This window comes from Thamnophis elegans, chromosome 1, assembly GCF_009769535.1.
Source record: "Thamnophis elegans isolate rThaEle1 chromosome 1, rThaEle1.pri, whole genome shotgun sequence".
In the NCBI taxonomy this organism is placed as follows: domain Eukaryota; kingdom Metazoa; phylum Chordata; class Lepidosauria; order Squamata; family Colubridae; genus Thamnophis; species Thamnophis elegans.
In genome coordinates, this window is record NC_045541.1 from 62,697,474 (window position 1) to 62,819,369 (window position 121,896).

The 121,896-nt window shown below is 41.7% G+C and overlaps 2 protein-coding genes across 2 annotated transcripts; one reads left to right on the plus strand and one right to left on the minus strand.

Moving 5' to 3' along the window:
* Window positions 1-69,883: 69,883 nt before the first annotated feature.
* RUFY4 (RUN and FYVE domain containing 4) lies at window positions 69,884-98,762 on the plus strand. The gene is made up of 13 exons (XM_032227929.1): window positions 69,884-70,032; window positions 70,870-70,982; window positions 73,068-73,131; window positions 75,256-75,362; window positions 76,242-76,370; window positions 80,337-80,443; window positions 81,956-82,099; window positions 82,771-82,834; window positions 84,980-86,962; window positions 88,185-88,291; window positions 89,501-89,644; window positions 95,199-95,330; window positions 98,264-98,762. The coding sequence occupies exons 3-13, from the start codon at window positions 73,086-73,088 to the stop codon at window positions 98,364-98,366; spliced, it is 3,066 nt and encodes a 1,021-aa protein (XP_032083820.1). The 5' UTR covers window positions 69,884-70,032; window positions 70,870-70,982; window positions 73,068-73,085; the 3' UTR covers window positions 98,367-98,762.
* A 19,492-nt stretch (window positions 98,763-118,254) lies between these two features.
* On the minus strand, window positions 118,255-119,343 carry LOC116504664 (C-X-C chemokine receptor type 1-like). Its single transcript, XM_032211833.1, has one exon. It carries the CDS (start codon window positions 119,341-119,343, stop codon window positions 118,255-118,257), a length of 1,089 nt encoding a protein of 362 aa, XP_032067724.1.
* Between the last annotated feature and the right edge of the window lie 2,553 nt (window positions 119,344-121,896).

Here is a 121,896-nt window from a genome sequence, read left to right on the forward strand (position 1 = left end):
GATGCCTACACTAATCCACTTAACACAATGCATGAAGTCATTTGATTTCTGCATGCGTGAAGGGACTACTTTTTAAGTAGTTTACCTCTTCAACGCACAGGCATTATCTTACAAAATTTTAAAGGATTCTTTTTGGTGTTTTTAAGTGTAAGGCCCCAGAGGGGATTATTCAGATGCAATTTGTCAAGTTCAGAATGAGAAAAGTGTGTTGTGTTCTCTCTCCCCTTTCTCTCTCTCTTTCTCTCCTCAGTTTTTACCCATAAAGTTTCAAGATGCTGTTCTGTATCTGATACCCCTCCAACAACTATAGCCGTGATGGCAAACCTATGGCACGTGTGCCACAGGTGGCACGTGGAGCCATATTTGCCGGCATGGCAGCCCTTGGCAGCCCTCAGCTCCTGCGTGCATGCGTGGGCCAGGGTGGTTTTTGGCCTCCCGGAGGGCAGAGGAAGACCATTTTCGCCCTCCCCAGGCTTCAGGAAAGCCTCCAGAGCCTGGGGAAGGCAAAATCCCCCCCTCTGATGTTGTGGCCCAACAGCAGCCGGTTGAGTTGTTGGTGGAATCTGACAGCGATTAACACTATGGGACTGCCCTGGAGGCTGAGGAAGACTCTGGAGGGTGTTCGGAGTCAGAGCAGGGACTAGAGAGGCCTGTTGGCCACCAGGTGGTGTCTGAGTCAGGGAGCAGTGAGGAACAACAGAGGGAGGCTGTCCCTGACGTACATATGCATAGGACTGCGAGGAGGAGGGAGCAGCTTTGGAAAAAGGGTCACAGAAGGAAATAGGAACAGGTGGCTACTGAGTGGCCTGAGCTTATAGATGGGGCGACGGGAAGGAAATTTTGCAGGAAATAACAATTTACTGATCCAGCCGTAGAGAAAGATTGGGAGACTTTCGTGAGCTCAAGCCTTGTTTCATAGAGATAGCTTTCTGGGCTCCCAGCCAAGGGTTGCTTATCTCTCTCCCTCCGTGTAGCCGTTTGGTATGAGCACGCCGCTGACGTGGAGCTGGATTTAGCCAGGCTTCAATGCATGAAAGAAGATGTGGAGAAATCCCCCCCAGCAGTCCCAAAATCCCCCTGCCCCAGGAGTGAGGGCAGAGGAGGTCTCGCAGGCAAAGCCAAGCCTTTCACTTGTTTCCGCTGTGGGAAGAAAGGCCATCGCGCTGTGAATTGCTGCGTAAAATTGGCTCAGAACGCCCCAGCTGCCCAGAGAGAGAGGAAGGCAGTGAAAACTCCAGGCAAGAGAAAGGAGGCTGCATTCGCTGCTGAGAATGTTCCCCAGCATTTCCAGCCAGAGGAAGAGGGAGGCATGAGCCCCAGCTTGTCTGACGAATCGGATGAGGAGGACTCTCATCACTGGGTAAGTTCCAGAACGGGCCCTATGCTTATCCCAATTGAGATGAGAGTGCCATCTTCTGGTGCAACTGAGAAACTTTTAGCTCTCCTCGATTCAGGCTGTTCCCGCTGCATGATAAGCCCTGAAATGGTGGAGAAACTAGGCTTAAAATTGAGGACTTTGAAAACCCCTATTGTTTTTTGCCAAATTGATGGTTCTATTGCGGGAGGCGGCCCTGCTCATTTTTCTACTGAGCCCCTAGAGATGAAAATGGGGACCCATTGGGAGTTAATAACTTTTGTTGTGGCACCTGGAATGGACCGGCCCCTTATTTTGGGACTCCCCTGGCTTCGTAGATGGAACCCTCGCATTAACTGGAGAAAGGGTTGGCTATGAATTCGCACAAACATATCCCCTGAACGGAAGGTTGAGACTCCAGATTCTGCCGCTATTAGCCCCACATTGGCAGCCAGGGGGCAGGAGAGAATCGAAGGGGAAGAAAAAATTCCAAAGCAGTATTGGGATCTCAGGGGGGGGGGGGTTTAGTGAAAAATCTTCTGATAAATTACTCCCCCACAGACCCACTGATTGCACCATTGATATTTTGCCTGGGGTGAAGCTTCCAAAGCCCCGAATATATTCAATATCCCCTAGGGAAATGGAGGAAATGATAAAATTCATCGATAAGAACTTGGAGAGGGGGTTCATTGAACTGGCGAGACCCAAGGTACCGGCTCCTGTACTATTCAGAGAGAAGAAAGATGGCTCCCTGAGATTATGTGTGGATTTTAAAAACCTGAACGCGATATCCTCTCAGAACCTCTACCCGTTGCCACTGATGAAGGACATGCTGGCCCAATTGGGGAAGGGCCGCATCTTCACTAAATTGGACTTAAGGGAGGCATATTATAGAGTCAGGATTAAAGAGGGGGACGAATGGAAAACTGCTTTCAACTGTCCCCTTGGCTGTTTCCACTTTCGAGTAATGCCATTTGGCCTACAGGGGGCGCCAGCGGTCTTCATGCAGCTAATTAATGAGGTTTTACATGACCATCTTTACAAGGGCGTTATCGTATATTTAGATGATATCCTTATTTACACAGAAACACGTGAAGAACACGTGAAGCTGGTTTGTACTGTGTTGAAGAAACTTCGGGCAGCTGAACTTTACGCCAAATTGTCCAAGTGTGAGTTTCATCAGGAGAAAGTTGACTACCTGGGCTATCGCATCTCCCACGAGGGTGTTGAGATGGACCTCGCTAAAGTGAAAGCAGTCACCGAGGCGCCTCGTACACGCAGGCAATTGCAAAAAGTTTTGGGTTTTGCTAATTTCTATCGCCAGTTCATCCCCTCTTTTGCTAAGATAGCTCTTCCCATAACTAACCTTTTGAAGTCTAAAGGTGGGACGAAACCCAAACCTAGCAAGCCGCTGGATTGGAACATGGAATGCCAAGCTGCTTTCGAGAAGTTGAAGCGGCTTTTTGCGGAGGAACCAGTCCTCAAACACCCGGACATAGACGCGCCTTTTGTGGTTCAAGCTGATGCCAGTGACGTGGCTGTGGGGGCTGTGTTGCTCCAAGCTAATAGTCAAAGTAATTTACAACCCTGCGCATACACCTCTCGCAAACTAACTGACACGGAAAGACGTTGGGCCATTTGAGAGAAAGAAGCATTTGCTGTTCGCTGGGCTTTGGCCACATGGCGCCATTTTCTAGAAGGCGCCAAGCACCCTTTTGAGGTGTGGACTGACCATAAGAATTTGGAAGCTTTGAGAATGCCCAGAAAACTTTCTCCTAAACAGATGCGCTGGGCTCAACATTTCAATAGATTTAATTTTACCCTGAAATACATTCCAGGGGGTAAAATTTTTATGGCTGATGCTTTATCCAGACTTCCTCAATACAACTACTCTAAACTCAGTGTGGTCCAGCCTGTCATTCCCGCGACAAGCCTCACTGCTCCTGTTGTTACTAGGAGTCAAGCGCGTTCTAAGGTAGGGGTGTCTCAGGACTTTCTTTCCAACCTGAAAAAAGCCGTCGCTGAAGATGATTGGTTCCGGCAGCATGTGAATGAATGCACTATGTGAGATGAATTGCCTTGGATTGGGACGAAATTATAAATTCCTGTGTCTCTTAGACTCATTGTTCTTCAACGGGCTCATGATTCCCGGATGGCGGGGCACTTTGGTTTCGTCAAGACGCTCCACCTCATCAAGAGACAGTTTTGGTGTCCCTCTTTGAAAAAGGACATTGAGAAATATGTTGCCAGTTGTCCTGTTTGTGCTGCTGCTAAACGTCCGCCGGGAAGCCGCAAGGGTTGCTCCAGGCAGTAGCTCGCCCAGTGGCCCCTTGGAAGGAGATCTCTATGGATTTCATTGTCGAATTTCCTGAGAGTCAGGGACACACTGTTATCTGGGTTGTTACTGACTTGTTCTCCAAACAGTTCCATTTCATCCCTTGCTCCAAGATTCCTTCTGCTAAGTCTCTTGCTAAGATGTTCATCTCCCATATTTACTACTTACATGGGGTGCCTGACCGCATTATATCGGACAGAGGTGTGCAGTTCACCTCCGTTACCTGGAAGGAGTTTCTGAAACGGATTGGCTCCGCCCAGGGATTAAGCTCCGCCCACCACCCTCAGACTAATGGGGCTTGTGAGAGGACTAATTCTGTTCTAGAACAATATTTGCGTTGTTTCATCAACTACCAGCAAGATGATTGGGTGGATTTGTTGCCGCGTGCGGAGGTGGCTTACAACAATTCCGTGCATAGCAGCACTGGTTCCACCCCTTTCAATGTGGTGTTTGGCCAGGACTTTGTGCCCATTCCTGAGGTCCCCCGTGAACAGCCCCAGGTATCGTCGCTGTCCGAGTGGAGTGACCGCCTTCGGCACATTTGGCCTTTGGCTCTGCGGAGTCTAGATGCTGCGCACCAGGCTCATAAGAAACAGGCTGACAAGAAACGGACTAAGCCTTATGACTACAAGGTTGGTGATCAGGTATATTTGTCCACTAAATTTTTTCAAACACCCCAACAGTCGAAGAAATTAGGACTTAAGTATGTTGGCCCATTTCCCGTTGTAAAAATCATCAACCCTGTTTCTGTCCGGCTCCAGCTGCCCAAGCACCTCAACCGGGTTTACCCTGTTTTCCATGTTAACCTCCTGAAGCCTGTCTGCACTTCGTCGTTGAGGCCGCCTCTCCCTCCTCCGCCCGCTCCGCTTTTGGTTGAGGGTGAGCAACATTTCGAAGTCTGTGAGATTTTAGACTCTCGTAAGTGCCGAAACTGTGTCCAGTACCTGATGGCTTGGAAGCATTTCCCACCTTCTCACACTGAATGGGTTGATGGATCCCATGTTTGGGCGCCTCGTCTGCTCCGCAAGTTCTACTCTGCTTATCCTGACAAGCCCTGAATTTGGACATTCTCCTAATTTTCCTTTTTCTTTTTCTTGTTTTTCTTCCCTCTCCCTTTCCCTTTTCGGTGTCTTGTTGTCTGTCTGTTTGTTTGTGTTCTTTTCGTTTCTGCAGGTCTGACCACCCTTTTCTGGAGGAGGGCCGGATGTCAGCCTCTGCTTTGCTGCTGCTTCGGCCGTCATTGAAACGGGGAGGGAGGGCATGGTATCTGGGAGGGGAATCATTATGTGCTGGAGGAAGTTTCTAGTCGCTGATTTGACCACCTTACTGCGCATGTGGAAGAAGGGAGTTTCCCGCCAAGGCTAACTGTCCGGCATTCCATCCTGATGACACCTTTTGAAGTTATCTCCCACCTGACAGTTGGGTGCATTATAATTGGACTATATTCAGGGGTGCCAAGGGAAGGGGATTGAATTGTACTTGATATTATCCGCTTTCGCGCCTAATTAACCAGACTCAGCTTTGCTTTGCAACTGTTCATTTATAATTAGTAAAAGTACACTTGATTTCAATTCAAATGGAGTCCAGTGGTTTCTTTCCTGATTACTAAGTGAAGTCAATGCTGACACCTCCTTAGTTGTGGCAGACAGCCAAGTCTACATCCGTACATATTGTAGAGGCTTGGGAAAGAACACACGCGGGGGTCACTTGCGCATGCGTGGTCGGGAGGTTCACTCGCCCATGTGCATGTGGGGAGTCATTCGCTATTGCGTGCATGCGTTCCCACCCACCTGCACATGTGCAAGTGACCCCTATGCGCAGGTGGGTGGGTGGGCACGCACATGCGCGATAGCACACGCACACACAGTCTTGGCACACCTTTTGAAAAAGGTTAGCCCTCACTGATCTATAGTATATGCAGTCTTTTCCTCTTCACCATCTGTTACATGATGTCAAGAAATGACATAATCATGATGGAAAAAAGAGAGTCCTGTTGAAAGACTGCCCAAAGGCTGAGTGTTTTCAATGGGACTCTTAGTGCAAGAATGGTTATATTCACTATCTAAGCAACCGCTAGAGGGCAGCAATAATCTCTCTATTTTTCCATGTGCAGCTTCATGTTCCTGCAGTTGTTCTCTCTTTCATCTTAAGTCCTCTCAAATTATTTTGCTTTTAGACAAAAAGAAACTCATTTAAAATAGTATGGATTAAAAAAAATAAAAACATTTTCCCAATTCACCCAGCTACCTTTGATAAAGCCCCTTTATAAGTGTAACATCACTTTCAAAGAAATTGCAGAAGAAAACTCTTACTAAAAGGACAAACAGCCAACATTCCATCTAGATAAGAGTTCTTTCTCAAACAGCAATAGAAGATCAAGCAATCCCAGCAGGAATAAAGCTGCAGGAATACTAATGGGGTGGGGGAGATGATCCCCAGAACCATACTAAGAGGCCCTCCACCTTGGAGTACAACTCCAAGAGCCTGTTAAAAGGTTGTTTTTCTGTCCTAGACTAAAACATCTGGGGGACTTGCCTTGGTTGTTAAGGAACAGTCTGGATATTGGGAACTCTTTACTTTAATTATCATGGCATGCAACCTCTTTCCCCAAATCTCTCCAGACAGGATAGGGCAACAATTCACCAAATTCTCAGCCAACAGGATCACTGACTGGCATTCAAGACACTAGATTAATGAGGAGATCACTAGATTGAGGAAGGTTGGCATAAAAAGCAACATCTGGAATGGGTTTAGCAGGAGCAACAAAAAAAGTCCCAGAAAAGCATTGTTGGCTGTTTTTTTTATCATTATCCTTCCCATCACGAGATTTCATACACAATGCTTCAACAGGTCCATTAAAAAAGATCTCATTATAAATTATATTAATTTTTATTCATTCAGCAAACTGAAGTTCTAGGATTAGGAGAAAAGATGGGACATTGTAAGCCCGTATATATGTTCAATCAGTTTAATAATATCCTATAATCTTTAGTAAACAGAATGACCATCTCATCAGTTGGATTCATACAATGTGCCTTGTGTCAAAATCAGGCCACAATTATTTCTTAGTGCAGTGTGGGAACTGAGCCATTAGTTTCACAACCATGTTTTGAAACTGGGGAACTTTTGGGCTGCACAGAATTTTAAGATACTGCAGTATATACACTGTAGTTATCTGAGGGACCATCTCTTGCCAGTCACATCTACCCGACCTACCAGAGTGGGGAGGCAAGGAATGTTGCGGGTCCCATCCCCGAGAGAGATGCACCTGGGGGGACCCAGAAGAAGAGCTTTCTCTGTGGTGGCTCCCTCTGTCTGGAACATCATCCCCACAGAGATTAGAATAGCCCCGACTCTAACACTCTTTAGGAAAGCGCTGAAGATCTGGTTCTGCCAGCGGGTCTGGGGAACCCAAAGCGGGATGGAGCCCATTAAATGGCTTGTGTAATATGTTGTGGCTGGGGTGGGGGGCTTTTATGATTTTATATATATATTTATTTTTATTTATTTTATTTTATTTTATTTATTTATCAGCACAAATGCAACACAAATGTAACAAAGGCAACAGTAAAAATAATGGCTTTCTGTCGTTGTGGTCTCTTGTGATGAACCGATAGACAGAGAAAGGAAGCAGTATACTTCCTCCCATATTTGGGCATACCAGGGGTTGTGACACAATACATATCTATTTCCCTGGCCTAGCTGATAAAGGAAGAGAGCCTATGGTTTAGTGGCTAATATAACTGCCTGATATGTAATACAGCCCAGATTTGATTCCCAGTAAGGGTATGGCTAGCTGATGAGAGCTAAATAGCTTGAAATAGATCTATATTAGTCTCCCTTTATTTATTTATCAGCACAAATGCAACGTATGTATGTATGTATGTATGTATGTATGTATGTATGTATGTATGTATGTATGTATTTGCTGGTCTTGTTGTATTAGGGGCTTTTCCCGTGTAAATTTGAGATTGTCTTGGCAATGTTTCGGTGAGGTCTCACTCGCCATCTTCAGGCTGGTGTTTTTGACTTAAAGCATGGTCGGAGCTGCTGTCTTTCTATAAATCTTGGTGTGGGGTGTGGAGTTCTGGCTTTGTTTCAGTAAGTGGATTGATTGGTTGTGTGGTTGTATCATGATTGGTAGATTGGTGCTGATTGGTGCTGGCTGTGTGTCCATTGTTGTTTTGTGTTGTAATGGCCTGGGTGGTGGGTGGGGCTCGTTTGTTGACTATGGCTGGTTTCCAGATGTTTGGTAGGCAGTTTTCTAGCTGGAGTCTACGAAATACCATGCAAAATCTGCCCTGCAACATACATAGGACAAACGAATAAGATAATAAATGCACGCATCGCAGAACACAAGAACGCAGTAAGGAAAAAAGAAAAAACTTCCTCCCTTTTCCAGCACCTTAAAGCTACAGGACATGAGATTAATTTTGAAGGAACCAGGTTAATGTCCAAAACAGAACACTTCAACAAGAGAATAATTATGGAAGCTATCGAAATAGAGAAACAGCCCCACAACATGAATAAACGTGATGATACTTCCTGCCTACCAAACATCTGGAAACCAGCCGTAGTCAACAAACGAGCCCCACCCACCACCCAGGCCATTACAACACAAAACAACAATGTACACACAGTCAGCACCAATCTACCAATCATGATACAACCACACAACCAATCACTCTACTTACTGAAACAAAGCCAGCACTCCATATCCCCCCTCTAAGATTTAAAGAAATATGGCAGCTCCGATCACACTTTAAGCCCAAAACCCGGCCTGAAGATGGCAAGTGAGACCTCGCTGAAACGTTGCCAAGACAATCTCAATCTTACATGGGAAAAGATCCAAATACAGCAAGACCAGCACACCTACACCCGTGAAAATCTACAAACACACACACACAAACATATATATGTGTTTTTATACTCATGTAAGCCACCTTGAATCGCCATGTGTGAATAAGCAGTAATATAAATTTTCTAAATAAATAAATAGTATCTTCTGGAGTCATCCAACCCTCGCTGCACTAATAGAAACAGCTACAAACTTCACTTCAACAATAGCTGGGTGATGCTGTGAAGAAGCTGTAAGTTAATAGGGTAGAAAAGACTTCAGTGTGTACCCTATTTTCCGGCGTATAAGATTACTTTTTAACCCCAAAAAATTATTTCAAAAATCGCGGGTTATCTTATATGCCAGGTATACCAAAAAACGAAACAAAAGAAAAAGCAATGCCGCTAAGCAAGAAGCCGCACCGCCACCAGCGCAGTTGCCGGCCTTTTGATCGATAACCTCGGCGCTCCTCGCCTGGGCACGTGGATGGATGAGCACTGGGATGGCTTAGTAAGGTCTGGCTGGAGGTCTGGAGGAGGAAGGCGCTGAGCTCAAACTACAAAAGCCCAGCAGCGCTGAGTCCTTCAGCCAGCTCGCGGGCGCCTGAAAGTAGGGGGTTGTCTTATATGCCCAGTCACCTTATACGGCAGAATATACGGTACCATTGGCCTCTATGCCATGGACATTATCAGGAGTGTTTTTCCCATCTTTACTGAAAGATATCAAAACACCTTCAGTGCTGTATAAGGCCATAGCATGTAAGCAGCGGTGGAATTCTACTGGTTTAACAACCGGTTCATGTCTGCAGTTTACTGAAAACTCACCTTCAGCATTACTTCTGGTGAGGAAAACAGCTGAGGGGCGGCAATCCACTCTGCCGCACTGATCAGCTGGGCTTTGAAAAAGAAAATATAGGTTAGTATAGCGCAGGGGCAGGTGGGCAGGTGGACCCGCTTCAAAGTCAGAGCGAACCAGTTAGCTCCCAGCTGATAGTCAGAGCTATCAGTTTGACCGAATCACTCCGAACTGGTAGAATCCCACCCCTGTATTTAAGCACTATTTGTATATTGTTGATTGCTGACCTTCGAATTCATTTTAAAGCTGGATTTTGAAGTCTATAGTGATGTAGGAAAGAGGAGATGCTTCCAGATAAAATTAAATATTGTATTCTCTCATTTGTAAGAGCATTTTACAGAAGAGGTTTGAGACTATCATATTCTACTTGCAGCCCTCTCTTGTTTTCCCATCTTCTCAGGGAAAACCCACTGAGGAAGAACACATTGCTTTTGATAAGTCATACCTGGCACCTTCTGTCCAGAAACAATTTGGTGACCTCTCTTCTCTCATCTTCATGATGACAGCAAAAACACATCAGCCAGGAGTACACAAAAGTGTTAGAACAATCAGGCTGATGGGAACATCTTAAAAGAGGATAGCAAGCTTCAATCAATGATAGGGATACAGGATCACCATTATATGTTCCTTTTGTTTTTTGTCACTGTTTAAGCATATGTTCGCTAATCATCTATATTGGTCATTTCTGAAAATTGAGCAATGTGGCATCATTTAGTCTGGCAACAGAAAAATTCTTATCCTCACTGATTCCCTTAGAAGGAGGGGGGCTTTTTTTTTACTCCCCTCTTCAGTTTTCTTTTTTCCACACATAGAATAGATGTGAGAATGAAACAGAAAAGAATTTCAGCTGAAACAGTTCCAGATGAAAAATATACACATAAAACCTCTTTAAAGACTGTGACACGAAGTGTGAAAAGGCGAGATGTGTTGGCTGAGTAGATTGAGCTGTTTTTCCAAAAGGTTTGTGAGACTTTGTGAGAGATGACCTCTCTCCCTCTCTCTCTCTCTCTCTCTCTCTCTCTCTCTCTCTCTCTCTCTCTCTCTCTCTCCCTCCCTCCCTCCCTCCCTCCCTCCCTCCCTCCCTCCCTGTGTGTGTGTGTGTGTGTGTGTGTGAGATTCTGGCTGTATCAGAGTCAAGGTGCTGTTGACAGGGAACAGGAGGCCTTTTCCTACAAAACGATTGAAGTTTCCACTGCAAGAACCCCATTTTCATGAGCTTCCTGGCCTGGCCTCCCCTGGAATACAGCTTCCATCACCCAACATCAGCCAAGTGGCCTGGGGTCATGGAATTGTAGGTCCAGCCTGGGGGAAGACTGCCTACAAACCCAACTATTCACACTCCTACACTAGGTGTTCAAATCGCACCACGAAAGGCAAATGGGTCTGAGATCAGGGCCACTTTTTCTGGGCAGAGGTGGGGAAATTGCAACCTCAAAGGTTCCTGGGATTATGGCAGTAATCCCAGTAACAGTTTTTTTCTAACAGCCACAGGTTTTTCGACCCTGCAAAGAGGAGCCAAGAAGGAAAAAAGATTCCCTAGGAAGAAAAATAAAGTATTGTTGCCTTAAGCAGAATAGGTGCCCTTTGCAAATGAAATAAAGCAAAATGTATTGCTATTATCAAAGATCAGTAATATGGGAGCCCAGGGGTTCATTTAGTCCCCTCCCGGATGATGCCCTCTACAGGTCATAAAAACCTGGCTGTTCTCCCAGGCCTTAAGAGATGACATTTGTGGGACGGGATTGACTGCTATTTAGTCTGCTTGGTCACTTCTTTCTTCTTTTCCTATTTTAAGTATAAGCCACCCGGAGTCATTCTGCAGTCAAGTGGCTTCTAAACCTACTACATAAACAACATTTCCTATATACAAATGTCCCTGCTTATGTATGGATTTATTTATTACACTTGTATTCCTTGTAATCTGGGGCAGATAACAGTAAATCAGGTAGTCCTCGACTTACGACTATAATTGAGCCCAAAATTTACATTGCTAAATGAGCAATTTGTTAACTGAGTTTTGCCCCATTTTATGACTTCCCTTGCCACATTTGTTAAGTGAATCACTGCAGTTGTTAAGTTAGCAACCTGGCTGTTAAGTGAATCTGGCTTCCCCATTGACTTTGCTTGACAGAAGGTCGCAAAGGGGGATTGCATGAACCTGGCAGACTGCAACCGTCATAAAGATGAGCCAGTTGCCAAGCAACATGTAAATCACATGACCCTGGGGCTGGTCATAAGCGTAAGAAATGGCCATAAGTAACTTTTTTCAGTGCTGTTGCAACTTCCAACAGTCACTAAACATGGTACAACAATTAGAACATTCCCTCTGGAATGTACATTGATCAAACAAGGAATTAATATCATAAACATGTCTATCCCAAAAAGCACAGTGTGCAAGACAGAAGTTCTGAGATTTTAACAGCTGCCACACAGACTTTCAAAGCGCCGCTTTCTCTGGTGCGCAGATGTAAGCGTTGGGAAAGGCCGCCGTTTGCATTCCTTTCTCTCCTGCAGCTGCTAAGGCTCAGAGCCTTTGTTGGGAAGGAAGTGGCAACATACAGCTATTACACAACCCAAAGTTTTTATTCCCTCTCTGCCACCAACAAATCTCGCAGAGGCCGTCAGGTTAATCTGACAAATCCTAGCGGAATTGCCTTGTCACGATCCATCTGAAAGCGGAGTGGGTTGAGGAGTAAATCACCTGTAAATATTAGGAGAAAGAGATAGACAGAGGTGAACAATGGAAGTAGGTCATTTCTAGGGCCTGGGAAAAGGGGAAAGAAAAAGTGCCTGCCTTGCCAAACAGGCCTTCGATTCAGGCTGCCGATCTCCTTTACCCCCGGGCTTGTCACTGCTTCTCTCCACAGAGCACAAGGGAAGCGGGCATCAGACCTGTTTGCCTCATTCTTGGATGGTGTCCAGCGGCAACAGCCCCATTCAAAAGGAACTGGGAACAAAACTGCAAGAAGGCTCACCCTGGGAATGGGCGGAACAAAAGCTCTTGGCCAGGACATAAAAAACTCCATCCGTGACAGGAGATAAGGCAATAAGGAGAGAAAGGAGAACAACTGGATATCTAACTGGGAGATCAGAATGGCCCTTTTAAGAATATGATGACTCTGACTCACTTAGAACTAAAGAACGGATCAGGAACATTATGGAAGGGCTTTGCCAAGGCAAAGGTGGCTGGGAAAGAGGGCAGAATGCAAGGATTAAAAATGGAAAAAACAGCTCCTGCACCCAGGGGTTTGTGTGTGACAGATTGATTCTTTTTCTTGGTCAAGACCCTTAGGTTTTAATACCTGGCCTGGCAGACTAGAATTTTAATATGTGTCTTTCTGGGTTTAAAATTAAGATGAACGTAGCAAGTATTTAACTTGCTACATTTCTGTCTATCACAAGGGGGTGGAGTGAATCCAGTGCTGCTGTGACTTGCATTGTTGTACGCCACTTTGGCGAAGGGTAGCAAGTCTGACCAGTAGTCTTGCTGATAGTCCACAAAACACCGGATGTATTGTTCCACTACCGCATTGGCTCTCTCTGCTGCACAGTTCATGCTGGGATGAACCTCTGAACTCAGTTCTTGTGTGGACCCCATGGATCTCAGGACCTGGCTCCAGAACATGGCTGTGAACTGGACTCCGCGGTCTGAAATGATCCTCTTGGCAATCCATGCAGGCGATAAATGTGTTTCACAAACATTTTCGCTAATTTCTTTGCGGACGGCAACTCTGAACAAGCAATGAAGTGCGCCTGCTTAGAAACCAAGTCCATAACTGTCCAGATTACTCTGTTTCCACTGCTGTCTGGGAGTTGCACGATGAAATCTATTGTGACCTCTTCCCATAGTCTGTTAGGGCTGGTCACTCGTTGTAGCAGTCCAGACTGGTCTGTTGGGAGCACCAATCTCATAGCTGTCATCAGCTTATCCTGGTTTCCATTATGCTGCAGTTTTCTTGACAAAACATCCCCCAACAAGTTTTTGGGTTCTTGTTGGACAGCTGGGTTTTTTGTCTCTGCTGCAGATTCTGGGCTCTTGGATTCAATCATCCCTGGCTGGCCCTTTTCCTCCATCGGTGGTATTGGCTCATCCACAATCATCAATTTCCTACCACCGTCTTCCCATTTTATCATAGGTTTCCACTTGTCAAGCCATGCAAGCCCCAATATTATTTTCTCCGGCATTTCTGGAGCAACAATGAATCTGAGAAGCTCACAGTGGTGGCCCACTTGTAACTTCACCAGTTCAGTTACTAGTGTGAGTTGGGCCCCTTCAATTAGCGTTCCATCTACCTGTTCACCCTGAATGGGACAGGCTAGAGGTCTTGTGCTTATGCCTAGTTGCTTGACAATCCACATGCTGATTAAGCATCGAGCGCAACTGGTGCTCACAACTGCTTCAACTTCCCCCTCCAACCCCGTCTTAGGCACTTGGAGGTTGACTTGGAAGGCGAAGGGGCGGATGGGTGCATTCACCATTGGGTCATCTTCAGCATTCTCCTCCTCCGAGGCCTCCCCCTTGGTAGGACTCTTTGTCACCTTAAGTTGGGGATCCTCTTCCAGAGGTTGTTGACCCTTTCCCTCCTCTGAGGCCTCCCCCTTGGTAGGACTCTTTGTCACCTTAAGTTGGGGATCCTCTTCTAGAGGTTGTTGGGCTAGATGACTCTTTTGTGGTGGCATCTGGGGCCTTCTCTTTTCCGCCGTGGCGGTTGGTGTGCACATTTGTGGCAATGGGGCTGGAGCCAAGCACTCTGACGCTTTGTGGCCAAGTTGACAGCAAAGGTGGCATTTTAATTGCCCCCATGAGGAAAGGGACCTAGTTACATTTCTAAACTTAGGAACCGCCTCATCACATTTTCCCACCATCCATTCTGTAGCTTGCCCCTTGGTAATCCCTTCTTCCATTGTTGAGAACCTTTCTCTGTAGGAAGGTTGGGCAAGAACCTTTTGGGGTGTTGCAGAGGAGACTGGAACCGGTGGGGAGGTCAATCGCTTGGTTGGCCACTGCCCAGTTGTCTGCCATGCTGCCATCTGCTGAGGAAGGGCAGGTACCAATTGGAATCCCTTCCATCCATGACCTGGGATTAAGACCCATCCAGAGGGTGCCTGATTCACAGGTTGCAGTTCACCCAATGATGGCGGGTTAGGGGTTTTATTTGCCAAGGGCCTCTCTGCTGGCTTGGAGGATTTCTGGCCCAAGGGCCCTTCTGCTGGCTTGGGGGACTTTCCCATGTTGATGGCCCTGGAGGTGCCCACTGGCATCTTAACCATCCACACTCTGGGAAGAAAATCCAATTTAGTGGTGGCTCATCCACTAGCTGCAGCCCAATTTCTGGTGACCGGTAAGTGGAGGCTGTTTGCCAAATTCCTTCTCGCTGGCTGGGTTGAAAATCCCATCTTGCTAGGGATTCTGTCTTCAACTCAGTTGCAGGGCATTGGCTCATTTGGAAGGAGTCAAAATCTCCACTCCAGGGTTTTTCCCAAGCCTTGGCTATGGGGAAGGAGGGGTAGAATGCACTCACTTTTAGTTGTCCAGAATGGTCCGGGATCTCCATTGGAGCTGACCGCGTTCATTTCTCTTCTTTTCATCCCCCATAGGCTGGGCTTCTTGCCAGCGGCAATGATTTTTAAAAGTGAAACTGCTTTTGCCTTTGCAGATATTTGCAGAGGAGTGTCTCATCTCAGCTTCTTATCTCAAAAGGCTTTCTCCTAATTGTTCACTGATGTTTTACGCTGGCCGGTGTGGTTCAGCGTTGGAGAAACAGCAAACCTCACCAGCCCCCCCCCCACGAGGGAGGGGTGTGGTGATTTATTTTGAAGGGAGTATTGGGATAATATCAGTGTTCCAAGTATCATGCAGAATTAAATCAGAGTCCAAGGCAAAACGATCCTTTTTGTTCCAATTTAATAAGACAGACATCTTAGGCACATCTGTGTTAATACTCAAAATGACATCAGAATTCCACCCTGTTAAAAGTTCATGATCTTGTCTCAATCCATCACATGGTCCAATCTCCTTCTTCCACGCTGGCGTCCATGCCCAGCTTCTTCCGGTCCGGTGTGAAAGTGCGGAGACAAAGGATGATCTTGACTTCTAGCAAAGAATGAAAACAATACATTCCAAAATTCTACTCCTTCTAATCCCCCCTCCCATTGACTATACTTAAAGAAAGAGCAGAATGAAATAAGAGAAAGTGTGGCAGACCAAAATTCTAAAAGGAATATAATTGCAGGCCTGACAATAATTTTTCCCTCCTAGGCATATTTATCATAAATCTGAAAATGAATGCACTCAGGTCATTTCTTTACATCTCATAACTATAGCCACTTGGGTGACCTTGAACTAGCCCTTATTCTTTTGGAGCACAGGGATTTGGGATCTAAGTAGTTTGTGCAACCATCCCAGAAATTTCTATTATTAGCGATATAAACCAAAATGTAGGACAAGCAAGTTGATGAGACATTAAAACATATTGGTAAGGAATAAGTGCTGGAGATTTAAAGAAAAGTCTGCCTCTATCTGTATTGCACTTATCAGAGTGTACAAAGCTTTATATAAATGTTTGGCCATAAGACTAACCTTCAATATTACTCTGCTTCGCCCTCAAGATTCAGGAGATAATCATTAAGTTATGACTGTCCTCAAGTGAAGAAGCTTAAAAAACCTTTCCTGGTCTGGTAGTAATTCTTGAACAAATCAAAAGTGTCCTTAACGCATCCCTCTAAAATAGGCCTGTCAGTATAACTTTCACATTTTGGATTGGAGAAAGATGAAACTAAGGAATGACTTGTCCAAACCCACCTTGGTGACTCTAAATAGTTAAGGTGCATCATTCTTGTCAAACGCAGGCATCCTACCACCCTATCAAGATCTTCCTTTTGGACACCAAGAGATTTGCCTGAAATGCAGGTGAAAATCAATGTCTTGACCTGCAATATCTTCAGCCTGGAAATGCTCACTAAATATGGCTGGAAGTCTCAGTAAATAAGATGTGAGATTTTCTAGGAAATCAGTTGTGAATGGACCAGATGCACAGGATCCCGGAAAGCCTGAGGAAACTAGTGTGCAAACAATATGTCCAATAGCACGGTGACAGATGCTGTAGCTGGAAATATTCCAGTGCAGGTGTGCAGAAGAAAAATTATTTCTGCTACTAAAAACATGATTTGTCCTTGTAATCCCCCAGATCACTTCTTGAGGCAGGATTTCTGTCACAAAAATTCTGGGTGGGCATCCTTGTGATGTCAGGGCTATAAATCATCTGCTCTATTGAAGAAATGGCACATAGGAGTTTTTGATGGAACATAAAGGCTTCTGTTATTTATTATGAGAGCACTGCGTAATCCTGCATAATTAAACTGATAAAGCAAGGGTTCATAACTCATATTTGCTCTTTTCCTAATTTTTCTTTGTCACTGAATTCATTCTCATTAAACAAGTATTTCCACTTAAGAGGGTCTTCCCTGCATGTCCAAAAAGAACTGAACAGCCCTATGGAAATAAATACGGGTGATGTTTGGTGTGTGCAATAGTTGCACTTTGTAAAGTGTTGCTGGACTGTGCAAGCTTTTCACATCCCCTCTTTTGAGAAGGCCTAATTGAGGAAAGTATACGGAAGGAGGCCTCATGACAAGGGAATGTTCCTGTATGGGATGTGCTTATTTCAACACATTTCCTGAGCCCAGGTTCTGAAATATATCTGCTGAAGAAGAACCGTCAGTAGTTTGCAAAGGGCCACTTGCAAGAAGATGTGAGACTCCATTATACTTCCATATGGTCTTCCCCAAAATGTCCAACACACTTTTGGACTCCATTAGAACATCAGTCTTTCTCTTTGGAATTTAAAGAGTACATTTGACATCCACTGTGTCACAGATACATAGAAATATGTGCAAAATGGATGGATCATGGAGTAGGATATAAATGAAGTAAATGGAGATTTATAAGGCTGTAAACAGTAGCTATGGTTTTTCCAGTTGCAATGTGTAGCTGTCAAGGTTGGACCATAAGGAAGGCTGAGCGCCAAAGAATTGAGGCCTGTGAACTATGATGCTGGAGAAGCTCCTGTGAGTCCCTTGGACTGCAAGGCGATCAAATTGGTCAGTCCTAGAAGAGATGGTTTATGGTTTATGGTTTTATTATTTATAGGCCGCCCTTTTCCCTGAGGGGACTCAGGGCGGCTTACAATATATAGGGAGGGGAGTACAAGACAGTAAGACATAAAACAATACATAAGTAAAAATAGTACACAACATTCATCATTCGGGTGGGGACGGATTACGATCTTTATCCCCAGGCCTGACGGGATAGCCAGGTCTTGAGGGCTGTGCGGAAGGTCTGGACGGTGGTGAGGGTACGAATCTCCACGGGGAGATCGTTCCAAAGGGTCGGAGCTACTACTGAAAAGGCTCTCCTCTGTGTAGTTGCCAGTCGACACTGACTGGTGGATGGAACTCGGAGGAGGCCTAATCTGTGCGATCTAATAGGTCGCAAGGAGGTAATTGGCAGGAGGCGGTCTCTCAAGTACGCAGATCCACTACCATGAAGGGCTTTATGGGTGGTAAGTAGCACCTTGAAGCGCACCCGGAGATCAACAGGTAGCCAGCGCAGCTCGCGGAGGATAGGTGTTATGTGGGCGAACCGAGGTGCACCCACGATCACTCACGCGGCCGCATTCTGGACTAGCTGAAGTCGCCGGGTGCTCTTCAAGGGCAGCCCCATGTAGAGCACGTTGCAGTATTCCAGCCTAGAGGTCACAAGGGCCCGAGTGACTGTTGTGAGAGCCTCCCGGTTCAGGTAAGGTCGCAACTGGCGCACCAGGCGAACCTGGGCAAATGCCCCCCTGGTCACAGCCGTCAGATGGTGGTTGAAGGTCAGCTGTGGGTCCAGGAGGACTCCCAAGTTGCGAACCCTGTCTGAGGGGTATAAAGTTTGGCCCCCCAGCCTGAGTGATGGAGCACTAGCCAAATTATTGGGAGGGAAACACAACAGCCACTCGGTCTTCTCCGGGTTGAGTACAAGCTTGTTAGTCCTCATCCAGTCCCTAACGGCTTCAAGACCCCAGTTCATCACGTCCACCGCTTCATTGAGTTGGCATGGGGCGGACAGATACAACTGGGTATCGTCCGCGTATTGGTGGTATCTTATCCCGTGCCTCCGAATGATCTCGCCCAGCGGTTTCATGTAGATGTTAAATAGTAGGGGGGATAAGACCGAACCCTGCGGCACCCCATATGTTAGGGGCCTAGGGGTCGATCTCTGCCCCCCAACTAACACCGACTGCGACCTGTCCGAGAGGTAGGAGGAGAACCACTGCAAAACAGTGCCTCCCACCCCCACCTCCCGCAGTCTTCGCAGAAGGATACCATGGTCGATGGTATCGAAAGCTGCCAAGAGGTCAAGGAGAACCAGGATGGAGGCATGGCCTCCATCCCTGGCTCTCCAGAGATCATCGGTCAATGCGACCAAAGCGGTTTCAGTGCTGTAACCAGGTCTGAAGCCGGACTGGAAGGGGTCTAGGTAACTGGCTTCCTCCAAGGTCCGTTGAAGCTGGAAGGCCACCACCTTCTCAACAACCTTCCCTACAAAGGGGAGGTTGGAGACTGGACGATAATTGTTGAGAACAGCTGGATCCAGAGATGGTTTCTTCAGGAGGGGTCTCACCACCGCCGCTTTAAGTGCGGAGGGGAAGTGCCCCTCCCGAAGGGAGGCGGTAATAACCGCCTGGATCCAGCCTCGTGTCACCTCACTGCTGTTGGCGACCAACCAGGAGGGACACGGGTCCAGTACACAGGTGGAGGCACTCACAGCTCTCATGGCCTGGCTGCTCTCATGGCCAACCCTGGCTGCTCTTTAGAAGGCCAAATCCTGAAAGTGAAACTCAAATACTTTGACCACCTAATGAGAAGGAAGGACTCACTGGAGAAGAGCCTAATGCTGGGAAAGATTAAGGGCAAAAGAAGAAGGGGACGAGAGAGTATGAGGTCGCTGGATGGAGTCACCGAAGCAGTAGGCGTAATCTTAAATGGACTCCAGAAGATGGTAGAGGACAGGAAGGCCTGGAGGAACATTGTCTCTGGGGTCACGATGGATTGGACATGACTTCGCAACTAACAACAAAACAGTAGCTGAAGTCCCCACACACTTCTTTTACTTTTTTCATCCCTATTTTTTTCCCTTCAAATCTAGTATTCTAACTCATAGTCAAGCCATTCCAAAGTATTTTGCTGTCTGAGGCAAAGGACAGGATAACATTAAAATTCCTACTTCTGCTTCCATGCACCAGTCGCAGCCGAATGACTGCTGAATTGAATATCCAGCTTGGGTTTCAGAGTTATATATTGACACAGAAGAGAATCTTCATTCCAAACAGTTTCTAGTCTACCATTTGGAAATGGAGGAAATATGGGAGGTATCATTATGAATAAAAAGAAAATCTGCAGAGTGAAGGATTGCAGTCTCTGAAGATCAGTTGGAAAAGATGCTACAGATTGACACCGCTCTGTGGAAAATTCCTGACAGGGCCATGGCTATCTTCCAACATAGTTCAAAAATATATCTGCCTTAGATACTGTACATATATTTGGACATAACAATGCACTACTTTTGCAAGACAAACTTAGTCGCTCCACCATCTTCTCAGGTACACAGCATTTTTATTTTCTAATAGTTTCTTCATTAAAGGATGCTTCAAGGATTTCTAAATGTTTATTTTATTTATTTATTTGTATCCTGCTTTTATTATTTTTACAGATGACTCAAGGTGATGAAGATATTCAACACACCTTCCTCCTCCTATTTTTCCCACAACAACAACCTTGTGAGGTGAACTGGACTGAGAGAAAGAGACTGGCTCAAAGTCACCCAGCTGGCTTTTATGACTAAGGCAGGACTTGAACCCATGGTTTCCTGCTTTCTAGCCTGGCACCTTAACCACTAAACCAAAACAGTCTAATGCTATCCTAATCCTTTCATGACCCTTTCTAGTGAACTTTGGTCCAAAATAACTTCTGTTGTGCAGTTACTGGGGCGGCCCAGATCAGTTTTGGGTGCTTTACTTTACTTGCTACTTTGGGCATCCATCCGTCCGTCCGTCCACCCATCCGTCCATCCATTCATCCACTTGATGGCTGCCCATCTCATCTGCAGCAATTCTGGGCACCTGGGTATTATGATAGTAATACTAAGTTTAATGATGGTGATGCCAGCAGCAGCTAAAATCCTGGATTTCCCCAGATTATTCATTATGGCAACAATTCTCAAAAATGTTAGTCTCAGGAAGGAGGAGCTAACATCTCAACGACACAATGTGCAATCTTGCCCCGCCAAGATCGCAGTCGATACTTTTGCCGCTGGATGGTCCTTTTGGATCTAAACCGTCCTGAAGAAATGGTGACAGGGAAGAGTACGTCCTGCTGATCTCAGGGACAACGCAAAGTCCCTGATTGATCCAGGAGAATCTCTTTTTGCTAATGACAGAAGTGCAGTCATTGAAGCTTCTGAAGTTGGGACAGCTCCAGAACGGGAGGAAAATGGAAAGAGAAAGTGTGTCTATCTGGTGAGGAAATATTATTATAAAAGAGACTACCCCCAAAAAATTAAAGCTAAATTAAATTTGAAAACAGAAGAGAACAAGCGGTGAAATTAAGCTACATTAGACAGTGTGTTATCCTTTTTTAAATTTTCTTTTACGGATGGAACTTTTGCAAATGTTTCCTATTCTTTAAATTGAACGGATTAGTTTTTCTTCTTCTATTTTTTTATATTCTTTTATTTATACCTATGTATTAAAATCTTTTTCCTTATTTTTATAATGCTGGATTGGATGGGGTTTTTTTTTCTCCATTTAAGAATTTTGTTTTCTTTAAGCCTGGAATATAAAGAAGATATAAAAGGAATACAAAGAGGGCTGTAATAACAGAGGAAAAGGAAGTAACACTGCCACTTGGAGGCTGGAGACTTGGAAGGCTTGGAAATATTATCTTTTCTTTTTTCTCTTTGATCATTTGACTTTGCATTTCAAGGTTCCTCAGCTTGTTTACAGAGAGTGATAGTGAGAAGAGCATGGGTTGTTTATACAGGTGCTCTTTGGGAGCTTTATTGGCAGCTGGAATTGAGTGAAAACAAGGCCTTGTCTTGAAAGATTATAAATGAACTTGCTTTAAATTTAATAAAAAGTTTTGAATGCCAGAGTGACAGTGTTTACAAGTTGGAAGAATGGCGCAACATGAAAAAGAAACCTTAACATTGCAAAAGATTATGTTTGAAATTCAAAAATTATTAGAAGTAACAGAGAAAATTGAGAAGAGATTGAAGAACATAGATCGTAGAACAGTAAAATTTGATGGAAAAATTGAAGATGTTCATCAAATGAAGAAAGTGGAGGTCAGAGTTCTAAAAATTGAAGGAAAAAATAAACAGAGACAAGAAAATTGCTGATATTGACAGTGAACTGAGCGTGTTTGGAAATGGAAAGAGTGGAATATGGAAAGGAGAGATAAATGGACTGGAGCTCTACTCCAGATTTCAAAGTATAGAAGAAGAAAAGAGAGAAGAATTGATGGAACTAAGGAGATAAATTTTGTCAGAAGAATAATGATAACCAAATAGTGATAACCAAAGATAAGTGATTGAAGAAGCAGATGGAGGGTTTCAAGCTTATACAAGATATGCAATAAGCAATAAGTTGCGAAGAGAAGTCCATACAAAACTTACTAAGGAAATAACCAGAATACTAATGCCACAAATGGCAAGAGTCATAAGACTGCACTATTACTGGAAAGACATAGGATGATATAATGAAAGCTTATAATAAAAAATTAAGTCAAATTTAGTTAAATTTAGAGCAGCATGTATAATATGAAGTGATAATGGATACAGTTAAAAATTGATTGATAATGATAATAATGCATATATATATGTATTGGTTTGATAAGAGAAAATTTGATATATGATTGCAAATGGTGACTACAAAAGGAGGTTTAGAAACTCTGTTATTAAATATAACCAATTTTTATTTAGAACATGTTATAAAGATGTAATGTTACGGAATGATATTGGGAAGAGCTAATGGAATGTCATTATGTGTTTTTGCTTTAAATTTGGAATATTTTATATAAAAGAATGTAAAAACAATTATAGTCAAATGAAGGTTGAGGTATGATGATAGTAATATATATATATATATATATATATATATATATATATATATATATATATATATATATATATATATATATTTTATTTAAAATATATGATGTGATATGAATTGTAGGTGATGATTGTGGAAGGGATGCACGGAGGTTTTTGTAACCAATTGACACACTTTCTACAATTTGTAATGGAAGATGTTTTTGTGGTTTTTTTGTGTGTGTTTTGTCTCTTTGTGTTTATTCAAAAATAAAAAAAATCTTTATAAAAAAATGTTAGTCTCAGAACCTTTTTGCATTCTTAAAATACAATTGAGGACTCCAAAGAGCCTTGGTTTATGTGGATTATATCTAATGATATGTACTGTATTAGAAACTAAAATTAAGAAATTTTAGAAGATACAGTTATTTGACTTTGTGGATCCCCTGAAAGGGTTTCAGGGACCCTCAGGGGTGCTACACTCTGAGAATCACTGCATTATAGCAATAGCAACAGCACTTAGATTTATATACAGCTTCACAGTACTTTACAGCTGTCTCTAAGCGGTTTACAGAGTCAGCCTATTGCCCCCAACAATCTGGGTCCTCATTTTACCCACCTCGGGAAGATGGAAGGCTGAGTCAACCTTGAGCCTGGTGAGATTTGAATTGCCAAATTGCAGTCAGCTGGCAGTCACCAGAAGTAGCCTACAGTACTGCACTCTAACCACTGCACTATCACAGCTCATTATGAAGTATCTTAGAATGCTTACTAAAATTGAGTTTTCTGGAATTACAGAGGAAGGGGAGTGTTGGCCTTTTTAAAATGTATAGTTGAAAATAAATGACGAATCCAGATTGTGCAAGTTATAAATTGGAATAAATAGTCAGTCTAGTTTGGGAGGCAGATGACTTACGTTTAACCATTTGCATTGGGTCAGTCTAAGATGAAAAATCCCACAATCTTTCCTGGAAAATGGGAAAAGGAAGGGAATTCCCTTTATTTCTGAAGTCAGAGAGAAGAATGTCATAGAAGCTGTAAAATGTAGCAGACTTGGGTACAAGCCAACTCTCTTGTCAATAGCAACTTATTTAATGCAAAAAAGGAGGAAGAAATTATCTTGATTTACATCATGTCTCATCATGGCTAACATGTTTGGTACATGGAGAAAATGCTGATTCATTGAAACAGTAGTTTCAGCCATGAAGCACTAGAATGGGACATGCTTACACTAAAAATACAAGGTTTTATAGAATTCCTTTCCATTTTGGGTGGATCTGGGAGTAGCCATTATCAGAATGTTTGTATATTATTCCAGTAAGTTGTTTTTTCCTAAAGGGATGTAGTTAGCTAAATGGCTGGGGATGATGGGAATTAAAGTGCAAACATATAAAGAAAACCTTGCAAAACATTGAGTCATACATTCAGGATTGATTTTGTTAATGACTTTTTCCTTAGATATGTAATTTTGGCAATTATTTTGTTAAGCTATGTTGTACATTTTACAATGCTAAGATCTGTATATTATCAGACAAGGAGAATCCAAACAAAGTCACCAAATCTACAATGGAATAACTATGCTTGAATCTCTATTATTCTTCAAGGTTGTGGTATAACCCAGTTTATACTAAACCATTTACAAGATTTACTTGTCTGTTCATTGATATTACACAGGGTAGGGAATTCCTCTAAATCCATCACTTACTTAAGCTCTTATGTATTCACATATATCAGGTCATGCCCGATGTGATGTGGTGGGAGGACAGAAACATGCAGAAAATATCAAGAAGGCCCATTACTAAAGAATCCACCCCTGTTGCCCCATCTGTAATGCCACCTTTTTCTAATCTGGCTAGCGTTGACTATCTTTATGGTCACTAGGAGTCAAAAATGGCTTGATGGCACTTAATGAATGAATGAAAGAATCAATCAATCAATCAATCACACTTAGCACCTCATAGTTAGCTACATGAGGCTCTAAATCCCATTACTGTAGCCCCCAAAGTCTCTCAGAATTATGTTGTTAATATTCAGTGACAAATTGCAATTTTCTGAAAATATACTCGCAGAGGAGGAAGCTGCAAGACTGAATAAATAGTTTCTTCCTATAGAATTCCTAAAATAGCCCCACATGTTTAGCCCTGCACTCTCCAGAAAATATTATCACATCAATTATGCCCTTTGTTCCTCAGAGGTCAATTTGAAAACAATTGAAGTACAGCAGCAATTGTAAGAGTTGCCTGTCTCTGCCTTAAAGGAACTTGTTGAAATGGAAGTGAGTCAGCTATGCATTTCATAGTCATGTTTACTGGTCCCCCTAGGCTATATTACCAAGTGCATCATTCTTTTGATTAAAGAGAACTGCTCACCTAGTAGTAGTGTAAGAACTGTGTGTACATAGAGATAAACCACATTTACCCACCATTAAAAAAAGACAATAAAAATCCTAAGAAAGAAACAAAAATGACTAGAACATATCCCCTCCAGCAACTCATATCCAGATAAGCAGGAATCAACACCAGACAAACAATCAGGCAGAAAGTAATACCCTAATCAAGGAGTCACCAAGGAAGAAACTATACCCCTATCAAAACTGGCAAGGCAAACTACTATATTTAAGCAGGCAGCAAACCTCACACTCACTTTTTAAAGAAGAGATTGGACAACCGTTTGTCTGAACTGGTATAGGGGTTCCTGCCTGAGCAAGGGGTTGGAGTAGAAGATCTTCAAGATCCCTTGAATAAAAACAACAGGTTAAAACATATGAGGGAGAATGAAGTCAAGTTATGATGGATAAAGTCTTGCCACCTTTTCTGTGGAGTCCTTGGTGCTCTCTAAGCTTGGTTGTTTTCTTGTAGATGTTTCATTATCCAACTAGATAACATCCTCAGTGTTCAAACCTGAGGTACAAATATTCTTTTCTATTAATGCCTTATTCTTTCTGCAGCAGAAGTATTGGTAGATGTTGTACTTGCCGGCTAGTGACCTGCCAAAGAGGAATGGAATGGAATAGAATAGAATAGGAATAGGAAGGGACCTTGAAGGTCTTCTAGTCCAGCCCCCTGCTCAAGCAGGAGAACTTATACCATTTCAGACATTGGACAAACTACCGGTATACTGGTTGTTACTTAGAATAGAGGCAGACTAGGATCAGCAGCATGGTAGCAAATACATTGGTATGGTTATCTACTCAAGGATGGGTGGATAGCATTTTAAATCAGATGTGGGATGCATGATAAGGCCTATGTACAAACCTCAATGAGGTAAACTTGACTGAATGAACAAAATTTATGTGAGTGCGCTGCATAGCAAAGCAGATCCCCAAATGTTGTTTAGACATTAGTGGTCTAATACAGCATAAGGATCAGAAGAGTAGCAGTGTCTCCAGTCTAATAGCAAAATAATCCCTTCATTTTTCTTTTTGTTGAAGCTTTAAAAAGGAAACAAAACTCACATGGGAAATCTGTGGCAAACTCAAGAATCAAATTCAAGGCGCCATGGCAATGAGTTTTTGACCTGAATGTTTTATTAATTTGACAGTGCAACTGTGCCGTCATTCAGAGTTCTGTTCCTTTGTTTTTCCACTGGGTTTAACACCTGGGTCATCTCATGCTGGCACAGCTTTATTTTTTCCACTACTAGATTTAAGAAAGATAAATGCTATCATGAAGGCCAATGGAAACATCAACATCCCACTGGCTGATGCTCAAAGGCCTCCTTTTTTTAATACAGGCAATGAAGTGGATGTGTCTCCACTGCCAGTGCATCACATTACCGAAGTGCAGTGAAAACAGCTGAGCAGAGGAGAAGAGCCTTCATGCTGCAAAACAAGCACTGCACAGAATGAGTGCAAGTAGGTTCTCTGGCTGTGCAATAGCGGTCCATGAATCTGTTTGATGGAAATATTCAGAAGCTACCAAAGCAAGGAATTAATCTATGGATGGGTAGAGATTATACCGGTAGGTAGTCCTCAATTTACAACAGTTCGCTTAATGACCGTTCAAAGTTACAACAGCACTGAAAAAAGTCACTGTGTAACCATTTTTCATACTTATGACCATTGCAGCATTCCTATGGTCATGTGATTTACATTTGGATGCTTGATAAATGACTTACATTTAAAAGCGGTTGCAGTGTCCCAGGGTCATATGATCACCTTTTGCGACCTTCTGACAAGCGAAGTCAATCTGGGGTAAACCAGATTCACTTAACAACAGGGTTACTACTTGAACAACCATAGCGATTCACTTAAGAAATGTGGCAGGAAAAGTTGTAAAAGGGAGAAAAGACAAATTTCTCACTTAACAACATAAATTTGGGCTCAATTATGGTTGTACATTATGGACTACCATACCTGTATGGCCACTCAATGCTGCTAATCATGGATTAAAACTCTGGTGCTTCATAACCAGTGAACATTTATGACCTTCATTATCACCATTTGTGCACTTCACAGACCGGCTTCCAACAATCAGAGTTAATGGAGAAGCCAGCAGTAAAATCATAAGTCACAGTCAAGTGATGATTCTGTTCAAGACGGCTTTCTATTGCAATCTTTGCCATCATTTATTCTCCCAAACGAGATTTTAATTATTCTCTCTAAGATTGTTTAAAAAGCAAAGCAATTCTGGACTTCCTGGGGGCGTGGCCTGTTGCCGAGGAGGGCTCCACCGAGCTCCTCAGAGATCTGGTCTGTATATCTAAATAAGATCATAGATAGCACCCCTTTTTGGCAAAAAAAGGGGCAGGGAGTAGCTCTGTAGGCGAGGGTCTATTCGTAAGCCACAGCCTTTTTCTTTTTTTTTGGCTGTGGACAGAGATTAGATCCAGCCGGAGCAGAGCTTTTATCTCCAGCCAGTTCTTCTCAGCTGCCTTTTTTTTTTTGGCAGCCCCAGACAGGCTAGCCCCCCCCAGGACAAAACAAAGTTTTTTCAAGCTAGAATTGATACGGGCGGGTCCCACCCCTGTGAGATTTATGCTTTTATTACTATCTTAAATACCAGCACCATTTGTCTTAGAGACTTCTTTGTCTAAATGGACTTCAAAATGGCGATTTCTCTCCGTGGATGATTGATAGTGGATGTACTTAGCCGGTTTTACCTTCCTGCAGACCGCTCCTTAACAAAATAAACTCTTCTTCTTTGGAAATAGAGGGGAGCAAAGCGCTGCTTACTTGTTTATTTATTATGGCACCCAGGTCAAAGAAGCGTCTTGCTACAAATGTGTCTAAAGAATTTAAAGAATTTTTACTGGAACCACAGCCTTTGTCTCCTATGCCCTCTACTGGAGAATTTCTAACACAGGAATATTTCTTTAAAATGTTTAATGCCTTTAAACAAGAAATTAAGGAATTTGTATTGGAACTATATGATGATTTAAAGTCTAAAGTTAATCAAATGAAGGCGAATACGTTTGTAGCCGTGTCTGCCCTGTCAGATTACTCTGCTGAAATAGAGAACAAATTGGAAAGTTTGGAGAAGGCTAATTTTAATTTGACTACCAATATTCAAATTTTACAACAAAAAATTAGAGACAATGAAGAACAGCTCATGATGATAAATTTTAATAGGAAGGCATTTGCAATAAGAGTCAGAGGATTCCGTGAAAAGGAGCAAGAGAATTTGAAACAGACCTTTGCTGAAGCCTTCAGCTATGCGGTGGGAAGCCCGGGACTTAACTTTGATTGGCAGATTCGGAAAATCTATCGCCAGAACTCATTGATAGCGGAACAGCGACAGCTCCCGAGGGACATAATTATACATTTCTCTACAAAAGAATCTAGAAATGCGATTGTGCAAAAGTTTTATAATAACAGTCTCCGAGTTGATGGCCAGAACTTGATTGTCTTCAAAGATATACCTTTCCAGATGTTGAAAGCAAGAAGGGACTACACCTTTTTAACTAAGGAGCTTAGGAGTCAACAGATTCGATACAGATGGGAGGCCCCTGCCGGCATCACGGTTACATTTGAGAATCAAAGATTTCGTCTTAACTCTGTTTCGGAGGCTCAAGATTTCTATTGCAGGATTCTGAAGGCGGGACTTCCTGACTCGCTTGGAAGAGAGGAGAGACAAGCGGAAGGAGAAGGCAAACGGCAGGCCATGTGGTTGCAAGATGGAGGGGGTAGCCCTTCCTCCCTCGGAGAAGCAGAAAAACGGAGATCGAGAATTTAGACATTTTAAAATACTCGCCAAAGTTGAGGACTGAATGGGGGTTTGAGACCTCTCTCCGGTAGAAAAAGCGGACTAATTCTTATTAGAAGGGAAAGCTGGGTGAAACTACTTTGAGCTAGACTTTAAATTAACGTTAGCATAAATTTGATAGTGGTAAACATCAGACAAGCAAGGGATGAGGGTAAAATATATGTGGAATGATTTACGTTGTTTAAGGCTTATTAGAACAGAAAGCCGGTTGGGATTATCTTAAGATAAGTGTAAAAAGAATGCGGAATGATTTATGTTGTTTAAACTTTGTTAGAAGGGACTATTTTAAAACAGAAGGTTAACTGACTCTTGCTGAAAGTATTGTTTGAATATGTGGAATGATCCATGCTATTTAACTTTTATTAGAAGGGAAAGTTGGTTGAAATTGCTTTGAGTTAGATTTTAAACAAATGCTAGTATAAATTTGATAGTGGTAAATATTAGACAAGTAAGGGATGAGGGTAAAATGCATGTGGAATGAACTACGTTATTTAAATCCTATCAGAAGAGAAAGTCGGTTGGAATTATCTTAAGATAGAAATTGATTTCTGTGTAAAGTAATATTTGATCTACGCTGCTTAATTTTACTAAGAAGGGGAAGCTTGGCTAGATTATTTTGAATTACTGTTTGAAAAGGAGGTTAAGAAAGATCACTTACGCTGTTTAAATTTTACTAGAAGGGAAAGTTTGATTACTCTTCTGTAAAGTCATATTTGAATATGTGGCATGAACCACGTTGCTTAAATCTTATCGGAAGGGATCATGAGGTTTAGGAAGAGGAACGGGAGAGTCTACAGAAGGTTGGGGTAAATAGCAAAGAAGTAAGAGACGAGAATAAAATATAGATAGAATGATTTATACTATTTAAGCATAGATAAAGATGGGGGGCTGAGATCAACACAAAGAGTGGTTTCTTTTTCTTTTTTTCTTCTTTTTTCTTTTCTCTTTTTTTTTCTCTCTTCTTTTTTTTTCTGTTTTTCTTTCTTTTGACATATTACTTTTATTTTTTAATCCATATGTATACAAGATATTTTAGACAGAAGGTAGTGCCAGGTGTGGGCCCTGGGAAGTCGGGAGGATTGGGGATGGGGATTTGTGGGGGGGGGGTGTTAATATAGTCTTAATAAGAATAAGAATGTATTTATATACGGTGGTTTTTTCTTTCTTTTTTTTTTTTTTTTCCTTGGTTCATTTTACTTTCATCAGATCAAACAACACTCGAATAAAGGCATACACCAAGGAGGGAGGTAGAGGGAAAGAAGAGGGAGGAGTAAGGAAGGAGTAAGGGGAATGTAAGGAGGGTGTCTGGGGAGTAAGGGGAGAAAGGTTTGTGGGGAAAGGGAAGTAGGAGGGGAGTGTTAGAGGGAGAAAGGAAAGTTGGAGGGGGTAGATGGGGTGTATGGAGGATGGAAGGGTTAGGTGGGGTTGTGAATGATGAGTTGTGTTTCCTTTTTATTTGTTCGTTTTATTCCCTTTTTCTTTTTTTCTTTTCTTATAGTAAATACCCTGTATATAAGTGATTGCAAATGGAATGTGAAAAATGAATAAAATATATTTAAAAAAAAACAACAACAAGAAAAACGAAACAAAAACAAAAAAAAGCAAAGCAATTCAGTAAACACAAAAAGTTCTGCATTATCAAAAGGAAATGATTTAATCTGGAAGGAGGGAGGGAATGAGGGAGGGAATGAGGGAGGGAGTGAATGAATGGCAGTGTTATGGCAGGCAGGTGATAAGAAAGCAATATGGAAGATAAAGATTTTTTCTTCAGAATAAAGAAAAAAAAGTGCAAAGAAATCTTGATGAAAATTGTAGTTGTTTAATTTTCCCACATCAAATGAAAGAAATTTACTTGAAAAGGAACAAAGCAATAAGAAAAACATAAAGGTAGAATAGTTTTCTCTGACATAATAGCTTTGCTGTGTAGCTTTGCAAAACAGAACGATAGGTTTTAGTCAAAACAGAAAAGATAAGCTTCCTCAAGAATAATATTTAGCAAAATCGTTATTTACGTATGTACTTACTTACTTACTTCATTAATATGCCATCCAATTACAGGGGTTGTAGACAGTTAACAATCTCATCATAAAATATCCATAAAAAAAAGAAAAATGTTTAAAAACAAAACAAAATAATAAGGTAAAACCAGAAAGTATACTGTAGAAGCTGTGTGTGCTTGTGAATCCTATTCCCAATTTGAACATCCATTCCTCTTCACCTTGATTATTACGATGATATTATATACACAATAATGTAAAATCAAAGCTGCCAATTCTTTATAATGGTTTTGGCCTTCATACACTTCAAGTTCTTCCCAAGAATCTAAGAGATTGTAATGTATCAATATAGTAGATATAATTCTCAAATTCTTTGCCTCCTAGTCTTCTCTCCCCTGATATTCACCACATCAATTATCTATAGTTTCTTTTTTTTCCAATCACAGTTAAATATAATGTGTGATGAACCAAGGCTTTATCAGTTTGTGTTGGGAAGTCCTACAATATTTCAATCTGCCCATTTTCAATTCTGTTTTCACCATTTTTTTTATTAATGGCACATGACACTTTTTACAGATGTCCCAGTGAATCATTTTGGCAACTACTGGTATGTTATGTCATTTATAATCAGTTTATATGATCTTGAATGAACTGAGTATATGATTTACTGTTTCTTCTGCTTCTTTGAACAATCAGCACTTTGAATCACTAGGTGATTTTTCAATTCTGGGCTTGATTGCATTAATTTGAATAACTAGTGCTTGAGCAACCAAAATCAAGCCTTCATTTTGTTAATTCTTAATGTACCAGTTTTAAGCCATTAATGGAATAACTGAGGTGGAAGGGACCTTGGAGGTCTTCTAGTCTAACACCCTGGTTAAGGCAGAAACCTTACCATCCCAGTCAAATTGTTGTCAGTCTATTTTTGCAAACCCCCAGTGATGTAGCACCCATATCAGGACCTTACTTTTCTCACCATTGAACTGCATGTTATTTAAGGCCCAGTGTTCAAGTCTGTCAAGATCCTTCTGGATCTTGAGCCTATCTTTCGAAGTTTAGCAATGCCCCCCCCCTTCCCACATCTTGGTGCCATCTGCAAATTTGATGAGTTCTCCTCCTATCCCCTCCTATCGATCATTTATGAAGATGTTAAAGAGCATTGGGCCCAAACCCAAATCTTGAATTACCCCACTGCATGCTTTCTTCCATATAGATGTAACTCCATTGAGGACTACCCACTGAGTGTGGTTGGTCAACTGCAAATCCATTAGTATAGGACTATTAAACAGAATTCAAAAGAAAGAACATCTATCTGAAATTGGATAATCTGATCAACTGGACAGAAATTTTTAAAAAAATTGAAAAAGGGGGCAGGGATTGGTTTTAAGACTGACATCTTCTGAAAAGAAATGGTTTTCCTATGTTTTATTTTATCTCTTTATTATTATTATTATTATTATTATTATTATTATTATTATTATTATTATTATTATTATTATTATACAATTGTATCACAGCGGCCAGTTGTTTCGCCGGATTTGGCATTGGTTACTAGTCGGGCCCCACCCAGGGGCCTAGGACATTGTAACATATTTTCGTAATATGCGTGCAGATCCAAGCAGTGCGGCTTTTTGCATTTGACTGATGGTGATTTTGTCAATTTTTAACTGTTTTAAATGTAATTCCAGTGCTTTTGGAATAGCACCCAGTGTGCCAATTACCACTGGAATTACCACTGCTGGTTTGTGCCATAGTCGTTGAATTTCAATTTTTAAGTCCTGGCATTTTGCGATTTTTTCATGTTCCTTCTCAGCGACCATGCTATCACCTGGTATTGCGATGTCTATGATTGTGACCTTATTTTTCTCAACCAATGTAATGTCTGGTGTATTATGCGCCAGTATTTTGTCTGTTTGTATGCGAAAATCCCACAAGATCTTGACCATCTGATTTTCGGTGACTTTTTCAGGCTGATGTTCCCACCAGTTTGTTGCTGTTTTAATATTATAATTTTTGCACAAATTCCAATGGATCATTTGTGCTACTGAATTGTGCCGCAATTTATAATCAGTCTGCGCGATTTTTTTATAGCAGCTGAGTATGTGATCAACAGTTTCATCAGCTTCTTTGCAAAGTCTGCATTTGGCATCATCAGAGGATTTTTCGATTTTGGCCTTAATGGCATTTGTGCGGATAGCTTGTTCTTGCGCAGCCAGGATTAGTGACTCTGTTTCTTTCTTTAATGTACCTGTTGTTAACCATAACCAAGTTTGTTCACTGTCCACTTTATCTTTTATTTTTTCCAGAAATTGGCCATGCAGTGCTTTGTTCTGCCAACTTTCCATTCTTGATTTTATCACATCTTTTCTGTATTCTTGTTTCGTCTGTTGGGCCTTCAGTAGATTTTTGTTCTTTACTTCGATTAATAGATGTTCTTGACTTTCTTTTAAATAATCAGCCAGTGCATGTTTTTCTTCTTCAACTGTTTGCTTCACTTGTAATAATCCTCTGCCACCTGATTTTCAGGGCAGATTTAGTCTATCAGTATCACCACGTGGATGTAAACTGTAGTGCATTGTCATTAGTTTCCTGGTTTTTCAGTCCTATTATTATTATTATTATTATTATTATTATTATTATTATTATTATTATTATTGTACAATTGTATCACAGCAGCCAGTTGTTTCGCCGGATTTGGCATTGGTTACTAGTCGGGCCCCACCCAGGGGCCTAGGACATTGTAACATATTTTCTTAATATGCGTGCAGATCCAAGCAGTGCGGCTTTTTGCATTTGACTGATGGTGATTTTGTCAATTTTTAACTGTTTTAAATGTAATTCCAGTGCTTTTGGAATTAGCACCCAGTGTGCCAATTACCACTGGAATTACCACTGCTGGTTTGTGCCATAGTCGTTGAATTTCGATTTTTAAGTCCTGGTATTTTGCAATTTTTTCATGTTCCTTCTCGGCGACCCTGCTATCACCTGGTATTGCGATATCTATGATTGTAACCTTGTTTTTCTCAACCAGTGTGATGTCTGGTGTATTATGCGCCAGTATTTTGTCCGTTTGTATACGGAAATCCCACAAGATCTTGACCATCTGATTTTCGGTGACTTTTTCAGGCTGATGTTCCCACCAGTTTGTTGCAGTTTTAATATTAAAATTTTTGCACAAATTCCAATGGATCATTTGCACTACTGAATTGTGCCGCAATTTATAATCAGTCTGTGCGATTTTTTTACAGCAGCTGAGTATGTGATCAACAGTTTCATCAGCTTCTTTGCAAAGATTATTATTATTATTATTATTATTATTATTATTATTATACACTTTTCTTCATTTTACATAAAAGTTTCAACTTTGCAACAACTCTACACCGGTTTATATCCATTTTTTTTTACATTTATATATACTATTATGTATACATTATATAGTTATCATTCTAGACACGTTTACATTTTATATTTTTGTAACATCTTATTGTTATAAATTATTATATATAATAAATATTCTTCATCTTTCATTATATTTATACTCTAATTCATTAATTATCATAAATTGACACCGGGGGCGGGGGTTGGCTTTAAGACTAACATCTTCTGAAAAGAAATGGTTTTCCTATGTTTTATTTTATCCAACAGGTCCAATATTGAAGACACAGTAGTTCTAATACACTGATTGTGTCTCTATATATCCTTCTTTCTCTTCTCTGGTTACCCCCCCTCCCATAAGCAAAGGGGGATCCTAATGATTTCTAAAGCAAATGGGATGTCTAAAAGTAAAAAAAGGAAAGCCAGGCTGAGATTAATCAGAAAGCAGTGAAATTAATCTCATAACAAGCCAATGATGCCTTGGGGGGGGGGGGGTGCCCAGCCTATGTGCAGACAGACAAATCAGCATTCTTAGCTAGCATGTCAGTTGCCTAATGCTAAATCAAGAGGGTAGAATATATAGAAATCAAGGCTGCCCCAGAAATATGCCATCTTGTACCAGAAGTGTGGCACCATATGACTTCTTGATACTTTAATTGTGTGGACAGGCCAAGGATGTTTCTTGGCAAGGGGACACGGCATTCTGCACACATTCAATGGCTAACTTGGCACTGACTCAGAATTCGCTTTGAAGTTCAAAGCAGATTCTTGGCCTGGTACAGATTAAGGTTATCTTTTTCCCATTCTGTTCTTTCCTGGCGCAGAATAAATATCCAAGGTTGTTCTTGAGCATAGCGCTCTTAGTAAGGAGGAGAGTTCTATCAGTTAATGCTTTCAACCACAATATAAATATCTTGGTTAATCTGGTTGCACACAAAAGCTCCCTTATAACTTGATTTTTTTTTTTTATAAACAAAACTTTTTTATTTTTCTTTAAAAAAAAAACCCAAATATGTCATCATTTGTCAATCATTAAGACATTGAAGTACAATTTTTTTTTGTTGTGTGTACCCCTCCCTCCCTCCACCCCCCCCACCCCCCCTCCTCCTTCCCCCCCCCTGACTTCCCAGAACCCGTACACGGTATGGATTTTAACTAACACAGTCTAAAATCTATTGAGAAAAAAGAAATAAAGAAATTAATGACATTCTAGATTGACCTTAGCTTCTTCTTACTGAACTGACTTTTAACAGTTTAAATCATTTCTGATCTTAAGCATAGGCTAACTGGAATTTCTTAGTCCCGTATTTATTTTGTATATAGTCAATCCATTTTTTCCAGTCTCGTTTATATATCTCATTTGAGTGATCTTTGAGATATGCCGATATTTTAGCCATTTCGGCTAAGTTTGTTACTTTCAATGTCCATTCTTGGATTGTAGGCAAGTCTTCCTTCTTCCAATATTGGGCCACCAACAGTCTTGCTGCAGTTATCAGGTGCAGAATCAAATTGGTCTCTACCACTGTAAAGTCAGTACATATACCTAGTAAAAATAACTGAGGAATAAACTTTATCCTTCTTTTAAAAACATTTTGCATGACCCACCATATTTTTATCCAACATGCCTTAACCTTTTGGCAGGTCCACCATATATGATAATATGTAGCGTCGAGAGAACCACACCTCCAACATTTAGGCTGTACATTCGGATACATAGAAGCCAACTTTTTAGGATCTAAATGCCATCTATAGAACATCTTGTAAAAAATTTCTCTCAGATTTTGAGCTTGTGTAAATTTCACATTTCTTACCCAGATTCTTTCCCATGTATCCAACATTATTGGTTCCTCAATATTTTGAGCCCATTTTATCATACAATCTTTAACTAATTCTGTTTCCGAATCCATCTGTATTAATACATTATATATCCTCTTTATATGCATTAAGCTTTGATCTCTTATTTGTTTAAACAGATTATCCTCAACTTGGATAAAACCAATTTTTTGGTCTATTTTCCACCTAGCCTGTAATTGCCCATACTGGAACCATGTTTGAACTACCTTCTCCTCTTTTAATACCTCTAAAGATTTTAATTGTAATACCTCCCTTTCCGAGGTAAGAAGCTGTCTGTAAGTAATTCTATCCTGTTTTTGTGCTGTATTCATATTTTCAATTGCGTGTCTAGGAATTGCCCACATGGGTATCTTGTCATTTAATTTATATTGGTATTTCTTCCAAACCCGCAATAAAGCATTTCTTAAAATATGACTTTTAAAATTCTTATCCAATTTTTTGTTGAATAACAGGTAAGCATGCCAACCAAATACCAGATCGTGTCCCTCAATATTCAATATTCTATCATTGGTTAAATGAGTCCAATCACTAATTACAGATAATGCCACTGCATCATAATATAGTTTTAAATTAGGTAGTTTCAATCCTCCTCTCTCACGTACATCTTGCATTATTTTCATCTTTACCCTCGGCTTCTTTCCTGCCCACACAAATTTGTTGATACCCTTCTGCCATTCTAAAAGGTTCGCATCTTTTTTAAGTATAGGTAACATTTGGAAAAGAAATAAAAATTTTGGTAAAATGTTCATTTTCACTGCCGCTATCCTACCCAGCAAAGATAAGTGCAATTTCTCCCATTTTTTCATCTCTGTCTGTATGCTATGCCAAAGTGGTTCATAATTATGCTTATATAATTTCCCATTTGAAGTTAAAATGTTAACTCCAAGATATTTGACTTTTTTAACTACCTCACATCCTAGCATCACTCCTAATTCTTCCTTTTGTTTAATATTCATATTTATAGCTAATATTTTGGTTTTTCCTAAGTTTATTTTAAAGCCCGACACTTGACCATATTGATTAATCGTATTCATTAAAACCATACTGGATTCCTGCGGTTGTTCCAATATTATGACCAAATCATCCGCAAAAGCGCGGACTCTATATTCTTGCTGCCTAATCTTGATCCCTTTTAAACCATCCAAGCCCCGTATTTTATTCAACAATACTTCCAAAGTTATAATAAACAATAATGGGGACAAAGGACAGCCCTGTCTTGTACCTTTTCCAATTTGAAAAGAGTCTGTTAAACTTCCATTGACTATGATTTGTGCTGTTTGCTGTTGGTATATTGCTTTAATTGACTGTAAAAAATTATCTCCTATCTGCATTTTTTGCAGTATCTTCAGCAGAGATTGCCAGTTAACTCGATCAAAGGCCTTCTCAGCATCCAAAAATATAAACGCAGCAGGGATCTGGTTGTTCTTTCCCAAATATTCTAATGCATTAATAATTAATCTAACATTACTTTTCATCTGTCTCCCTTGTATAAAACCTGTTTGGTCCGTATGTATCAATTGTTGAATGACCAACATTAACCTATTTGCTAATATTTTAGTAAAATTTTTATAATCTACATTCAGTAATGAAATAGGTCTATAATTTTTGGGTTGAGTAGTATCTTGATCTTCTTTGGGTATCAAAGATATAAACGCTGTCTTCCAAGATGGAGGGACTTTACCTTCCGTTTGAATCATATTAAATAATTCTCTAAGAGGTTCTACCATTTCTAACTGTAAGTTTTTATAGTAAACCGCTGTCAAGCCATCTGTACCTGGTGCTTTCCCTGACTTTAATTGCTTAATTACCTGCAGGATTTCCCCCGAGGTTATTGGTTGATTCAATTTTTGCCTGTGTTCTTCTCTAACTGAAGGTATTTTCTCTTTGTCTAAATATTTGTCTATGTCTAAACCATTAATTTTATCCCCTTTATACAGTTCTGTAAAAAATTCCCAGAAAGCCTTTTGAATCTCTTCCTGTTGAAACACCTCCTTCCCTCTATAAATCAGTTTAGATATATTTCGAGTTTTCCTTTTTTTCCTAATCTGATAAGCTAACCATCTGCCAGGTTTGTTTGCATTACAAAAAGTATTGTGTTTTGCATATAATAAATTAGTAGCTACCTGGTCAGAGATCAACATGTCAAATTGAGATTTTAATATGTTAATAGCTTCCTTAACCTTTGTATCATCTGGGTTCATTGTTAACTCCAGCTCTTTTCTCTCAATTTCCTCTTCCAGTTCTGTTCGTTTTAACCCTTGCTTATTTCTATGAGTTTTATTTATATTCATCAAAACTCCTCTCATATACGCTTTGCTTGCGTCCCATACAAATTCCATAGATGTACCCTTATTCATATTCAAAACAAAATATTCAGATAGTAATTTTTTACAATCATTAATATACTTTTCATATCTAAATAAGTTTTCATTCAATCTCCAAGACCTAAAGCTCCCTTATAACTTGAAAAGAGATTGTTCTTGTGCCAAAGAGGAGAAATCCCACTCAAGCAGAAAGTATCTAGATTCTCAAATGAACAGAGTACTAACTAGATCAGAGCACCAAGACTATTATTTCTTTATTTAAATTATTTAGTTCTTGCCTTTCAGGAAACATAATTTGTGAACTACATCTACATGCAGAGAAGCATGGCTTGTAAGTGTCTCCATAATCAATAAGCACTCTCAGAGTTATCAACAGTTTGTCAACATTGAGCAAGACTTTAGGATCCTTTCTATGGGGCAATGCTAGATAGGCAAGGAAAGAGTTAAATATCCCATAAATCTCCTGAAATTACTCAAGCTAATAGCATAATTGCAGGAAATTAGCCCAACTGCATTATGCCACCCAGGGGAAACATTCCTTGATTTCTGCTTACTGTATTCTTTATTAAGAAAAATCATACAGAAACAACAGCAGATTGAGCTCCACAGACTGTAAATTGGCATGATGATGCCACTTCATGCTTGCTTTTGAAAATTAAACACAGCAATGTGAAACAATTCAGAATTAACTGAGAGGGATTTTTGTGGTCAAACTTGGGCATCTACAATGCCAACCATTTTGTCCTACTCTTCTCAAGAAGAGTCCCAGATCAGCAGTAGAAGAACCTTGATAGAGGCAATGCAGTAATATTGGACCTCATCAGAATTTTGCTCAGTATTGCTGGCAAAGGCTGGTAGTAGCTCTCCACCCTTCAGGTAGGCACTTTGCTCCTTCTGCACCTGGGCTTAAACTTTTGCATGCATGAAACCAAGCATTGAATTATACATTGGCTCAGCAGGGCATCTGGTGGTATTCTAATTATGGTGTGAGTTTTTTAGATGGGTTGGCATGTTGGTCAGCAAATCGTGGGGGGGGGGGGGACCTGATTTTGCTGTAAGTACCTGAGAGGGCAACATGCCAATTGCCTGTAGGTTTCCATTTGCACACAGATAAATGCTGCATAATGTGTGATAATAAGCAATGTGATGAGTGTGGAGGATCATATTTATCTGCCAATGACTCAGAGGCTGTTTCCCTAGGTAATCGTATTCCCTGAAACTCCCCCACAACCATGGATGGCTTAATCAGGAGAAAGGACAAGGTAGCCGGAGGTTGCCAAGAATCTTCTCAAATGTTTCCCTTGATCCCATCAAAAAGAACCCCACACCTTTCATTTTCTATGCATTCCTGAAGGACATTGTATAACAACACTTAACTTATTTGGGGTGTGTGTGTGTGTGTGTGTGTGTGTGTGTGTGTGTGTGTGTGTGTGTGTATGGGCGTGTGCATAAATAGCTCTACATAGGATCTCCACAGCTCTACACAGGATTAAGCTAAAAGTCTCATAGATACTTTATGAGCATTTCGGCGGGTTCAGCAGCTGCTCCCTTTGTAGGTTTTATTTATCTTGGCTTCACCCCAATGTTCTTCAGAGCTGCATACCTAAATAAAGACCATTTTATTTTCAAACAGCCTTGAAAGATAGGATATTTTTAAAAAGGAAGAGAGAAGAGACCTTGCCTATACTACCTGGTTTGGAATCCGGACCTCCCCAGGTAAAGGCAATCATACCACAATGCCTTTCTACTTACCGTACTTCCAATGTTTTGATGATATTTAGTCAGGGAAAAAGACTAAAGACTAAAAGACTTTTTAACAGTGACACCTACAGAATCTGTGCACATGATGAAGTATTCCTTCTGAGGTAAATTTTAAGGCCCACGTAGTTCATTATTTACTACATGGTCACTGTCCATTGGATCTCTCATCATTATATGGCATCAATTGACAGGGCACCTAAGACCACAGAAAAATTAAAACATCCTGGGATCTTCTCTCCCAGTGGCTGTAGGCAAGCTATCTTCCACATTAGCCTATTTATCAAACATATTTTTTAATTGAGGAATGCCCAAAAACTTCCAAAAGAAAAATTACTGGGGGGGGTTAGATTTTTTTTAACCCACTTTTATTTATTTTTATAAATAACTTAAAGCTGCAAACATACCTAATACTCCTTCCTCCTATTGTTTTCTGCACAACAACAATCCTCTGAGGTGGGTTGGGCTGAAAGAGAGTGTGACTGACCCAAAGTCACCCAACCAGCTATAATCCTTAAGGCAGAACTACAACTCACTGATTCCTGGTTTTTAGCCTAGTGCCTTAACCAACAGACCAAACTATTTTAGTGTTTTAAATTTGTGATTTTGTGATTTTATTAATATTTGTAGGCCGCCCTTTTCCCTGAGGGGACTCAGGGCGGCTCACATAAAATCGGGAAGGGGAATACAGACATTAAGATAAGACATATAATAAAATAGTAGACAACATACATTCATCATTCGGGAGGGGAACTATCCTTGTCCCCAGGCCTGACGGGCGAGCCAGTTCTTCAAGGCTGTGCGGAAGGCCTGGACGGTGGCGAGGGTGCGAATCTCTACGGGGAGCTCGTTCCAAAGGGTCGGGGCTACTACTGAGAAGGCCCTCCTCCTTGTAGTTGCCAGCCGACACTGGCTGGCCGATGGTATACGGAGGAGGCCTAATCTATGTGATCTTATTGGTCGCAGGGATGTAATTGGCAGAAGGCGGTCTCTCAAGTATCCAGATCCACTGCCATGTAGGGCTTTATGGGTGACTAATAGCACCTTGAAGCGCATCCGGAGATCGACAGGTAGCCAGCGCAGCTCGCGGAGGATAGGTGTTATGCGGGTGAACCGAGGTGCACCCACAATCACTCGCGCGGCTGCATTCTGTACTAGCTGAAGTCGCCGGATGCTCTTCAAGGGCAGCCCCATGTAGAGCACGTTGCAGTATTCCAGCCTAGAGGTCACAAGGGCCCGGGTGACTGTTGTGAGAGCCTCCCGATTCAGGTAGGGTCGCAACTGGCGCACCAGGCGAACCTGGGCAAATGCCCCCCTGGTCACAGCCATTAAATGGTGGTCAAACGATAGCTGTGAATCCAGGAGGACTCCCAAGTTGCGAACCCTCTCTGAGGGGTGTAAAATTTGACCCCCCAGCCTGAGTGATGGAATATTGGTCGAATCTCTGGGAGGGAAACACAACAGCCACTTGGTCTTTTCTGGGTTGAGCACGAGCTTGTTAACCCTCATCCAGTCCATAACAGCTTCGAGGCCGCGGTTCATCACGTCTGCCGCTTCATTGAGTTGGCACGGGGCGGACAGATACAGTTGAGTATCGTCCGCATATTGATGGTATCTAATCCCGTGCCTGCGAATGATCTCACCCAGCGGTTTCATGTAGATGTTAAATAGTAGGGGGGATAAGACCGAGCCCTGAGGCACCCCATAAGTTAGGGGCCTAGGGGACGATCTCTGCCCCCCCACTAACACCGACTGCGACCTGTCCGAGAGGTAGGAGGAGAACCACCGCAACACGGCGCCTCCCACTCCCACCTCCCGCAGTCGTCGCAGAAGGATACCATGGTCGATGGTATCGAAAGCCGCTGAGAGGTCGAGGAGAACCAGGATGGAGGAATGTCCTCCATCTCTGGCCCTCCAGAGATCATCGGTCAATGCGACCAAAGCGGTTTCTGTGCTGTAACCGGGTCTGAAGCCTGACTGGAAGGGGTCTAGATAGTTTGCTTCCTCCAAGGACCGCTGGAGCTGGAAGGCCACCACCTTCTCAACAACCTTCCCCAAAAAGGGGAGGTTGGAGACTGGACGATAATTATTAAGGATAGCTGGATCCAAAGATGGCTTCTTCAGGAGGGGTCTCACCACCGCCGCTTTCAGTGCGGCGGGGAAGTTCCCCTCCCGAAGTGAGGCGGTGACAACCGCCTGGATCCAGCCTCGTGTCACCTCACTGCAGTTAAAAACTAACCATGAGGGACACGGATCCAGTACACAGGTGGAGGTACTTACAGCCCTCATGGCCTTGTCCACATCCCCGGGGGTAACGTCTTGAAACTCAACCCAGAGTTGTTCAAATTGATCCTCCTGTGCCTCGGCTGGAGCTGCAGGGGTGGAGTCCAAGTCCGACCGAAACCGAGCAATTTTGTCCGCTAAGAATTGGGCATACTCTTCGGCTCTGCCCTGCAAGGGTTCCCCCGCTTCCCTTTTGTTCAGTAGGGAGCGGGTTATCCTAAACAGGGCGGCCGGGCGGGACTCAGCGGACGCAACCAAGGTGGCTATATGGGATCTTTTTGCAGCCCTAAGTGCCCTGGTGTATTCCTTGGTGCAGGTGGTTACCATTGCTCGGTTCGCTTCGGACTTATCGGACCTCCAACGGTGCTCTAGGCATCTCCTCCAGCGCTTCATCTCCCGGAGTTCCTCGGTGAACCAAGGAGGTCTCCGGGATCCGCCGCCTCGGAGGGGCCGCAGTGGCGCAATCCGGTCGAGGGTCTCCGATGCTGCCGAGTGCCATGCAGCAACCAGAGTCTCCACCGGACTGTGGGCGAAAGTGTCAGGAATAACCCCAAGCTCTGTCTGGAACCTTGACGGTTCCATAAGACGCCTGGGGCGGAACCACCTGGTCGGTTCCTCCTCCCTACAGTGGGGGTTTGGTCTCCGAAAGTCGAGCCTCAGTAGGCAGTGGTCTGACCACGACAGGGGTATGATGTCATTCCCCCTCAGACCAAGATCACAAATCCACTGCTCCGAGAGAAATACAAGGTCAAGCATGTGTCCCGCCGAATGGGTTGGGCCTCGAATTACTTGGGTCAAGCCCATGGCTGTCATGGAAGCCATGAACTCCTGCGCCCCCTCCGAGTTTTCACCGAGCGACGGCAAATTAAAGTCCCCCAGGACCATCAACCTAGGGAACTCAACTGCCAGCTCGGCTACCGACTCGAGGAGCGAGGGGAGGGCTGCTGCAACGCTGTTGGGAGGCAGGTACGTTAACAGCAGACCCACTTGACCCTTGAGGTCCAACTTTAACAGCAAAGACTCACACCCGACAATCTCCGGAGCAGGGACCCTACGAGGAACTAACGACTCTCGGATAACAGCGGCCACACCCCCACCCCTTCCCTGAGCTCTCGGCTGATGTAGCACCTGAAATCCTTCTGGGCACAGTTCTACAAGGGGGACTCCTCCCTCTGGGCCCAGCCAGGTCTCAGTAATACATGCCAGGTCTGCCCTCTCGTCTAAAATTAAGTCCCGGACGAGAGGAGCTTTATGTACAACAGACCTGGCATTTAGCGACAACAGCCTGAGACCAGGGTCCTGACTGCTTACGCCATCTGGTCTCGGAGTGGGACTCCTAGGGCCGGAAGGAGGGATCTCTGTAATGTAGCGAGCCCTCCTTCCCCGGTAATGGCCTGCCCTAAAGTCCCCGCCATATCTGCCTCTCCCTGTTACGACCGTAATACCCCGACCCTCTCCCGTGTCTCTAGTCCCCTCAACCACCCCCGTGGCCCCCGCATCTCCCGGCAGGTCCTCCGAATCATGCGTACTCATATACTCTTCCAAGCAGTCCCCACATGAAAGTTAAAAAACACAAGATTTTACAACAATATGGTTATAAAAGTGGGCCATTCAAATCATCATTAGAGGTTCTGACCAATTATATTGAGGACTATACAGTGGTTATGAGGATGCAACTTAAACTTTACATTCTTACATGTGTTCTTTTGTTTGGCGAGGAAATTGGGCCACCACTTCACCTTTAAAATTCTAAATAAGAACTCTTGCTTATTGCTCGACTCTTCTGCATTCCACATGTTTGCCAGCACTATATATCAGGCTTCCATATTGTGCTTTATTCACATTTTTGGTAGCTCATCTCCTTTCCCTTCCTTTAATTCCTCTTTTTATTCTGGACTCTTGCTTCTTCCTAAATGCCAGTTATCTAAGGAAAGGAACAATCATTGTGATTCTCATATTTTGAAAGAGCTGAGGACTAGTAATGACACAAAGGAAGGGACTTCGTTCAACCTCCGTAACAATGTCCTCCAAAAATATGTCAGGAGCCACCTATATTGCAACCTGTCTGAACCCATCTCTCTAAGAGATGTGACACAATATTTACCATTCCTAACAATGAAGGGAAGATGATGCTGTAATTCAATGCCCCCCAACCTTTTGGGACCTGTTCCATGGAGAAAGGTGCTGGCCCGTACACCAAGGATTGGAGACCCCTGCTGAAATTTATCAAACCTGGCCAGTCCCTGAAAGCTGACTAAGACACACAACAATGGAGGTTGCAAAGTTGATTACCAGTCAATTATCTTCATATATTTATTTGAATATTTGATTCTAGTTTTTCAATTGTGCTGATGACAGTGTACAAAAAAATGACACAATTCCTTCTTATTTTTAAGTATTCAAACACAACAAGGTAAAATGAAGCACAACTGATTGGATGGAACAGCTCTTTGGTAGTGGATTGAAAAATAAAAGTCCTGAACTGCCTTTAAAAAGTTAGGTAAGACAGTCTCTCCTGAGAAGAAGAGGTATTCTAAAATGTCCAAAGTTGTGTAAACTACAAAATAACCCAAAATTTAGAATCAGCTGAGAAACTTGCCCCCAATTATATTTTAATTCTTCCTGGACTTCAGATAAATGCTTCCTATGCCTGACCATCCATTTTTAAACATGTGGCACGGATAAGCATGCCACAGAAAATAGAGAATCCTATAATTCACTGGGCCATTTCTGAAGTAGCCAACAGAATACCTTTTCCCCAACTCAAACTACCTTGCGTGCCACTAACAAAGAGAGAAGGAGGAATGTGCCAGTGAGGCACACTGCCAATGAAACCCCAGGGCCACATGCCAAACAAACCAATAGTACTTGAGAAGGATGCTTACAGCAGAATAACAGAGTTGAAAGGGATCTTGGAGGTCTTCTAGTCCAACCCCCTGCTTCAGCAGGAGACCCTATACAGTACCATTTCAGACAAATGGCTGTCCAATCCTTGTGCAAGGAATCCCTGTTCTCACCCTTCTTTTACAGGTAACTCCAGACTTACAACAATTCATTTAGTGACCATTCGAAGATACATCACTTTAAAAGTGACTTATGACCACTTTTCACACTTATGACCATTGCAGCATCCCTATGGTCACATGATTTAGATTTGACAACGGGCTCACATTTATGACGATTGCTGTATCCTGGAGTCGACCTTCTGACAAGCAAAGTCAATGGGGAAGCCAGATTACCTTAACAACTGTATTACTAATTTTAACAACTGCCGTGATTCACTTAAGAAATGTGTCAAGAAAAATCGTAAAATGGGGCAAAACTCACTCAACAAATTTCTCACTTAAACAACATACAATTGGGGCTCAGCATAAGTTGAGGACTACCTGTACTTTCTTCCACCCCCTCCGGACATATGAAACAGCCCCCTTTCCTCTTCTCTTTCATTCCTGCTATTATTTTCCTCTTCCCCCTAGCTACCTCGGATAATTCGGCTCCTGCTCCTCCCTAGGGACTTGCGACGTTTTAAAGCAACACCGAGTGAGCCCCTATGCCGACGCAACAACAAGACCACAGAAGGATGATTCTAAGGAGATCTAGATGTCGACTCTCCTCCTCCTCTCCGTTCAGACCTCTTTCCAGGTTGGGAGAAAACTTCTCGTTTAGTTTCCCTGTTGCACTGCCGCCGCCCCCCCCCCCACCCCGACCTAGCCCTCTGCCCGCCCCCGGCTGCTTCCATCGGTTGGCTCCCTACGCGCCTCCTCTTGCGGCTTGGAGCGGCTCTCCACGCTGCCGCACGGCTCTCTCTACTTACCCTCGGCAGCTGTTTCCTCTTCCTTTTGCCCGGCTGCTTTGGGGTTTGCCTCGGGGGCACCAAAGATTGCGGGGGGCGAGGGGTTCCCTCACAGCACCCTAGATTCACCGTACATCCCATCCAACCAGGCTCTCGCGGTGATGGTGGGTGATTCCGACCCCGGTCTCTGGGGCTCTGGATGCCAATCGGACAGCGAGGTTCAAGCCATCCTCCCCATGCCCAGCTGCAAGCTCCGCAAGTGGGCACCACTGAGAGTGGAAGAGACTGCCTGGTCGGCTCACCCTCTGGGCTGCCGTTGCTCCTCCCTCCCTCATTCCCTCCCTACCCTGGGCCTGCCTGAACTACCTTTCTTCGTGTGATTCTTCTCTTTCTAAATAAGCATGTTTTTAGGGAATACTATAAACATACCGAAGATACCGATAGGAATGCTGGGGTGGGGGGAATAAATCTATACTCCTCTTCATCACAAAAATGAAGCAAAAAGTAAAGTTCTGTTGGGGCAACCCAGAGGTGAGACTTTGTCTAAGCCTAAGGAATAAGCTGGAAGTGCATCATGTTACAACATTCATAACTAGAATCAATTTAAATTGTATTTCTCGTGAAATATATTTCATTCCCCCCCCTCTCACTCACTCCCTTCCTCCCCCTCTCCCTCTCTTCCTACACTCCCTCTCTCTCCCCCCTCTCTCTTTTACTCTTCTCTCCTACTCTTTCTCTTCCTCTTCCTCTCCCACTCTCCCTCCAACTCTCCCTCTCTCTCCCACTGCCTCTCCCTCTCTCTCTCTTTCCCTCTCCTACTCTGTCTCTCCCTTCCTCTCTCCCTCTCCTTCCCTCTCTCTCTTTCTCTCTCTCTCTCTCTCTCACACACACACATAAACACACTGTTACCCACACCATTATGCCTCAGGGAGGGAAAGCCATTGCTCCCAACCTAGGTGGCACTGTGCCTAGAGAAAGCCCAGAGATACTGAGATGAAGAGGATCTATTTTCTGACAGTATCCCAGAAGGAGAGCTGAGACAGAGTTCAGGAAATTGGCACCTGTTACAGCTCCTGGCTCAGAGCAACAAAGAGAAATTGTCCCTGACTGAGAAAGAGGAGAGAGGAGAGGAAGGACACAGGGTCACATGATGTTGGTGGGGGCAGAAAAGCAAACTCTGTAATGAAGTGAAGGATTGTCTTCCCGGGTACATCAGGAGTCTCCATGCCAGACTGTGTTTGTGGACAGGGGGATACAACTGCCACCTCCCAAGGTGAATCATCAGCGTTCTTCGTGGGAACTGACTATATACTATAGTAATATCTGCAGATACTTCATGAATACAAACTATCCTTCATTTTCCTCTCTGATGAGAACTGAAATTGTTCTGTGTCCTTTGCACAGAACATAGTGAGCAACACCCACTGCTTTGTGAGACCTGCTTTTGAGGTTCCAGACGGAGCTTGGGGTTATTCCTGATACCCTCGCCCACAGTTCGGCGGAGACTCTGGCTGCCGCCTGGTACTCGGCGGCGTCGGAGTCTCTCGACCGGATTGCGCCACTACGGCCCCTCCGGGTCAGTGGATCCCGGAGAGTTCCCTGGTTTACCGAGGAACTCCGGGAGAAGAAACGCCGGAGGAGATGCCTAGAGCACCAGTGGAGGTCCGATAGGTCCGAGGCAAACCGAGCACTCTTAACTACCTGCACCAAGGACTATGTCCGAGCATTAAGAACTGCAAAAAGATCATATATTTCTTCCTTGGTTGCGTCCGCCGAGTCACGCCCAGCCGCCCTGTTCAGGATAACCCGCTCCCTCCTTAATAGGAGGGATGCGGGAGACCCCTTGCAGGGTAGGGCTGAGGATTATGCTCAATTCTTGGCGGACAAAGTAGCTCGGTTTCGATCGGACTTGGACTCCACCGCAGTAGATCCAGCTGAGACACAGGAGGATCATTTGCCACATCAGTTCTGGGTTGAGTTCCAGGAAGTTGCCTCTGGGGATGTGGACAAGGCCATCCGAGCTGTAAGTGCCTCCACTTGTATTCTGGACCCGTGTCCCTCCTGGCTGGTGGCCAACAGCAGGGAGGTGACACATGGCTGGATCCAGGCGGTTGTCACCGCCTCCCTTCGGGAGGGGCACTTCCCCGCCGCGCTCAAAACGGCGGTGGTGAGACCCCTCCTAAAGAAACCATCGTTAGATCCAGCCATCTTAAACAACTTTCGTCCTGTCTCCAACCTTCCCTTTATCGGGAAGGTTGTTGAGAAGGTGGTGGCCTTTCAGCTTCGACGGGCCTTGGAGGAAGCTAGTTATCTTGACCCCTTCCAGTCCGGCTTCAGACCTGGTTACAGCACAGAAACCGCTTTGGTCGCATTGACCGATGATCTCTGGAGGGCCAGAGATGGAGGCTATGCGTCCATCCTGGTTCTCCTTGACCTCTCAGCGGCTTTCGATACCATCGACCATGGTATCCTTCTGCGACGATTGCGGGAGGTGGGAGTGGGAGGCACTGTTTTGCGGTGGTTCTCCTCCTACCTCTCGGACAGGTCGCAGTCGGTGTTAGTAGGGGGGCAGAGATCGTCCCTGAGGCCCCTAACATGTGGAGTACCTCAGGGTTCGGTCCTATCCCCCCTACTATTTAACATATACATGAAACCGCTGGGCGAGATCATTCGGAGGCACGGGATAAAATACCATCAATATGCGGACGATACGCAATTGTATCTGTCCGCCCCGTGCCAACTCAATGAAGCGGTGGACGTGATGAACCGGGGTCTGGAGGCCGTTAAGAACTGGATGAGTGCTAACAAACTGGTGCTCAACCCGGATAAGACCGAGTGGCTGTTGTGTTTCCCCCCCAATAATTTGGCTAATACACCAACGCTTAGGCTGGGGGGTCAAATTTTATACCCCTCAGATAGGGTTCGCAACTTAGGAGTCCTCCTGGATCCACAGCTGACTTTTGACCATCAGCTGTCAGCTGTGACCAGGGGGGCATTTGCCCAGGTTCGCCTGGTCCGCCAGTTGCGGCCCTACCTAGATCGGGGGGCCCTCACAACAGTCACTCGAGCCCTTGTGATCTCTAGACTGGAATACTGCAATGGGCTCTACATGGGGTTGCCCCTGAAGTGCATCCGGCGACTACAGCTAGTCCAAAATGCAGCCGCGCGAGTGATAGTGGGCGCACCTCGGTTCGCCCACGTTACACCTGTCCTCCGCGAGCTGCACTGGCTGCCTGTTGGTCTCCGGGTGCGCTTCAGGATAATGATGACCATCTTTAAAGCACTCCATGGTAGTGGATCTGGGTACTTGAGAGACCGCCTTCTGCCGATTACCTCCCTAAATCGACCAATCAGATCGCACAGACTGGGCCTCCTCCGAATTCCATCTGCCAGTCAATGTCGACTGGCGACCACACGGAGGAGAGCCTTTTCTGTTGCTGCCCCGACCCTATGGAACGAGCTCCCCATGGAGATCCGCACCCTCACCACGATCCAGACCTTCCGCGCAGCCCTCAAGATCTGGCTCTCCCAGCAGGCCTGGGGATAGGCTTCCAATTACCCGCCCGAGTGTTTGATTGCTGAATGAAAGTTGTGTTTTATTATTTTTCTTTTGTTCACAAAGTGTTTGTTTTGACCTTGCACTTCCCCTCCCCTGTGGTTGTAAGCCGCCCTGAGTCCCCTCAGGGAAAAGGGCGGCATATAAATCCCAATAAAACCTAAAACCTAAATAAACAGCTGTTGATGTGCATCTTATAGTATTTTATTGATGTAGTGTTACTTTGTATTGTGTACTGCCCAGAATTGCTTAAGATGGGCGCCTATATAAATCTTTTAAATAGAAATCAAGCATTCAGTACTTTGCTACATTTTTAAATTTGAAAGTGAAAGGTTCTGCTGGATTAAAACTTCGATAGCAGTTGACAGAGGCAAAAAAAAAACCCAAAACCATGTAGCTTTACCTCAGAGACAACTGGTTAACCAGTCAACTGATCAATAAAGATGTCTTTGAATTAAGCTCAAGTTCTACCCATGCAATTTTCTTAGCAGTATTGGAAAAATGGCTTGATATTGCTTTCTTTTGGGTCTTGTCTTTTTTAATTTCCCAGTTTAATGTATCTGTCAGTAATTCTCCATAAATTCAGGCAAAATCCTTTCCAAGGTCAACCTGGAGATGTCAGGACTTAGAAAGCTTTTTGTGTGTAAAGCAGTGTTGGCTTATAATCATGCTGCATATATGTTTAATTCAATATGACAGTTCATCGATGTAATGAAATGAACTGCAGACCGCAACAGCTTCAACCAAAATAAGCATTTAGAGAATCTCAGAATTCTTTCTTGTATTATTACGATTGACGAGTCTACCTAATAGGCAAGAAATCATTATCAGAGCTGGAAACACCAGGGAGCCACCCCAGAACAAAGCAACTTGGTATGCTCACATATAAGCTAAGAATACTACTACTTTTGAAGAGAAGTATCTTAATTTTATTAACTAACTTCAATTAATTTTTACTTTTAATTGTCAATTGGAATATGTCAGAGAAAGCAAAGCTGGGAATAGCCAAGAGTGTATTCAGCATTGAAATACTGTAATCCTACAGAAGTACAATTACAGGTGATTTTTTAAAATCTTTTCTGTGATAATTTAGAAAGAGCATCATAACATTTGCCCCAAAATAACTCAGTGAACTTTAGCCTGAGATCTTTATATTAGAAAATGGTGAACAAATATTCATTTTATCTACCGCTCTTCCTTCCTTCTTTCTATATTGGTAATTGGAAATGGATGGATGGATGGATGGATGGATGGATGGATGGATGGAGAAAAGTGTTATTTTCTGCAGTCACATTACTTCATTTACCAAACCCTAACCTCCAAAAGAAAGAAACAACAAAAAGTGTTCAAGAGTTAATCTCTTTTTGCCTCGTTGTGTAATGATTTACCATTCTTCAAAAATTGTAAAATGAATACAAATACTTTGAGTACAACTTCAGGAACTTTTAAGCTCTTTCATCCAAAGAAAGTCCCAGCCTAAGACATATAGGAACTAATTGGTTGGCCTCCATTTTGTTTGAATAGGACTCCAGTTTTGCATTTGGAAAAGATTGATGCTTCTTTAAATAGAATAGAATAACAAGAAAGTCTAACTTTTTTGTAAAGTCTCTCGTTAAATTACAGGCAGGAGAATATACTCATTTAGGAAGTTGTGATGAGTCTTTAACGTGCCATTTCAAGCACAAGTGTGATGTACTAACTCCTTGCTAAATGTACTTACATGTGCGGTTGAACCAACAGCTTTCAGCACCTACTTGTGAATGAATTTAGCGGAAGCAAACCTTCCCTCCTGTAATCTCTAGTTGTAGCCTGGAGCATCAAGACTTAGGAGGAGCCCCTTTGCAAGTAGTAACTTTAGATCAAATGATAAAAGCAAGGATGGGAGTTCTCCAGTCCATAGGTTTAATTCAACCCTCCTCCAGTCCACATGGGCCCAATCTCAAAAGTTTTCTCCCCTTCCTTGGCAAGAAACCTCTGGCTGGTCTTTCCCAGTGATTTCTTTTTTGCCTTTTGCACAATTATTATTCTTCAAATATGTCCTGACCTTTACAGATATTTTTAAAGAAGTAGACAAGATGGGTAAAAACATGACTTAAAAGAAATGAAGTGGGGGGGGGGGAGTTGATGCACACCTGACTTAAAAATGAAAAATTATAGTTCTGTATCTAATTATTTCAAACCTTAGTCCAATGAAAGAAACATATCTTTCCCATTCTAATAATATAATTTTTCATTATGGAGTGGAAATTTAGGCAGCCCACCTTCTAAATATTGCTGCTACAACTTAAACCATCAACTCTTATTATAGGTTAGATACTAACAATAACATTTAGAAGGCACAATTGTCCAAGGGAACTAGGTTCACATCCCTCCCTGGTCAGGGCTTATGCTGATTGCTAGATTTTTAAAAAAAAAGAATTAACAACAACACTTGAATATCAAATAATAATCTAGTGCTTGTCATTCTTATGAATTATTTCTGAGTCACTGAAAGACCTGAAGCTAAGGGAGCAAAAGACTGGGACAATAATAATGGATGCCTACATCATTCATATATGCCTCCTTTATGAAATAGTTGTCAAATTAATGCTGTCCAGGTGTGTTACCCTTCTTGTCTAGCCAATATAGAAACCAACATTACATCTCCTACAGCTTCCATTCTTCATATTCAACCATTTCGAACCTGGCAACATAGTTAATATGTTCTTTAATCAAAGAGGGTTATTTCCACAGGATCTGTCTTTCCAACTTCTGCAGAGTTTTGGCTTCCAAACATGTTGGACTCTTAGTTCCCATAACTCCTTAGTCAGCATTTTTCCTTTTCCTGCTCATCTTATCTTCTTTCTGTATCATATTTTCTGTGAGCAAGTTTGATGTCAGGGACTTCCATTCTTACTATTTTATGTCAGGGAGATTTTCAGGGTGAAGAGTAGAATATAAAAGCTTTAAAATTGTACAAGGGTCTAGAAGAAATGACATCTAGAACATGATAGATGTGTTCTACAACTTTTCCTATAATAGCCTTGATTAGCAGGATTTTAACATTCTAGAGCTATGTTAACTTCAGAGCCTAATCTGAGTTACCCTCCATGTTGTAATACACAACTGCAAATATATATGTGGAATCATGACTGCAACCTGTAGTTCCTTTTCTCTAGAAGTTCTTCTGCCAACATAAACTATATTGAAGTTAGCCCTGATTGGTAACATGAAAAATGCTACTGTGGTATAGTGGCATGCTATAAGGAAACAGGAAAAAGGGCAGATATCCTCCTATCCTTATTATACTAAATCCCCATGCTTTTCATATTTCTCATCACCCTATGGCATTATGGATATATTATTATGGTTCATGTCATCTAAGATTTTTCAGAGGGCAGAGTTTAGCTCATTGACATTACTTTATGTAGAAAGACCCTCTAAATATATATGTGTTGAGTAAAGGGAAGGGCCAATGCAATGGGATCTAATCCCACTCCCAATCCTCCTTTCATCACAATTCTAGGATAGTTGTGTCTCAAATGATAATTATTCTAGTAGAAATAAAATTGGGAGAAAATCCCAGACAGACAACTGATTAACTGATTTAAGCCGTCCTCTTTTGACCAAGAATGCAGCTGGGGAGGGAGAATGTCTACCTCATGTAGACTATGCCCTCATGTCTTTCCTCAACCCCTAAGACTTACCATTATACCATCCATTGACTTCAGAGGGTAAAAGCCCAGGTCAGTTCCCTGCCAGGGGGATACATTCCTGCCATATTTCAATTAATTGAAATCAGGAGTCGCCAGCCACCAAAGGCCATGGGAATGGGATGGGAGCGGGAGCTTTGACTCCTAGAAGGCAAGTTGTGTTTAGGATTGCATACCAACTATCTGACAAGGGGTTTATATAAACTCTTTCAAAGAGCTAACAAACAATGGAGTCATCACTCTTTCTCAAGGCCTAATGGGCAGCCAACCAGGAAGCACTACAGTTCTAGACCCTGTTGTAAATAATGTTCAGTCCACTGTCATCAGCTTTGTTTTTTTCAATTTGCCACACTGAGAAAGTACAGATGCCTTTCTGGCAATATCTCTCTTCTGTTTATAGCATACTGCACAGTTTCAACAGGAATGCAAGATCCTTTTCAAAGACATGGTGAAAATAGTCTTGAGTTGCACTAGTAAGAGGAGACCTGGACAAGAAATATTCCCTTACCAAGTGAAAATGTAACCCTTGTATCATACAATAGTAATAGCAATTATTTCAACTAAAAGGGTTTTTAAAAAAATATTTGACAATGCAGATGATATTTAGCAAGAGGTATGTCTTAACTCCCCTATGCTCGAAAATATAATATTATGAAGGGGAAATAGACTCATGTTTGGGGCTGTTTTGCAGGTCAGCTGGATTGGTTCAATATTAAGGTAAAGGTTCCCCTCGCACATATGTACTAGTCATTCCTGACTCTAGGGGGCAGTGCTCATCTCCATTTCAAAGCCAAAGAGCCAGCACTGTCTAAAGACGTCTCCGTGGTCATGTGGCCGGCATAACTAAATGCCAAAGGGGCACGGAATTCTGTTACCTTCCCACCATGGGTGGTCCCTATTTTTCTACTTGTATTTTTACATGGTTTCGAACTGCTAGGTTGGCAAAAGCTGGGACAAATAACGTGAGCTCACTCCATTACATGGCACTAGGGATTTGAACCGCTGATCTGCTGACCTTTCTGGTCGACAAGCTAAGCGTTTTAGCCACTGAGCCACGGGTCCCTCTTAATATTAATAAAGCTGTTAATATAGCATTGGAAAGAGAAATAAGATTTTAAAATATGAATTTACTGTAAAATTATATACCAAAATTTTGGAATCCATTAAGTAATAAATCTGTGTCAGGGGCAACAGAGGACAGTGGGACATACACTTCACAAGAGCATGGCTTTGTAATCATAGTTTGTTGAATAAACCACAATTGACAGAGTTCACATGTCACACAGAAGCACCATCCATGCAATAATAATGCTTGGAATTACACAAACCACAAATCTTAAAGAAAGCAAACTACTCTATATCTTTGTATTAATCAAACCACACAGTAGCATGATGTTAACAACTTCAAGAATGGTAGGTATCAACAGCCTACTGAAAGTTGATATCATATACCAATTCCAGATAAATATACTACTTGTTATTTAAATATCTTCATGTGGGGTCCTTGGTGCTTTCTGAGCTTAGTTGTCTTCTTACAGATGTTCCATTGCCAAACTAGGTAACATCATTAGCACTGATGATGTTACCTAGTTTGGCCAATGAAATGTTTGCAAGAAAACAATCAAGCTCAGAGAGCACCAAGGATTCCACAATTCAATTGTGAGCTACAAATATTATCTTCTATTGGTACCAAATATCTTCATTTTCATGACATCATATTATTTAAGTAGAGAACAACATGCAAACAGATAAAACTCAGATTAATTTAAAGAATACCCTTTTCCTATTTTGACAGTGGAGATTGCAGACCATTCCTAGTTAAGCTGCTTGCAGTTACTTAATTCAAAAGTTTGCCCTTTCTTTCCAGATACAACAGACTATAGGACACAGGGGAGCAAAGGCCTGCTATTTCAGAACTCCAAAATTCTAGAGAAATTTGAATCTTCACTTTCTGCAACCAGGGCTGTGGAAGCCACCTTTTGATGGGTTGTGGGCTGTCAATCAAGAGAATCAGTGGGGACTAAATGGTGGAGGGAATTACAATGATCTTTCTTATACAAATGTTGAGAACTGATCACCCTTGCATTCTGTACCACCCTCTCAAAACTCCTTTTCTTTCTTCCTCCTCCAGTTTATCTCCATCCCTCACATATTCTTCTCATCCAGCCTCCTATATCACTACCCCCTCACTTTAGAACCTGATACTAAACAACACAATAAAACACTTTTCCTTAATGGAATATGCTTCTCTTTCCTCTTTTACACTTGTTAGGTAAGCTCCCTGTTGGGAGAGTGAGTACGCTCAGAGAAGCGTTGTTAGAGTTGTGTTGGGGAACACACAAACCAGCATACAGACACATTGCAGTTTAAATAGGGTTTTTCTTTCATGGAAATAGAGGTATCAGAGTCCATCAAACAGTCCAAATCATACACGGATAAGACAGTCAGTCATCAATGTCTTTCAGTAAAGGGATAATCCAAATAACATAGTCCAGTATCATATAATCAGTTCAGAACTCAAAGTTTGCTAGCAATTGCAAAACTTACAATAGCTCACGGCACTCAGATTCGATCAGCCCAGCATCTAACGAACCAGAGAGCTAACAGTCATTCTGGCTCCCTCTTATGGCCGATTGAGGAAAGCAGCAACCAATCACATTTTACAATATGATTTAAAGAAACAGGTATAGCATTGTTACATGATTTATATATTGCCAACCCAACCGTTAGAATTATATTCCTAACAACACTTAAGTTTACATAGGCTTTGGCATCAACATCCTTGTCATGATTTATCTTTTGTATGTATCTATTACTGCAATGATTGTGTGTATGTACGTACACAAACAGGTTCATCACCCAAGAATGATACACAGGAAAAAGCTGGGATATTAGAATTTATTCAAAAATCAAATGTTTTATGTAGCAAATCCATTTAAACATTAACAGGAACTGTTAATAAAATGCAACATTGAAATCTGCAAGTTATTATACCTGACATTACACTTCACTATTCCTAATGCTGGCAAGATGCTAGAGTTGGCAGGGGCAGAATGTGTTGAATTAGTACAGTTTTGTGCCTGTCACTATACATAAGGCTATTCAAATGCGGTCTTCTCATCCATCTCGCTCCTAAATATCTAAAGATATAAAGTTAGGAAAGGTTATGGCTGCGCATGCGCTGGAAGATGGCTGCCGAGTTTTCTCGCTCCGGCTTGGGCTGCTGAGAAAATAGCGTGGAAGAAGGTGGAACCCTGGTCCAGAAACCCAGTTTTGTGGCTGGAAGGAGTAAGAACCCCCCAGAATACCCGTGCCAGCAGCGTACTGAGGAGACTTGCCTCCCCAGAGCTGCTAGACTCGGAAGACGCGGACGACGCAGGGATACCGGAAAAAAAAACGCTGGGCTGGGGTGGAGGCTGCCGGCGCTTCAGATGCGGCTTGGGGGAAGTTGCCGATACCGGCGCGGCTTGCTAGCGCGGCTTGGAGACGCTGCTGCCGGGATTCTCGGAGTTTTGGAGCCTGGAGGAGCTTGGAGTTTGGAAGAACTTGGAGCTTGGAGGACAGTCCTGAGTGGCCTTCGGTGGTGTCGGACGCCCCCCCTCCCCTTACACGGGTGGCGGCTTGGCTGTTGGCGTTGTTGGACACCCCCCCCTCACACGGGCGGCGGCTTTTGGAGTTGTCGGCGCTGTCGGGCGCCCCCCCCTCACACGGACCACGACTTCCCAGCGTGTTACGAGCTGGGGACGACGGTGGCTGCCGCTTTGGATAACTTGCGGTTTGAATGGTGTGAGTGAGTGGCACCGAGTGGCCAGTGCAAACGCTAAAGATATCAAGGGCGTGTTTCCATACTGGCGGGCGGCGTTAGCGGATGTCGAGCGTTTCTTCTTGAACTGCGAGAGATTAAGATCTGGGCCTGTATTAGACCTGCACCTCACTTTGAAGAGGGAGTGGTTGAACCTTTCCATCTATACTGCTGAGACTGGTGGCTGGTTTCTGGCCACCTCAGCCCTCTAGCCCCCCCCTTCTCCTTGGTGCAGCCCCCTCTCTGATCGCCGCTGCAGGTGGCATATGGATGATGGCGGCATCTTTTATGATCTTTCGGGACTTGCAACATCTTCTGACTGCACCCACCCGGTTGTCCGACTTGCTGAACCCTTGGGGACCGTTCTGGACTACCTTCACCATCTTGCCATCAGATGGAAAAACTATAAGAGGGGACTTAATGTTCCTAATGTACTCCCCCCCCCCCTTCACGACCCATCTCGGCCACCCCGGACTTTAGACTTTGGACCCTTTATTATTATACCTTCCAAGAACGAGATATACTATCTGCATACCCCCGTATCCCACGGTTGGTGCTCAGCTACCTCAAACTTTTAAGAACTATTTGCGCAGTTATTAAGCTATACTTGCGCAGTGCGCAAATTTTTTTTTTTTTTTTTTAGGAATGCGGTGTGAATGGTATGTCTGATCGATGACTGTACCCACTTTTTAACCTCATTATTGCTGTATTTTTTGTGTTTTAACTGACCTATGTGGGGAATGCATGGATGAGTGGCAGTGTTTGTGTGAGAGGATGACTGATTCGAAGGGCCTGTCGGGGAATACGGGAGCCATAGGGGTGGGTGGAGGGACTACGGACACGGGAGTGGGCCGGAGCATTACGGTCTTAACAGGGAGGGGCAGATATGGTGGGGACTTTAGGGCTGGCCATTACCGGGGAAGGAGGGCTTGCTACATTACAGAGATCCCTCCTTCCGGCCCTATGAGTCCCACTCCAAGGCCAGATGGCGCGAGTAATCAGGACCCTGGTCTCAGTCTGCTGTCGCTAAATGCCAGGTCTGTAGTTCACAAAGCTCCCCTCATCCGGGACCTAATATTAGACGAGAGGGCAGACCTGGCATGTATTACTGAAACCTGGCTGGGCCCGGAGGGAGGAGTCCCCCTTGTAGAGATGTGCCCAGAGGGTTTTCAGGTGCTTCATCAGCCGCGATCTCAGGGAAGGGGTGGGGGTGTGGCTATTGTTATCCAAGAGTCTCTAGTACCTCGTAGGATCCCTGCTCCGGAGCTTGTCGGGTGTGAGTCCCTGCTGGTGAAGCTGGACCTCAAGGGTCAAGTGGGTCTGCTGTTAACGTACCTGCCTCCCAACATCGTTGCAGCAGCCCTCCCCTCGCTCCTCGAATCGGTAGCCGAGCTGGCAATTGAGTTTCCCAGGCTTATAGTTCTGGGGGATTTCAATTTGCCTTCGCTCGGTGAACACTCTGATGGGGCACAGGAGTTCATGGCTTCCATGACAGCCATGGGCTTGACCCAAGTAATTCGGGGCCCGACTCACTCAGCGGGTCACATGCTCGACCTCGTATTCCTCTCGGAGCAGTGGAGTTGTGATCTTGGTTTGAGGGGTAGTGAGATCTTACCCCTGTCATGGTTGGACCACTACCTACTGAGGCTTGACTTTCGGAGACCAAACCCCCACTGTAGGGAGGAGGAACCGATTAGGTGGTTCCACCCCAGGCGACTTATGGACCCTTTGGGCTTTCAGACAGAGCTTGGAGTTATTCCTGATACCCTCATCCGCAGTCCAGCGGAGACTCTGGTTGCTGCCTGGAACTCAGCAGCGACAGAAGCTCTTAACCGGATTGCGCCTTTACGGCCGATCCGAGGCAGTGGATCCAGGAGGGCCCCTTGGTTTACTGAGGAACTCCGGGAGATGAAGCGCCGAAAGAGACGCCTAAAGCAACGATGGATATCCAGTAAATCCGAGTCAGACCGAGCGCTTTTAACATCCAGCATCAGAGCTTACCTCCGGGTAATTAGGACGACTAAAAGAACACACATTGCCTCTCTGATTGCTTCCGCTGAGTCGCGCCCAGCCGCCTTGTTCAGGATAACCCGTTCCCTCCTAAATAGGAGGGATACGAGCGATCCTTTGCAAGGCAGAGCTAAGGATTATGTCCAATTCCTCGCGGATAAAGTTGCTCGGCTTCGGACTGACCTGGACTCCAATTGCGCAGAACCAGCTGAGGCACCAGGGGAGAATCTGGCAGGACATCACTGGATTGTTTTTCAGGCTGCTACCCCTGAGGATGTGGAGAAGGCCATGGGAGCTGCAAGTGCCTCCACATGTGTACTGGACCCGTGCCCCTCCTGGCTGGTTGCTAACAGTAGGGAGGTGACACGGGGCTGGATCCAGGTGGTTGTTACCGCCTCCCTTCGGGAGGGGTTCTTTCCCCCCGCTCTAAAGGCGGCAGTGGTGAGACCCCTTCTGAAGAAGCCATCTCTGGATCCAGCCGTTTTAAACAATTACCATCCAGTCTCCAACCTCCCCTTTGTGGGGAAGGTTGTTGAGAAGGTGGCAGCCTTTCAGCTCCGGCGGTCCTTGGAGGAAACCGATTATCTAGATCCCTTCCAGTCAGGATTTAGGCCGGGCTACAGCACGGAAACCGCTTTGGTCGCATTGATCGATGACCTCTGGAGAGCCAGGGATGGAGGTTATGCCTCCGTCCTAGTGCTCCTTGACCTCTCAGCGGCCTTCGATACCATCGACCATGGTATCCTTCTGCGACGACTGCGGGAGGTGGGGGTGGGAGGCACTGTCCTATGGTGGTTCTCCTCTTACCTCTCGGACAGGTCGCAGTCGGTGTTGGTCGGAGGGCAGAGGTCGACCCCTAGGCCCCTGAATTATGGGGTGCTGCAGGGATCGGTTCTGTCCCCCCTCCTGTTTAATATCTACATGAAGCCGCTGGGTGAGATCATTCAACGGCACGGGATGAAATACCATCAGTATGCGGACGATACACAGCTGTATCTGTCTGCCCCGTGCCAACTCAGTGAAGCGGTTGACGTGATGTGCCAGGGCCTCGAGGCTGTTAGGGACTGGATGGGGGTCAACAAGCTTGTACTCAACCCAGATAAGACCGAGTGGCTGGTGTGCTTCCCTCCTACTAATTAGCCAAGTGTTCCATCTCTCAGGCTGGGGGGTCAAACAATACGCCCCTCAGCCAGGGTTCGCAATTTGGGAGTCCTCCTGGACCCACTGCAGACTTTTGAACACCACTTGTCGGCTGTGACCAGGGGGGCATTTGTACAGGTTCACCTGGTGCACCAGTTGTGTCCCTACCTGAACCGGGAGGCTCTCACAACAGTCACTCGTGCCCTTGTGACCTCTAGACTGGACTACTGCAACGTGCTCTACATGGGGCAGCCCTTGAAGAGCATTCGGCGACTTCAGCTTGTCCAGAATGTAGCCGCACGAGCGATTGTGGGTGCACCTCGGTTCACCCACGTAACACCTATCCTCCGCGAGCTGCACTGGCTGCCTATTGGTCTCCGGATACGCTTCAAGGCGCTAGTCGTCACTTATAAAGCCCTTCATGGTATTGGACCTGGGTACTTGAGAGACCGCCTGCTGCCAATTACCTCCACTAGACCAATTAGATCCCACAGATTAGGCCTCCTCCGAATTCCACCCGCCGGCCAGTGTCGACTGGTGACTACCCGGAGGAGAGCCTTCTCTGTGGCTGCTCCGACCCTCTGGAACGAACTCCCCGTGGAGATTCGAACCCTCACCACCCTCCAGGACTTCCGCAAAGCCCTTAAAACCTGGCTGTTCCGACAGGCCTGGGGCTAAAGAACTGTCCCCCCGTCTCGAATTGGTATGACTGTTGTGTTTTAATCATGCATTGTTTCTTTATGTCGTTTTTAAATTCTTGTTTGTATCCCCCTTCCCTGGTTGAGTTGTGAGCCGCCCTGAGTCCCCTTTGGGGGAAAAGGGCAGCATATAAATAAAATCAACATTCAACATTCAACATTCAGTTAATAACATGTAATGGAAGAAGACCTACCAATCAGTGGAAAAAAATCACCACATTGAATGGTTTCTTCCCCTTCAGTAGAAGTTTTCAAATAGAGGCTGGATATGTCTACAGAGATTCTCAGTCATCCAGGTCATGGTTGTCCCAAAGGTGCTTTTTCAAGAGGCAACTGGACTTTCTTGGTGTTTCTTTGAAGATGTTTCACTTCTCATCCAAGATGCTTTTTCAGAGGCTGAATAGTCATCCATTGAAGATGGTGTAGTGAATCCTGCACTGTGCTGGAAGTTGGATTTGATGATCTCTTACTCTTTGCCAATTATCTCCAATAGACCGATCAGATCCCACAGATTAGGCCTCCTCCGAATTCCATCCGCCGGCCAATGCCAATTGGCGACTACCCAGAGGAGAGCCTTCTCTGTGGCTGCTCCGACCCTCTGGAGCGAGCTCCCCGTGGGGATTCGAACCCTCACCACCCTCCAGGCCTTCCGCAAAGCCCTTAAAACCTGGCTGTTCTAACAGGCCTGGGGCTAAAGAGTTTTTGCCCCCCTTCTCGAATGGTATGGTTGTTGTGTGTTTTTAAATTTTGTATTGTTATGTCTCGTCTTTTTATTCCCCTGTCTGTACCCCCTTCCCTGATTGAATTGTGAGCCGCCCTGAGTCCCCTTCGGGGAAAAGGGCAGCATATAAATGTAATAAATCCAATCCAATCTCTTACAACTGTAAGTTTCTATGACTCTAAAGATCTACTCCTGTATTAAAAGAACACTTGAGAAGGGTAAAACTCAAAACACCAAAATGCAACTATTGAAAATTAGTAGATTAAAAATAGAGTGAGCCCATCTTCAGTTTAGTCCACATGAAGGTCAGCCTAATTTATGGAGTTATTATCAGGACTACTGGGGAAATCCCACAGAACTTGGAGGGAGTGTTGCTGCTCTATTTCACTTTTTTTTTTTGGGGGGGGGGGGGTAAATAAGAAAACTTAAATGTGAAATAATGAAACTTTATTTCAATGTAAATGTATAATTAAGATAGAGCTCAGTTTTTCTCCATCTGTGGTATTCTCTAACTTACTTTGTTTTGCATATTAACAATCATGATTTTGGGTGGTTTTCAGCGGGATCTCTTTTAATTCTGAACAAAAAATGTTAAATCCATGTTTCTATTTTCTTTTATTTTGTTACCTCAAGATTGAATATTGTTCAGATGATCTTCCATTTTGGCGTTGATCACAGCCCAGTAATCAAGTAGAGAAAGGTTTTAGAAAATTGACCAATGAAATAAAATTGTGTTTTAGATAATTAGATTCATATGTGTATGTTTAATTTCTTTTTATAGAGGGGGACAGTTCACTTAATATTGATTTATTGATTGATATCCCAGCTTTATTATTTTTACAAATAACTCAAGGCAGCGAGCATACCCAACACACCTTCCTCCTCCTCCTCCTTTCCCCATAACAAGAACCCTGTGAGGTGATTTGGGCTTAGAGTGAGTGACTGGCCCAAGGTCACTTAACTGCCTTTCATGACTAAGGACTAGAACTCACAGTTTCCTGCTTTCAAGCCTGGTGCTTTAACCACTAGACCAAACTGGCTCTTTCCTTTACAAAAAGAGAAGTGGGGACGGAAGATGAGATCCTTTCCCCCCACTTCCTATATGGAAGTAAGAGTTGAGGATGTCAGGAGAAATCAAAAGTAAATTCAGTCAGAGAATGGGTATTTAAAAATGAGTGAGATAAAACAAAAAGATAGGGCAAGAAATAATGGGTCCTGTAGGAATGTGCTTTGAAGAATGAATGAGGATTGAACTGCAGAACAAAAATATGAAGAGTGAACGAAACAAGAGGAAGAAGATACCGGTAAATGGAGTTTATGAGATCTCCCCAAAAATAGAGGTCAGGAGTTTGAAAAATAAGAGCCAGCACACAAGGTGATATATGGACATGATATAAGCAGAGGTGGTATTTAGCAGGTTCTGACCAGTTCTGGAGAACCGGTAGCGGAAATTTTGATTAGTTCGGAGAACCAATAAATACCACCTCTGACTGGCCCCACCCCAATCTATTCTCTGCCTCCTGAGTACCCAGGAAATGGGGATTTTGCAGTAACCTTCCCCTGCTATTGCCCCTAAGCCACGCCCACAGAACCGGTAGTAAAATTTTTGAATCCCACATATAAAAAAATATACCTAATGTTCTAAAGAGACAGATAGACCACTGAAGTACAGCACTAACTTGATTTAAGGCTGGGAATTGTCTCCTGTTCTAGACAGTTCCATATGGAAATAAAGCAATGTAAACCTCAGCTCTGATTCTGACTAAAAACTCACCCTCCAAATTCAGAGTTCATAAGCAAAATTAAGACGAGAGGAGGCAGTAGATGGTCAAAGATGGATGGATTCTCTGAGGACTCTAGGAACTCTAGCAAACTGCCCTTCTGGCTGATTATTCTACTGCTTTTAGGCATGTTTAGTATCTGACAAAGAAACCATAAGGTAAATGAAATCCTAAATTATTTTTTAAATTACAATCTAACATTACATGGCAATTGAAAGGAGTATATTAATTTAGTATTTTTTTTAAAGTAGAGGAAAATGGAGAATGTCTCCTGCCTGAACAGGATAGAAAAACAGCCATCATTAATTCAAAACTTTCCAGATCTACCAGAACAAAACCTTTCTGAACAGCCTCTACACCAGCTGTGACCTTCTGCAAATTTAAAATAAATGAGTGTTTAGGGTGGAGAGGCAAAGAGGATTCATTTCATCTTTAAATTGTGTGAATAAAGGCATATAGAGCATTACAAATGAAAGGCTCTGTGCCTATGTTAAATATCAATGCTTTCTGAATGGAATGCCAAAAGCTAGCTATTTAGGCACTGGCGCTTAAGAAATCAATGCCCTTTAAAAGGAATTCATCACAAATTAAATGCTTTATAAAGTTTGCATGATGTGAGGTAGGCTTACACTGCAATTTATTCCACCACATGAAAACAGTGTTCAGAGAATTCAATGTTCCTGAAAACATGACCAAATCTTGAAAACCTAGGTTTTATTCAATAGTTCTCCTCCTATTCTTCCTCCTCCTCTGAAAAATACAGTAGCATTGCATTTGGCAATTGAGTTCTGCTTTGAAATGGTAGGTTACTTGCATTTTTCTAAAGCAAGTAAAAGGTAATAGACAACACATACTTTCAGGATAGAAAACTAAGAAAATTTGGAGAGAGAAGCAGGGGGAGAGAGAAGATTATTTATTTATTCTGTTCAGGTGTTTGGATGAAAGTGGCTTTTCCCATTGCAGTAACTTGAACTTTTTATGGGGCTACTACCCAAACATGGAGAAGGAGATGGAGGAAGGGGGGAGGAGGAGGAGATGAAGATGATGATATCTGCGACTGAATCTGAACCCTTTTATACTAGCTCTACCACAGAGACACAATTTCCTTCATCATTCCTCATTTAGCCAGCTTGCTAAGCAGGCACATTTTTGTAACATATCAAATGTTTGTAAGCATTGTGCTTGTCACTCATGCCAGCCAGCTGACAAACAAGGAGAGAAATATTTGCAAAGCAATCTCTCTCCCTGGTTTTGCTGTGGAGGTGGCAGGAGAACGCATAAAAGCTGAACCTGTTTGTCTGAATGGAAATTTACACAAATAGCTACACCAGTCAAACATTAATAAAAAAATCCTACCTGGAGCTCGATTAAGCTAGAAATGCAATTAAAGGAAGGGAGATTAACACAACAGAGGAGAAAGTGGGCCAACAGCTTAGGGCTGCTATCCGTAACTCTTTTATTCTTCTTCATTTTCCTATAGAAACTGTTCTTTTGAGATGGGGAAAGGCTCAAAACAGCTCTTGTCTCTGTGAAATATCTCTGGGTTGAAGCAAGACTTTTTCCATCGCTGATATTTATTGGTAGTTTCTGTTGTATGGTATGTTTTCATTTGACAAGAAACAAAGCAGGTAGCCTAGACTAATAACTAGAACAGTGCAATATTTTAATCATTGTCCTGTAAACATCCATTCTCCATCTAACATATCTGAATCTACAGATCAGCCTTTCCCAACCTCTTGGCACCAGATGTGTTGAGATCATAGTTTGCCATTGGCCATGGTAGATAGCCAGCATGAATATAAATTCCTGTTAAAAATTAGTGAATGCTAATGTCTGGACTTTCTAGGAGCAGAAAAGAAATCAGAACACTTATTTCTCGCCCTCCCATCTTCCACCTCCTCCAGTCCTTCTCTGTACCATGTCCTATTGGTTATTTCTTAGGTTAAAAATAAATCAGTTATACAGAATCAAAATTACAATTTTATCAGAAAAGTCCTTCCTTCATGGGAATACAGTTGCAGTGATCCAGCTGAATCCAAGGCAGGTGTCAGGAAGTTGTGGCTGTCCAGAAGCCTAACCATCTCCTATTATTGGCCATATGGATTGGGTTCCTGAAAGTATTGTTCAGTAACTATCTGGAGGATCAAAGAGTTCCATATCTCTATGAACTACAGGTTGTACTTGTTTAGCAACCATAATTGGAATTATTAAACAAAGCAGTCACTAAGTGAAGCCAGAACTGTGCTTATGATCTTAACTTTAGTTTTCCTTTGCTTTACAGACCTGCAAAGATCACAAATGTGAGGAATGCTCACTATATTGCTTTTTCATTAGTCACAACTGTGAATGGTCACTGTACAAGGCAGTTGCTAAATGAGGTCTACCTACTGGTATATACTATATTTTCTCAGCTCTCCTTTTTTCATTTTGTAAATGTTTTTCAAATCCTTAAGGGCAAGCTGTCCCAACATCGAATTAAAAAAGATTTTTGTTCCATCTGTTGATTTCATTTTACTAAAATCTGAATCACCACGGAAGCCCCACCCCTCCACCTTATTAACTACTGTAAAATGGCTTAGGTTTTTTTTTCTTTGAAATTTATGTTATAATCTCATGATTTCAGAATTTTTAATCTTATTAATTTTAATACTTTAATGTTAACTTTATATGCTGTTTTTTATGATTATACTGTACACCACTCAGAGTCCCTCCTTGAAACAAATGGGCAGTCTATAACTATATATATAACTATATATATATATATATATATATAACTATATATATAACTATATATATATATATATAACTATATGTGTGTGTGTGTGTGTGTGTGTGTGTGTGTGTGTGTGTGTGTGTGTATATATATATATATATATATATATATATATATATATATATATATATATATATAAAATGTTATATAATGTTATATATATTAAATCTTCATAATTCCATGCATTGGTTCCACCCCATATTTTCATCTCCTAAGTATCAGTCATGTTAGCCTGTTGCCACTCAAACAAAAATATCTGAGTGCAAAGATAGAAACTGGAATTTGCCTTAGAGAAGAATAAAACATAAGAGTTTGCAAGACTTTAAAGGGCTTTTTGAAATAAATAAATACTAAGACAGGGATGGGTGACCTCAAAAGCAAAGTGACAATGAGTGTGTCCAGACCAGCTGCAAGATACTGTAGGCAGAAATTCAACTAGTGAAGCATAGGCATTGCTAGTTACATGCAGTATTATTCTCGGACTAGTCCTGCAAGACTAAGGGTATTAATAATATAGCAAGTTTAAAAACTAAAGAGTGTGAAGATGGCAATTTGCATATTAGTAAAACTTTCTACATTCCTGCCTCTCCATGCTTCCTGTTTCTCACACAGTTGTCAATGATTGAAAAGCTTGGTCAAAAGAAAGGGAGCAGCTTTTCGGGGTTACATGTAATCCTGTGCTCAGTGGATTCCTGTAATGGTCTGCGATGACTGCAAGGAATACTCACAGGATCATCCCACATGCCATATTTTTGTGTACAAGCCTGGAAACAACTCTTGGCGCTCTATAATTGTTTTGATTTCCAGCTCCAGCCAGGGTGTGCTATGACAACAGAGAGGATGGGAACAGAAATCCAAAGCATTTAGTTTGCCCATTCCTATTGCATAATAAAAACATGTCCAAGTAGGCACCTAACACAGTGAAAAATAAAAGCAACAAAGATGGCTAATTGAGGCAGTTTTCTTATGAAAGAAATCTTGCTTCATTCATGGAATCAGATGTGAGATGAAAGCTGTTTTCCATTAGTAATCTTCCTGAATTTGGCACTGCTTCTGCTGTTTATTTTTTCTTACTGGGGAGGGGAAAAAAACCATTGAGGAAAAGTGCACAGGGCCTGCTTGTTTATAGAAATGAAATGATCCATTTAGAAGCACCCTGAATTATTTGTTTAGGTGCTGCGATGCAGTGCAGCTCCTTCCTGCTTCGGCCACACCTACAAAGAAATATTTACAAGGCAACCCTCATATATTTTATACACCGTATTTCTTAATAACCCAGTGAGATAGATCAGGCTACGAAATTACCCAAAGTCAATATTACTTAGTGGTTGTTGACAAGATGAACCTTGCATGTTTTGATTTTTCATGCAGCAGTTCAGCTCCAGGCTGGGTTGCTTTCTTGGCCTAGAGATTTCCACTGTTGCCATTCGGGGGATAAAAGCTGCAATGGATATAGTGCAAAACACACACACACACACACACACACACACACACACACACACACAGCCCTCCTTCCTTCGAGATCTTGAGCACCTTTGCTGAGAAAACAGAAACAGTAAAAAAGACTCTCACTTCCTCCCCTTCACCAGACTGTCTGGTTTCCACTGCAGGAAATCAGCAATAAGGCCATTGGGAGGGTCCCACTGCAAACTCACTAAGGCAGTGGGTCTCAACCTTCCCAATGCCGCGACCCTTTAATACAGTTCCTCATGTTGCGGTGACCCCCAACCATAAAATTATTTTATGTTTTCCGTATTTTTTCAAAAATATGTGTTTTCCAATGGTCTTAGGTGACCCCTGTGAAAGGGTCGTTCAACCCCCAAAGGGGTCCCAACCCACAGGTTGAGAACCACTGCACTAAGGGATCCTGGTCACAATTACTTGTTATCTGCTGCCATGAACTCTCAGCCAATTAGCTGACAGGTGGGGAAAGCGAGCAAGGTCCCCCTAGTGTCCGCAAATGGCAAATTAGTTATGTCGCAAGTTCTTATATAACTAAGTGCTGCACCCAACCTGAGGATCGCCCACCCCTATTCTATTCTTTTACCATATTGCATTTGTGCATGCCTTCAAGTCAGCGTTGATTCCTGGTGACTTCCTGGGGCAGTCTTTGCAAGTCTCTTGGCAAGATTTTGGGAGCGGCTTGCCCTTGCTTCCTTCCCAGGGTTGAAAATGAGTGACTGGCCAAAGGCTGGCCAGTTGGCTTCGTGCCTAAGGCAGAAGTAAAACTCATGCTCTCCTGGTTTCTAGCCTGATGCCTTAACCATTTCACCAAACTGGTTCTCTTATACTGCACTGATTTTTCTAATATTCAGTATGAGGCATACAGTACCATCACAACCTCTGGCCCAGTCTTCAATGAATGTCTTCATTTTATTCTTACTGTTGTCCCCTTTTTTTCTGTTAACTATAGATTTGTTAGGATATCCTCTTAACTTCCAGAAGGTGGTGCTAGTGGTGTATGCACAAATGAATCTGAGATATGCATTAAGCACATGAAAAGGAAATTTATAGATCTGGTATATTTCAAGCTCTGTGCCTATTGAGGCAAGCTGCAAAGACATCATTTTGGACAATACAATATTAGCTATTAACAGTTTAGGTAATGACGACTTTTACAAAAAATCATATACAAAGATATTAATATGCTTCTACTGTAGTGATATAAATCCATACAAGGATTTGAAGCTTAAAATTCCAAGGAAGGACTGTTTAGGATGCTTCTTTTACATTTGGAATATATTTTTGAGCACAAAACATAACACAAACGAACATTTAAGTAAAATGTACATATAGAAGTATATATAAATGTATAGAAGCATGGTCTTTCTTTCCTTCAAGAGGTCGCTGAGATTGATATGCTTTCTTTAGTATGTGTCTAGATCCCATAAACACTGAGCTCAACCTAGTATATATCCATATCCTGTTTATTTTCAACAGAATGGCTCTCAGATGTGTGCGCTAACATTGTTCCTGGAGCACAAAGAATTCATTTTTTATTTATAGGGCCAGGGTTGGATTGGGTTCACAAGAATGCAAACTATAAAGTACTGGTAATTTGTTTGCCTTTGGGTAGTCTGCGTTGTAACTCATAATTTATTACTGTTCACTGCACCATTTGTGGTTTATTAAATGAGCAGTGCTTTAGCATGATGTGTGAACCAGACATCTGCTTCTGAGTTAGCTATGTTTACAGATTCTGAGCTTGAGAATTAGAACTTTCACACTTGTAGTGGAGGTAATAAAATTGTGGGACTAAAACTGCATAAAAATGTGTGGATTTGTGTGTGTGTGTGTGTGTGTGTGTGTTCTACACACATACACACCATCTACTATATTAGCCAGTCAATATCTACTGCAGTTCTGTTATTTCAAGTATGGCATATTCAAGGTATATTTTTCACATAAACATTTCACAATTTTAAAACTAATAGCGACGGCTCTTGACCCTGCGCCTTTTCAGATGTGGAGGTGTATTCCTTCGGGGGGGGGCTGGGGCCTGGTCTAAGGGGGAAAATATGTGGGTCCTTGTTTCACCGGTCTTGCTGTCCTCCTTTTCACATGCTCTTGGTCCGCGACTCTCGACTTCGCCCTTCCCCCTAAGGAGGGGACGATGTGGCGCTGCGCCTCCGGAGGAGGAAAGGGCACCAAACGCTCGAACCCGGAAAGAGGTTTTCCGTTGAGAAACTTTCGGTTTACCGGTGGAGATCGGGAGGTCCCAAAGGAACCGCAGTGCCAAGGGCCGGAGGGGCGGACATGGCGGTGAGTCTCGCAGCTGCAAGCACTTTGCATCTGGCCGAAGGACGGGCGGACAGAGACACTCCGCTGTCTCCTGATCGCGCCCCAAAATTCAAGTCTCTTGATCCCGCCTCAAAGTCCAGCTCTCTCTCGATCACGCCCCAAAATCCGGCGGCCAGCGCTCAACTCAGGACGTCGAGAAGCTCTTCTCGGTTCCCACGCCGCTAACCTGACCTGACCGACCGGGAAGCGAGCTGGCCGGGCTTCCGATGAAACTGACCAACGCCATCTTCCAGCTAGCCCGTTCACCCCATCCGGGGTTGGATTTCCATTAAGTATCTCAAGGTGCAGTAAGCACTTAGGAACTTTCCTGCACCTTGAGATACTTAATGGAAATACTTACTTTCCCTCACAGGAGCTGGTGTTGAAATAAAAAAAAGAGGAAATAGAATATACCATCCTTCACATAAACCTCTGGAGGGGAAGGTCTGCAGTGCTCCTTTTCATTCTTCCCTTTATCTGCAAAGCAGCTTTTTAAGATTATGATTGCATTTAGTTCAGAAACTGAAGCAGCCTTCCCAATAACACTACTAAGCAGCCTAATGGTTCACAGTATCATCTGAAAGGTCTGGCAATCACGGTGGTACTTGACTTTTGTTTTTGCCTCAAGGCTTCCTGACTTCCCCTTTTGCTCCAAATTGCAAATTGCCCACCAAATCACAATGCAGAAAGTAGCGAAGAGAGTCCAAGTGACTGCAGCCACTCCTCCTGTTTCTGAATCTAAAAGGGTTAGACAAGGCCTACATTAGTGCTTCCTTTTCTGGAAACCGTGGCGATTCTAACATCACATTTTCCCTTTAGGGAAGGAGTGACTTCCAGTGGAAAGAGGAAACCACTCTTGCCTGGCTATCCAGAGGTCCGGTGTTAGAGCTGGTTTTTCCAGTCCTCAGCTAGGATCCAGCCTCTCAAATCAGGTATGTGTAGCCTGGGCTGCTCAGAAATTGGGGGCAAATGACAGGATTGCCAGTAGCAACTGCCCTGGGGGCCAACATGAAGGAAGCAACTGTAAATAGATAGCTCTCTCTGTCAGACTGTTGAAAACTGCCCACAGGCAGGGCAGCTAATTATCAGGCTTCATGAGGTCCACATTTGAACTTGCCTACAGGGAAAACATCTGAAAGGTTTCTACAGAGCTATGGTGCAGAACTGAGAGAGCCAGATCTTCCACAGGTTTGAAAGGCACAGGATCAAGGGTGGGGAAGGAGAGGACGTCATTTGACCTGGATCTTAAGCTCAGAAGTGGCTCAAATTTATAAATTTGCATTTTGAAAAACAGCATTTAAGTAATGGTTTTGATGTTTGGATTTCTTCTTTTGTGCCAGTAAGTCATCATTTGTTGTTCTACCCATGGGCTGCAAAAGCTGGGAGTTACCAAGGTCTCTCTTGATTTCTTACAAGGCCTGAAGTGGTTTGTCAATGTTCCTTGAATAGGCCAAAGGTGCAAGGCATTTTGATTGGGGACTAAGATCTTTCGAATCATTAGGCAAATATAACAGAAGGCAGGCTTGGTCACTGGGATATTTTGTGTGGTTCCAAAAGTAGCTAGAAAATATGGTGTGGGGGGGCATGGAGGAAAAATTGTTGCTCGAAAGCTGAAGAGAAATGAAGTTTGATTTTATGATGGTTGTTTCTGTTTTCTAGTGCAATATTTATCCAAATTAGGGAGGGGTGTCTGTTTGCACACACCCACACCTGCCATTGTTACTTTCAGAAGAACAGATCAGGATGGAAAATAGGGTGGGGAATAAAGGAATATATGAAGGCAAGAATAGAAATATGGTTGACACAGAAGGGCTGAAAAGCCCTTTAAAGCTGCGGGTGAATAATGAGAAACTAACTGAGTGTTATTTCCTCCTGAGTTCACATCAGTTGGGACAGAAAGGAGTTAAGTAGCAGATGGAAGAAAAATACATCATTTCCAAGGCTATCATATTAACCTCTTTGAAAATTATTAGCGTAACAGAGGCGGGTTGGACTCTTAGGAATTCAAAGTCTCCTTTAATTGAGTCCTAAACTCAAGTAAAACAAGAAGGATTAGTGGTGATTAGGACTTGGATGGGAATCTTCTAAGAAATACTAGGGGGGTGGACTAGATTGAGAAGTTGGAAAACCTTCCCAGAAGAAGATATTAGCAAACCACGTCATCACTGCTTCGGAGATAACTGCTTAGATCTATCTGAGAAATCCCCAGGAGCTAAACTCATTGTAAGGGAGACTCGGCTTCCACTGTCCAGGAATCACTACCAAGAAAAAGGTGATAGCAGAAGTTTCCATCACCACAATAGGGATGTCTCCAAGGTTGATCTCCATGGAGAGGCATATTTGCACTGCTTGATGATCTTGCAAGGGGAATCTCCACCTGAATCCATCAGATAGCAAACTGTTTGTATTATCAATTGAAGGAACATCTAGAACAGCAGATGAAGGAGGAGCAGGAAAACCTACTTAGTAGTTTCCTGCCTGTGTTTTCAGCCTCCCGGCTTCCTTCTTGTGAGGTAGGAAGAAAGGACAAATGGCTCCTTGTTTTCAGAAGGCAGCTGCTGTGAAACACTTATCCTAACCAATGTTGGCCATGTGAGATTAATTAGTTTAGTTCCTTGTATGTTTTAGGGAAGAATTATTATTCAGAGTTTTCAGCGCTTTCTGGGTGGAAAAAAGATTTTGCTTTATCAAGATTAGTAATCACTGAATATCAATAATCTGCAAACTATTATGAACACACAAAGATTCAACTCCCCTCTCTGAAGGTTATATACTGTGCATTACATTCAACCTATTTTTATACTGATATTCTTAAAATGCATGTCTGTGCAGCCGTCAAGATATGAAATTCCCAGAATAAGGGATCCCTAACAGTAGATATTTAAATAATAATATATATTTAAATAATTTTATTTGTTTATGACACCAGAATCTGTTTCCTTGAAATATCCTTACTGTTCCTGCTGACTGTAGACCCAACATGGAATTTCCTTAACTAATAGCTGATTCCTTTGAAGGATTGGTGATATGGAACTATGGCTGCTGACAGAGAGATACTTCATGTGATTAAGGATTTAAAGAGTAAGTATATATGGCTACTCTCTTCACTGTAGGCCAGTGATGGCGAACCTATGACACGCGTGTCAGTGCTGACACGCGTAGCCATTTGGGGTGACACGCACAGGATTTCATGCGATTCATCCTCGGCTCCTGCACGGCTGCCGAGGATGAAAGAATCTGTGCTGGAGGAACGGGGGGGGCGGGACGTGTGATCTCCCCCGCCCACACTCACTTACTGTATCACCGCTGCCCCTTTCTGAACGCAGGGGCTGCTGGTAAGGCGTGCGTGCCGTGCGCACACACGTCATCAGCGCGGCGAGGGAGGACCCGCAGGAGAGGAGCGCGGGAACAGTGCGCGCCTCTCTCCAGTCAGGCCAGCACAGAGAGTCTACTCCTGGGACTGTCGGTTACGACCGCACCACAGCAGGGAACAGCGGAGTGCCAACGGGAACTGTGAGCGCCATTAGCAGCAACTATTGGGGTGCCATGGACTTGTAATTGCCCACAATAACTGAGATAAGTGAGGGGGAGGTTGTGTTAGCTTGTTAGGCTAGTTAACCCCTAATTGGCTATCTATAATTTATATATCTATAAAGTTACTAAGCAGGTATGTTAAATAATTTGTTTTTGGTTTATTAAATACAATTATATATTGCAATTATACATTTTTGTAGTTTAAACTATAAATTGCGCAAAATTATGTTTTTGTCGAAGTGACACACAACGCGAGTTATGCTCGATTTTTTGCCGATTTTTGACACACCACGCCAAAAAGGTTGCCCATCACTGCTGTAGGCATTACTAAAATGATGAGCATTATCTGGCTTCTGCTTGAATGTTGGGCATATTTTTCAGATATCCCTTGGAATGGTATTCTTTTGTATTATATTATGTTTCATACCTGATCTCTGAACAAAGCACAATTGATGGCTGGGGAATAGGCAGTTTCTGCTGATCTTCCCCTTAGGAGAATTACTTAGAACCCAGCCAGAATTAGAAAGAGTGACCAGACCACCAGTCATTGAAGAGAGCCTGTTAAAATTAAAATGGGTTTTCACTTTTGCTCTCTGGGAGATTAACATAATCTCTGGTCAAATCTCTAGCTAGAAAGAATTAGCCAGAAAACCTAAGATAAGTGCCTATCATGCCACAAGCTATAAAAGAAACCACTCAGAACGGGATAATTAACCCAGTGGAATCATGTGTGCCCATCCGAGTCTTATACTGGCCTCAGTTATGCTTCTGTGGCAAACCTCATGAATCCTCACTGCATTTATTTGGAGTTGCTCACCAGAACATGCCTTCCTGCAATTTGAAAGATGTCTGGAAGAATAAAAGACAGATTATTCTAAGCCTTACTCACGGCATCTACAGTATCTAGCAGGGATGCCCATAAACTGAATAAATTATTCTGATGCTTCCCTGATACTCTTATACCAGACTTTACACATAGGAGATTATTAGTGTTGATCTCAATGCTGTTTGTGTTGATATTGTTGTGACTATGACACTGTCATATATAGGCCTCGAACAGATTGCCATCAGAGATGGGCTCACCGGATAAGATCCTAACCCAGACGTAGATGGGCTATTCACCAAATAGATTAACAGGGCTGGAATAATAAAATTAAATTCAGAGTAGACTTAGCTTGTCAGAAATTCAATGATAAAAAGTACAAACCCTCCCAGTCAGTGGTATGCCTGAAAGTTGAGCTAAATAATAAAACAATAAGTAGAGCATATTTTACTCTGTAAGTCAATCTACCATTGATTGATTGATTGATTGCCTCTCTGCCCAGAACAGATTACACTGCTTTTAAAATCTGTTCCTTTGCAAGAGAGGAGGGCATACATAACCTTGCTGAATGAGCTTTTCTTTTATGTTCTTTCCATCATCTTCCTTTCTGTACATGAGAACTGTGGGCGGCCTTTAAAAAGTTTTCTCCCTTTTTTGTTGCTAGACTATCAAGTCCCTCTATTGGGTCTTCCCAAATATATTTCCTCCTTATTCCTTGTTCTGATATTTCGCCTAGATTGTAATGGGTATGTTAGGCACACCATCTTCACCTGATTTTAACTTTAGGAGGAGAAATGCTACAGCAGGACTCAGATTTTTTTTTATGAATTCCCTCTTTCCCCCACTAGATACACTGGTTGATTTGAACCAAAACTACCGGGAGCGGGGTCTCCCAGTGACAGATGGTAGCCAGGAACTGCAACCCTTCTGTGCCCAACTGGAATTTCTACTGCAGGTATGAGACTCAATTGTCAATTCTAGGACTTTGCTTGGTAATAGGACTCTTGGGCTCCTGGAGATAATAGCAGGGGTTGCTCCAGTTTCAGAAACCCTCTGCTAGGACTTAGTTCAGATCTCTGACAATGTGATCTGCTTCTCTTGAAGCAGGGAGAGAGTAGAAAGGGAGGAGAAGGAGTGTGTGTGTGAGAGAGGGGGGATAAGGGAGAGAGAGAAAGAGTAAGAGGGGGAGAGAGAGAGGGAGGGGGAGAGTAAGGGAGAGAGAGGGAGGGAGAGAGTAAGGGAGAGAGGGAGGCAGAGAGACTAAGGAAGAGGAGAGAGACAAAGGGAGGAAGAGAGAGAGGGAAAGGGAGAGAAAGAGAAAGGGAGAGAAAGAGAGTAAGGGAGAGAGCTGTCCTGACTAATTTCTGCTCATTGAATGTGTCGGTAGCCACCACTATCTCATAGATAACCCCAAAGAAATACTGTATAGGCCCCAACTAAAAACTGGTCTTCTACTCATGTATTATAGAGTACATCACAAGAAATACAATTTAAATTGGTTCTAGCTACTAATGTTGTAACATGGTGCACTCCCAGCTTTTGAAATTGTTCCTTACTCCTGAGGCAAAGTCTCATCTCTGTGCTGCCCCAACAGAAATTTACTTTTTGCTATGTGGTGAAGAGGAGGAGGAGAGAGTTATTTTCCCTCAGCATTCCTATCTGAATTTCCAATATGTTTATAGTATTCCCTAAAAACATACTTATTTAGAAAATATATAATCTCCTATTTTTCAGTTCTGTCACCAGTCAGCTTATAATCAGCTACTAAACAATTAATGAGAACGTCAATGAAGAACATATAAATTATTATTATTTCCCTTCCTCCATATTCTAGTATGATTTGAAAGAAAAGAAAAATCTCTTTGGACAGAAAAAAGATTATTGGGATTTTCTGAGCCGAAACCTTACCCGGATAAACAGCAACCCACATCCAGGGGTTCAACATGTCACTTCTTTGGACAAAGTAAGACTAGCTTATATTTTATGTGAGTTTATTGTGGAATATGGGGCAATATGGACTGACGAGAACAAATCAATTATGCTGCTTTATCATAGGAAAACATAGAGGAGGTATAGGGAATTCTCCACCTCTGGAATGTTCCAAATATTTTTGGATTACAATTTCTAATATCTTAAACTGCAAGGCTAATGATGAATGATCATTCATCACTGCTAGCTGGGCTATTGTGAGTAGTAATTTAGCAACATCTGTGAGTCATCCAATGGTGGCTTAAATAACCCACTTTTCCAGAAGCAAGACATTAAGATGATATTCATGACGATGGCATTAAATGCAGTTATGTTTCTACAGTTTTACTTCAGCCTGGTAGCTTCCAGATATTATGTGTTACAAATCCACCATGCTGAATGAGGTTTCTGGGAACTGTAGTCAAATTCATCTATCTGCAGGTTGTTAGGTTTGGAAAGATTGAGGGAATTAATTGTTCCTATTTGAAAGTGCATATAAGTGCATATCATAAGAAACATTAACATCTATCAAAAGGAAATGTAGTTACTATAGCAATCTGGTTAGTCAAAACTATTTGCCAAAAATACATTCCAAGATTAGCTCTTCACGTTTATCTCTTTCTACATCTCCATTTTTAAGCTTTTAAAGATCCACTCAGATACAGTGTTCTTTTTATTTTTAATGTCTGGGACCAAGATAATCTCATTGCAATTTTCTCAATTTGAACAAAGCTGCATTTCAGCCTTTTTATGTCAAGAGCATTCTGTTACTGATCACATGTACATATAAAATAACCAAACTGCTATGGCTTGTTCTAATCATAATTTCTTGAACACCCCCTTTCACTTGCTTTACAAATAATTTTGAGTCATAAACTAAAGTTTATAAAACTGAAACAATTGGGTTTGCACACTGTGATTAACAAAACTAAATCCGCTACATTATTTCTTAGGTACAGTTGTGGAATTTGTTGAATGGAATTATTGAATAAGGGACGGGGGGGCTCAGTGGCTAAGATGCTGAGCTTGTCGATCGGAAAGGTCGGCAGTTTGGTGTTTCGAATCCCTAGCGGAGAGTGAATTCTTGTTACTTGTCCCAGCTTCTGCCAACCTGGGCAGTTCTAAAACAAGTAAAAATGCAAGTAGAAAAGTAGGGACCACCTTTGGTGAGAAGGTAACAGCATTCTGTGCACCTTTGGCGTTTAGTCATGCCAGCCACAGGACCAAGGAGACGTCTTCAGACAGCACTGATTCTTCAGCTTTGAAACGGAGATGAGCACTGTCCCCTAGAGTTGGGAACCACTAGCACATATGTACGAGGGGAACCTTTACCTTTACCTTACATCCCTTGTTGGCAACCTGTATATGCCCAGGAGTTCATACTGCATTTCTTTCAAAAACATTCTTTTCCAGTAAAATGATGATGTGGTCTAGAACTGTGCTCTGTGTTTTAAATAGGAATTAGTCTTTGTGTTTGACAAAGAGATCCCGATAAGAAATGGAAATAATGTCCCTATGCTAATATCCATGAGATATAGAAATACTTCAAAGACCCCTGGTATCTAGTATTTTTAAAGAATCTTCTTCACTTTAATTTCTACCTTTAAAGAAGAAAAATTTGAAATTTTGACATCTAGCAATGATAATACACACAGATTGTGATTAGTGTGGATTTGATTAATGTAATATTCTATTTAGTGCACAATGTAATTTGATACCAGGTCCTGCTTAATGTGACCCAAAATTCAATTATTGCAAAGATTGCCCATGCTCAGTTAAGGCTAACTCATATCTTGTTGCAGTTGGGATTTTAGACACTGTTAATCTTTGTGGGTGCAAAATGGAAGAAGGAATGATTTCACATCTGTCTTTCCTTTATTAACATCCTTTAAACCTATTCCATCGATAGAAGCAGACATTGTCACTGCTATTCTGGTCCTTCTTTCAAAAATCTCCTGTAAATCTCCTGTGTCATTTCATAAATCCCAATTTTTATCAACACCAAAGGCAGTTTTCTGTCTGCCTTGCATCTTTAGTCCCCTCTAGTGTCCAATTTAAATCATAAACTCTCTAATTTCTGTTATGACTTACAGTAGACAACATAATTCTGGTTTCCCCAAAAAGCTGTTTATTTCATGTAGTTGGTTCTAACATTTTATAATAAAAGTTTAAATATTCCAAATTTCTCTAGTCCCTTAATTCATGTATAACATTTTTGTTTCAAAATCTTATTTAACATTTTGCCATTTATTTCAAATTCTTTAAGTTCTTATACTTATAGTTTTCCTTGTGTAAAGAAATGAAGATAGACTTACCAGGTGCCTTTTCAAATTTGTCATCCCAAAGATCTCTATAGCTTTAAGATAGTTAGATAAGCAATTCCCAAAACAGATAGAAGCAAGATGAGTAAACTTAGTGTTCTTTAAAAGGCTTTGTGATGATTGTGAATTTGATAATTAATCCCTTTATCTCCTGGCATTCAAACCAATGGAGGACCACTGTCCAGCCTAGGGAGCAGCCATCTGGAGCACATGCGGGTTCCATCTCTTTATCCTTGGTTTGAAAAAATGCCCATGGCTTATTTTTAGCAAACTGGAACCAATTGCCATTTTCCCCACAGAAATATCACTTTGAATAGTGCACCCTCAAATAATGTGACTCCATTGTGGGACTCATTTTCAATGTTAATCGAGACCTAGCTATAATTGGAGTAGCTAACAGGCACTGAAGATTGGGTTGCAACTCTTTGAAGTGTTTTTTTTCCCTTGATAAGAAACTGTTGAAATTGTGAACATAGATTATTCCAAGAGTGCATATAAAGGAGATACAGCTTTCCCTGACATACTTAACATTGTTTGATTACATTGCTTTCTTTATACAAGTAGTCCTCACTTAACAATTGGAACCAGCACCTTCATCACTAAAAGATTCAGGCATTAAATCAAACATCATGTGAGCATAATTTGCAACTTCCTTCCCCTTTCACTTTGTGTGTTAGAAGCTGGTTAAATAGTAATCACATGACAGCAGAAATACTGTGACCATCATAAATTTAATAAGATAAGAGCCAAGGTGGCGCAGTGGTTAAATGCAGCACTGCAGGCTACTTCAGCTGACTGCAGTTCTGCAGTTCCGCTGTTCAAATCTCACCGGCTCAGGGTTGACTCAGCCTTCCATCCTTCCGAGGTGGGTAAAATGAGAACCCGGATTGTTGTTGGGGGCAATATGCTGACTCTGTAAACTGCTTAGAGAGGGCTGAAAGCCCTATGAAGCGGTATATAAGTCTAAATTGCTAGATTTAGGACCGATCATAAATTTCAGTGCTATTTTAAGTTCCAAGGGTCACTAAATAGGGCAGTCATTATCTAAGGACTACCTATATATGTGCTGTATGTATATATACCTGAGTATGTGTGTGCACACACACAAATGCATACAGTACATACCAGAGATAGTATTCTATTTTCTTCACTACTGGCTCATTAGTGGGAGCATGCGTGTATCTGGGCATGCAGAGAAGGTCCTTGATGACGTCAGGGTGGGTGGGCAGAGACTCATGCTGCCACCACTACCAGCAAACCAGCGGCATAACACCTCTGATACATACGTGTTCCTACAAAAATACATATGCACTATACTGTTTAGAACCTGTCAGTCATAATTCTATAGCAAGGTAGCCCAGTTCTCAAGGAAATTTGATGATAGTTCATTCTTTATTCAGACTCTGGTGAAGAACATCAATATGGGTTGATTTGCACCAAGACTAGGACATTGGCACAATTGATCATTGCAGTGGAAGCAAGTGGGAAAGACAAATTACAGGGAACTTAGAAGAAGATGTAAGCCAAGTTGGATAGCCTAGAAGGAGTGTATAAATAAAAACATTTAGCAAATAGGGCAATTTAAGGAGTTCTTTACTACTTTGGTCTTTTGTTGGAACATAAATTTGTTTCTTTGATAGCTGAAAACTGCTGTGGGGAAAGGCCGGGCTTTCATCCGCTACTGCCTAGTCCATCAACTGTTAGCTGAGACCTTGCAGCTCTGCTTCATGGAACCAGAAGTCAATAGGTGAGAACCTTTCCTTGCAAGTATTTGGTACAGGTATGGAAGCAGCTTGATCTCTGTATTGCACCACATCAACCGTGTTGGAGAGTTAGGCGGATTTATTTCTGGTTGAGGTACAGAGCAGGGAAAGCTACTGTAAAATTTGACTACCCACGTTGATGAGAGTTCTTCCTCCATCTGTTTTCCAGATTGCTGACTTTTAAGACCTGTAAGAAAATGCCAGTCCAGTGATTTTACAAGACTTGTCATAAATCCCCTTCTGTACAATTTTTAAAAATTAAAAGGTGTCAAATTTACAAGATTTAATAAAGGCTCCTTATTTATTTTTGCCACTCTTGTTTTCTTGCATTTGGTGTGGAGGGCGGGTGATGAGATTTTTGTTGTTGCAGAGACTGTTGTAGTGAGGACACTGGTACTGGTACCCTTCATCTCAACATTTCAAGTCAACTCAAATAAAGTTAGAAACCAAATTGCTTCTGAGGTTTTATGGGGTGAAAAGCATGGCAGAATGGAAATGCTTCCAGAGAATTCCCTAACTATCTTCACAGGGTAAACTTTTTAAAAACTAAGAGGTGGGATCAGAACAAAGAAACAGCTAGTGCCAAGATACAAATTACTTTTGAATTAAATGAATTATACTTAAATGCTATTATTTACCATATTTTTCGGAGTATAAGACACACCAGAGTATAAGACGCACCAGGATTTTGAAGAGGCAAATTTTAAAAAAAAGTTTTTGCACTCTGCAAACCTCTCAAAAAGGCATGTTTTTTTGCCAAAACGGGCCTGTTTTTTCCCCAAAAGAAGGCATGAATAGTCTTTAGGGGGCTTGTAGAGTGCTCCTGGGGATGCCCCCCCCCAAATGAGCAAACAACAGCCTATTTTGCATGAAAATTGGCCCTTTTTTGTCAAAAAAAATGCATGCATAGCCTTTGGGAGCTTATAGAGTGCTCCTGGGGGCTGGGCGAGGGCAAAATGGAGCAAAAAACCACCCATTTTTCACTCATTTCTGCCTTCCCCAGCCCCCAGGAGCTCTCTGAAAGCCTTCCACAGGCTCTGCACGGCCATTTTGGTGAAGGGGGTGGGGTTTCGGGAAGCAAAAAATGCTGTATTCAGTGTTTAAGACGCACCCAGATTTTCAGCCTCTTTTTTGAGGGAAAAAGGTGTGTCTTATACTCCGAAAAATACAAGTAAATACAATCAAGAATGAATGAATGAATGTAATTTTTAGATAGGCTTTGAGAATCTCACTAATGATTTTAGCTCGCTTTTTGCCCTGGGCCTCGATACAATGTTAACCCTGATTTAAAAGCACGATTCTTGGTTGATAGAGTTAAGGGGATGATAGATGTACGTTAATGGTATTAGCATCTCTTGCATTCTCAAGGTTCATGATACATAGGTGGTCCCCCGTCTTCTAAGACAGTTACATTTGGCTCTGATCCATGGTGGGAATGAAATGGAGGTACCACGGGCATCTGGGAGTTAGTATGTTCTGTGGTTTGTTCTTTGCAGTGAGTGGTACTATGCACGTAGTCCCTTCTTGGACGAAAAGCTACGGACAGAAATTTTGAGCTCCCTCTATGAGTTGGATGGCATTGCTTTCCACCTGGCCCTCCGCAGAGAAGATTTGGATGCTGCATGGCCCACAGTCTCAGAGTGAGTAACAATACGCAAGCCTTCCCCAATGTGAGGAACTAGAGATTCACATTTAGCCACTTCACACTGATATTTCTGAATAAGGCATTTTGGAGCAATATAAGGGAACAGTTCTGTGGCTTATTATTCAAGTACCTATACTATGTACTATGGGATGTATATTCCTCCAACCTTCAAAATGCTGCCATAAGAAGCATATATTTTTGATAGGATAGCTACACTGGAAATTATAATCGGGCTTTAGCTATTGTGTTCTTTATTTACAAATATGCTTCTCTAGTATTATAACATTTATGTTTTTCTTTTCTTTCCTCCTTCATCATCATTCTCCATAACTTTACAAGATTAGTTCTCCATATTCAGATGCATGTACTTTTTCTGCTATTATGCAATAGTCCACAATGCTCTTGTGTATGTACCCTTTCTACCCTTCTCACAGACTTAAGCCATGTCATAATCTGTAATGCTCTCTTCATGGTAGTGGTGAAGAATCTGTGAAAGGAAATACCAGACATTGCAGTTTAGCAATGGAGGATCACAATTCAAACTGACTTCAAGTAGCTTATCTTGAGAGATCTCCTCCAGAAATGTTATGAAACAGAGCATGAATAGGAAATTAGATGCAAAAGTCAGCAGTTTCTTCCTTGATCTATTACTGTTATTTTTTCTAGAGTTTTGCCACAATTTTTTACCAGAGCTATACAGTACACCCAATCAGAGGATGGATTGTCTAAGGTACACAGTTTATTTATTTAACCTTTCTTCTATCATGGGCTCCAAGTGTAATCAATGACCAAACCTCACTTGCTTTTCTTCAGTAAACAGCTGTGTAATATGTGTCTTGAGGCTATACCAGTTTTTCCTCTGCCTCCTTTATAAGAAGATATCAGCAATTGTTTGGATTCTTGGTTCATCCCAGGATTTTTATTGTACTATTAAAAGAAAGAAACTTAGAAATTTCCACATAATTCCCCACAATAGTGATTATGGACTCAAGGACAAAAATTCATAAATTGCTTTGTGAACCTTCTGGTTGAGATGGTACCTATTCATTTTCACAATAAATAAATAATATGCATGATGTATATTATATTCAGAGTTAGAACTGCTGGAACAGGCTTTCAAAAGTTCAAATTAGATCACTATTCCATTACTAGAGCCACAGTGGCACAGTGGTTAGAATGCAGTATTGCAGGCTACTTCTGCTGGCTGCCAGCTGCCAGCAATTCAGCAATTCGATTCTCATCAGCTCAAGGTTGACTCAGTGTTCCATCCTTCCAAGGTGAGTAAAATAAAGACCCAGATTGTTGGGGGCAATATGCTGTCTTCTGTAAACCACTCTAAATGCTATTGCTATTTCCCATAAAAGATAAACCTACAGCCATTTTTCCCAATCTGGTGTCCTGTAGAAATGATTGGAACAATTCCCAAAATTCCAGACACTTTTCTTATGTGAATATAAAGGCAAACATTTAGAAAAAGTTACAAATTCATTTTTGTAATTAAGGGAAGAAGTAATTAAGGGAGATATCATGGCTTCTGTAATCAGTATCTCTCCTAGCCATCTTCTTTCCCATTCTGTTTTTACAACATCGGCTTTGTAGAGTTTGTAGGAAAATGAGTGTTCAAGCACAGTGAGAGTACAGGAAGTCCACAACTTACGACCACAATTGAGCCCAAAATTTAAGTTGCTAAGTGAGATATTTGTTAAGTGAGTTTTGCCCCATTTCACAACTTTTCTTGCCATAGTTGTTAAGTGCATCATTGCAGTTGTTAAAGTTAGTAGCCTGGTTGTTAAGGAAATCTGGCTTCCCTGTTGACTTTGCTTGTCAGAAGGTCACAAAAATTGATCACATAACCCTGGGACACTGCAACCGTCATAAATATGAACCAGTTGCCAAGCACCTGAATTTTGATCACATGACCATGGGGATGCTGCAACAGTTGTAAGTGTGAAAAAATGGTCATAAGTCACTTTTTTCAGTGCAAAGGTAACTTTTTGTAACTTTGAATGGTCACTAAATGTACTGTTGTAAGTTGAGGACTATCTGTAGTTGCAAATTGCTCTGCAAATGTGTACTTCTTTACAGTAATTTTTTAAACAAGAAAGCAGACAGACAAGACTTTATTTCTGTTCAGACAGAGAGCCAATAGAGCAAAATTGTCACAGAGTCAGAGTAGACAGGTTTATTCGGTGGTGGGATCCTCCCGGTTTAACAACCGGTTCGGTGGTCGCGCAAAATTTGAGATACCGAGTTTCTTTGGAGGAGTAACATAGCTGATTCTTGTGGCAATCTGCTCTGCTGCGTGAATCAGCTGAAAAAAATAAAGGTAGAAAAATAGCGTGAGCTGGCAGCTGGGCCCATCTGATCATCGGGGAAAACTGGTTCTCTCCCAGCTAATCACCAGAGCTACCAGTTCACCCGAACTGGTCCGAACCGGTAGAATCCCACCCTTGGGTTTATTGCAAATAAAAATGGGGATAGGTTGCAAAATCTTGGCTGTGTGTATCTTGGCCCTCATTTATCAGTACGTATGTTACCCAATGTATTTGATCCTCTTTCTTGCTGGTCTTGGTTTAATGGGGAAGATGATAATTGTTTACTTGATATTACTTTTTATTCATTTATGAAACCTATTTAAATGGCTGCCCAAATCGCACATGGCGATTCCAGGCAGCTTACACTACAAAATATGCCCATCTGTTCTTGATCTGCAATATTTTGGAAAAATCCCTTTTTGTTCCCAGGCTAAGAGAATTCCATCACACTTTGTTTATGAATATGAGCATCACTTTGGCGACCGTAACTTGAAATCTTTGAGTATTTCTATTAGGGTAGTAATATCATCTCGCACCAAATATTTATTCATTAATCCTAGGTTGGAAACTCAAACCAAGAACATGGGCTTCATCAAGGAAGCACCTTCGTACAAAGGAGCAGGCTCAGAACGATGGATGTTGTTCCTGATTCAAGGGTGGATGATCAGTCAAGGCTTGGTCCGGAACAGCCATTGGAGAAATGGATCGGAGTCTGGAGAAGCAGAAAAAACAGTCTCTTGCAGATGGGTTCCCTTCTGAAACTGAATCCCTTTATGGAAAGGTATGTCCAGACTCCACCTTCTGGCAAGGAGCAGAAGAGGGCTGATGGTGAATTGCAGGTCCATTTGGAAAAGGAGCAGCTAGGCAACATGCCTTCCGCCCAAGGATTATGTTATCCTCAACCCAAACAATGCCTCTGCAGGAAAGTAGATGGGATAACGGAAGGTGACAGCATACAGAAACAAGAATGCTTGAGAACATTAATAGGGGAGTTCAGTGTTCTGCAGCAAAAGTTAGCCTTGCAACAAGAGGAAAACACATCACTAAAGCAAACTCTTTCTAAAGAGAACCGCTCTCTAGAAGAAGAGCTGACAAAGTATGAAGAACAACAGAAAGAAAAAACGGGCGAGCAGGAAAAACAGCAGCAAGAATTAGCCAAGGTAGTAAAAGCACTCAGAGAAGCAGAATGTAAGATTGCCAGTTTGACTGAGGAATGTCAAGAGGCCTGGGCCAAGAAGGATGGTGCCGAGAAGGCTCTCAAAGAGGCTGAACAGAGACTGAGTACTCAGGAGGCAGAGAGGAGACAGCATCTGGCGCATATGGAGGCCCAAGAATTGAGGCAACAGCAACTGATTTCTCAATGTCGGGGGCTGCAGGAGAAATTAAAAGTATCAGAAAAGAGCCTGGAGAGGTGGGAAGAACATGTGGCAGCCATGAAGAGCCAACATGGCCAACTGGAAACAGTCAAGGAGCTGACAGACAAGAAATGTTGCAGGGCGATGGAAAGAGAAGATCATTCAACCATGCAAGAAATAGATCCGCTGAAGGAGAAACTAGAGAGGAGTTTGGCTGAAGTAAAGAATTTAGAAAAAGAGAAGGAGACTCTTATGGAAACTTTTGTGTCTCAAGAACAAAGTCTGGTGCTTTCCAAGCTTGAAATGAAAGACCTTCAGAAAGATCTGCTGGTGTGTCAGGAGCAACTTGTCACCCTCCAAGTGTCTCTGGAGAAGCAGGAAAAGGCCCTGAGGGACCATGAGAAAGCAGCCCTGAGTTTGCAAAGAGAGCTGAATGACCACTCTGCCTGCCTAAAGGAAAGTTTGGAGAAAAACACAACCCTGGAAGCCCAGTTAGAGAAAATGGCCAGCAAAAAGTTCCAGCTGGAAGCAGAAACTCTTGAGGATCAGAGGAGATGGGAAAGAACTTTGCAGACGCTCACAGGCCAGCTAAATATTTTTGAAAAAGAAGTAGTCAGGCTTCAAGAGGACAAGCAACAGCTCCAGGCCATCCTGCAACAAGCCCTTGAAGAAAGAGAAGTCTTGGTAAAACAGGCAGAAAGTGCTAACGCTAGTCTGAAAGAGCAGACTCAGGAGATAGCATGGCTTCGAAGTGAGCTGGAGACATTGAAGGCCACCAGCCAAACTCTACAGAAAACCCAACAGGAGAAAAGTGAGAGCATCACTTCCATCCTAAGAGAGAAGTGCCAGAAGCTGAAAAATCAAGTAGAACAGCTGCAGCTGGAGAAAATGCAAACCACCAATAGAGCAAAACAGCTGAGTGAGGAACTGGAGCAATGCTGGAAGTGGCCCACAGAAGATGCTGTTCTGCAGATAGCGCCAGTTTCTTCCATCACAATGACACATCTAGCATATGAGAGCAAAAGCAAGGAAGCCAGGGCTCCTGTCAAGGAAAGAGACATTGCCACAGAGGGAATAGCGAGATCACCTCTGACAATGAAAAAGATTCAGACTGAGATGCTTCAGCATTTGGATGGACCTGTAAAGACGGGTGACAGTGCCACACAGAGAATTGAAGTGCATGAGAAGGTAGGTGCCTATTATTCTATGACAGCCAAGGAATAGGATATCACCAACAACCCTGAGGATGATTCCACATGTAATTGATATTTATCTTTTTAAATAAGATAAGCCCATGGCAAGCTTATAGGGAAAAAAAAACCTATAAGGAACTGACATGTCTTTACTAAAGGATTCCTAGATGTCATGCATTGTTAAGGATATTAACTCTGCTAGATATCACTAGGAATACTTATAGAATGAAAACAGGGCTTCAGTGGGGGATGCCGTATGTTTATTTCTAGAAAATTAAAGGGATTTTGCTAGCTTTCTGGAAAATTAGCTCCTTTTGGTATGCATAGAGGTCACAGACTTTACCAGAATGGAAGAGTTTTAAGAGAGTTTTGCTGTAAAGCTAATGTAAAATGAAGCTGACATAGAGATGGGGGCAAAAGCCACAGTTCTCTGCATTTTGGTGGAATGGAAATCAGCATGTAGCAATTACATGATTGAAGAATTTGAGGGTTCAAAATCAAGTCTTAATTGGCAAAAAAAACAACAACACCTTGACCTACTAGTACTGCTAGAGCTGACATCTTGACAATAATCCTTACTCCCGGGAGATGGGTGTATATGCTCTCTGTCTGATAGTCACTGTTAGGAATATAATTCTAACGGTTGGGTTGGCAATATATAAATCATGTAACAATGTTGTAACTGTTTCTTTAAATCATGCTGTAAATGTGATTGGGTGCTGTTTTCCTCAATTGGCCATAAGAGGGAGCCAGAATGTCTGTTAGCTCTCTCTCTGTTCTTTAGATGCTGGGCTGAACTGATCTAAGTGCCATGAGCTATTGTAAGTTTTGCAACTGTTAGCAAACTTTGTGTACCGGACTGATTATATGATACTGGACTATGTTATTTGGATTATCCCTTTACTGAGAGACGTTGATGACTGACTGAATTATCCGTGTATGACTTGGACTGTTTGATGGACTTTGATACCCCTATTTCCACAAAAGTAAAAGCCTATTTAAACTGCAGTGTCCCTTCTGTATGCTGGTTTGCGTATTCTCCCTTTGGAAAAGCAAGTACGTTCAGAGAAGCATTGTGAGAGTTGTGTTGGAGAACACACAAACCAGCATTCAGAGATACTGTGTGTGCCCACGGCACTCAGATCAGATCAGATCAGTCCAGCATCTAACAGTCACTGATCTTCTGCTGTGCTTTCTTGTCATCCTTGATTTCCCAGAGTCTAGCTGGCCATTTGGATAAAATGACAGAAGATGTCCAGCAAACAAAAAATACGTTAATAGCCAAGGATAAAACAATAAGTCATCTCATGGAACAGCTGAACCGGTGAGATCATGAACCCATTATATTTAAAGCTATATTTAGGGAACTGGCCATAGCTCAGTGACAGAGCACATGTCTTGCATTCAGAGCTCAAGGTTCAAACCATGGCATCTTCAAGTCATGCTTGAAGAAAACAACTTTATCTAAAATATCAGAGATGTATTACTTGTCCCTGCAAACACTACCAAGGGGCTGTAGATCAAAAGGTTTGACTGGGCGTGAGGCACTCCCTTATATTCCTCATCATTATGAAACATAAAGAGCAGGGAGCTTTCTCACCAATCGAGTACTTCCCATTTTCATCCCACTTATATTTTGCAAAATAAATTTAAAATCTCTGTGTTGATGTTTTATAAAGCTTTCTAATAATGCATTTCATTTGTTTTAAATGGTAAGGACACAAACACAACTTCCGGTATAATGAGCCTGAAACTGTGAGGCACAATTTCATTGGACAGTGGGCTGCTACCAGTGAAAAGAAGGCCATCAGCAATGATCAATGTAGACTCAATTAAATTATATGTCTTGGCATGTCTATTTGCTGTTTGATTCTTGTAATGGAGTGGGATCACAGAGATCACAACAATAGGCATTCAGCAGTCTAAAACACTGGAAGAGATTCTAAACCAAGGCTTAAACTGCTCTAGTAGCATTTCTTCTTGCTTCTAAACTACAGCAGGGAACCTATATGATCCATCAAATATTATTGAAGTACAACCTCTAATAGCTGGCCAGTATCTATCTATAAAAAGAGTGTGTGTGTGTGTGTGTGTGTGTGTGTGTGTGTGTGTGTGTAGCATAACTCTGGAACGCCTCGAGCAATTTCAATCAAATTTGGTACATAGATGACTTACCCTCTGGAAAAAAAATACTGTGGGGGTAAGGCACCCCTAACACCCCTCGGGGTGTGTGGTCTGTTAAGATACAGCCTGTTGTGCCCTACTGCCGTACTGACTTCTACTGTTCAGCGCAGTGGAGTTGCCATGGTAACTAATAATGAGAGCTGCTGGGAGCTACCACCTCTGCTAGATATCACTAGAATTACCTATGGAATGAAAAGAAGGAATCAGAGGGGGATGCTGTATGGAAAATCCATAGGTTTCCTCTCTCTACTAGAAAGAGATTCAAAGCACTTTTTGGGAAGGAACTGTGGAGCATTCCACAGCTCTGATATTCAGACCCTGAGTTACATGAGAACTTTCTTTTCCTTAGCTCACAGCAAGAAAAGGAACAATTGCAACTTTTGCTGGAGAAAAACTGCCAGGAATCGAAGGAGAAGGAGAAATTGAAAGAGGATCTGTTGGAACAGGGAGTGCTCATCAACAATATGAAAATCAAACTTTTGGAATTACTGCAGTGAGTAAAGGGAGCCCAACAAGAATAGATATTGGTTTTCTTTCATGTTGTTTTAGCTTTGGAAATGCATACTTTGCGGGGGGGGGGGAGCATACTACATACATTACAGGCCAGGAAGGCTCAAATGTTGCCCTTGGACACTTCTTCCAGTGTATCCAAGGTAATCAATGAAACTTTAAAAGTATGTAGATCCTCATTTAGAATTAGCTTCGCAACAAGATCCCAAGGAGATTCTTCTAGTTTTTAGCTAATTCAGTTTAATTAAATAAGCTTGCTACCAAGGGGTTGGAGGATGACACCAAGGGTTAATTTTCTCCATTTGTCCTGGGGCTCCAATTTTTTTCTTAAATCTCTAGGTTATGATCAGACACATGATCAGCTTTACTTTACTATTTGCATTAAGAAAACAATATACAGGAAATATTAACCCAATACATGAAAATCATTTAAATAATTGTAAACAAATGAATTCAGTGGAATGACTCTCCCTGTGTGCTGAGAGGCTTGCTCAAAAATGAAAGGAAGCTTGCTCCTTAAAAATGCACTAGATTTCAAAAGCAGGGGTGAAATTCAGCAGGTTCTGACAGGTTCTGGAGAACCAGTAGCAGAAATTTTGAGTAGTTCAGAGAACCAGCAAATACCACCTTTGGCTGGTCCCAGAGTGGGGTGGGAATGGAGATTTTGCAATATCATTCCCCTGCCACGCCTACTACGCCACGCCCACAGAACTGGTAGTAAAAAAATTGAATTTCACCACTGCTTGAAAGTACAGGACATATTGAAACAAAATAACTGTACCCCTTCCCTAATAAAAATGACCACAGAACATAGGCTCTCTGCCAGAGTCTCGTGTAACAGATCCGTCCACTCTCTTCTCTGTCTGCTGGATCTCATCCTTTCCTCTGGCTGATCTGAATCCAGCTTACTTATCCTCCTCTCTATTTTTTTTTTTTTTTACCTCAGTTGAATTTCTTGACTTGTAAGCTGCATGCAGTAGAATCCTTTTGGTCTCCAGTGTTTTCATGCTGCCTTATTTCCAAGTATGTCCTGGACCTTTATTTCCTTAGTGTCAAATTTAAATTTTTCCTGTACGTTCTCTATTGGTGAACCCGTACACTATACTTTTACCCTAGAAATAGAGTTTTAAAAAACCTGATGGAAAAACAGCAAATGGAGCCCATTTAGATCTTGTGGCATGTTTTTCCATCATATGATATAGTACAAGGCCATTATCCACTACAGAACAGATGGCCTACTTGTCTCTGACAGGATATTTTCTGCATCCAGATAATGAATGTCATTGTTTCCATTACAAATGCCTGACATTGATTATAAGTGATTATATGCCATCAGGTTAGAATTGACTTTTATAATCACACGGATAGATTTTTCCAGTGACGTGTGGTGAGGTTTATGGCTGGTGAGGCACTGACGTCATCACAATCTTTAAATGCCTTTGTAATACAGAGGGTTTTAATAAAAGGATCCGTGCCGTTTTGTCCCGTCCTTATGCGTTTCGAAGGGGTGGCGGGCAAGAGTGTATCGCCGAGGACCATATGCGGTGACCATCAGCGGCCAACAAAAAAAAAAGATTTAGTGGGGGGAGCAAGGAGCCGAGGAGTTCCTTGTGTTTTCCACAAGGGACAACAGTCCCTCCGAGAAGGGGGAGGAGAGAGAGATGATGATGACGATGATGACAATTAAGTATCAAAAGCCTTTTGAGTTTGACAATATAATACGTTATCCAAAATTATAAATAATCTTATTTTCAGATGCATTTTTTTTGCCATCTCTGTTATTTTCTTTTTAAAAAATCAGACTTGCTTCCAATTTGTGCCTTCTGGCAAACTACAGTTTCTTGGCAAGAGATCTAGCTTGCCATTGCTTTCGTCATAAGTCTGAGAAAGTTTCTTTCTTCTTTCTTTCTTTCTTTCTTTCTTTCTTTCTTTCTTTCTTTCTTTTCTCTTCCTTTCTTTCCCCCTGATTTGTTTCCCTCTCTTTTCTCTCTCTCTCATTCTCTCCCTTCAGCTCTCTTTCATTTCTCTCTCCCTCTCCCCATTCTCTCTCTAATTTATTTCCCTCTCTTTTCCCTCTCTCCCATTCTCTCCTTCCAGCTCTCTCTCTCTCTCCCCTTTTCATCTCTCTCTAGCACTAAGAAGTCTCCTGCACAGCGTGGCTCTTCTCCGGAGCGCAGTCAGGTATTCACTTCTCAGTGGCGGCAGCAGAAGGAGTCGCTGTCCCTGCCACCGTGATCCTGGGGTATTTTGCTTGCACGTGCAAGAAAGAGATAAAAGAGAAAAGGGGAGAAAGAGAGAGAGAAATGAAAGAGAGCTGGAAGGAGAGAATGGGAGAGAGGGAAAAGAGAGGGAAACAAATTAGAGAGAGAAGGGGGAGAGGGAGGGAGAAATGAAAGAGAGCTGAAGGGAGAGAATGAGAGAGAGAGAAAAGAGAGGGAAACAAATCAGCGCTAAAAGCCATCCCTGTCCTCCCTCCCTTCCTCTCCACAACCTTCCCCCGAAAGCTTTTTCCCAAATAATACCAGCAGCCATTTCATCTCCAACAAAGTAGATACATACACACACGTGTGCGTACCACACACACACACACACACACACGCACACCAAACAAAAAAATAAAATAAAAAATGGCAGAAATGGAAAAAGAAGTGAGACCTCCAGAAAATAAAAGAAGCAGGAAGCCGGCTCATCCCGTAAAAAGGGAAATCAATGAAGAGATGAAGGTACATCTCTGTGCTCCCCCTTTATTGTCACTGTATTGCAAGCGAGAAGGGAAGAAAAAGGGAAGACGGGTAGCTGCGGTGCCATTGAGTCACAGGAAGAACGAGCGCCCTCTACTATGGCAGGAGAACTACCTCGGGCCTTTTTAGGCTTTTAAGCCTCGCTTAACTCTGCTTGAGGGATCATAAAACGCCTAAAAAGTCAGACTAAATGAGGCATGCAGTTCTCCTGCCTCATAGTAGAGGGCGCTCTTTTAGAAGCTTTTTTAAACAGTTAGGCAGTCATTCATGGTGAAGCAGCAGCTAGCTAGCCTCACCTCAGCACTTGCCTTTTCCCTTTTACATTTTTTTTCTTTTCACGATGAAAGGCTGTGCCTCACCTGACTGCATGTCACTGGATTTTTCTCCATGACAATCTGCCCCTAAACTGATCCTTCAAGCTTTCCAACGATGCATCCTGTTGCCTCTGTAACTGAGTCAAGCTACCTTATAGTTGGCTGTCCTTTTTTTCTGTTCTTTCCCAGCACTATCACAGAGGTAGGCCTTCATAGTACCTGGCATTGCTTTTACAAATAGCAATTCAGATCCCAATTAGATGATAATTAGCCAGCTCATCTTTGCTACTACTGTATTCTTGAAGATGAGAAAAATGATAGTCAATTATTAGGAATCTGAGCTAATTCAAAAAAAGAGGGCGAACATGAGGGTAAAATTGGCATCCTCTAAACAGAATTCTTTTTAATCAGCTCTGGGGAATAGATTTACCTCATGGTGCCGTTCAGATTTTGGATGGTTAAACTATTCATATATCTCTGAATCAAGTTAGGAGGAGATGATAATGGGGGAAGATGATCAGTATCCACTTTAAAAGAGATGGGACAGAGAGATGTTCTTCTTTAGTAAAGACCGTGAAAGTGTGACTCCCTGATACCATTGCAATGTAGCATTCATTTTGAAAGACTGAAGACTATGTTCTCACTGTGACTGCTCTCCAGAAGGTAGCAGAGTCATTTGATCTTGCTGTTAATTATTTCCAAGCAGTTTTTATGGTAATTTTCTTTTTGGCCTGCTAAGAGAGATTGTATTGCCTTTCCTATTCGTCTCTCTGAAATAGGAGGTCCATGAGAAAACTCTCTTGTGAAGCTGGAGATACAGCAATCAGTGCTCTCCTTGCACAGATACATTCATAGTCCAACCTGTGTTTTGACCTGTGAATATCAAATTGATGTCATTTTGTACTGGCAGAGGACAATATCTACTGACAGGTCTGCTGTATTGTATGAAGCCATTTTCAACCAGGTGTTCTGTAATAATGAATGACCGATTTTGCCAAGCTAGTTCAGATTTCAAGGTCCCGGCCGATGACATATTCATTGTCCCTGAGTTACCTTATACAACTTGATATATTGTTGATGGAGAATTAGCAGCGGTAAAAGGGAGGGAAAAAAGATTTATCATTAGTTTGATTATTATGCAAGCTTCCTAGTTAGTCACTGAAGAAAGCATAAACCAGAAACTTAGCAGATATTGGATCAATGCATACAATTTGACTAGATCCTCATTATTTAATCTAAGAAAACTTTAAAGAGTTGGGTATGTTTAGTCTAACCTGGTTACATGTTGATAAATATTTAAAAAGCTATTAAATAGGTAATAGAGAAAAAAATTTCTGTTGCTCCAGAAGGTAATAAGCAACCCCAAAATTACAGTTTATAAGCAGTGGTGGGCTGTTACCAGTTTGAACCGGTTTTGGCAAACTGGTAGTTTCAACGATCAACTGGCCCCGCCCACCCTATCCTGTCCTATATGTATTTCTTTCTGGCTCAGCTGATTCGCGCTGTTGATTTCTACGCCTCCGCTGTTCTATTTTCCTGGACTGCCTTAGAAGGTAAGCAGCTGAGCTTCAAATTGCTGTATTTTGGACTCTGCGCGTTAGGCATGCGTGTTAGGCATGTGTGCAAAGCACAGGGTCACCGAACCAGTTGCAGGCCACCACTGGTTATAAGCAAATGTTTTTTACTAAATGATAGAGGTTTTTCAACAGTACAAACTGCTGGACAATGGAGCATATTTGCTCAGAAGATGGACGATGGCGATTAAGGAAAAGACAACCAAAAAGTGCTTACCTGTATGTCATATATAGAACAATTCCAAAAACCATGTTTATATTCCTCGTCCCTTTGTCCAAAAAAAGCTAATTCTAACATTGACAGACAACACCTTTCAAAAGGCCATCACTGAAAATTAAGTGTGTGTTCCTTATTCTAGTGTTGAATGGTAGCTCTTTTAATCAGCCCTCATATCCAAAATATCTACAATTCATGATAGATGCCATCCATCGGGAAGAAAAACATAATCATTTTAGCATGCAAGGCTTAATCCAAAATTGTATTAAAAATCCTTCTGGAGTTGGCCCAAAATGTGACCATAAAAGGACACGACCAAACCATTTGAACAGGAAGTTTATTGTAGCTGGATCTTGGTTAAACATTTTCTGAGACATTCAAATACACACAAAGCAAACTTTTTGTTGTAGCCAGTCATTTTAAGATTATAGAAAAACAATTTTGCTGCTGTATAAAATTACCTTCCTTTGATATTCAGGTTTCTTATGCCAGAGGTCATGTAAATCAATTTCATCAACTTCCTCTAAAAAGGAAGTTACAGTAGATTCCTCTAAAACCTCCAACCACTGAGGTACTTAAAAAACAGCAATAGCATGTTAACTGAACGAGCCAAATACAAATGTTTAAGTGGAACAAACTGCCAAAAAGCATTTTGAAGTAAATTTAAAGTATTTTGCTGTGTGTATTTTAGGGAGAAGGATGCTTTGTGGCAGAAGACGGAAGGTATCACGTTGCCAGTTGTGAACGTTGCTCCTCAGAACACAGGGTTGTGCGCTCAGTGCAAAAAAGAGTTCAAGCTTATGTCACGCCGATACCAGTGCAGGTGACGTATTTATTTACATCTATTACTAATTTTGATTTATAAAAACTGCCCTGTTCAATTCTGATTATTGGTGGTATTATCCAGATATAATATCTACAAATGACTATAAAGTAAATATAACATGGAAACATGCATACCATGATCAAAACAAATATTGAGCTCTAAGCAGGCACATTACAACCTGTCCCAGAGCTTGGGGAAGGAAAAAAAATCTGCCTCTGCCTACCAGCATCCATCGGTATTCACCTGGCTAGTGTCCTAGTCAGCTTCCGCACTTTAGCATGATTCAGCACGAGCAGCTGATTGGCGGGTGGATCGGCCTCCCAGAATACCCTCAATCAGCTGTTCCCAGAGGTGAACTTTAGTAAGAGGTTCGCTGGTTGTGAGCGCACGGGGCCACTTTCAGTGTATAAGACGCACCCACATTTTCAACCTCTTTTCATTTCATTTCATTTCATTTATTGAATTTCTACTCCGCCTTTGAGGGGCGGAGTGTGTCTTACATCATTGCAGCTGCAGGGCAAGGTGTCCTTGACACACTGAGAAAAGAATGTCATTTTGACTATATATATCACCCATACTCCCCCCTCACATTTTCTCCTGGAAAAAATGTGGGAGACCTGAAGGCCCAATGTAAAAGATGGTTCCAGGTCTGACACCAGAAAGTCCAGTTACCTCTTGAAAAAAACACCTTTGGGACGTCATTGGGTGCTTTCAACAGTTCAAGAGGTTGGCTATTCTTTTCCAGGAAACCTCAGAAAAGGGAAGTCTAAACTCTAGATGTTGCCATTTTCAGAAGCAGAGAAAACAAGTGTGATAAGAAATATCTCATGAGATAAAAACAGAGAGTTAACCTTTAATCAGCTGGGCTTTATCGTACCACACTATTGTTTGCATACCACGCCTTTTGCAGAGGCTCGCAGAGACTGGGGCAGCTGTGAGGCCATCATATTTGTTTATCATGGGCCCATAGACATCCATTTGTGATGTACTTTTACATACACTTCATTGTTCCTTTGGCAGCTGTGCTAATCAGCCCGGGTCTATATGTGTTAATAGCTCTCTGACAGTAGACCTGTATTTGAATAGTTCAAATAAAGGATTTGCTCATTGTTTGGCTAAAACTGTAAATTTTGTATCAAAGATCATCAGGAAAGGGATAAAAAAGGAAAGTCCTGATACTGTATAGCTTCTGCACAAATCTCTGGTGCATCCATGATTGTAGTATAGTGTCCAGTTCTGTTCTCTGCACCTCTAAAGGGTACTGTATTGTCACCTTGGTGAAAATGCAGCTAAGGGTCAATTAAAAAGAAGAAGTTAGAGTTACTCATCTGTGAAAGAAGGTTGCATGATATAGAGGTGTGAAATGGCATCAAGGTAGACATTCCTCCCCTCTCATAATATAAGTCCTACAATTACTCAGTTAAGAAGATTGACACAAGATTTAGGACACTGGAAAGGAACACTTTTTTTCACATACCACTTAAACTGTGAACTTTGCTATCAGCAGTTTTGGTGTGCATGGGTTAGAATAGTTTTAAAAGAGATAAACTAGTAAGATAGGTTTCTGGTGTGGCCCCTGGCTTGTGGTTATAATAGCTATACTTTATGCTTTGATTGTGGGTAGCAGGATGCCAGTTATTGGGAACACAAACTTGGCTTGTGGGGCTCAATTGGCATCTGAAATATTGGATTAAGCTTTGTATGATCTAGCAGGACTCTTCAATGTTTACGTATTTGAGATTTACAGAGGTTCATGCTTTTTGAGGTAAGCTAAGGCAATTAATTGTATTAGACCAGTGGTTCCCAAACCTTTTCAGTCCACCGCCCCCTTGGTGCTACAAACTGATCCTCAGTGCCCCACACCCAGTGGTGGAATTCAATTTTTTTTACGACCAGTTCTGTGGGTGTGGCTTGGTGGGCGTGGCTGGGGGAGTCATGTGACTGGGCGGTTTGCACGACGGAAGGAAGATAGTAACAGTAAAATTCAAAACTGTAACAATTAATTGCACATTTATTCAAAATGCAATTTAAAAACCTTTGTAGTTAATGTTAATGCAGCTTCCGGATGGGTGGGGGTGAGTGAGCAAACTGGTTCTAAATGGCTCACTAGAGGGGGCCACCTCCAGCACTCCTCTGACGCCTCCCCTTGCCTCTTAGCGCCCCCTTGCCACCCCTCCTTGCCTCTTAGCGCCCCCCTAGCGCCCCAGGGGATGGTACTGCCCACTTTGGGACCCACTGTATTAGACTTTTTTTGGTTATGGCCTGCTTCCCAGGGAGATAGAATAGAATAGAATAATAGAATTGGAAGGTACCTTGGAGATCTTCCAGTCCAATGCAGAAGGCAGCCATTATCTACCAAAGAGGAGAGAGTCAAGCTATTCTCCAAAGCACTTGAGGGCAGGACAAGAAGCAATGGATGGAAACTAATCGAGGAGAGAAGCAACCTAGAACTAAGAAGAAATTTCCTGACAGTTAGAACAATTAACCAATGGAACAACCTGCATCCAGAAGTTGTCCACTCTCCAACACTGGAAGTTTTAAAGAAGAGATTGGGTAATTATTCCACTGGTTAATTGTTCTAACAGTCAGGAAATTTCTCCTTAGTTCTAGGTTGCTTCTCTCCTCAATTAGTTTCCATCCATTGCTTCTTGTCCTGCCCTCAGGTGCTTTGGAGAATAGCTTGACTCTCTCTTCTTTGGTAGATAATGGCTGCCTTCTGCATTGGTGTATAAACTTCACTGTGCATAGTGTAAACCAAGAAACAAGATTAAATTGTGCTTCTCATTGCTATTGTGTGAGTTAGAGCAATTAGGCAGCATACTGATGAAGCTGAACGTTCAGCCATGATTGTATAATTCTTTTAGATCAGAGAGAGAGAGATAGGCTGGGAATTAGGTCACTAAATTTGTCTTTCCCTTCCACTCCCACAGGTGGTGCAAGAGCACTGTTTGTCATGCTTGTTCAGTGAGTGGTGGGCACAAGGAGCGCTACTGCATAGCATGCTACCAGAAGAGAAATGGTCAGAGCACATGATCCTTGCTCTCATCAAGTCATCCTATACTACCCTGCCTCATTGCAAGCTCAGTTACCTGTCTGCGGGCTGGCTATGAGTGGATTTGAGATACCAGATCCAGAAGAATAAAAGCAAAGGGACTCTTGTGGTGATAAAAGAGATCTGCATATCTCTGTTCAGATTAAGACTGAGCCTGAACAAAAAAAAACCCAAAACACTGAAGTGGTATGGAGCATCCCCTATTTTTTAAACGATGTAACACTATTAATTGTTTGCTTTAATTGGTGTTTCAATGAGATATGAAGCCAGTCTTCCTTCAGCCCTTAGAGCAGTATATACTCTCCCAACCAGCCTACATAAGCAATAAAATATTAAACCATTTGGAAAGCAGAAGGCATTTGATCCAGACTAAGTAATAGAGAAATAAGTATGTACTTGTGATTCAGTCACTTGGAGCGATGCAATAGAGCAAGGGTCTCCAAACTGGGCAACTTTAAGACTTGTGGACTTCAACTCCCAGAATCCCTCAGCCAATCATGGCCCAGGAAATTCTGGGAGTTGAAGTCCACAAGTCTTAAAGTTGCCCAGTTTGGAGACCCCTGCAGTAGAGGCATGGAAGAGACTGAATTAATTTATTCTGGTATAGAATCAGCACTCTGAATATGTAGAAAGAAAAAAAAGGGAATGTGGAACGGAATGATCTCATGGGGAACACTATCCTCACTTCAAAACAGCAGTGGTAAGGTAAAAAGACAGAAGAGAGAATACTAGTGAATGTTTTGGCCACTGCAGATTTTCTTCCAATCCCCACTTTTTGCTCTGCCCCACTCAGGGACCACTCAGATGTAGCTGACATACGCTTCCAACTTTCCCAAGTTGCCCTCTGTCATCTATTATTACAGAGCGAATCTGTTCAGGAGAAAGCATTCAGGTTCTCAGATAGCCCATGAAAAAGTTTTGCTTCAGTCTCCAATATTTGGTGCTGATAAGATTAGCTGGGTTACAATTCCCATGGTCTTCATCAACCAGGACCCTAGTGTTTTGGGATATATATGCAAGACATCAGCTTATGGGAAGTTGATGTAAATTTAGCAGAAATTTAAATTGTTAGTACAGAGTTAGAACACTTGCACAATTGGGGAAATGAACTAGGGGAATTGTGGCTAGGGAAGAGTCCCATTCTATGAATAATAATTGTGTTACCAATTGGTACATAATATGTTTATTCTCGTGGAGGGGAGATATTACCATTAGCTCTGGGAATCATAATTAGGCTACATTCTTATGCTCATCACACTGGAATGCAGATTGAAAGAGTCTTGCTCAGGAGAAACCTGTATACAATTGTATCACTAGTTATGTATTTGCTATGAAATTATGCTAAGTATTTAAGAAATAAAATGTAATGAAAATCACTTGGCTGGTGTGTTGTAAATTCAGATAGCACTTGTATCTTAGGTTGTTTCATAAGTGCTGTTTTAGAAATAGTGGGAAAGTTATTTCAACAGCACTGAAAAAGATTAAAATTAATCCTGCTGCTCTACATATTCTCATGAGTTGGCCCATTATTCATGCATTGCTTTCTATTGGATAAACGTGACTTTGTAGACCATAGAGCCTTGTTTACCTGCCCATCATTTTTCTATGGCAAGCAATATATCAATCTGGGACTTCAGGCACAATTGGTTAAATAATTTGGAAGTGAGTAGTAAGAAAGAGGAGATGAAACATGATTTGCCTCTAGCTTCTGTTTTCTGGCCTGGGATTAATGACCTGGGAAATCAGACTTTAAAAAAAATAATAATCAGATTTTCCCATGGTAGCCTAATAAAATTTAAGAATCTTCTAGAGCATGTCGTTTTCATATAATTAAATCTATGCAATGATAAAAAAAGCATAAGCCACAACAAACCAAATTGCAATCAGCTAGACCCCACATAAAACTGCACTAAATAACATTTAATTAAACATTAAATTACTGCAAAAAAACCTTTTAGATTCAAAGGATATTTTTGTACAGTAGAATTGACTTCCAAATCTAATACATCAGTTGAAGCCCAGTGAAGTTAATCTCTCTCTCTCTCTCTCTCTCTCTCTCTCTCTCTCTCTCTCTCCCTCCCTCCCTCCCTCCCTCCCTCCCTCCCCCTCCCTCTCCCCCTCCCTCTCTCTCTCTTCAGGACAATGTCCTGAAAAGTTAAAATCGAAACTCTTGAGTTTTTGAACCAGCAGCAAATTTTTATTTAGCAGTATTTATGGATAAAAGATTCAGTGGCTAAGATGCTGAGCTTGTCAATCAGAAAGGTCGGCAGTTCGGACAGTGCTGGCTCTTCGGCTTTGAAATGGAGATGAGCACTGCCGCTTAGAGTCAGGAACAACTAGCACATATGTGCATGGAGAGCCTTTACCTTATGAATACTATACCAAAATTACACAGGTTAATACTATACTTTGGAGTAGACAAAGAGAAGCTTTATTTTCACCTAAGAAAAGTATGATAAATGCATTTTAAAGTACTCCATAGATGGAACCTTCACACTTATTGTATTCTTTCATGATAATGTCATTATTCATTTTTATATTGGAGAGGATATAAGGAAAAGAGATTTTTTTCTGCATTTATGGTGGTCTGGCAATATAGTACAGAAATTTAACCAGATTATTAATTATTATCTGTTCACAACAGTGTGAAGTAATAGCTGCCGCTTCTTTGACATTGAGTTCTTCCCAAGAACCTAGAGTCATGTCGTAATGTATCGCCACAATATATGTGCAGATCCAAGCAATGTGGCCTTTTGCAACTGACAGCTGGAAATTTTGTCAATGTGCAGATTTTCTAAGTGCCATCCATGTTATTTTGGCATGGCACCCAGTATTCTGATAACTACTGGGACCACCATTGCTGGTTTATGCTATAATCTCAAGATCTCCTACTTGGGCAGAGTTTGGACCAAGGCCCTTTCCAACTCTGCTTTTCTGTAATTTGTGTTCTGTATTTGGTAATCTTTAAATTTTGATTTTATTATTATGATTTCACAGTCAGCCAGATGTTCAGACTGGAAATGACATTTTTATCCACCTATCGAGTCTTCCCAAGAACCTGGGATGTAGATGTTGGATGGTGTTAGATGTGCAGTCAGTCAGATGTTTAGACTGAATTTGGCATTTTTACCCACCAATCATTATTATTCAAATACAGGAACTGGAACTTCTTAGTGTAGCAAATACTGTAGAGAATAAATCTTTAAGAAATAAATACTGTATAAAATCTTTTTATTAACAATGACAGGACAAATTATATAACCTGTTGGAAGTATATTAAAAGGGATTACATTAAGTCTTTAATTTTATAGAGTGTGGCCCAGTGGTGGGATTCAATTTTTTTTTACTACTGGTTCTGTGGGCGTGGCTTGGTGGGCATGGCATGGTGTTGCTTGGTGGGTATGACTTGTTGGGCGTGGCAGGGGAGGGATACTGTAAAATCTCCATTCCCTCCCCACTCCAGGGGAAGGTTACTGTAAAATCCCCATTTCCTCCTGATCAGCTGGGACTCAGGAGGCAGAGAGTAGATGGGGGCGGGACCAGTCAGAAGTGGTATTTACCGGTTCTCCTAACTACTCAAAATTTCCACTACCAGTTTTCCAGGACTGGTCAAAACCTGCTGAATACCACCTCTGGTGTGGCCCCTGGCTTGTATGGAAAAGATAAAAAATGAAAATAAAAATTATTAGAGAAATAAGATATATTTTATGCTGATTAGTATTGATTTTATCTGCTTACAGGGGCTTATATTCCACTCATGTCCTAGGAAAATTCTAATGGCTTACAGTAAGAAGATTAAAAACATTTTTTTTAAATGATGGCTAAATTACAATAATTCCCATGATGCTCAAGGAACATCCAAAGTATCATACAAAAATCCCTCATAGCAAGGGTAACTCACATTTCCAAGGCTCTGGAAAAGCCATGTTTCAGGGGCTTTTCTAAAAAATCAACTTGGGCAGCATCTAATTTTAGATCATGCTATTTACGAAAAAAATGGGAATATATTTTTCTTGAAGAGTCAGGCACACATCTCCATCATCTAAATAATTTCAGAATTACTATGAAAAAGTAACAAAAATGGGACACTTTCCAAATTGTATATTGTCATATTTATCTGTCTATATTGTGTGTGTGTGTGTGTATGCACACATACACCTATATACATGGATTTGACATGTGTATGTGCGTCTGTCTGTCTGTCTGTCTCTCTCTCTCTCTCTCTCTCTCTCTGAATCAGCTGATCTGAAAAACAGGGAGATAGGTAGGTAGGTAGGTAGGTAGGTAGGTAGGTAGGTAGGTAGCCAGCCATACCCTTATTGGGTTTCGAACCTGTGCTGTGTTACATCTTAAGCAGATGTGTTAACCACTGAGCCACAAGGTCCTCCTCCTTATCACTATATATATTCTCTCTCTCTCACACACACACACACAAACGTATAGGGGGGGGGAGATGGACTTGAATTTTTTTTAAAAATAACCATTCTGTTGTCAAAGGGCAAAGGATGTCTTCTTTCTCAGAAACAGAAGAAGCACAATGAAAGGAGGACTTGTTCCTGGGGTTGACAGCAGATTTGTCTTTTGGCATCAAAATTCAGGCTTCCCTCATTTATTTTTCATACCATAATTCCCACCTGCCAGAAACAAAAGGGTCATTAATGGCATTTTAAATAGCATTGTCTGTTTAGACAGCCATCTGAAAGGGTCAAGAACACAACCCCATTTGTCCTCGATGTCAGTTAAATTGAAAAAGGTCTACTGGTTATAGGTGTATATGCTTGGTATATATGGGTAAATGTGATGGGTTGTTTGGCAAATGTTCAGATTTCTTGTCCCCACTCCTTTTTTAAACCATGTGGTTATTTGCTTCCTCTTAAAACCAATAAGATACTTGCTTTTAATAAGTATTTTTTATGAGAAGAGGTTAAAAAGCAAAAACTTTCATTCTCTCTTTTAAAATGGTCCTTCCCCTCCTTCTGAAGAAGAAACTTTCACCCATATCCCCTTCCAGAGCAGCTTGTGTTATTTTAAAAACAAAGCAACAGTCCCTGCTTCTAAATTTATAGGAAAACCGGATGATACAAAAAGAAAGATGTGAACAGAGAGAAGGCAAGAAGCGAAGCCCTTAGGTCTTCAAAGTACAGTTGCAGTTCTTGAAGTGTTCCCGTGAGATCAAAATACTTCAGGAAGCCTGATGGAACTTAGCATTGCCATGTGATAAATGAGAGAAAAGGAGAATCCAAGATCCTGGATATCTTAGTAACAAAAGCAATGCCTCCAGTTTGTTCTCCTTTTGTCACATCTTGCTAGGACAGCTTCCTTAAAATTGACCCACCCCTCTGCCTTCTTGGTGGAATGTAACACAATTCCCTTATTTACTGTTTACTATTTCAAATATGATTTTGCACTGTACCCATCGTACTAGAAGAGGAATTTCACCCTACTAGGGTAACATGTCTGTGGAGATTCTCAATCATCCAGATCGTGATTGTCCCAAAAGTGCGTTTTTCAAAAGGCAACTGGATTTTGTTTTTTCCTCGAAGACGTTTCGCTTCTCATCCAAGAAGCTTCTTCAGTTCTGACTGAATGGTGAAGGATAGAAGGATTTATATTCCTTGCAGTCATCTGGTTGTTAGCACTCATTCTGAGAGTCATTGAGGCCACTTGAAAGTTTATCTCTGCCCTCAGGGGTCACCTGAATAGTGCAAATGGGTGTGGAACCTTCTTGGAACTGCTGAAAGGACCATGTTGTAACAGGACATAGGTGGTATCCATCCCCCACCCCACTCTGTTGAGACAGGGCTGTTCAATCTTAATGTAGATGGCTTCTTTTAATCCTTTTTCATCAAAAACATCATCAAAAAAGCACAACAAAGAGTGTTCTTTCTGTGCCAATTCAGAAAGCTCAAACTGCCCAAAGAACTGCTGATTCAGTTCTACAGAGCAGGGGTGGGTTTCTGCCGGTACAGTCAAGTATGCGCGTTGGTCAAATTTACTGTGCATTTGCGTACCCGTTCGTCCTGTGGCACCGCACCCAAACGCTCACTCCCCCTGCCCGCCCAGTTGCTGCTTGTTCGCTCACTCGCCCTGCCCATCCGCACCATGTTTGCCCTGCCCACCACTAACTGATTGGCTGGCTCGCCAATTGCCCCGCCTCACCTCTGAGATCCTCACCTTTCTTGCCTTCCCTGCTGCTATTGCTGCCTCCATCAAGTAAGTAAATTAAACGGGGGGCAGCAGCAGGAGCCTAGGCAGCGTGGCCAGTGTTCTAGGCAAGTCCGGGGCCCTCGCGAAGGCCTTCACAAGCTCCCCAGGCTCACTTAGCCCGTATGGCTGCAACTAAGCATGGGGGCAGGGGTGGCAGCAGCGGGAGCAGGAGCCTAGGTGGCACGGGCGTCATTCTAGGCAAGTTCGGGGGACCTCGCGAAGGCCTTCACAAGCTTTCCAGGCTCGCTTTGCCCACGTGGCCTCAACTAAGTGGGGGGGGAGCGGCAGTAGCAGCAGGAGCCTAGGTGACGCAGCCGGTGTTCTAGGCAAGTTAGGGGACCTTGCTCTAGTTAGAACTGCAGAAAAAACAATTGCTACCAACCTGCCTTCCATTGAGGACCTATATACTGCACAAGTCAAAAAGTGGGATGTGAAAATATCTACAGACTCCTCACATCCTGGACATAAATTGTTTCAACATCTACCCTCAAAATATAGGGCACTGCGCAACATAACAACTAGATACAAGGACAGTTTTTTCCCATCACTCTGCTAAACAACTAATTCCCACAACACTGTCAAATTATTTTCTAAGACTGTATTACTATTATTCTTCTCATCCTTCCTAGTACCTAACTCTTCCCAATTATGACTATAACAACGTTGCTTGTATCTTTATGATTTATATTGTTTTATTTGTTTCTAGTATGATTTGATTGCTTATTAGTAACCAATAACTATTACTAAATGTTGTATCTTATGATTCTTTATGAATGTATTTTATTTTTCTTTATTTACACTGAGAGGATATGCACCAAAGACAAATTCCTTGTGTGTCCAACCACACTTGGCCAATAAAGAATTCTATTCTATTCAAATCAGCAGTCTTCTCTATCAAGAATGTGGACTTTGAAAGATCAAAGAGGCCATTAAGTTTGAACAGCCCTCTCTCAATGAAGAGAGAGGGATACGACACCACCTATCTCCTGTTTAAGCACAGTGGTTTCAGGAGTTCCACACCCATCTGCACGATTCAGGTGACCTCTGAGGGCACAGATAAACCTCCAATTGGCCTCAGTGACTCTCAGAAGAAGGGCTAACAACCAGATTACTGCAAGGAATATAAATCCTTCCATCCTCCCGCATTCAGTCAGAACTGAAGAAGCTTCTTGGCTGAGAAGTGAAATGTCTTCAAGGAAAAACAAAGTTGCCTTTTGAAAAAGCACCTTTGGGATCAGACTTTTTACCTTTTAACAGTGGCTGGATGTGTAAAAATCATCAACTGAAGATTTCCATTGGTGAAGACTCAACTGCCAGAAGAATCGGGATGGAGAATCTAAACTCTAGATGTTATTGGAGTTTGATTCCTATTAAATCCCAAATTACCTGGCTAAGGATTAGGGCTGATGGGGCTTAGAATCCATCAATACCGAAAGGCTACAGCTTCTATATTCTCCCATTGAAAGTCTGATGGAACAAATAGAGCTGTATAAAGCAGGGTGGAAAGCAAACCTCAAACAGATTGTAGTTGGTGCTCAACAGTCTCTGCAAGAGATAAAATAGGCATCCATTGCATCCTTTATCTAGCTTTTTCTTGTCTAACTGGGCAATTAAGCAACTGAGTGCAATAGCCGAAGTTCTTAGCCAACTGTTTGTTCCCTCTGCAGGTTTCTGGTGCCATTGCAGAAGCTTCTTAATCTCTTAAGTAAGAGGCTACCAGAAGCTACTGGAAGGGAAGCACAATATCTGCAGGCAAGAAAGGTTATGTGAGTAAACATACCAAGGATGTCATTGAACAAATCCTAGTTGCTAAATTAGATAAATATGAGACAACTGCATTTATGTGTTGCAAATGAACATGAATGTGTTAAGAGAATCTTAAGAGAATGGGAACAGGATTTGTTTCTCTTTAGAAGGCACAGGATGGAAGTTGTATTCTTAGCAGGAAATATTTGGACAAAGGGGCTCCATTCTGCTGGAGAAAAAGAGAAAACATTATTTTTGTCAAGCTGTCTACCACCCAAGGGATGTGGTGTTTCAATGGCTAAGATGCTGAGCTTGTTGATCAGAAAGGTCAGCAGTTCGGTGGTTCGAATCACTAGTGCCACATAACGGAGTGAGCTCCTGTTACTTGTCCCAGCTTCTGCCAACCTAGCCGTTCGAAAGCATGTAAAAATGCAACCTTTGGTGGGAAGGTAACAGCACTCTGTGTGCCTTCGGCATTTAGTCCTGCCAGCCACATGACCACTGAGATGTCTTCAGACAGCGCTGGGAACCAACCAACCTACCACCCATTAAAACTAAACATGTATGTAGGAGGCCAGTATATAATTCATCACTGGTACTTCTTAGCTTTGCCTAACCCTGGAAGATACGGGGAGGTTGCACTCCAATCCATTGGTTGCCAAGCAGGCAAGCAGGCAGGCAGGCAAGCAGGCAGGCAGGCAGGCAGGCAGGAAAGATATATTGTCTTCTTAGAAGGAAATCCCCTTGAGTCTGACTTAGCACCAAGTAATTAGCTAAGCCAATAAATAGAAAATAATGCAATGAGCAAAGGAACAATCACTGCCAAAGCAATGATCAGATAAGCAGGGCTTGAGTCTGAGCCAAGGAAATAATGAGAAAACATCTCAGATAAGCTGCTCTCTGGTCCACATGAAGTTAAAGTGAAGAATGTGCACATTCAGACTTGAAAGATTGCTATCAGCTCTGCAAGATAGAGTAGATATTATATAGGTCAGGGATTTTTTTTTATTGTAAAGTTGTATTAACAGAATCTTGGAAGTCTGAATCTGCTTCCCCTTCCCTCCCTTTATCTTTGTGAGATCTAAGAAGGAACTTCTCTAAGGTTACTGTTTTGCCAATGGAATGGAATGAATGAATGACCTTAGGGAAAGAAAGGAGGAAATGCTACCTAGGAAACCGTCAAATATCTGAGGCAGGTGCTTGCAGTCATTTCATAATCAGAGAAAAAAAACTTAGGAAAGACCCACTCTAATCAATCATGCAATTGATCAAGTGGAAACGGGAAGTTTATGACTTCAGACTAGCAAGACTCTAGTAATGTAACCTTCTGTAGAGATTCTCAATCATCCAGAGGTCATGGTTGTCTCAAAGGTGTTTTTTCAGAAGGCAACTGAACTTTCTTGTTTTTTCTTTTGAAGACATTTAGCTTCTCATCCAAGAAGCTTCCTCAGCTCTGACAGCCCTTCCATTCCCCACTATCTTTTCAGAGCTGAAAAAGCTTCTTGGATGAAAAGTGAAATGTCTTCAAAAGAAAAAAAATCAAGAAAGTCCAGCTGCCTCCTGAAAAGGCACCTTTGGAATAATGTAACCTTACAATTGAGGGACACAGTGGCTCAGTGGCTAAGATCTGAGCTTGTCAATCAGAAGGTGGGCAGTTCAGTGGTTCGAATCCCTAGCACCGCATAATGAAGTGAGCTCCCGTTACTTGTCCCAGCTTCTCCCAACTTAGCAGTTCAAAAGCACGTAAAAATGCAAGTAGAAAAATGGGAACCACCTTTGGTGGGAAGGTAACAGTGCTCCCCGTGCTTTCGGCGTTTAGTCATGCCAGCAACATGACCATGGAGACATCTTCGGACAGCATTGGCTCTTCGGCTTTGAAACAGAGATGAGCACCGCCCCCTAGAGTTGGGAACGACTAGCACATATGTGCGAGGGGAATCTTTACCTTTAACCTTACAATAAAGTAGAATTAATTCATTTAGTTGTGCTTCCTGCCTGGTTTACCTGGGAGGGCTGATAGCCCCTTACTCAGGTTTCTTTTATCTGACTTTTCTTTTGGTACCAGCTCTGCAACTTGTCCCTCAAGGGCCTTCCTTCTTCATACAACATTTTTACAAGATAGATCAGCACTATTGTGGGGGTTTTTTTGTAACAGCTCTAGTAACTGAACCTTGTAAGTCTGAACGTGCTTCTTGCTGCCTCATCCTTCAAAATGAGTTCCAGATCAAAGCTACAAAACTCTGGACAACTAATAGATGGAAGTACAATTCTAACTTTAATTATTTGATGCAATGATTATATGAGTTGTTGCAGCCCAATTCTATTTACTATTAGTGTAGTAAAATAGGTCAGAAGAATTGGGGATAATTTTAAGCCCTCCACATTTGAATTCTCCAATTGTGCCCTCTCCAAATACACCAGGAGTACACTTTTGCCAGGAATTTGGGCCATTATAGCCCCAACAGAACAGGACGTGCTAAATTAGGGAGATTGCTGAAACTTTTCTAACTATGAATCTTGTTATGCTTTCCAACCTAAAACGTTGGGAAAAGTAACATAAAGGGAAGGAGCAGGAGTCTGTTCATCTAGCAACATAATACTTCTCCAAAAATTGAATGGAACAGGATCAAATTAGGATTGAGGAAAAAGAAAGACTGAGTCCAAATATAGATCAGATCCGACTTAGGCTGTGAAGGGAAAAGCATCCCCTTTTGTGGTATAGACAGGTAGGCAATGAATGATGGTGAGTATTTAGTTACTAGCTGGATCCCTGTGCTTCATGATTAAACTATGTGACCGGACTACGCAGGAAAAACTCTGTTCACAATCCATTGGCTCAGTGGTGGTTGGTGATTGAAACACATAAGGGAATATCGCTCCTGCTGCCTTGAGTCCAGAAGCAGTTTCATAGGTGGAAGACATAGACATTTTGGTGAGGTACTCATGTTTAGTACTGTAAGGAGCCCCAGGCTGCTCCTGAGTGAAAGAGTGGAACGTCTGCCAGTTTGAACTGAGGTAACGGAATGTCAGGCAACTAGCAGTTGGAACAGAATTCTTTTCAGGTGGGGAGGAGGAGTAGAACTCCTTAGCAACACACCGTGTTAATTACTGTATAAGAAATATTAATGATCTGATGGTCATTTCAAAAAATCCTTTCATAGCGAGCTCTTAGAAGCCAAGAGGAACTTATGTGCCAAATTTCAAGTTTGTAGGTTTTACAGTTCTGGAAATTTCATGATGTTTTGTGAGTAGCATTTTGCTTTTATATATATAGATACGCCTATGTTCTTCCTCCCTCCAGGTCACATGACCCAGAGTAGAGTCAACCTTCTCTAAGTCCATCAAAACCTGGCTGTGTCAATAGGCTTAGGATCTCAAGGAAATGATGAGTTGATGAGAAGATACTATTTTTTGCAATATCAAATGCTGCTTTCGTACCTTTTAATCATGCTTTTAACTGCTATTTTTTATTCTGCTATTTTATGGTTTTATTTTTTTATATACTCAGAGCATTTGTGAGATGGGTGGCAATATAAATATGATAAATGAAAATGTAGCCCTCCCCATGCTTCTTAAATCCTTCCCCTACCCCAAATATTTTTGTATTATTGCTGATAAAGGCTGGTAAATTATTGCTGCATACTTTTTAAAGCCTTTTTTTTTTAAAGAAACCAACTCACAACAGTGCCTTAAAGTGCAGTCTGGTGCACAGTTACATTGCTTGGCTTGATAAAATCCTGTACACTTAGAGGGGCATAGGAAGCAACTTGAGATCTCATTGGTCCACAGAGCTGATCATCATTCTTAGTACTAAGCTCCACTCTCCGGGATTTCAGATATTTCAGCTAGATGTTATCCCGTCCCAATGGATATATCAGAAAATGAACTGAGATCTCATTTGCAGAAACTAGATGTTCTCCTCCTGTGCAATTGCATTTGTTCCATATTCTACAAAGTTTACCTACAGTATTCTGTGGTTTCAAATAGTATCGGTATGTATTATAAATCATTACTCAACTGCTTTCAAATTAGGGTAAGTTGCTTTTAATTCATTGTTTCCCATTTTTTAACACTGAGTATGTGCGCTGTAATTAAACAATCTTTCTCAAGTCTAGGGAAGTGACATTCAGGCCGCAAAGGCAATAGCATCTTCCCCCTGTGGTCCTGGGGACTCCGGCCAAGAAATCTGGTGGCTCTAATTTTACAGTTCCTATAGGTGGTTACCAATTTGTAAATTTGGCTACACCTGCCATCAGAATTGATGGGGAAACCTTGGGAAGGTTTCTTTTTTTTTCTTTTGAAAATTATCCTGCTAATCACAACCCTTTACTCTCCCAAGATGTGTGTTTCAATCTGTGCTGTAAAGGTGACATCAACATTTTACAGTATATGAAGAGGATGTGAGGGGTTGTTTGCAAAAAAGAAAACACTGTTGGGTAACAGTTGACTGGTTATCTTGGAAATGACTATGTCTGTAGCCTTATGAACCCCAGATTTCAGTGCTTGTGGTGTGTGTGGGGGATGATGGGGGGAAATTATGGTCCTTGATTGCAGCAAGCTATTCTATCTGTTGTAAGAACTGGTTCTCAATCCAGTAAAGATTCAAGGTACTATTACAAAAATAACCAACTGCAGTGATGTCTACAAGAGGGATCAATCCAGTCAATCTGATGAGAGCAACATCCCATCATTGTGATGCAAGTCCATATCTTTTGGATGTGTAACTTGATGTCATATGCACATTCGAAAGGAACAGAGTTTGAAGTGCAACAGAATGGATGCTGCTTCCATTATTTGATTAAAGCAGCCATAGCTGGAAGTGCCCTTGGCTAGCTGTAGACAACCTTGTTACCACCACAGAAAGAATCACTTCCAGTTCAGACAACTCACGTCTGGATTGAAAAAGTCTGGATGACCATTAGTTGGCAGTAAAGATGAACCTCTAAACTGCCAACTAATGGTCATCCAGACAAATTATTTCCTGCCATCTAGTGCGTTTTCATAGCCCAAATAAGTAACTCTAACCAAAATACCACACAGAATATACGGTAGACTGTGTAAAAAGTGAGAAATTTCTCCCACCCTCAAAGAAGGGTATGGAGAAGTCATGTAAAAGCCCAAATACAGGGACATGACATAATGTAAATCTTCTCCAAGAACTTAAGGGAATGTGAGCTATATACACCATTCTAACAGCAGGAAAAAAAATCACATATGGTCAAGATTTGGAAATAATACTGTTCTATCCAAAGAAAATGGAGATAAGGCTTAACTAACATATTAGGCCTAACAATATAATTTCTTTTATTTACATTTAGCATGTTTTTGTAAACTAGCCATTCTAATCTGCAATCCATGGTTCATAGTAGAGTATGTATCATATGTAAACACAGCCATGTCGTTAATCCAGTAAGCCATGAGTTTTAAAGTATGGCTTAGTGAGATCAAGTGAGAAAGAATTTTTTAAAAACCTGTTGAAGCAGATAGATACCAGACATCTGGAATTGCTGGACTGATAAAACTGTTACTCAGAATCTTCATGTTCAAAAGATTATAGTGATATGATTTATAATTAAGAGATTACATATCTCTTAATTAATCATTTTTGCTATATTATACATTACGGGGAATATATGCTAAGAAAATGATTTTGCAATGTATGAAAGTTAGACTAGCTTTATGTCAGTGGATATTATTCTCTCATTCTGTAATAACTCTGCAACTAATTTTTACAGTTCTCTGCAAATAGATATGGTATTGTAATCTGTGTTTTGCATGCATTTTTTTATTTACTAATTTATGATTAAGTTGATTTTCTTGGCTGCAAAGCTCCAGAAAATTATTAGAGGACAGCAAAGAATAATGGTTTGTGATACCTTTTTTTTTTCTTCAAATAAACATCTCCCACAGGCTCAACAGCAGTTTCATGGTGAATGGTTATTAACTCCATTCTCAATCCACCCATGGAAATCTTGTGACAAGCATACCCATACATACACTATGTTTGCATATTAGCATCAACCTTTTTTAAAAAACCTTGCAAGAGAGTTCAAATGACATATTTTCTAACTATCTCTTCATGATATTTTCTAAAGTAGGCTTCTTCATTCAGTTGCATCACACTTTGGTGCAAATTCAAATAATATGTTTTATTCACTACTGAACAAGTCAGAATGATCAGATTATAAATAATTATGAGTCCTGAATTATGGTTTACAAATCGCAATGATTACCTCCACAAATTGGACTAATACATTTATGAACTGTGTGAACTCTGAATGTGGAGTTTTAGAGTTTTAATATTTTTGTTAACACAGCCTACTTTACAAAAGGATGCTTTGCATCTACACTTCCAAATCCTTTTTAAAATCCATTAGTCTGACATTTGGTGTCCCCTTGCCACTAGTATTATGAATTAAAATCTTGGATCCTCCATTTAAAGCACCTGGAACAAAGTTTTGGGAAATTATTCCTTTAAAATCCTAAATGGGATAATTAATTAATTGACCAATTGTAGTTGACTTGGGAAATGTAATATTCCATTTACCTATTTCCAGAAAGGTATAGAGTTTTCATTTTGATTCAAATGTTCTCTTCCATTAGCTTTGGTGATAGGAACAAATTAAATCAATTGTTATTTTGATGTAAATATCTGAAACTCTACCATACATTCTGAGTAGGATTGCAGTTCTTTTTTTAGTAGGTTGTAGAGGAGATGCATATCTTGGCAACATTGTCCCATGTCACAAATTTTGAAATTAGTGTGGCAACACAACTGATTTCAGAAGGCAGGCAATGAGGACACATATTTTTCAACAGAACATAACAACAAAGTCAGTAGCTGGGAAGGAGAAGAAAAGTATTTCATGCTTCCTATACACTTCCTATAATTTCAGCCCCAAAATTATATTGAAAAACTAGGGTAAAATTGAAAGAAAACAAATTTACCTCTTTGAACTGCTACACACGTCATTCCTTTGAGAATAATTTAAGACAAAATCTCACAACCCTCCCTTCTCCTTTCTACCTCAATTCACCTTAAATTATTGACCTGTACTAAAATCCAGGGTTCCAGTACAAATACAATCCTAATATAATATAATTTATATAATATAAATATTATGTATTTATTGAATTTAGAGCCCACTTGCTCTCTGAAAATTCAAAACAACTCTGTGGACTGCCATAATTTTATCCTTGCAATCACAGTTCTGTGAAGTCAGTTGTACTTAGGGGGGGAAATGACTCAGTCTGTTCTGGGCCTGAAGGGGGATGTGGGGTTTGGATATGCATCCAAGTCCAATTGCAACAACTACAGTACATAACACAAATAGAACTATTAGGACTGGCCTTAACATTAGGCAAAGTGTATTGGTTGGTTGTAGAGCAGACGTTCCTAAACATTTGCTATTACACCTCGCTTTAGTCTAATCTTAATGTACATAGGTATCGTAAGAATCCAACCACCAAAATGAACAATGAAAACAATGTCATGAAACTCTGAGAAAGGTAGATTTAGCGTAGTAATGTAACTAAAAGCTTCTTTAATCTTCCCTGGACTCTGTCTGCAATTCCACAAGGTAGATATACTTCACTGTTCTACGGAGTCAAGGAAATGCTTTCCCTTGTGGGAAAGAGGCAAGAATTGTTCTGTAAGCAAGGAAGGCTGAAACTTTCTTTAAGTCCTGGAAAGCAAGATTATATTTGGAAGAGACTCAGGTAGAGTCCTCCTCATTTAATGGGATGTAAGAGGGAGAGGAGGCCAGGTTTGCAATATTTTGTTACTATAGCCTATCTAAAAAAAAAGATTATAGTTCTAATCTTTCTCTGAGTTGATTTCCTTTTTAAAAAAAACTAATTAAAGATTATAATTGAAGTAGTAAAAACTATCACAAACTAAAAAAGAGTAAAAACTGCATGTCAAGGTTCCGAGTAATGCATCCATCAGAAGCAGAATTCCAAGACAGGTAGATTCCTCAAAGAACATGTTTATTGGCTTTGTCATATCGGCACACCTAGTGAAAACCAACTCTAAAAGTTCCCACAGTTTTCCCCCTAATTAAAAGAGCAAATATTTCCCTCCCCAGATGTCACTGGTCACATTGTCCAATGAAAGCAGCTAGGAGGCTGCTCAGTCACTCCTCTCCTCCTTCACTTGTCATCTGTTGGGATGACCTTGGTTCCCACAAGAAAACTTTTTGTTTTGACTGCTCTGTCTACTTCCCCCCTCCCTTCCCCCTTTCTAAGTTTGTGGCAACTATGAATGAGGAAAAGATGGCTTCAGCCAGGTTCACTTCAGAGTTGACAGTGTGTGATCGTCCGGGGCATGGCACAAAGGCAACACAGTCAGAGAACCAGTATGAGACCTTTTATTGGCTCCAACTTTGCTCCCAATATCCTGTGTACTCTCCGGCCTGGAGAAAAGCTCTTCCACAAACCTGCAGCAGTCTCTAGCTGCAGATACTCCAGTCCAAATGTTGTAAGCAGATGCAATCAATCACTCCAGCAGGGCAAGATAATGAGTCTAAGAAGTGAAGGTAATAATTCCAGCAAAGCAAGATAAGCACACAGTAGCACAGCAATAATATAAATAGTCAGGAGGAATGCCGGGACACAGCAATAATATAAATAGTCAGGAGGAATGCCGGGAATGCAGGCCACAACACTAGATGAATTCAGTGTTTGTTCTCGACAAATGCCCCTCCTAACTGCCTTGCCTTTAAACTCCATCCCCAGGTGTGCCTTGTGAAGGGAATCGGGACCATTTCCTTCTCGTAAGCCATGAAACCCACGTTATTCTCTTCTGCGTTCTTCCCTGCATGCCCTAGGATGAGGAGAGGGTGGGCCTTGGTCTTCATCTGAACCCCTCTCCCTTTTTCTATCTCTTCCCTGCTCTGCCCAGTCTGACTTCACCCTTCCCCATTTTCCTCCACAGCCAAGGGAGCCACTACCCGCTCTCTGTCAGGTGTTAGTCTTCCATCTCAGAGACAGGGGCATGGCACAGTGCAAAGGAAAGGGAAAAATGTAGAGGGAGGGAGGAATGCACTGTTTTCAATTCTTCTGTGGCCCCTTGCTCAGATAGTCCTCAATTTATGGCTGTTCGTTTAAAACTAATCCAGAATTACAACAGCCATGGAATGAGTGCTTTATGTCCCGTAAAGCATTTCTTGCTATCGCAAAATGAGGTATCACCATCCCTGTGCTCACATGATTATGATCTGGGTGCTTGGAAATCTGTCCACACTTAACACTGCTCGCCAAGTACCTCGCAATCATGTGGTCACCATTTGCAATCTTTTCTACTGGCTTCCAGAAAGTCATTGTGGAAACTGGCAAGGAAGGTTACAATTCCTTGCCAGCTTCCACAAAGGGAGCTCCTTGAGAGTGAAATGGCTGTTTGCTGAGAAAGAATCTCAACTGAGAAGGAATCTCAGCTGTGTGTGGAGCTACGTGTGGAGCTACGTATGATTCTCTCCCCCACCCCTGAAAGGTAGACATTCAAGAACAAAAGGGCTGCCTAAAGAGGTCAGGGGAACTCTTCCAGCAGAATGCAAAATGCAGACATGGAAGTCAAATCCCAAAGATCTGAGCTCTGTTTCTGTAGTCCTTCAGAGGAGTTCCCCTTCACACATGGATGGGAGCTGAACTCAGCAAGCAGCCCTTTTGCTCCATCCACTTAATGACATGGAAGATGGCTTAATGACTGCAACTGGAAATGCCAGGATTGCAGTTGTTGAGCAAATCAGCAGTCACATGGGCATCTTTCTTAACAACCACTTTGTGCAACTACTAAGATTCCAGTCCCAATTGTAATGATAAGTCAAAACTACAATTGCAGTCAAATTTCATTTCTCTAAAATGGTATAGGGTTTCCTGCCTGAGCAGGGGGTTAGACTAGAAGACCTCTAAGGTCCCTTCCAACTCTGTTATTCTGTTAAACTATAGCACATGTATTGTGGTGATCAGAGCCGGACACAATATTGATTGTTATGTCTGACTAGTGCAGCATAGAATGGAACTATCAGTTAGCATGATCTAAACACTGTATCTATGTTGATGTAGTTCAACATTGCACTACCTCTTTGGGCAACTGGAATATATTGTTGGCTAAGACTTAACCTGTTGTGAGCAAGACACCCAGATCTTTCTCACAAATATTGACTTTATTTATTCAAACATTTATATCAGCATTTTCCCAACTTTTGTATCTTGGTGGCCCAGTGGGTGGAACAGGGAAACCAGGCTGCGCAAGCAGCTCAACATGCACATCTGCATGCGTGCTAGCCTGCCACTCGCACAGGTCAAGCTGTGCTTGCATATATGCATACCAGCCTGTTATTCGCAGAGACCAGTTCCAAATAGGACATGGTCCAGTAGTGAGTAGTGGCCCAGAGGGGTGGGGATCTCTGATTTATAGCGCCATCCATCTTTCAACCAACTCTGGGAGGACCCTAATCAAAAGTACTACTGTTGAGCCAGACACTAGCTTGTAGTTGTGCTTCTGGGTTTTCCACCTAACCTGACATATTTCATAATTGAACTTCATTTATTGGAAAAACAGGAGCAGACAGAGGAGCAAAGCATAAAATTGTACAGTCTGTGCTACTGTGAAATGTGTCCGTTTTCTACATGCCAAGCACCAGGTTCTACCTAATTTTAAATGCTCTCAATAGAAAGTGTATACTACCTGAAGTTTTCCTCTGGCGCAGTCTTCCAAATGAGCAAGTTGTTATAACATGTTCAGGATACATAGAATAGCTCATATAAATGTAATATTCTTATGATTCTACCAGTTGTGTGTGTTTCAGAAACAATTCAGAAACACCCAGAAAATATAAGAGATATAAAATAGAAAAGGAAAGAATCTTGATTAATGCAGCATGTTATCTGATAAGACGTATCTTGCCTAGACAAGGCTAGCAAAAAACCGGAAAATCAAAGTGTATTTAATGTCTGCCAGTTTTTCAAATTTGAAATACCTGCACACTAATGACAAGTTTCCTGAGAAGAAAAGAAGAGAAACTTTTACCCCACCATCACCATCAACCAATATAATTATTCAGTGTAGAGAGCTCATGCTAAGATCAAAACTATCCTTGGTTACCCAATAGACACTTGGCTCTGCAGGATTTTGATCTTGGGAGGAGACAGCAGTGCACCCCATCCCTCCACTGGACAAATACCTTTCTCCCCCACCCCCTCCAGATTAGGACAGTACGTATTTGTATCATTTTTTAAAAAACAAAACAAAACTGCATTGATTTAGTCATAATTGCACAGGCAAAATTATTTTTATTCAGATTCACAAGTGTACCGAATGTACAATATTGAAAAGACGGGGGGGAGGGGGGGAATCAACATTTTTGCTTCTTCAACTTCTCTCTAATGTTTATGTTTAGTAAAGCTCAAATGAAAATGGTGGCTTCATCTACCTAAATGCATGCTAGATTTTGATTTTGGACAGATGGGCTGTAGAAAAAACAGATTTTATGTTCCATTTATAAAAAACATTCCATAGATACAAACTGGCAGACTTAATTTGCAAAGGGGCAATAGCCTGTTCTTAGAGAATAATATTTTCAGATGTTCAGAATGTGGTATTTCAGATTGTTTGGATGGAGGATAGCCTGGGTATGACTCTAGCTTCCTTACTCTTTTTGTTTAATGAAACAGATACCATATTAAAATAAGAAAAGTGATAAAAATTAGGGGAAGGAAGGAAATCAAGACACCAGTCACACATTTTGGAGAAATGTCTTTACAGAGAAATAAACAGAGTTTTTAACAACGGCATTAGTAGCATTTCCAAATCAAAGCAAAGAGTGATCTCTATAGTTTTTGATGTAACACCATGGAAGATGTCAGGTTGCCCAGACAAAGAATTTTTTCAGTTGCCTTTTCTTCCACCAGGTAAGTTTATTTCAGGGTAGTTGAAGTGTTAACAGAAGTTGAATAGGTGGATCCTAACCTATATCGATTCAGGGTCTCTTTGCTGATGATACCACGTGAGACCAAGATCTTGAGGAAGTTGTTCCGGAATTTCTGTCCTATAAAGGCATATATGATGGGGTTGATACAGCAGTGAGCAACTCCCAAAATCTCAGTACCTGACAAAGCGTCATCAATTCTGTCTCGAACTGAGCAGGTCTCCTTAATGTAGTGAAGCCTCAACAAAGTATCAAAAAGAAGGGTGATGTTATAAGGCAGCCAACAGATCACGAAGACCAGCACTACAACCAAGATTACTTTCATTGCCTTCTTCTTTTGCTTGTTCTTCATCTGGTAGAGTCTGTGCATTGTTATTCCATAGCAAATCATCATGATAGTCAAGGGGAGGAGAAAACCAAACACCTGAGGTAAAATTCTCAGTACTATCCTCCATTCAGTTGTTTGATTCCCACCAATGTTCTCATAACAAAATCTGTTAGAGAAATTTGAGACTGTAAAAACTTCCCGGAAGCGGATCACAGGAAGTGAGAAGAGGAAGGCAAAGAGCCAAATGCTGATGCAAACAAATTTGACCCAGTGCCTCTTCTGAGTGGCTGCCCGAGTAGCATAAACGATTGCCAAATAACGATCAAAGCTGATAAAGGCCAATAGGAGAACACCGCTGTAGAAGTTGACTTCCTTCAGGACTGAGGTGATTTTGCACATGAAGGTGCCAAAGATCCACTCATGAGCTCGATACACAGCCCAGATGGGCAAGGTGACTGCAAAGAGAAGGTCGGCAATAGCCAGGTTCAGGAGATAAACATCAGTAACAGAATGATTTCCTTTGCTGTAGCTCACCACCAGAATCACCAAGGAGTTGCCCAGCAGGCTCAAAATGCAGACTAGAAAATAGATAAATGCTACAATATATTTCATTGTAACTGTTGTATGCTGTAGTTTGCAAGTTTCTGTAAGTCCATCTAGGTAATCTGTAGTATCATTCAAGGAATAACTATAGTTATCTAGAATGCCTGAAAGCTCAATATCGTCCCAATTGAATATGTTGTCCCCCATCTTGGATCTTGCTGTAGATCTGTGTAGAACATGAAGCAAAGACAGGTCAATAACTTTTTTGTAGACAAAAGGCAACCTCCTGATCATAAAGTGATTCTTTAAGGCATCCAACAGAGATCAAAATTGGTCAAAAGAAAGAAAAGCTAATAGACTTAAACATAGCACTGGGCATACACAATTCCATACAGTTGTTAAAATTGCAGAATGCTCATCTCATGAATGCCACTGGCAAACCCTGCCTCCCGGCTAATGATGCTAAGCCACATCTAGCCATCCAGCATAAATTTGTGCAGGAGGGATGTACATGTGTGAAGGATGACTTCTACATGACCAAGACCCAGCTGAAATCACAGATGACTGCAGAAGGCTGGGTTTATTTATAGCATCATAAATGGGGGCAGGAGAGAAAGACTGCAGCTTTTCTTGATTCCTTCTGTCCTTGTATGAACAAAATAAAAGATCACTCTAAAATATTAAGGTAGATGCACTTGTGAAGTGAGACTGACTAATGATGGAGACTGAGGCAGGAAAATATGTACAACTCAAACTTGCAAATGAAAAAAAAAAGACCCCTTTATTTTCCACACCCAACTCCAATTTTTTTTCTGAAAACAACATGAGATCCCATAGATCTGGGACTGGCAAGGACCTCACTGGAAAATTATCGCTATCCACAAATAAATGCTTTTAACATCAAGATAAAAGTATTCTTCATTTCAATGTGACAGATATTAGGGATTTTAAATGACATGTAAATATTGAAACATACATGATCAGAGACAGAAAGACTGTTTTTTCTCTTGTTAGCTGTGACATATAAAGAATGTAACAATTACAAAGCACAGTTGTTAGTTTGGGTATGTCTTTTTTCTCTCTCATTTCCTCTGTCCATGAAGTTTTCATTATATTCATTATATGCTTATGAATAGATTCATAAAGGAATAATGCATAGGTGTACGCAAGAGATGCTGCAATGATCAGGGAAAGGACTTTACATTTTATACCTTATACTTACTATATATATTGTACATTTTTATGTTATGTGGTTTTATTTATTTTATTTAATTTATGGCTAGTTATTTATTGTTGTATACCACCCAAAGACACATTGTTTGAGTTGGGCAGCATCATAGAACTCATAAGCAAATAAATAATACATGAAAACAGCTACTGATTAATAACTCACAATTGTGATTGTATGCCACATCAATCTTTATTCTTAATTATGAAAACACAAACTTGCATTTTTTAACTTCACAGAAAGAAACAAAAAGAAAAATATACTTTAATACAATCCAGAAATCTCTTTTTTATTGTTTTGTACTAAATTAATATCATTCTTTGAACCTGTATATTTTCTAATTTTAATCAATTTGTATTGGGGTTTTTTGTGTAAAATAATTTTAATTCAGTGCTCATATTCTTGAAGACCTAGGCAGTGAAAGCGCTTGATTTATAATCTCTCTAAATCAGAGATGTCAAACTGGCGGTCCGGATGCATCACGTGCAGGCCATGCCCACCCAAGCTCCGTGAAGAGAAAAAACATCGTGAAACATCATATGATGCAACATGATGCGGCGAGTTTGACACCTGTGCTTTAAATCATTCCTACAAAAAATGCAAATCAGAATTTACACAGCTATTAAGTAGCCAAAAGTAGTTTGGGAATCTCTGTATAAGGAAATTACTTGGCAAATATTGAATGCCACTTCAGAACATCTTCTGTATATAATTGCAACTGCTGCATGTCACATAATGAAAAAAAACCTGAATACTCTTTACACCACCTTGATGACTTCCAGAACTATTGGATTATTCTTATTTTCCTTATGCCAAAAAGCAAAAGAAGATGAACCACAATTAGCTATCTTACTACGAGATCTGAAGAAACTCTACAGCTAAGCATAGCTACTTTCAAACAAGAAAATTCTCTTTTAATATGGAGTGAAGTGATTTAAAAAACTTTACGTCCCATGAAGATGTTCCTATTATTTTGCAAATTTAGTGTTCAATATTTCTTTTCAGCATTAATGAAATAATGGAAATACCAATAAAGAAGAATATTGAGAGTTCAGTGTTGAAATGAAGTGTCCTTGGTGCTCTCTGATCTTGGTTGTTTTCTTGTGGATACTATTTCATTACCCAAACCAGGTAACATCATTAGTAATGAAACATCTGCAAGAAAACAACCAAGTTTGGAGAGCACCAAGGACTCCTCATAATGGAAACATTCAAGTACTTATTCTGGATAGATCCTTATTTTTAACTTAAGGTAGGGGATGATTCTGCAAAGGCACTCTCTGTGTCCTTAAGGATGTTTGATTCCAGATACACAAGTCCCAACAATTAAAAGACATTGTGCAGCTCTTTTCCTACTTAATAGACTAGAATGAAAAGTGGATTTACAGACCAAGGCTTCCAAAAGATCAGCCAAATGCTTTCTTAAATCTGTTGATTCTCAAATTCTCCCGCATGCCAATTGTTCCCATCTAGGTGAGAACAACTGCTTTCCTTCCCAATGCAATGAGTGGTTTTTAAAAAGTTCAACATAA

Excerpts from the sequence above, each read along its gene's own strand:
- LOC116504664 (XM_032211833.1), bottom strand. The coding sequence starts at position 119,343 with ATGGGGGACAACATATTCAATTGGGACGATATTGAGCTTTCAGGCATT.
- RUFY4 (XM_032227929.1), top strand. The coding sequence starts at position 73,086 with ATGGCTGCTGACAGAGAGATACTTCATGTGATTAAGGATTTAAAGA. Across the intron at positions 82,835-84,979 it reads CAGAGGATGGATTGTCTAAG|GTTGGAAACTCAAACCAAGA; the intron begins GTACACAGTTTA and ends CATTAATCCTAG. Across the intron at positions 95,331-98,263 it reads TCACGCCGATACCAGTGCAG|GTGGTGCAAGAGCACTGTTT; the intron begins GTGACGTATTTA and ends CCACTCCCACAG.